Source organism: Camellia sinensis, chromosome 5 (assembly GCF_055761805.1).
Source record: "Camellia sinensis isolate YWXY chromosome 5, ASM5576180v1, whole genome shotgun sequence".
Taxonomy (NCBI): Eukaryota; Viridiplantae; Streptophyta; class Magnoliopsida; order Ericales; family Theaceae; genus Camellia; species Camellia sinensis.
Genome location: NC_138965.1, coordinates 123,523,484 through 123,667,662, shown reverse-complemented (window position 1 = coordinate 123,667,662; position 144,179 = coordinate 123,523,484). Strand labels below are relative to the sequence as shown.

Here is a 144,179-nt window from a genome sequence, read left to right as displayed (position 1 = left end):
GCTTTGACGGGAGATGCACCCGGAGGCCGCGAGAGACATTCAGCTTCTTCCGCCGCTTTTTCGACACCATCACCCCCGCAGAGGTATGTTTTACTTGCAGTTCATTTAAGCTTCGTCTTTCCACTGCATATTTCAATAACAGTAGATAACAAACTGTATTGCATTTTCAGATCACCTGGCAGCCTTGGGCTCCTTTGCCAGCCATGATGCGGGATCGGTTTGCCGGTGCCGATGAGATCTCGCGTTTCCGGATCTTACTAGAGGGCCCGGTCTGTTGGGCTTGGTACCTGGGTGAGCGTTTCCTACGCAAGACCCTAGGGTTACCGGAGCAAATAGTCCCGATTCACCCTCCTGAGGATATGAGGGAGACCGAGAGGCTCACTACTGAGCAGATGGCCGATTATACTATCGGCTGGGAGGTGACCCGCTTTAGAGGCATCGGCGATTACCGAGAGTACGTGCAGACGTACATTATGCGGTCTCTGAGCGGCGGCCGTCGAGCTGAGGGAGCCAGGCCCGCGGCGCCAGCAGCTAGGACAGGAGCGGGAGCCGGAGTAAGAGCTTCGAGGAGGGCCCGGGTCCGTGGCAGAGGCGGAGTTCAGGGAGGACAGGGGACCGGTTGGCCTGTTCTGCCCACTTCATTGACTTTCCGAGGGCAGGGTGGGGCGACCTATCAGGTCCCCTTCGCCCCTCCGCCGGCTGATCACGAGTTTGTCGGTGTCCCCGACTTGCCTCCGGTATGTATTACTGCATTTTTGTACAGTCATTTCATTTCAGTTTATTTGATATTCCACAGAATATTGATGCATCTGATACTTTTGCAGGCTTCTTCTGAGTACACCCGGTAGTCATTGGAGATGAATGCCACCATGATGGGGATGCTACAGCGGACCTTTGATCTCCTGGCCCTCTACAGTATTCCGGTATGTTCTTCTGATCACAGCCTCAAATCACTCACAAGCTGATTCACGTAATCTGATGCACGGCACCACACCTGATACACTGATCTCACAGCGTCTGATACACTGCATACACTGCATTCTGCACTGTACTCCGCACTGATAAATTGCTCACGGCATTCATACATTGTACTCATACACTGCATTCAGCACCGATAGATTGTCCACAGCATTCACACACTGCACTCATACGCTGCATTCTGCACTGATAAAATGTCCACAATATTCACACTCTGTACTCATACGCTGCATTCTGCACTGTCAAACTGTCCATAGTATTCACACACTGTACTCATACACTGCATTCTGCACCGATAAACTGTCCACAGTATACTGATGCATTTGCCTTTTATGTACTTTTTCAGCCTCCCTTCCAGATTCCTATGGTAGGAGGTGCTCCAGCCGGACCTTCCGTCCCTGCCCGAGGGAGAGATGAGAAGGGCAGAGTATTCCCCCGCACCAAGGCGGGGCGCACTCATGCCGGGAGTAGTTCGCGGGCTCCCGTCCCTGATGATGACGATGATGATGATGACGAGTCGGAGGCGGAGGCAGAGTCGGAGGCGGAGTCATCGGAGGAGGAGACCGGAGGCGGCACTAGCTCGGGCTCTGATGACGATGCTGATGATGCTCCTAGACCTTCGTCCAGGAAGAGGACTAGGACAGACTGATAGCCCTCGGAGGCGCTTGACATGGATACAGATTTTTGTTGTTTTTCTTCTTTCTTGTACTTTTCTCTTTTTTGGTAGTCAGGATACTTTGTACTGTCGCAGGCAGATTTTTGTTTTCCTCAAAACTTTATACTTAAAAAAGATTATGAAATGAACAAATTTTTTGCATAAAAAGTGTTACATTTACATATCTCATGTATTGCATCGCATCACATCATGTTACACCTCAATGTAAATGGAATTGATTGGTTGTCTGAAAATTGAACACTTGCACTGTAATAATCAGATAATTAAACAGCTAACAGCCAAATAAACCCAGCAGCCCACTGCCTGATTCTGGACACACAGCCCTTACTCTGCTGGGGATTAATCTGTATATAGCCCAAAACACAGCATTCAGTTCATTCTGCACACAGCAAATCCCGAGTGAACGGCCCAATTTGGCAAGACGGAGCTCAAAGATGGAACCAGTTGGAGTTGAAGCACGCTCATATATAGAGAATGGCACAGCATTCTGAGTATAAACAATTTTTGAAATTAAATAAGGGTTTTTTAAATGGGGGTATCGAGCCTACAACTGAACACAGCGGGGAAAGACTCAACAAAGGTACACGACCTAAACACAACGAGACACGCCCAGGAAAAACAAAAGACGAGATCGACAAATCAAAAAGACACGACACACAGACGCGTCAGTGAAGACGGGGGACCTCAGATCACGAGGAGCCAGTTTCCCTGGGTATTGTTTCCATCCTTTTCTCATTTGTGATTCTCACATCACTCGACCCTCAGGCTCGGTTTTTCTCTCAAAACCCTTTGGCTCGCTTTTTCTCTCAACTTACACCTCTCTATTCTTTATTCTCTCATTTTTCATCCCTCCCCAGGGTGATTGATGGATAAATAGGAAGGTGTGGGTTCATGCTCAACACCGTTAGCTCACGGCTATTTCTTCTGGTGGGTAGAGTGCCCTTCTGGCAAGTATGTTGACGACTGGGGGGGGACAGAACGCCTGACTCAACTGTGCCCCTAGTTCATCATTTTGACTATTTTTTGTTTTGGTTTTCAACTAAAACAGTTTTGATCAAGATGAGAGTCGGATTAACGTATATGTTCGATTTTTTATTTGAAGACCATGCAAGTCAGGCTGTAAGCACTGAAAATTTTCCTTTTTGGGTCCAAGAAAATGGTCCAGTTTTGGAAAATGGAATAGTTTTCGAGAAAATAGTCAACCTTAGTAAAAATTTTCAAAAACTATTTTGCAAACAGTCAATGCTCGACGAGCATGGAACTTACTCTTTAAGATGCGCAACCTCGGATCGGAGGCAATGGAAAATTGCCCCTGGTTTAAAAGGGGGTGGATGGCAACGGAAAGTTGCCCCTGGTTTGAATGGCGACTCACGGCGACTCGTGGCAATGGAAAGTTGCCCCTTGTTTGGATAGTGTCGCAACAGTCCGCAAACAGTCTTCATTGGCGGTGGTCGAGCTCTTGGACATAGAGATGACGAAGACGGTCACAACAAATATATGGACACAGTCACCTTGGAAGCGTTGGCGACTGGACTTTGAAACCATTGCATGGACTGAGACGCTATGAAAGCGTTGGGGGCTAGACTTCATGATGAAGTTGCCTACGTATCCCAAACATGGGAATCAAGCCTCACGTAGTTCCGATTAAGGTACACTCGGGTATTTTAACCTTCACTTTTCAGGCTCTAACTTTTGCCAAGGCGCCCAATGCGGGTTTTCGACCTTGCGAGCTTCTTTTTATTCATTTTCTTTTGTTCATTTCTTTTTCTTTTCTTTTCTGCATTTTTCCTTCTCTTTTCTTCTTCTCTTTTTTTTCTTCTTTTTTTTTTTGTACTTTTTGCTTTTTGCCTTTTTGTATTTTTCTCTTGCTCTAACTTTTGCCTGGGTCGCCCTTCCGGGTTTTCGGCCCAGCGAGCCTCTCAAAGGGTAAAAGTGTAACAAGTCCATGCCAAATGGTCTTTGAAGTTGAAGCCTCTCTGTGTCTAGGAGAACGGCTGCTGCACTAATTCGCGGAAGAATCCATCATGGTTGCTCCACGAGCTTCTTTCTGGTGAGATCTGATCTTTTTTATTCGACTTTGGTGCCTCTTGATCGAGGGCTGCTTCCAATCTGGTCACACAGACCTTGCATAACGTTTGACCGTTTGAACTTTCTGAACGGGTTCAAGGTTCGAAACGGACGGGTTGAATCTTGAGGCTGAGAGCGATCCTAGGCTACACAATCTCAAGAGCGGTTCCACACAGGTCTTCACAGGGCCGTGTAAAACATTTGTTTTTGAAAGTTTTTAAGAAAGCGACAAATCGCTCACGCCGAAGATAGTGTCGAACCAATCTGGATCAAGACAAGATCCTTCCCAGTACTCACACCGACAAGCATGATTTCATTCATTAAGGGCTTAGCATGCCTCTCTTTCTCTCAAAATGATCCAAATTTTGTAAAACCGGAGGAATTCCTTCCTCTTCGTTTTTATCACCGCAGTGTTCAAAAAGGGTTTTTTTTTTTTGAAAAAAACTTAGGTTAATGCAATGAGTTTGGTGCGCAGGAGAGCAGGCGAGATGTACTGTCAGCCCAATCAAATTCTCTGGCACTTATGCTGAAAGCAAGCATGAAAGTGAGATAGCAACAGCTGTTTCATTCAGATTTGTTGGTGTAACTGGCCCCTCGACAGAAACAGACTCAAAAAAAACAAAGACGGGTAATTACAAGACAAAACGGTGTTCGGGACAACAACCCCAGAATCACCTGGTATTCTATACAAAGGGGACTGACTCGCTACAACAAGACGGACCCTTTAAGCAAAAAGACTGACTCAAGACAAAGAGACAGACTCAAAACAAAAGACTGACTCGATACCCGAACCAGAATTTACAAAGATAGCGTTCACAGCCGCTCAAAAATGCATGCCAGACGCCACATTCAAAATATACCAGATGCTGCCCGCAGGTGGTTCACTTTCTGATTACATACTCGCAGTATCTGTGTCCTCAAAATCCAATAGCTGGGTGGTAACAGACTTGGCTGAGGTGGGCGGGAGGATAACCTCGTTGTCAATCAAATCTTGCACCTCGTGACGGAGGCGAAAACAATTGTCGGTTGCATGGCCTATCTGCTGGTGGTACGCGCAGTACTGAGCAGCATCATGCGTAGCAGGGAGATTCTTTGGGAGAGGCCGAGGCTCCAAGGGTTTAAGGTGTCCCCTCTCGGCAAGGATCTAAAGTGCCTTGGACAGAGGCATGTAGAGAGCATGAAAGGTCTTGCGCCCCCGGGGCAGGTACTTTGGAGTCTGAGCGCTCTTACTAGCCGCACAAGCGAAAGGGTCGGCAGGCGCCACCTTAGCTTTCTGATCTTTCCCAGGTGCGGGGGCGGGAATAGGAGAAACTGTTCTGGCATGACGGGGCCTATCCCGATTTTCTGACTGGCTTGAACTACCCTCAGGTGGAGTGGGGAAAGCATCCTCCACAGTTTTTGCCGCAACTGCGGATATCTGTTGCTTGTTCATCCCTCCGGCTTTCAAAGCCTCGACTGCCCACAGCAGTTGTTCAATGGGATCGGCATCTGCCTTCATTTTGTCTTTTCCTCTGGCCTCAGCCTGATCGAGGGTTTGGGTTGATGTTGATATGTCATTGCCGTAGCTGGAGGACATCTCCGGTTGGCTAAGTTCGATCACAATTCGCCCCAGCAGCGGGGGCTCCTGGGGTACAAAACTCCTGGCGTATGGTGCGGCTGGAGGTGAAGCTGACATTCCGTAGGCGAGATCCACCACAGACCTTTGGAGATCACCTATCATCCCCATTAGTTCAAATGTAGTAGGCTCGCGAGCCTGGTATAGTTGGGGGGCCCAAACCGGGTGCGCAACAGGCGACCTGGGTGGATGTGGCATATCAATGTTGGTATCACTTTGCAGAGTGATCCCTTGCTCTAATGCAGTCGTCATAACCATGATCTCTTCTGAATTCTGCGTCATCATAAGTCCTGCCTCAGCAAGGGGGAGCACCAGCTATTCTGTACCAGCTGTCCGAACTGAAAGAGGTAACAAACAGCATTTCAGCCCAAACAGATCAAACACGGGTGTAGCTGGACAACTGTACTCTACTGCTGATCACTGTTCCCCAGAAATCACTGTCCCCAAAAACTGAGCCTGATACCCGCAGATAACTGATTCTCATAACTGACACTAATGCTCTCAGGTCCGATACTCAAACTTGCAAACTGATATGTACTTTCCTGTAGAAATACATTCTAAAAGCACATAGCAAGTAAAAAGAGCCAAAACACCCCTATGTTGGGGTAGGGTTTCCCTGTCCTATTTTGTCAGGAGCTAGGGTTTCACTATGCACGCAGCCGTTTTCAAACAACCTAACATCGGGTAAGCAGCCTGTCCTAACTTGGAATGGTCACTATGGATCCGAACATGCACTAGGTCGAATGGTCAAAAAGGGTGCCCCGGAAAAACCGGGGTTTGTGTTCCCATACTGTCAGAGCCCATAACCGGTCAGCCTTATGGTCATGCCTTGACAAGACAAGCCTCCGGCAAACCGTTCAGGAATGGAAGATGGCAAACACTGTCTCCTAGGCGCACCAATGCACATGCAATGCAAAGAGACACATAAGTGAAATCAAAACGGGATATCACAAGTTTGAGTCAAGCTCTCTAAATCCCCAGCAGAGTCGCCAGAAACTGTAGACGTCTCGGAATGCCCCGGGAGGGTAAGCTCCCGTTCTGTTCATTTTGGGGTCACTACAGCTCGGACTCGATTTTGTGTCTCGGTTCTTAATCTTGAACCAAAGAGTCCAAATCTGGCAAATCGTTTTGAGAAACAGATTTTTGGAAAGGAGTGCCAAACATGGACTGCTTTGCCAGATACAGAGTCGCCACCTAAATATTTTTTTATGGGGGAATTTAGGAAATCCGGACTCGGTGCCAAAGGCCACATGTCCGTCATCACCAGAGTTGCCTCGGCTCAGGAGCTAGGGTACGATTGGGGAAGGTCAGCTATGAGCACCCCCTCTCGCCCGATCCGAAGATCGGCCTCTACTAACCGTGATATCCGATTTTGAAAACGTTATGTGTTCTTATTCCGGTTATTAGCCTAGAATTACTATGTTATGCGCACAGAAAACAAGTATAGACTAGATTGCCTAATTTGGAAACAAGCATTGCATATCCGTTTGTTTTGAAAAGTGCTTTGGAATTTGCTACTCGCAAGTAGGCTAAAACACGGATTTCAACGAGTTTTTCCAACTCAAACAATCCAACCTTCACCCACAGGCTTTCAAACAGTTTATCTCATATAAGCACTTAGCCACATGGTAAGCATACTATCACGGCCGCATTCACACGCATGCAATATGCTAAAGCGAAAATACTTACATCGTACTCCGTGCCAAAACAATAAACTAGTTAGCAAACATGCGTGATCCTAGTTCATGTCAGGTTGACTAATGCAGCACATGCAAGATGCGATTAGAGTAGGCTCAGCTAATCTACGATGACATGTGAAATGCTACAACTAACACGTATTCAATTTGGAGATTGAAATACAGATGCAGTTAGAATGATGCGCCGAGCCCGGTGCATGTAGGACAAATGAATGAATGCACGCATGCATTGCATAAGATATGCTAACCTAAACATGCCCTAATCTACCATCATAAGCAGGTAAATAAAAGGAAAGAAAGAAGTGGGGATTGGAAGACATACACACTACTCACACACACTTATTACAGATTTGCCTTCGCTCCGAGGGACCAAATAAATAATACAAATTAATTAACTACGCAAGCTAATTAAATATTACAAATTGCCTAATCAGCTAACAAACTAATTTAACTAGGAAAAGCAGTAAACCGCCTCGGGAGGAGAGCCAGATGCAGCGCAAGCTCGGGTCTTGCTCGGAAGTGCACGGCCATGCATAGTCTGCCTCTGTTTTCCCTGCCCTGCCTCTCTGAAGACTGCCAAAGTCTCAAGGATGCCTCTCTGGATATTGGGAATCATCACCGGCTGAGTAGAATTGCCACCGGCAGTGAATTGTGGTCACCGGCACAAAACGAATCCATCGGCTGGTGATTTACTGCCGGTCGGCAATGAATACTGCCGGTCGGCAAAGAATGCCTGCAGAACCTGCAACTCACAGCAGCAGAGGACAGAACTTGCATGGCAATACAATTCAAGCAATGTATGCACCAATCATGTCCCCTATCATGTTAATGACTCAAAGGGAAATGCTCATTGGTTCTCGGACCATCAATCGCGCATTCCCATGCGTGATGGCCCAAAGGACCAAGTGTGCACATTTTGATGTCAAATGCAATGCAAACCAACAAACCAAAGTCCAACCTCTATCACTAGATCAAGGAGCAAGACATGCATGTTAAATGTAATGCAACCTAGGCATACAAGCTAAGGATGCAACATGGAAATGCAAGATGCACATGCAAGCATGCAAACAAACATGCAAGGTAAGCATACGAGCAAACAAATAATGGACTTAAACATGATTTGGGCAACTCTAATAAGGCCCAAAACAATAACCAAAGTGACCAAAATAAAGGACTAAACACATACACACATGCACATGTTAAAGGGGCCAACACTTAGGCATTAAATAAGCAACTCTAAGGCACATTTGAAAGAGGGTAATCATGGACATGTGGCATGCAAGGTAAGCATTGAAAATCATGTTACAAAGGGTATTAAGCCAATTAAACAAGACAAACAAGGCATGCAAACGAAACCAAAAACCCAAGACAAACCAAGAGGCTTAAACCAAGGCCAAATCAACCAAGCCTTACAAGGCTAAGAGGACTTAAAATAGGTCTAGTGTAGACCTAAACAACACCCAAGGGACACCTAGATGACATCTAAATGACTCAAAATCAAAAGCATGCACAAAGACCAAAACATGGAGCATGCAAGTCAAGCTTCCAAAGCTTCAAAGAGGTGTCCAAAGCAAGCATACAAGCATGTCAAAGGGACCGAAATTATGCTATAAATGATGCCAAATCATTAGAATAAAGCAAGTAGTGCATGCTACATACTCACACACTTGAGGCCAACAAGCCAAAATGCAAAGGGGGCATATAATGCATGCCATGGCCGACCCAAACAACTATGGACAGACCTCTAGCATGGCAAAATAAGCACACAAGCTTCACAAAACTAGACCTAAAACATGCTCGAACAACGGTTTACAACCTAAGGCATGTTAAGGCCTAAACATGGCATTACAAGGTAGATATGCTAAGCATGCATGGTGTACCAAAACCAAGTAAAAACAGAGGCATATTATGATATAATAGGCACAAAAAACAGCCAAGGCATGGTCAATACACACTCTAACATGATGCTCCCTCAAGAGGCCAAAAAGGGTCCCTTTCAAGGACAACAAGGAGAGGGGGTGGCCCTCCCCTTTTGGAGACTTCAAGGAACCATCTCCGCCACTGAACCCCCTCAAGATTTCAGTGGTGAAGAGGCCCAAACACCAAAGTCTCTAAACTTGCACAAAAATAGCACAAAAAGGAGCCTTACAAGGCTTAGGAGGGGTCAAACAAACCCAAACCACAAAACACTCTTAATAAACAATCAAGAGGGCCTAAAAATAGAACTTTTTTGTATTATACACTAAGCACAAAAATAGTTCTAAGATAGGTAGAAAAGCAATCCAAAAATGGGGAATAAAAGGGAAGTTTCTCACCCTTGTAGATCACCCTCACAAATGATGCTCCAACAGCCCTCCTTGGCTTGAATCCAGCTCCAAAACACCAAGACCAGCCCCTTAGAACCTCAGTAGCCAAAGGAAGGTGAAGCACTAGGTGTTTGTGTGCAATAGTACGGACTAAAACACCTAGAACACACGCAATATGGAGATATAGAGATAGGATATGTATGAAACCCTAACCCTAGAACTCAAACCCTGAAAATGGCTGTCTAAAATGTCTAAAGTGTCTAACCTTCAAGCCAAGAGAGAAGACCCTCTCTTATAGAGTTTCTTGTCTTGTAAAGCTTACAAGACAAGCTTCTAAAGAGGGAGATCCCTCCATACACGTGTATGGAGGGGAGCCAAATGCAAGACAGCTGTGATAAAATATCTGCAAAAGCAGATGCACAGTAGTCGGCCGCCCAAAGATACCATTTTGGCAAAAAGGAGTGCCGACCGGCAACAAAGAATGCCGACCGGCAATAAAGATTGCCGATGGAAGCAAAAACCAGCCGGTGGCCTCTGGCCATGGCCGGTGGTGTGTGAGGATGCCTCACAAGGCATTCCCTGCCCCTCCAAGGCAAAATGCAAGTGTTTGGTGCAAAACCAGACACTGAACAGTCAAGTTCGGAGATCCTGAGGCAAGGCACGTAGCCGAGACCTCCGGGAACTCCAAACGAACACAAACAGGGGTAATCACCAAGTGTTCCAATGGTGACGTCCAAGTCTTGAGGACGGTCAAAAATGGGGTGTCTACAGCAGGTGTCTGGAGAGACCAAAAGTGGTCAGCCACCCTCCCACAGGATTCCTAAGGTGAAGTTTCAGCTTTCTAGAGCTTGGTGCAAGTTTCTGAGAACAAATGAAAACAGAGGCAAATTGGGGCATCGCATTGGATTTCCGAACGAGGCGACTGAGCATGCATCCAATCTTCTCCCTTCGAGAACCTCTTGATTTACTGCTTTCCTTAGCTGCCTTGCTTAGATTGCTAGTTTACGCTTTGGTTTGTACTCTTAATAGTTAATGCGTTTAGCTATTTAAATTTGTTTTGTAATAATTAGTTAACTAGGATTAGTTAATTAATTGTGTTTTAATAATTTGTTTAATTAGCTTAGATTAGCTAGTTAGCTTCTTATTCGATCTCTCCCTCGAGAGAGCCAAGTGTTGTAATAAGCGTACATGTGTGTGATGCATGTCTTCCAACCTCCATTTCTTTCTCTCTTTTACTTAACCGCTTGCGATGGTTAGTTTTAGGGCATATTTCAATTAGCATACCTTATGCTCGCATGCGTGCATCCGTTCATCTGTATTGCATGCACCGGGCTCGGCACATCATACTAACTGCATTGTACTTTCAATATCTATTTGAATACGTGTATCAAGTTGCATTTCACCTAACATGATTAGAATAGCCGAGCCTATTTTAGTTGCATTGTTGCATGTGTTGCATTAGCCATCTTAACATGAACTAGGATCATGCATGATTACTAACTAGTTCTTTGTTTCAGCTCGGAGTACACTGTGAGTGTTTACGCTTTAGCATACTGCATGTGTGTTAATGTTGCCATGTTAGCACGCTTGCCATGAGGCTAATTGCTTATGTGATTAACTACCTGAATGCCTATGGGTGAAGGTTGGATTACTTGAATTGCAACAATTCATTGAAATCCGCATTTTAGCCTACTTGTGAGTAGCAAACTTTAAACTATTTTCCAAACAAACGGATATGCGATGCTTTGTTCCAAATTAGGCGGTCTATTCTATACTTGTTTGCTGTGCGCATCACGTAGTAAGACTAGCTAATTAACCAGAATAAGAGCGCATGTGTTTTCAAAAACAAGATATCATGCTTAGTACAGGCCGATCTTTGATCGGGCGAGCGCGGGTGCTCATTAAATGACCTTTCCCAATCGTACCTAAGTTCCCGAGCCGAGGCAACTTTGGTGATGACGGACACGTGGCATTAGGCACAAGTCATGGTTTCCTAAATTCTCCCAAAATAAAATATTTAGGTGGCGACTCTGTATCTGGAAAAGCAGTCCATGTTTGGCACTTCTTTATTAAAAATTAGTTTTCCAAAATGATTTGCCGGATTTGGACTCTTTGGTGATTTATCGGTCTCACATCGCACATTGTGAGATTAGATTCAGAACCGTGACATTTGAGTCTAAACTATGGTAAGCCCAAATGAACGAAACGGGATTCTCCCGGGGCGTTCGGGGCGAGTCCATACAAACCGTTTGCCGCTCGGCCCCTTATTCAACCGGCTACTTAGCTGAATAAAGCCGAATTCGATGCGCAATTCAACTCTCCTAGTCCATCTATTCTTCTTATTTACGTCTCCTAATATTCGGCCCCCACAATTTCCCTCCAAACACTTCACTAACGACAGTTAGCTAAAGTGTTTGGTTTCGAGCTTGAAAAGTCAGAGCCAAAATTCGACGGCTAACCTCATTTCAACGCAGATGTCAGAGCACATGCCTCTCGGTTATCATTTCAACTTCCCACCTCTTTGTACGCTTCCATTTATTGTGATTTAAAATCTTGTCGTCTTTTCGAACACGCATTTTCGAACGCTTAAGAGTTTTTCGACCCCCTTCAGACTCTCCTCTGCAACTTTTATCCTTCATTATTCTCTCTGTCTTGTAAGTTTTTCTTCCTCTCTGCTTCCTCTTTGCTTTGAGTCCTTTTTCCTGGTTTGCCTGTAGTTTTGTACGCTCCTATAGGTTAACCAAAATGGCAAAGCATCTGAAAGACCTTCTCTTCGTGGATCGAATCTCTGTCTTTCGACGCCATTTTTCTATACTTGATGATGTCCATCTGTCGCTTGTGACAGATGGCACTCTCGATATGAAGGGATGATGAAAGCACAATCGTCTTTCCTCTCTTATCGATTGCAGAGAGCGGAATCCATTTCCCGTTTCATCCCTTCCTTAGGGCTGTCCTTCGCCATTGGGGCCTAATCCCATCACAACCCAATGTCAACTTTTTTAGAATCGTAATGGGGATAGTAGAGCTGAACCGTCGCCTTAAGATCAACCTCGGCATACCAGCTATTCGGCACTATTACGCCTTGGCCAAGTCTTCTGGTCGGCATGGACGCTACTTCCTTAGGGCCAAGGACACTAACCATCAACTAGTGACTATGCTTTCCAGATCTACGAAGCGAATCGATGATGTTGTGGTCGTTGTCCAAGGTAACTGGGAATTCGGCAAAGGCGAGGATCGCCTTGATCCTATTCCTAGACGGAGGAGCGAACCAGGTGGCCGTATAGTTTTTTGCGTCTATTTTTCTTGTATTTTTAAAGCTTTATTTTTGAGATCTTATGGTCTGGTTTGTGCAGGAAACGATTTGAAGAAGGTCTTGACCTCAACCGACGACGCCGTTCTTTCAGAGATCAAAGTTGCGTTGAAATACTTTGGCCATCCAAGCCTTCAGAAACAAGGGAGAGCGGCCCATATTCTTCTTCGATACGAGCCGACGTACACTACTTTCTCGGCAGCAGAAAACATCCTGATCCCGAAAGGTGAAGAATCTCTTACGGCTCTTATTTTAACCAACTTCAGAAACTTGTGCCAAATTGGTTTCGAAGGATCCGACTCGGAACGTGTGGAAGTTATTGAGGTCGCTGAAGAATCAGGCCAGTCTGAGGTCGAAGTGGACGAGGCTTTAAGGGTATCCTTTGAGAAAGCCGGCCTCAGTTCAGCCAACCCTCTGTCCACCTCGGGTCGAGGGGAAGTTTGCGACGATGTCTTTTTAGACTAGAAGACTTTCCCGGTGCGTACCCTGAAGATATGGCCGGGTTGTCACTCACACAATTGCCAAAAAGGCAAACGCCAAACAAATGGCTGCGTGGCGGAGGGTAGAGAGCATTCGATCCGAAGTTCCACCCGTCGCCGATGTTGAGCCCCTCCTGCCTCTTACTGAGACAGTTCAAACACGAGACGCCGAGTCGGAGCCGATCGTGCCGAAAAATTAGGACGCTGAACGAAGGGCAGAGAAACGTCCTGTCGAGGTTGAGGCCGGCTCTGGAGAAGTCCCTGTCGACAAACGGCCGCATTTGGAGGAATCGGATACGGTTGTGCCTTTTGTGGTTCAACCAAAGATAAAAAAATATGTCGATCTCCTCTGACGCGTCGGCTATCAAAGATCCAGTCGTGGCGCTGAGCATGGCTTCATCAGTTTCATTGCCATCTGACAAGGCGACTTTCCGCTCAGAGCCAAACCTTTTGGCAATAGCGTTAGCCGCTCAGTCGGCTCTTCTGGTAAATATCTTGATCTTGTCTTTCCCCTTTTATGCATATATTTTGGTTTTAATCTCCTGTTTTGCAGACAGTCGAAAGGATAACCGAGATAGGTCGCCGCCAGCATGACGCCATCGAACAAATTGGCCGTTCACAATCCGAAGTTGAGGGCCAAAGGAGCTGGGCCGAGTTCGAAGGGCTGAACTCGGGCAAAAATGGAAGCTACGAGGGCCGAGGCCGAGATGGAGAGGGCCAGACATGCAGACCAGCTCAGATTGGCTGCCGATCAAAGGGCGACTGCAAGCGAAGCTGCGCTTAAGTTAGCCTAAGAGGCGATCACCAAACTTGAGGCGGACTTAGCAGAATCAAAGGCGGCAAAAGAAGTAGCCAACTCTGAGGCTAAGAAGGCGTATGAGGCTGGGCAAAGCACTGCCCTTGCCAATTACGTGGAAGAAGTCCCCAAATTCAAGAATCGGGGATTCAAACACGGCTGGCTCAAAGCCCTTGCTGCTGCTAATGTGACATTGGTTATGCCGATTCCATATGAGCAAGTGGATGTTGAGCCGCTGGAGTCTGACTTCGAGGATTGATGAGGGCGACAGTAATTTTTGTTTTAGGATTTCGAATGTAATGTTACAGCTTTTAATGTTATAGCTTTTTGTCTAATAGTTTTCATATGTAAAATGGCTATAGTATGTGCCTAATTTTACTAATGAAAATTTCCCTTGTACTTTGCTGTTACTTGTGCTTAATGTTTCTATTGATGCATGGTATTGCTTTTTTCTTCTTTGGATGAAGCATTCGTGTATACGTGACGATTAGATAATTAGGCAACTTAATAATTTACCATCGTAGAATAGCTAATTAGATTAGTAAATCTGGCCTTAACCCAACCAATTTATGAACTCCAAAAAGCCAAATATAATTAGTTCATGGAGTGACTGCGGCATAAATTGATCGGCACAACACCCAGGCGACTAATTGACAATTGTAGAGTAGCCGATTGGATTAGTAAATCTGCTATTGCCCCAACCAATTTATGAACTCCAAGGGCCGAATATAATTAGTTCATGGAGTGGTTGGGGCTCAAATTGATCGGCACAACGCCCAAGCGACTAATTTACCATCGTAGAGTAGCTGATCAGATCAGTAAATCTACCCTTGCCCCAGCCAATTTATGAACTCCAAAAAGCCGAATATAATTAGTTCATGGAGTGGCTGCGGCATAACTTGATCGGCACAACGCCTAGGTGAATAATTGACCATCGTAGAGTAGACGATTAGATTAGTAAATCTGCCCTTGCCCAGCCAATTTATGAACTCCAAAAAGCCGACTATAATTAGTTCATGGCGTGGCTGCGGCATAAATTTGATCGGCACAACGCCCAGGCGACTAATTCATCGTAAAGTAGCCGATCAGATCAGTAAATCTGCCCTTGCCCTAGCCAATTTATGAACTCCAAAAAGCCGAATATAACTCCAAGAGCCGAATAATCCGATCGGCATCTGGCTTTTGGAGTTTAGCATTAAAGAAGTCACCTCGGGGGCGCTGCATACATTAGAAATAAATGGGGTGAGTTCACGCCAGTGATTCCACTTATTCTTATTCAGACTTGATTTAAACTAGCTTTAGATAAGTGCGAATGTCAAATAGACTGTTCTTCAACAGCAGAGAAGAAGAACGAACATTGGCTGAGCTAAACACGGCAATGAATCGTAGCAGCGAGCCTACATGCAAGAAAGGAAGGACGTCCAGGGAACGGGAAAAATGCCAGCCCCCAAGTCGTCGAAGCAGATCTCCCTGAAAAGAAAAACAGCAAAGGGAGAGCTCCTCGCGACAGCGACCGAGAAACAAGCCCGACGCGACGCCGCGACCGTTGAGTTTTGCGGTTTTCGTGGGAAATAAACCGATGACGGAGGCAGACTCCATCATTAACGACCCAAGTGCAGCAGTCGAGTTCGCTCAACAGATTTTTCCACCGGAAGTCCAGCAGTTGATGGTTGGTCGACAAGATTTCGAAGTATTTCGAGAAAGCATCCATAGGGCGGTAAGAGGGCTGTATACTACTTATGAAGTCGGCATGCGCCTGTGCGCCGCGCGACGAGAAATAGAGAAGAAGGACGAACGAATTCGCAGTTTGGAGGCTCGCGCGAAGAAAGCCGAGCGCGAGCTTAGGGAGCTTAGGAAGGCTCAAACCACCGAGTCGCGTGCGGCGGGTCAATCTAATCCGGTCGTGGAGGAGAGGGTGACCCAACGGCTGTTAAGTCACGCTATCGCCGACCGAGATATGGCAAGTATGTTTTCCCGTAGAAAATGCGAGGACCATGGGTTATGAAAAAGGCTTCCACGATGGCCGGAAGGTTGGGATCGACAAAACCAAGGAGAAACTTGCAGAGGAGGTCTGCCGATGGAAGAACCGGGGCTTTAGGCACGGGTGGATTAAGGCTCTCCAAGCCTCAGAGGCATTTCAAGGGGCTGGAGTTCAATCGGCCTCGCCATTATATCATCGTCACGACTTTCCTTTTAACACTTTCGAAATTGAGAAAAGTGATGACGAGGGCGATGCCGAGTAAAACAAAACATATATTGTAAACGTTCCAACTAAATGAATTTCCTTGTAAACGTTCCAACATATATTGTATCTATTGGATAGTTCAATAAAATGTTTTATTTTAAACGTTTGTGTTTGATTTTCAATGTTTACATACCTAATTAGGCATCTCGTTTCGAAAGTTTGAAAATTTGAATTTGTTATGCGGTTTGCGAATCTTAAACTTAATCAAGCATTTCATTTTGAATGTTCATATGTTTTAACATGTATACGGTTTCCGCCGGATCAACTTAACGAAGCATTTCAACTGAACTTAATCAGGCATTTTGCCGGCTCAACTTTCGTGTATAGTTTAATTTGTTTTCTGCACGGCTCTGGCTCCCAATTCGGCCGATAATTGCCCGCAAATGAGTTTTCGAACTAGAGTCTCATTCAGCCAAAGGCGTCATGTGCCGATAGGGCTCCGAATCTGGAAGCTTTATCGACCCAAAGGCATCATGCGCCGATGGGGCTCAGAATTTGGAGACTTTATTTGGCCAATCGTGATATCCACGAAGGGCGCTCCGAATCCGAAAGCTATATCGGCCCAAAGGCGTCCTGCGCCGATGGGGCTCCGAACCCGGGGACTGGCCAATCGTGATATCCATGAAGCGCACTCCGAATCCGGAGGCTTTATCGGCCAAAAAGCGTCGTGCGCCGATGGGGCTCCGAATCCGGAGACGTTATTTGGCCAATCGTGATATCCACGAAGGGCGCTCCGAATCCGGAGGCTTTATCGGCCCAAAGGCGTCGTGCGCCGATGAGGCTCTGAATTCGAGGACTATTTGGACAATCATGATATCCACGAAGAGCGCTCCGAATCCGGAGGCTTTATCGGCCCAAAGGAGTCCTATGCCAATGGGGCTCCGAATCTGGGGACTGGCCAATCGTGATATCCACGAAGGTCGCTCCGAATCCGGAGACTTTATCGGCCCAAAGGCATCGTGCGCCAATGGGGCGCTGAATCCAGAGACTTTATTTGGCCAATCATGATATCCACGAAGGGTGCTCCGAATTCGAAGGCTTTATCGGCCCAAAGGCGTCGTGCGCTGATGGGGCTCCGAATCCGGAGACTATTTGGCCAATCGTGATATCCACGAAGGGCGCTCTGAATCCGGAGGCTTTATTGGCCTAAAGGCGTCCTGCGCCGATGTGGCTCCGAATCCGAGGACTGGCCAATCATGATATCCATGAAGGGCGCTCCGAATCCGGAGGCTTTATCGGCCCAAAGGCGTCGTGCACCGATGGGGCTCCAAATCTGAAGACTTTATTAAGCCAATCGTGATATCCACGAAGTGCACTCCGAATCCAGACGCTTTATTGGCCCAAAGGTGTCGTGCGCCAATGGGGCTCCAAATCCAGAGACTGGCCAATCGTGATATCCACGAAGGGCGCTCTGAATCCGGAGGCTTTATCGGGCCAAAGGCGTCCTGCGCCAACGGGGCTCTGAATCTGGAGACTATTTGGCCAATCGTGATATCCACGAAGGGCGCTCCGAATCCGGAGGCTTTATTGGCCTAAAGGCGTTATGCGCTGATGGGGTTCCGAATCCAGAGACTTTATTTGGCCAATCGTGATATCCACGAAGGGCGCTCCGAATCCGGAGGCTTTATCGGCCCAAAGGCGTCATGCGTCGATGGGGCTCCGAATCTAGAGACTTTAAGACTTAATTGCGCGATGAGAAAAAGAGAAACTTTGATTGCAAAAATAAGGTGTACATGGCGAACCGTTCAGAACAAGTATCATGCCCCACAAGTTGGGTCAATGATAAAATTTGAGTAAATGCATGGAATTCCATGGTCGTGGCAGACTTCTTCCTGACATGTCTTTGAGCCGATATGCCCCTACTCCTGCGATCGAATTGATCTGATAGGGGTCGTCCCAGTTAGGACCCAATTTTCTATCAGCCAATTTCCTGGCAGTTGAAAGTACCTTTTTCAGGACCAACTCTCCTGGTGTGTAGCGGCGCAGCTGAACACATTGATTATACGACTTAGCAAGCTGCTGCTGGTATCGTGCCATGGACGCAAGGGCACAGTCTCTTCGTTCTTTGATCAGAATCAAATCCAAAGCCAGCATCATGTCATTTCGGCCCATATCAAAAACTTGCGATTTCAAGGTTGAGTGGCCGATCTCCAGCGGTATGATTGCCTGGGTTCCAAAGTATAGTGCAAACGGCGTTGCCCTAGTAGATCGTCTTGGCATAGTTCGATGAGCCCACAACACACTCGGCAATTCTTCAACCCATTTGCCTTTAGCTTTCTCTAGCCTCTTCTTGATGCCATCCAAGATGGATTTATTAGAGGCTTCAGCTTGACCATTGCTTTGTGGATAAGCCGGCGTGGAAAAGTAATGCCGGATACCATACTCGCTGCACAACTCTCGGTAGACGCCACAATCAAACTGGGTGTCGTTGTCTGAGATTAGTGCTCTTGGAATGCCAAATCGTGTTATGATGTTTCTCCAAACAAAACGCTTCACGCCGGTATCTCGGATGTGCGTTAATGCCTCCGCTTCTACCTATTTTGTAAAATAGTCTGTCACGACAATCAAAAATCGCTTGTTACCCGAGGCACGAGGCAGTGGTCCGACAATGTCAACTCCCCATTGGGCGAACGGCCAAGGACTGGTTATGGAGCTTAGCTCTTCAGCAGGCAGGTGGGTCATAGGAGAACTTCTGGTACTGTTCACACTTTTTCACGTAACATTCGGCATCGGCTCTCATTGTCAGCCAATAATACCCATGTGTCACGGCTTGATGAGCCAAAGAGCGCCCGCCAGAATGAGCGCCACAACTGCCTTCGTGTATTTCAATCAGAAGCTCTTCGACTTTGTCCGAATAAACGCATTCCAAATACGGACCCGAAAGGGATTTTTTATAAAGCTTTCCTTGAGAATCCAAGTAGTATCGCAAGGCTTTGTTTCGCAGCTTGTGCGCTTCTTTCTTGTCCTCTGGGAGCTGTTCAGACGACACGAATGTAGCAATGGAATCCATCCAACTTGGTCCAAATTCTATGACATTGACATGGACTTCCTCCGAAGGGCCAATGCTCGGCTCCGAGATAAAACCTACTTCGATGGTCCGTTTAATCTCTCAGTTAATGGCGAAGGCTAGGCAAGCCAGGGCATCTGCATGTGTGTTCTGATCACGCGTTATCTGATTCAATTCATGATGGTCAAATTTTGCCAGCAAGGAGTTAGCCTTTTTCATGTAAGCCGCCATACAGTCGTTTCTTGCTGCGTACTCCCCCTTTTGCTGATTGATCACCAGTTTTGAATCGCCAAATACAAGCAATCGCCGAGCACCCAGAAGATGTGCATTCCGCAAACCGATTAGAAGGGCTTCGTATTTGGCTTCGTTATTTGATGCTTCAAAGCCGAGCTTGACAGCCTGCTCAATTATTGCACTGTCGAGAGCCATGATTACTACTCCGGCTCCATTGCCTTGTTGATTGGATGATCCATCACAGTACAACTGCCAAATGTCCCCAACGTAAATTCTCCAGTTCGGCTTTTGTTGAATTTCATCAGACTTGAAGTCGGCAAGACCCCCAGTGAATTCGGCAACAAAGTCGGCAAGCACCTGTCCCTTGATTGAGGTTCTAGGTAGAAACTGAATATCGTACTGGCCGAGTTCAAGAGCCCACTTTGAAACATGTCCTGATGCTTCTGCACTACGTAGTACTGATCGGAGGGGATAGTCTGTTAGCACCCCGATGCTATGCCCCTGAAAGTAATGCATCAGCTTTCTTGCCGCCATGACTAGGGCTAGGATGAGTTTTTCTAGCGTAAGATAGCATGTTTCAGTGTCAACCATTGCCTTGCTCACATAGTATACTAGACGCTGCTCCCTCAGCTCTTCCTTTATCAGTACGACGCTGACGTCCCGATCGGAAACTACCAGATACAGAATGAGCGGGTCACCTGCCGAAGGTGTTGTCAAGAGAGGAACTGATCGGAGGTAGGTTTTCAGGCCGTTGAAAGCGGCTTCGCACTCGGCGGACCATTCAAAAGTCTTGCCCTACCGTAGTGTGTGGAAGAATTGTCGCCAGCGATCTGTAGACCGACTGATGAACCTATTGAGTGCGGCGGCCATACCCATCAACTTTTGAACCTCATTTACTGAGCGAGGGGAGCCGAGCTCTAAGATTGTTCTGATTTACCTCGGGTTGGCTTCGATTCCTCGGTGGTTGACAATGTAACCCAAGAATTTGCCAGAGTCGATCCCAAACGCACATTTGGAAGCTTTCAGCTTCATTCTGTATTTGCGTAAAATGCCAAATGTCTCTTCCAAATCGGCTAGATGAGTTTGCTCTTCTTTGGACTTGACCACCATGTCATCAATGTACACTTCCATAGTGTGACCGAGTTGCTCCTTGAACATGGCAGTGACCAGTCTTTGGTAAGTTACCCCTGCATTCTTCAGCCTAAAAGGCATAACCTTATAGCAGTAGGTTCCTCTTGGGGTGAGGAATACAATTTTGTCTTGGTCCTCCAGATGCATGGCGATTTGATGGTAGCCTTTGTAAGCATCGAGGAAGCTCATACGCTGATGGAGTGCCGTTGCATCTACAAGTTGGTCAATTCTAGGTAGTGGGAAAGCATCCTTGGGACAGGCTTTGTTTAGGTCCGTGAAATCAACGCACACTCGCCAAGTCCCATTTTTCTTCTTCACAACCACATTATTAGAGAGCCACGTAGGGTAGGTCACTTCCCTGATTGCCCCGACGTCAGGCAACATGTCAACCTCTTCAACAACGGCGGCAGTGTGCTCTGCGGCTGACCGCCGGCTCTTCTGAATGATCGGCTTGCATTTAGGGTCAACATTCAAACGGTGCTGCGAAACAGACAGATCTATACCCGGCATCTCATATGGAGTCCATGCAAAAACATCAAGGTTGCTGAGCAGGAAGGAAATTAGTTGCTGTCTGTCGGCTTGATTCAGGGAGGCGCCGACTATGAAGAACCTGTCTGGGTTTCCGTCGATTTCAACACGATCTAGGGCTTCCATGGCCTTTTCACTTGGTAGCCGCCCAACATCGTCGAGGCTCTCCCGATCCGACACCTCAATGGAATTTACTTGCAACTCCTTTGGCGTCTTTCCAGCAACGAGATAACATGCTTGTGCCGACTTCTGTGAGCCACAGATTTGCTCAATGTCGCGTTCTGTCGAGAAGCGTAGCAACTGATGATAGGTGCTTGGCACGGCCTGCATAGTATGTAACCAAGTTCACCCCATGATGAGATTGTACGGCAATGGCAGCTTGACGACCAAGAATTCCACATCCACTGTTCGGGAGCCCGCTCGAACGGGTAGTGTGATTTTTCCCAATGGGTACTCTGGATTGGCGTTGAAGCCGAATAGTGGGTAAGGGGCCGAAGAGAGATTCGATTCGGAGAAGCCGAGTTTGGTGAATGTCTTGTAGTACATAACCTCCGATATGCTCCCCGGATCAATGAGTACGCGGTCAACTATGAATCGGTTTACGCGTAACTCAATTACCAAGGGATCGATGTGGGGAAGTGTCACTCCGGCCAAATCTGAATCATCAAAAGCAATGCTCTCAGCTTCATGGGGCCGTTTAGCACGAGTGAGTCGATTTTGATGGTCGGGATTCGACTGAATCGTATGCACCGCGGATGACATTGGGAGGCTGTATATCATGTGGATCATGCCGAGTGTAGGGGAATCCTGTCTTAAGGCTATTGCTTTGGTTGAGTTGCCTTTTCGGACGTACTATTGTATCCAACCATCTTGTACCAATTCCTCCAAGTGATCCTTCAATACATAACAACTCTCAGTATCATGGCCTGGTCTTCCTCATCTGAACTGTTTCTTCTACGCTTATGCCTTATACGTGGACTCTCTTCAGAGGAGCTGGAGGTTTCAGGTTGTCCCTTCTTCTTGGGCTCCGGGATATTGAGTCGGAGTCGTTATCAGTCTTGTTGTCGGGCTCGAGGTCGTCAACCACCTGCCCTCAGAGGTCATTCCGGATCTTGGCGTATAGCTTGTTTGGACTTCGCCACTTCCAAGGCCAAATCCTGACGAAGACGTTCATTCTCAGCGATCATGCTCTCCAACCTCTGTTCGTTTTGCTTTGCTTGTTCCATGATCGCTTGCATTGCCTCATGCTCTGAAGTCGAGGGTGAGGCGAAGTTCAAAGCGCATCTTGTGGGGATAGTCTCCGGTCCAAGCATGTTTGTTGGAGTGAGGTCATCTCTCTACGTGGTTTCATCGATGACTATTGGAGGGTCTTCTATTACGCCTGCCATGGATGTATTTGAGTATTCCCACAGACGGTGCCAATAATGAGGATGTGGATTGGAAATACTCTTCGGATCCTGGGAGACACTCGTGATCCTCAAATAGACACCTGAAAAGAAATGAACACTCCGGTCGGGGGTGCCGGAATTAGCACTCCGACAGACAAGTCAATCTCTACTCTCTTTGGATTACTTGTATATTAAGTTAAGCATACTAGTTCTCACGTACCTCTTTCTGACTGATGTTCCTCTATTTATATCTTTTCTTTCTTTGGCCTCGGGGCTGGGCCCACTATCGATTCGCCGTATAACTATTTATTCGGCTTCTTTAACTACAAACCGTTTGCCGCTCGGCCCCTTATTCAATCGGCTACTTAGCCGAATAGAGCCGAATTTGATGCGCAATTCGACTCTCCTAGTCCATCTATTCGGCTTATTTATGTCTCCTAATATTTGGCCCGCACAGTATATTTTACATATTTGCTTCCACAACCCTTAATTATTTGTTATTCTGTTAAGAGGCCTTTGGTAATCCAAGGATTACTGGCTGGTTACGACGCTAAACCTATAGGGGCGGGTTTGGGTCAAGAGAGAGTGGTATCAGAGCACGTGTTTTACCACACACACGAGTCCATATAAGCTTAGAATGTCCTAGTAAGAAATAGGGGCATTTCATCTGTATGTGTGAGTGTGTGTCTATTGAAAGTGAAAACTAAATTTGATTAAGACCACATGATATGGAAACAAATAATCTGAATATGTAAAAAGACTATTTGCCTATGTTTATAATGTTCTGTTTGTCTATGGCAAATGGAAAATACAAGAAGTGGTGGAACAGCTGAAGCATCTGAAGCTCGAATGAGCCACATGGAACAAATGCATGCAGCTTTAACTGAGGCAATAGCTTAACAACAACAGAGGCAACAACCCTTACCTCCTCCACACCCGCCGGTCCAAGTTGATCCCAATAACAATGATCTCATAAATTTAACTCAAAATTTTCTGAAAATGAAACCGCCGACTTTCTTGGGTGGTATTGAACCGTTAAAAGCAGAGACATGGTTACTCAAAATGGAGAAACTATTTCAAGTATTTCCTTGCTCTGAAACACAAAAAATCCTTTTGGCCACTTACACATTAAAAGATGAAGCCCGGAGGTGGTGGTTACTGATCTAAACTAACAATGTGTGGACTCAACTGTCTTCGCGCGCCCCCCATTCGGAGAAGGCGTGAATTGGTCTCCTACAATTCGGACTCCTGTCACGGTTCTGAATCTAATCTCACAAAGTGCAATGTGAGACTGATAAACACCAAAGAGTCCAATTCGGCAAGTCATTTTGGAAAATCAGATTTTAAATCAAATATTGCCAAAACTGGACTGCTTTGCCAGATTACAGAGTCGCCACCTAAATATTTTATTTTGGAGAAATTTAGAAAACCTTGACTCGTGCCAAAGGCCACGTGTCTGTCATCACCAAAGTTGCCTTGGCTCGGGAACTTGGGTACAAGAGGGGAAGGTCCTGAAATGAGCACCCCTGCTCGCCCGATCAAAGATCAGCCTCTACTAAACATGATGGGCTTGTTTGGTTTGTTTTTGGGAGAGTTGTTTTTTAAAAAAATTTGGGAGAGTTGTTTTAAAAAAAATTTGGTTTGTTTGGTTGTATATTTTGAGAGACAAATTTTTTTGGGGAGTTTGGATGATTTGATATTTTGGGAGAATTGAGTAGATGTGTGTGAGAGAGAAAAAGTGATTGAGAATGAGAGAGGAGAGAGAAAAAGTGATTGATTGATGTGTAAAATAGAGAGTGATTTTGGAAATTTTTTAAGAAAAATCTCAAACCAAACAAATTTTTGGAAATTTTTTTCTAAAACTCATTTTCCAAACTCAAACCAAACAAGCCCGATATGTTGTTTTAAAAACACATGTGTTCTTATTCCGGTTATTAATCTAACTTTACTACGTGATGCGCACAGCATACAAGTATAGACTAAATTACGAGAATTGGAACAAAATAACTCATGTTTGTTTTCGAAAATGGTTTGAAAGTGCCACCCTCAAGTGGGCTAAAGCGCGGATTTGCCACCCTCAAGTGGGCTTAAAACATGGTTTGCCACTTCGCAAAGTGGGCTTAAAACTCACATTTGTCGAATTGTCCCAATTCAAGCAATAAAGCCTTCATTCACAAGCATTCATGCAGTTAAGCATTTAAGCAAATAGCCTCATGGGAAGCATGCTTTCATGGCAACATTCACACTCATGCAAGTATGCTAAAGTGTAAAAACTTGCAATGTACTCCAAGCTAAAACAAAGCTAGTTAGAAAGATGCATGATCCTAACTATGTTAAAATGCCTAATGCAACACATGCAATATGAATTAATAGGCTCGGCTACTAATATGGCATTTGCAACACTTTGATAGCATGCTTTTAAACACGTATTCAAGAAAGTGTATTGAAATTGCAATGCAGTTTGAATGATGCGCCGAGCCCAATGCATGCAAGACAAATGAGTGATGCAAACATGCAAGCATAAGGTATGCTAATCAAAACGTGCCCTAATCTAACCATCGAAAGCGGATAAATAAAAGGGAGAAAGACGTGGGGTTGGAAGACATGCACACACACGCACGCTTATTACAACATCATGTCCTCTCGAAGAAGGGTCCGAATGAATAAGCTAAGCTAATCTAAGCAAAGCTAAGCTAAGCTAACTAATCTAATTAAACTAATTAAACTAATTATTACACAACAAAATAAAGAAATAGCTAAGCTAAGCTATTTAGTTATTACAATACTTTAACTAATTAACGAATTAATTAATTAAATTACAAATTCATGCTATCTAACAAGAAAAGCTTTAAACAATACTGCCTCAGCTTTGTTTGAAGAAGTTGAACATGTATGCATACGGTTTTTCGCCCCGAAAAGCCTTCTGGTTTGCTTTTGAAAGGCTCGGTTTGCAAGGTTACTCCAAGAACTCTCTGTACCATTTTACCAAATCACTACTAGAGAGTGCACCAGTGGCCTACCGGCCATCTGCAGGCCAAGAGTGGGCTCTGCCGGCCAAGGATGATACACTGCCGGCCACTAATGAAGCACTGTCGGCCACTGGTGTGCTGATTCACCAAACTGCAACAGAGCATACACAGAGAAAAATAGAGGTTTTTCTAGGACATTTTTGTACTGCACCCTCCCCTTATCATCTCAAAACATCAAAGGAGAGGAGGGCTATTGGATCTAAAGCCACCAACCAAGAATTTTTGATGCATGATGGCCAAGGATCCAACTTGCACACATTCAATAAATGCACAAAACAAGACTCAAAGGACCACCACCCTATCATGCATGATCAAGGGTAATGGAGACAAAGGAGATTGGCTCATTTCATCACTTTGAGTATGAAATGGACCAATCTACCTTGTGTTCAATATAACATCCGATTGAACACGATGCAATGCAACACAACAATGCATATCTTGATCATGTTTTACTTGTCCAATTCTTGTTTACACATTTTAGCATTACCAAGCCATTCTTTAATTGATTTGTCCAATGTGAAAGTCCTCTAATAAAAGAGGGGTCAACCAAAGAATGGTCTAAGACATGAGAGAAATCATGCCCTTGACTAGTAGAAACCCTCAAAAGAGAGTTAAAGCCATTGAGCACAAGCTCTATCTCATGCTTAAACACAACCTAAGGTTAACCAACCCTCAAAACAAATAGAAAAATGAAGAAATGAGGGAGGTTGCAGAATTTCAGTGCTGAAGTGGCATGAGACACAAGACTATAACATGCAAACAAATCATGTATAATATGTTGATAGACTTAAGCATTAAAGCTAGTGGAGAGCACTACACTAGAGGCATGCAATATCAAGCACAAAAGACCAAACCAGCTCTGGAAAGAGCTCAAACATGCCGAAACAGTGGCTAAAATGAGTTGAGATGGTAGCATGAAAAGTAAGAAAAACATGCTCATGTATTGGCTCATAAACAAGGCTCAAAGCACAACTCTCAAAAGTAATGAAAGAGTGATATATGTGAGAGTGTGACAAAGATATATGCACTGAAATCACATGTTAAATGATGTCATGGCATGCAAACATCTCAAGTAAAGCATATTAGAGGCCTTGAAACACAAAGCTAGTGAGGCCAATTACACTATACCTATACAAAGCAAAGCATGTATGACCAAGACCACCCAAAATAAAGCTAAAGCATGCTAAATCAGTAACAAAAATGTGCTGGAGTTAAGCTAACACAAGCTAGAATGATAGGCTAAATCAGTAAACATGCTACGCTAGTAAACATGATTGCACTACAAGTGCAAAAAGCAAGCAAGAAGTGACTTAACTAGCCAAAAATAGAGTTGAAACATGTCAAAATAGAGCCTAAAACATGCTTGAATTAAGCTACAAAAAGGTAGAAATACATGCTCACATGTTAGGCCATCAACACATGCAAACATAACACAGGGAGAAAAGGCCTCCCCCTCCTATTTTGGACCTCAAAACCAAATTTCTACCACTGAAATTCCCCTGGAATTCGGTGGTCAAAAGGCCAAAAAAAGTTGCTTTAGAAAGCTTTGAAAGATGGCACAAAAGCTTAACAAGCAAAGAGACAAGAAGGTTGGACCACCCCCAAACTCAAAAGGGGCTTAAACCACCATTTTTAGGACTGAAAAACATAGTTTTTTTCAGTTCAAAACCAAGTCAAAAACAGTTTACAAAGGTGGCACAACAAGTGTGCAAGACAAGCTTAAAAGGGGGCAAGCTTTATACCTTTGAAGCACAGCAACAAACAACCACTTTTCTGAGCTAAAACTAGCTTTGAGAGCTCAAAAAAGACCTCCAAGAACCTCAGCTCCAAGATGACGGTGTTTGGCTAAGGGCCTTAGTGCAAATCTGTAGAGAAATCTCACTTTCAAGCACAAAATAGGAAGAGAGAGAGGATTCTAGAGAGAGGCAGAAATTTTGCTCTGAAAATTTTGTAGAGAGAGAAGGATTTTAGAGAGAGTGGCTCTCAAACTTTTTTCTAACCCTTAAAACCATAGAGAATGGCCTCTATATATAGAAAAACATGAGCTTTGGCGAAAAATATCAACAAATGGACAGCTGCAGCAGTGGGGAAATAGCTGGAGCTAAAAATCTGCAAAAAAAATCTGATTTTTGACACTAATGGCCAGTAGGGGATCATTTGTGGCTGGTACTAATCATCAATGGCCAGCACTGCATCATCCATGGCCGGCACTCATCACCAGTGGCCGGCAGAAAAATCTGCTCTCCAAGTCTAACTTCAAACAGGCATATCTCCTTCATCTGGACTCCTTTTCAAGTCATTCTTGTGTCTAAATTGAAGCCCCAGAAGTAAGATTTTCAATGGTGGAAGCCTCACATCAAAATTTCAAGTGTAAAAAAAGTTATGGTCATTTTAGTGAATACTGCTCATTTTCAGCTCAAACGGATGGAAGCCCAACTTCCAACAAGCCACATCTCCCTCATCCGAACTCGGCTTTAGGAGATTCTTGAGTGAAAAATGAAACCGCGGAAGTATTCTTTCCAATGGTGGTGGCCTCATAGCTTAATTCCAAGTGTACAAAAGGATAGACCTGATTTGGTGAAGGTTGCTCAACTCTTTCTCAACGGTTCATGCCCATCTTCTTCCCTAACTTGTTTTCTTCTCTCCACTCCAATTTTCCTCAACTCCAAACCCCTAAACAAGATGTTTTGAAAGATTTTTCAAAGAGTTCACCTCTCTTTCATTTATTTCCACTTTGTCCTTGCTCGGTTTACTGAAAAGCGCAACATTTAACAAAATGCGAGCCTCGGAACATCGTAGGAACTTTTTTTCAAAAATATTTTGAAAGAGAGGGTTTTAAGGTCTAAAATCTTTTGGTCAAAATAGTTTTGGTCCAAAAATGGGGTGAAAGGTTGGGACTTGAAGCTCCTCTTGCTGAAGAAATCGAACCTTTGCACTGCACACGTCATCACTAAGTAAACAATCAGTGGTGCCCAAGTCTTAAGGGCGGTCAAAAATGGGGTGTCTACACAATGGGGACATGACTTAGGCTCAGTTTAACGAGATTTTCTACAACAAATATTTTCCCTAATGTTTTAGAGATAGGAAAGTTTCTAAATTTCAAGAACTCAAACAAGGCAGGATGTCAGTGACCGAGTATGAGGCCAAGTTTACTGAATTGGCTTGATTTGCTCCACATATGGTGGATACTGATTACAAAAAGGCACGAAAATTTGAAGGCGGTTTAGATCTGGAAGTGTTTGACCAAGTAGGAATTCTGAAATTGCCTACCTATGTGGAAGTTGTAGATAGAGCGATAATGGCAAAAGCCACCATAGCAGCAATGAAACAAGCCAAGGCACCAACAACAAAATGGAGAAGTAAAAGACCAGGGTCTAATTTTCGAAAGGGCCATTCATTCTTCATGAACAAAAAGAAAAATACTGGATCTTCAAGCAGCTCAAGCTAAAGTAGTGGGTCTGTGCCAATCTATTCAGAATGTGGCAGGAAGCATAAAGGCATGTGTCATCATGCATCAGGCGCGTGTTTTCGGTATGGCAGAACCGGTCACATGATTAAGGACTGTCCAATGAGGTTTGACAATGCAAACCATCCAGCAGCAAGTTCAGCCGGATCTACTCCTGTAACAAGGCCCAATGCAATAACTAATGCCAGGAGTAACACCGGGAATGAAACACTAAGGTAGAGAAGAATGTTTGCTCTAGTACCTGCAGATGTACAAAATACCGAGCCAGTGGTGTCAGGTATAATTTCTATCTGTGCACAGAATGGCTATGTGCTGATTGATTCTGGTTCTACGCATTCATTTGTATCGCATGCTTTTTCTCGAAAGTTGACTAGATCATTAGAACCTATGAATTGCATATTATCTGTGTCTACACCATTGGGAAGTTCTAAGATGTGCACTTATGTATGCCCTGCATGTGATGTTTTGATTGGGGACATGACATTGTACGTTGATTTGCTACCCTTGAGCATTAACCACTTTGATTGTATATTGGGCATGGATTGGTTGTCAAAATATTATGCCACTATTGATTGTGTGAATAAAACCATCACATTTACACCACCTGGTATGCGTGAGTTTGTTTTCACTGGGAATGGGGTAGTTCCTCCACCATACTTGATTTCATTTACGAAAGCCAAAAAATTGTTGAGAAAAGGTTGTCGGGGCTACTTGTGTTGTGTTTTGACTGCACCTTTGGATAGTACTAATGTGGAAACCATTCCTGTGGTCTGTGAATTTCTTGATGTGTTTCCTAATGACCTACCCGGGGAGCTAATTGATAGAGAAATTGAGTTTACCATTGATGTAGTACGTGGAACACAACCTATCTCTAAGACTCTATATAGAATGTCGACTTCTGAATTGAAAGAGTTAAAAGTTCAACTCCAAGAACTCTTAGACAAGAAATTCATCCGTCCGAGTACCTCACCTTGGGGAGCCCCAGTGTTGTTTGTCAAAAATAAAGACGGATCTTTGAGACTATGTATTGACTACCGTGCGTTAAATAAAATAACCGTGAAGAACAAATATCCATTACCCCGAATAGATGACCTATTTGACCAACTCCAGGGAACCCAAGTGTTTTCTAAAATTGACCTTAGATCCAGGTATCACTAGTTAAAGGCCAAGGCAGAAGACATAGAGAAAACTGCATTCAAAACTAGATATGGACACTATAAATTTTTGGTAATGCCATTTGGGGTAACTAATGCACCTGCAGCGTTTATGGATTTAATGAATAGAGTGTTCAAACAATTTCTGAATGAATTTATTGTTGTCTTTATTGATGATATATTGACTTACTCCAAAAGCAAGGAAAAAAATGAGAATCATTTGAGAACTGCCTTACAGATTCTGAGGGAAAATAAGTTATATGCAAAATTGTCCATATGTGAATTCTGGCTTAACAGTGTAGCGTTTTTGGGGCATGCAATCAACAAGGATAGTATCTCTGTTAACCCATAGAAAATTGAAGCTATTATGGACTGGCCTAGACCGATGAATATGTCAGAAATTAAAAGTTTTCTAGGATTTACAGGTTATTAAAGAAGATTTGTGAAAGACTTTTCAAAACTTGCTATGCCATTGACCCAGTTAACTCAGAAAAATGTATCATTTGATTTTTCCATGAACTGAAAACTAGACTGGTAATTGCACCAATCCTAACTTTACCAAACGGAACAAATGGGTTCCAGATTTATAGTGATGCTTCCTATAAAGGCTTGAGGTGTGTTTTAATGCAAAATGGAAAGGTAATTTCTTATGCCTCCCGGCAGCTCCTTCCTTATAAAAGAAATTATCCGACCCATGACCTTGAACTCACCGCAGTGGTTTTTGCTTTGAAAATTTGGCGACATTATCTGTATGGTGTGACTTGTGAAGTATACACAGACCACAAAAGCCTCAAATATTTCTTCACCCAAAAAGAATTAAACATGAGATAGAGAAGATGGTTAAAATTGATTAAAGACTATGATTTGCAGATTATCTATCGTCCGAAAAAAGCTAATACTGTGGCAGATGCCTTGAGCTGAAAGTCAGTGGGAAGTTTGTCATATTTACTCACCGGCCAGAAAGAATTGCTATGTGACTTGGAAAAGAATGAGATTGAGATTGTATTACGAGAACAAGGCGGAATCTTAGCCACTATCTCCACCCAGCCTGCAATTATTGAAGAAATTAGGGAGAAACAACTACAAGATGAACTTTTGAAAAAGATCGTGAATGAAATTGACTCAAAACCAAGGCCCGAGTTTGTACTTGAGAACAATGTATTGAAATTTCAGGGTTGCCTTTGTGTACCAGACTATTCTGACTTGAGGAAACGTCTTATAACTGAAGCCCACAACTCCAAATTTGCTATGCATCCGAGAAATACAAAGTTGTATCATGACTTGAAATAGAATTTCTGGTGGCCTGAAATGAAGAAGCGTATTGCAAATTTTGTGGCTAGATGTTTACATTGCCAACAAGTTAAAGCCGAACATCAATGACCCGCTGGTTTGCTACAGCCTCTTCCAATACTAGAATGGAAATGGAAACATGTCACAATGGACTTCATTGTGGGATTACCTCGCTCTCCTCGAGGTATGGATTCTATCTAGGTAATTGTTGATCGTTTAACGAAATCTGCACATTTCTTACCTGTTAAATCGTTGTATAATGCGGATAAGTTGGCTAACTTGTATGTTAATGAGATTGTGAGATTACATGTCGTACTAGTATCTATTGTATCTGACAGAGATCCTAAGTTCACTTCAAGATTCTGGCAAAGTCTACAGCAAGCTCTGGGAACTGAATTGAGGCTAAGCAGTGCTTATTACCCACAAACAGATGGTCAATCTTAACAGACCATTCAAACGTTGAAGAACTTGTTACGGATGTGTGCTCTAGACTTTCAAGGTAGTTAGGAAACCTACGTACCGATTGCCGAGTTTGTGTATAATAACAGCTACCAATCAAGTATCGATATGGCACTTTATGAAGCTTTGTATGGTAAAGAATGCCGATCTCCAATCTTTTGGGCTGAGGTAGGTGATAGACCGTTGTTAGGACTAGAACTTGTGCAAGAAACAATTGAGAAGGTGAAACTGATTCAACAACACCTAAGAACTACTCAGAGCCATCAAAAGAGTTATTCGGATGTCCGGAGAAAAGATAGGGAATACGAAGTTGGTGACCATGTGTTCATAAAAGTAACTCCAATGAAAGGCCAGACACGATTTAGAGTGAAAGGCAAGTTGGTACCAAGATATGTTGGGCCATATGAAATTCTTGAAAATATCAATTTACTAACATACCGAGTAGCCTTACCTCCGGTGATGGAAAACATGCACTACGTTTTTCATGTTTTAATGCTTCATGATTACTTACAAGATCCGCTCCATGTGATAGAACCGACTCATGTGCTCCTAAAAGATAACTATACATATGAAGAGAGGCTGATACAGATTGTTAACCGAAGAATCAAGAGATTGAGAAATAAGGAAATTCCATTGGTAAAAGTCGATTGGAGAATCATGGAGGAACCTATGCAACTTGGGAGACAGAGGAAGATATGATGAAAAGGTACCCTGAACTATTCCCTTTGGACCTAGTATTCTTTCAAAATGAAGGTAATTCGAGTTTGGAGAACCAAACTCTTTAAGAGGGGAAGATTGTAACAACCCCAATCCACGATTAACGTTAACCCATGCTTAATTATGCCTAATAAGTAATTAAAGTGAAATTTTGCATCATATGTTGCCTTATTTGTGTTTATATCTGTTTAACGTAGAAAGATCTGCTCATGTTTCTATTTTGGTTTGCGAATTGAAGGCCTTATTGGCATCCAATTCAGAAATTGACTTGATTTATGTGTTATTTGGGATTTTTAGAAATTTATGGTAGGTTCAATTGAAATTTGATTCGGAACCGAAATAAATAATGTTGATTAATTAGTCACTAATGAGTCTTCTACTCAAGCCTATGAAAAGCCCAAATGAGCCCTTGAATCCATTTTACACTGTCATTTCCCCTCATCTTTTGAGCTCAAACGAGAGAGAGAAAAGGAAGACTTGATTTTAACTAGAGAATTGAGGAAATTAGAGGAACTTGAAAGTTTCGCTTAGAAACTCAAACAATTAGCTATCTAGCATTCAATTGAGAAGCCAAGGTAAGAACTCAAACATTTAATTATGTAATTGACATAACTATTATTAGCATTCATGTGAATTGAGAGATGACTTACAAGAATTGAACTATAATTGAGGGTATGAAGCTAAATCATGCATGCATGTACATTTCATGAATTTTAAAGTTGTTTTCCAAAAACTTTTCCTCGTACATGTTATTATTTTCCCTTAGCTTTGAAAATTCATCAAGTTATATATCATTTGACCTCAACCGATCATGTTTTGAAAGCCATGAAGCTAAATCATCTCATGCATGGTATGTTTCAAAGTTGTGAGTTTGAATTGCGTACAATCCACATGTTTTTACACCTTGATTTCGTGATATAATCCTTAATTCATCGTATTTTGTGAGTTTACAAGTTTTTTTTTTTCATGTTTTGGGGCTAAGATCTATGTTTTGATGAGTTGGATTCAAGATTTGAATTGCGTACAATCCACGCTCGAGCAACCACTCTGAGTGTGTGCACTTCCGCTCAAGCGACCAGAAGTCCGCTCGAGCGTGAAATGCATGCTACCAGAAGTTCTTATGTTTTGCAAGCCGCTCGAGCAACAAAAGTTACGCTCGAGCAAGGGCATGTCTCTCACGCTCGAGCGAGCATCGAGGGGAAAAATCAAGTAACCAGCAGTTTGCAAAAGTTTACAGACTGCTCGTGCAACCACTCACATGTTGCCTGTCCACTCGAGAGTAGGAAGTTGCGCTCAAGTGAGGACCCTATTTTCAGTAAGTTTTGTTATGTGTTTTCACGTGCATTTTTGCATCCTCATTCCATCCTAGGCATTCCTAGGCCAAGTTTAAGACACCATAATGAGGATAGAGGAGTAGGAACACACAAAGACAAGAAAGAACTAAGTTAATGAGTCCGGGTGCGTAATTCAGTACGTATTCGTTTCGTATTTGTGTAGGTCATGCGCCACAAAATCTCTGAATTGCCTACTTTGTCCTTTTACTTGGAGCCATATATTATCTGTGAGTAATAACTTAGTAAAGTTATGTTCAAGTTAAATTGTTTTTGTATATGAAATAAGATATGTCATATGAAATGCTATGCTTTTGTACTATGAATGATTGTCCACCTCTGACAAATAATTGTGACATTAATGTTGTGATTCAAGTATGCAATCTATATCCGGACCGGAGGTTCCTTTATGGAACTGACAAGTTATCTATACTCGGCTAGAGGTTCCTCTACGGAACTGACAAGTTATCCATTCCCAGTCCGGAGGTTCCTTTAAGGAACTGACAAGTTATCTGCACCCGACCAGAGGTTCCTCTATGGAACTGACAAGTATGATCTATAATGCTCTATATATGATTGGTTAGCACTAACAGATGAACTATATATGATCAAGCATGAATTCATATTTTTGTCAATGACTCAAACAAGAATACGAATATGTTCTATCATATGTACGGACTTAGTTATGGGACATCATTCATTTAACGCTTTACTTTGTTATTATTCACTAGGCTCTCGCTCACTATTTATGTTATGTATGTGGGTGATCAGGCACGTGACCAGGCTCAAAGTTGATGACCAGGCTCAAAGTTTTTGTCAACCAGCCTTTGTGCCTCCCGAGGAGGTTCCAGATCAAGTCAAGTTTAGTGGCTATTTTTGTGAATGTATTAAGTTTTGTTTCCTTTAATTTTTGGATAAGATTTCTATTAGCATGCACGTGGAGTAACGTGTAAATACTGCATCTTTTGACATCACACATAAGTTTATAAAAGTTTAAAACTATCTGTCTCATGTATGTCTTCACAGCTCAATGGACTATGTATATTTTACATATTTTCTTCTGCAGCCCCTAATTATATGTTATTCTGTTAAGAGGCCTTTGGTAATCCAAGGATTACTGGCTAGTTATGAGGCTAAACCTATAAGGACGGGTTTGGGTCGTGACATATGGTTTACCCCCTTAATGTTTGAAAATGATCACATAATCTCCTTGTGGTTTGTGGAGTGAAGTGCACCGTTAAGTTCGTTAACAATTCAATGAAAAAGACTAAAATACCCCTATATTTTCGTTATTTGTTTCAAAGGTAAAGTACACTTTAACCTTTGTGCTTTATTCCATGTGCGACTTATCCCCCTGAACTTTGAAAATGAGCATATAACCTTATGTCTGCTACGGGTTTCACACTTGCTGTTAAGTTAGACAAAATGTTTAACGGTGCACTTCAGTCCACAAACAACATAAGGGTTATGTGATCATTTTCAAACGTTAAGGGAAAAAACCGCACATGACCCAAACCACAAAGGGATAAAGTGAAGTTCGCCCTAAAATAAAAGGAGTGTGGAGGTTAAAGTGGAGGGTGAAAAACAAGAAACCTAATCTAGGTTACTTGAAAACTTGGGGCTGTAGAGCAATTGTTAGATTGCCTAAACCTAAAATGAAGAAATTCGATGAAGATGAATTGAATGCATATTCCTTGGATATGTTATGCATAACAAAGCATATAGGTTTCTGGTAATAGAGCCCAATGGTTTAGTAGAAATAAATACCGTCATTGAATCACATGATGTGATATTTTATGAGAATTGTTTCACAACCACTCCGAGGTTGGATTCTAATCAATGAAATAAATCAACTCCTCTGATTGAGTCTATTGAACCTAATGAGCATGTTGAGCTAAGAAGGAGTAAGAGGGTTAGGACTAAGAAGTCATTTGGCTCTAACTTCATTATTCACCTAGTAGAAGGAACTAGGGAAGCTCATTGCAAGAAAACAATGATTTCTTTGAATATGGATTCAAATCCATTAACCTTTGAGGAGACTATGAAGTCTCAGAATGTTGCTTTCTAGAAAGAACCAACAAATAATGAGATGGATTCTATCATGGGTAACAATACTTGAATATTTGTTGATTTTCCACCTAGATCCAAATCAATTCATGGCCCTTTTTCAATAGATTCCTCTTAATCTCATTTCAATGTGCAGTTTTTTGGATTTGAGCATTCTAACTCTTATCTTTGCGTATCAAACAAGAGGAAGAATAGGGTGTCTGTATATAGGTCTTTTAGCACATTCCATAATCCTAATCATATCATTTGATATGTCATATCCATTAAGATTTATTCATAGTTTACCATATTCGGAGGACTTACGCGTAGATCCTAATAAGTGAACTTATTGTTCAATAGCTCCTATGATAATTAATAACATTTTTCATCAAACACTATTAGCAAAACGTCACTAATTGTTAATTTTTGGTGACAGTTTGAAAATTGTCAAAAAAAATGTCACTAATTATAGGTTTTAGCGACAGTTTAAAAATCGTCACAAAAAAAGTCACTAATTTTCAACTTTCAGCGACTGTTTGAAAATTTTATCACAGAAAAGCGTCACTAATTGTAAGTTTTAACAACAATTTATAAAAATTGTGACAAAAAAAGTCACTAATTGTCAATTTTTAGCGACATATGCAAAAAATCGTTACAGAAAACTATTTTTAACGATGATTCTATTATGACTTATTTTTAATAAGATTTTATAAAAAAAATTAAGTCCAATTATTAAGACCTATTTATGGTTTTACCATATTCAAAAAGTATCAACATTATAATATCATAAGTGATTATGTAAGATTCCACATTAGATGCCAATGTGGTTACTTATTATACAAATAAAAAAAATCTTATAAACTTTTCTTACTCAAGTTGAGTTGTTCCTATTATATGTCAAATTTATCGTTCTTAAGATTCTATAATGTCAAAGATTCCATTATCTTATCGTTATCACAATGTTAGATCTCCAAACACCAATCTCAAAACTGTCCAATCTAGAGATCTACCACCACTAAATGAGGAGAATGATTGTTTTGCATCTTAAATATTAGGGATTTTGTGTAAGTTTTAATAGGTAGATTGATTATCTAATAGATTCTGTGAGAATTAATGACATTTTTTATTAAATACTATTAAAAAAGTCAATAATTGTTAATTTTAAATGATAATTTGAAAATTGTCATAAAAAATGTCACTAATTAAAAATTTTAGCGACAATTTAAAAAAAATTGTCACAAAAAATATCATTAATTTTTAACTTTTAGCAACAATTTAAAAAATTCGTCACAAAAAAACATCACTAATTGTAAATTTTAGTGCCAATTTATAAAAATCGTGACAAAAAAAATTGCTAATTGTCAATTTCTAACGACATATGTAAAAAATCGTCACAAAAAATTATTTTTAGCAACGATTTTGTTAAAACTTATTTTCAATAGGACCACATGAGAATTAAGTCTAACTTTTAAAACTTATTAGTAGTTTACCCTAAATATTAATGTTTAAGATTCTTAACAAAATCCTCACAATTTCATTTATAATGATGTGAAATGATAGATTTTTACTTTTGATTTGTCACATACTTAATTATATATAACTCTACTTCATTGCCATATCATTGGAGCTATATTTGGGGGTCTCAAATGTGAATCTCTAGCATTACTCATTATTTTCACCTTGTTCGGTTTACATTGTTTTTTTGAAAATGGAGTTTTTTTTTTTCTATGTTTTTTCATTTTAGTGAATTTTTTTAATATTGTATGTAGAATTTTTTTTATTTTTTTAAATACACCTAAGCTTTATATACTTAAAAAGTAGAATATTTTGTGAAAAAAACTTTAAAAAATTCATCGAATACCAAAAATATAAAAATTCAATACATTTATATATTTTGTTATTTTTTTGTACAAAATTTATACTTCTTAAGTATAACAAGATAATAAGCACATAAAAAAAAAGTATATCAAGATTAAATGGATCTAAAAAATTAAAAAAAATAATTGATAAATTTTTTTAAAAAAAAAACTAAAAAATTAAAAATACGAATTGAAAACTCAAAAAATTATTTTTAAAATTTCAAACCAAACAAATTACTTTTTTTTCAAAAGTATTTGTCCCTTATTACGTAAATAATCAAAATCAGATAATTTAATATATAATTATTTTTTAATTAAAAAAATAGGTAGAATGGTTATAAGTACATATCATTTGTGAACATGCTATTCTAATCATTTTTTGAGGTAAAAAAAAAAACTAACTTTTTAAAAAATTTTTTTTTACCAAAAAACGTGTAAAAAATAGAAAAATAAAATAAAATTTTTAACTTTTTTTATATAGTTTATTAACTTTTTAAATAATTTTTTAACTTTTAAATTGAAATGTACACTTTCCAAATAAGTCCAATATGAGAACATATATTTTTTGGGAACAAAATTTCGAACCTATTCTGTCGGTGGGTTGATCGATGCAAGCCTGTAACATTGACATGGCAATTTAGCAAATACATTTTTGGTGACGCATAGTAATAGTTTTGTTAAGCGATTCTGCTACGTAGCTTGAAAGTCTTTGGCTCAAACGCCTCGAAAGTATGTTTGTACTCAACTTGGTGCTGTTGTAGCTGTGTATACCCCCACCTTTCATTTCATTTCAGAAACACACACACACAACAAAAAAAGAAGAAGAAGAAGAAGAAGAAGAGAAGAAAACAACATAATAGAGAGAGAAGAGCACCGTCTGGTCGTAACCTAGCTTGTGTCGTCGTTGCTGCTGTTTCATCAGAGTGGAAAAGGAGGAAGTTTGTGTGCCGCAGAGCAATCGGAGTTGTGCTTGAGTTGTGGATTAGGTATTTCCCCTTCAACCCTTGCTCTGTAATATGCTCTGTCATTGTGGATGCCATGGCTACTAGCTAAGATGATTGTGGCTGCATGGTTGCTCTTGCATTACTCTATCATAAGATTATTGTTAAGATGATTGTGAAAATAACATTATTGTTAAGATGATTGTGAAAATAAGAGGTACCCCCAGAAAAATTAGCAGATTGAATTTATTTGTGGCTGCCATGGCTGCTCTTCCATTGCTCTATTAGTTGAAGATTTTTTTTTAGAGTCATTGTCTACTATTATTAAAAATAAATAATAAATAAATAAATTAGATTTATTTATTGTTTCACATGCATAATAGCATTTTTGCCTGAGAAAAATTTGATCAATTTAATCAGAGGTACCCCCCAAAAAAATTAGCAGATTGGATTTATTTGTGGTTGCCATGGCTGCTCTTCCATTGCTCTATTAGTTGAGATTTTTTTTCAAATTCATTGTCTACTATTAATAAAAAAATAATCATAATAAAATAAAAAAAATGGATTTATTTATTGTTTCACATGCATAGTAGCATTTTTGTCTGAGCAAAATTTGATCAATTTAATCAAAGGTACCCCCCAAAAAAAATTAGTAGATTGGATTTATTTGTGGCTTCCATGGTTTCTCTTCAATTTCTCTATTACTTGAGGATTTATTTTAGATTCATTGTCTACTATTAATGGATTTATTTATTGTTTCACATGCATTGTCTGAGATTGATTGTCTGAGATTCACATGCATTTGCTCAGATTCATTGTCTGAGCAAAATTTGATCAATTTAATCATTCACAGATACCAATTTTAACAGTATAATAGCAATTTTAATCATTTTCACAGTATGTTAACATTTTAATCATTTTAATAGTATTTTAATCATTTTAACAGTATTTAACAGTATTCTATTTAACTTTGAAGCTACAATGAATATTGATTCAAACAATATTACATTCAATGGGAGTGAAGAAGTTGAAGAACAGGATAACAATATTTCATTTAACGAGAGTGGGGAAGTTGAAGAGCCTAAGAAAGGGATGTATTTTACCTCAAAACAAGAAGTGTACGCATTTTAGGCAAATATGCAAAATGTCGTGGATTTGCTATAGCTTTTAGATCACAAAATCTAACAAGTGATGAGGAAGTAAAGTACTTTGGAATTGAATGTACTCGGGCACGGATCCGAACAAAAAGATCAAAAGTAAATCCCTTATAACCATCTTTGTCATCAAAAACTGATTGTAAAACAAGGGTAAGAGCCAATCTACAAAACGATGGAAGATATAAGTTAACCACAGTTGTGCTTGAGCACACTCATGATTTGATTCCTACTGACTCACGGCATTTTGCAATGAATAAGCAGATTTTTACTCCGGTGAAGAGAAAACTAGAAGTGAACAATGCAGCAGGGATTGGGGTGGCGAGGAATTTTAATTCCATAGTTATTGAAGCAGGGGGATATGAGGCATTAACGTTTGATGAATAAGATGCAAGGAATTATATTGAGAATGCTAGAAGATTGAGACTTGGGTTAGGAAACGCCGAATTAGTTACACTTTATTTCCATAAAATGCAACAACAAAATTCGAACTTCTATTCGGCAATTGACCTTGATGAAGATGGTCGCCTGCGAAACTTGTTTTGGGAAGATGCAAGGAATAGGGCTTCTTATAAAGCATCTGGGGATGTTGTCTCATTTGACACAACCAATTTGACAAACAAATATGATATTTCATTTGCTCCGTTTGTAGGAGTTAATCATCATGGACAGTCAATTCTGTTTGGTTGTAGGTTGTTATCTAATGAGAACACTGAGACATTTGTTTGGCTATTCAAAGAATGGTTAACTTGCATGTTAGATGCTCCCCCAAAAGCTATAATAACTCAGTTTGGCTGTTCATACAAACATACAAACTGATCCACAACATACAAACTGTTTTTGGCCTAGTTGAAGTTGGAAACATACAAACTGTTTTTGGCCTGTTTTTGGCCTGTTTTTGGCCTAGTTGAAGTTGGAAACATACAAACTGTTTTTGGCCTAGTTGAAGTTGGAAAATCACAAAACATTCAGACTGAGTTTTTCATTACATTCACAAAACATACAAATTGAGTTTTTCATTACATTCAGAAAACATATGCTAATCTTGATAGTCATTTACATCATTTAGTACAAAATCATACAAAATACAAAACAGGTTTTTCATTACATTCATGAAATTCATTAGAACGTTAGAGAGTCAGTGATTTATATGATAAAGTGCAAAATGACACAAAAAATAATGACATAAATCATAATTTTGAAGATCTTCTCCATTCTTTGAAGCCTTCTACCATGCTCATGAATTTCATTGTCCATCTCACAAAGCCTTTTTATTATATTGTTTAATTCTTCTATTCTTATAGCTTTCCGAGGTCCAACATTGGAACGGATTGTGGAGCTAGTGTCGTCATCATCGTCATCTGTGAATTTGAAGTAATTACAATGTTCCTTATAACTCTACAATGCACAAGAATTAGTTCATCAAATCACATAAATAAATTTGTACACGGTAAAAGATCAAATTCTATAATAGATACTTACATATTTCGATAGGCAAACAAAGAACAAACGTCCTTGGTTTTCGTTGTCATTCGTGCGTACAATATACATCATTGCAGTTCGCCTACAATCACACAATCTTGGTCTTAATCTTATGTTGCTACTATTAGTACAAGAAGAAGCCATGGTTTTGTAATAACAGATTTATCATAGCTTTGTAATAGATTTACAGATTTATAACAGCTTGCAACACAAATTTATAAGTTATTCTAACAGGTTTACACATTTGGAGACAGCTTTGAACACAGATTTTCAAATTTACACATTTCAACACATATTTGATTGTTTATAATAGTTTTGTAATAATAGATTTATCATAGCCTTGTAATAGATTTGCAGATTTAAAATAGATTGCAACACAAATTTATAAGTTATTCTAACAGATTTACAAATTTGAAGACAGCTTTGAACACAGATTTTCATATTTACACATTTCAACACATATTTGATTGTTTATAATAGTTCTATAATAATAGATTTATCACGGCTTTGTAATAAGTTTACAGATTTATTACAGATTGCAACATAGATTTATAAGTTATTCTAACATATTTACACATTTGAAGACAACTTTGAACACACAAATTTTCAGATTCACACATTTCAACACATATTTAATTGTTTGTAATAGTTCTGTAATAATAGATTTATCATAGCTTTGTAATAGATTTACATATTTATAACAGATTGTAACACTGATTTATAAGTTATTCTAACAAATTTACAAATTTAAAGACAGCTTTGAACACAGATTTTCATATTTACACATTTCAACACATATTTGATTGTTTATAATTTTACAGATTTCAAGCAAATATGAAAACAGATGTATGAACTTAATTTTATAGATTTCAACAGATTTATGCAGATTAAAGCCAAACTAAATAGATGTATTTAACCAAACAGATTTGAAGCAAAACCAAATTAAAGCCAAAGAAAAAAACAAATAGACATATAGAGATTTTAACATAGATTTGAAGCAAAACTTGTGTATTTTACCAAACAGATGCATATTTTACCAAACATATGTGTGTTTCAAGCATAACCAAACTAAAGGCAAAACTAAACAAATGTATACAAAGGTTAACAGATTAGAGGCAAATTCCAAACTCTAACACATCACAAATTAAAGCCAAATCCCAAAACCCTAACACAAATTCAAAGAAAAATTCAAACCCAAACTGTCCCAATCGATTAATTTCTACAGAAATTGAAGCCAAACGTAAACCCTAGTTTTGCAATTTTAGGTTTACCTCAGATTCCTTTGCGTTTGTCGTTACTGTCGCAGGCCGTCATCTGTCCTCCGTCATCGTTCGTTTTGCTTCGTCAAAGATGAAAGGGATGAGAGAGATCTATGGAATGAGAGGGATGAGTAAAAAGAGGGGTGAGAGTTATTCCTCCTTCTACGACCAGAAAGCGATGAGAAGGTTTACCAAAGATGAAAGAGATGAGAGAGATCTGTGGAATCAGAGGATGAGTAAAGAAAGAGGTGAGAGTGATGAGAGTGTTTTAATCCCTTTTTTTTTTTTTGCATTCGAGAATATAGTGTAAAAGAGATGAGGAGAGGAAAGCCAAAGAGATAGAGAGGAGAGATAAAACGTACTTTCGAGCCAATCAAGCCGAAGACTTTCGAGCTACGGAGCATTTTCCTTTTGTTAAGGGATGAGATTCTCTCCCCTCCAAATTTGATTTGGAATTGTATTGTTCAGACTTTGTGATTTATTATAGGTCCCATTTTAATAATTTAAATAGTTTGTTTTTTTAATACTCTTTGTGTATATTGTCTATACAAAAAAATTTAATTGATCTGATAATTATAACATATTTATTTTATCATATTTATCTTTAAAAAAAACTGAATGGTCTATTTCAAAAATACTCTTATGTTGTGTTTGGTTGGGGTATTTGGAAAGGGAAAGGGAAAAGGTAGGTGAAATGTGAATAAAATATACTTACATTTCACATAATTTCACACACATTTTCCCTTTCCTTTTCCAAATTCCTTTCCAAATCTCTCAACCAAACACAGCATTACGAAAAATTTCTTTAGAGAGAAATATGATAAAATGAAAATACATTAATTACCAGATTAACCTAATTTTTTTTATATATGATATACATAAAGAATTCTAAAAAAATGAATGGTTCAAATTATTGAAACGGGAAAAAAATGTCAAGCCTTAGTCAAAATTTAAGCTGCCAAATGAAAACAATTGTAGAAAAAAAAAAAATGGGAGAAAGAAATACATGTTTCTAATTAAAGTTTCATTTGCTATGCTCTTCCTGTATTGATGTTGAACATAATCTTTGGAGAGAGTTCTTTCTAAGGAAAATTTGTTTCATTTTATTGTCAACATTTAGGCGTAAGAGCAGCAGTCAATGGAGTGGACTTAATTCACTTTGATCGACTAAGTACAAGACAAAATTAGCCCCATTCATGTTTTTTGCATGATCTCATTGGTCGATATCACTACATTCACTAGCCTTTGTATTGCTCCTGAATTAGTGATTAATTTTCTCCATTTCAAATGCAAAAATTGAATTCTATGCGCCGCCAAGACATTAACTTTATTATTTTAATTTTCGGATCATAGAACTAGCATTATTATTTTGATGTAAGACAAATAGTTGAAGTGTTTCTAAAACAGTTAAAGTGACAGAAGTTCAAGAAAAAGTCGGGAAAGAGAAGCGGAGCTAAGATTGTTGATGCTAAACTAGTGACGGGATTGAGCTATTGAAGTTAGGGGAATGAGCTGAGAATTACTTCATGTTAGAAATCGGGTTAGGTTTTGGATCTGGATTTGGGCACCCTTATGATCCATGACCCATACAAATTACCCATGTAATTTGAATTCGTGTTTATCCTGTTTGTTGGGATAACCCACTATCTCCATCTAATCTATCCTATCCTATTAGGAGATAGCAATGGGAGGTTACATATTTGATATATAATATATCAGATATGTTATGTTATGTGAAGTAGGGCACCCATAACATTTTTTCATATTCTCTCTCTAACTTTCACCCATCAGAGAATAATCAAGCCTCTGCACTGTGACTAGAGTGGGTGATACTCACACTGTATTATCACTCCATTGTTGGGTTGTTTTTTGTTCATGGTTGTGAAGCACGTGATTTACCCATAAGGTTCTTTGTTTTGGATTCTAACACATAAGGTATGCCCGAATCCATTCCGCTGCGTTATATATTTCTTAGATTGGTGTCTGAGCATCATAGGGTATTTTCGTGCTTATTTTTGTGCATTAACATATGCATATAACTATTGATATATGTATACATGATATATGCATGAGAATTAATGTTTTTTTGAACTTTCTCTGATCAACCTGAAATTTGCGTATGTTGTAGTACATTTCATGTAGAACATACCTACAAAGTTTCATCAAAATCAGACAGTTAGATTTTAAGAAAAATGGAGACCCATTTTATATTCCTGAAACTTTGTTTACATGATTGTTTTACATGCTTTAATTTCAGTCTACAAATCTTACATATTTAGAATGCTTGATTCGAGACCTTCGAAACCATATATTATTTCTTAGATTTGGACTTATGGTTGATTAGAAAACTCAAACTCTAAATTGGGTTCCTTATGAGTTCTTGGTGGCTTAAGGAAGAAGATAAAGTGCAGAACTTTTGTACTTCCAGTCTCACTAGAGAGAGTGTGTAATACATCTTATAATTTGTATTTATCAAATGTCTATTTCGAGACCACCATTGTTTTTATTTTGAAAAATTGAGTCTAACAGTTAAAAATTAGACCAGAAATCACTCTAAAAGGCAATGCGTGGGTTTCACACACCAAATGACGCTGTCATCGCTCGCCACGCACTTGCACACTTCACCACCCGCTCATACATGCCATATGCACTGCCCATGCTCATGCCATGCGCGTTGCGCTGATTCGTGCCATGCCGTTTTTCGCACCGGCTTGGCTGCTGGTTGGTAAGACCCTGTTTGTTTTTGTTTTTTTTTTTAATCCTGAATTGTTTTAAATGGTCATAAGTAATTCGTTATAGCTTTGTTTTGAGCGTAATGGGTACTGTTGGACTTAGAATTTAATTTTTTTTATCTACTACAAAAGTTTCAAAATTTTATGAAAATAAAAATATTTTTACTAAGGTAATAATTCATTATTTCTACTTTAAAATACTTCTAGTGTTGCATGACTAAGTTTCTGAAGCTGAAATTTTTACTATAGACTATTGTACTGGTTTACTATTTACTAGAATGATTGTTGCACTGTCCCATATTCTGGAATATTGATTCTTGATTTTATGTGTGTTTATTAATTATTTAAAAGTCATGAAAATTCTAGAAAATTTCAGAAGTTATGTACTTTCTGTTATGGCATAATCTGAACATTAAACACAACATATTGTTGTTTTTTGCCTAGAGTCTGTAATATGTTGTGATAGAAAAGCATGATTAGTTTTTTATTTATTTAAATTCCATTATTAAATGAAACATAGCATAAGTTGATTGTAAATTTACATTAAGATGCTATTGTATGGAATTAGACTAATTATCATGTTTTATATGTGCCATAAGTAATGGGAGGTTGTTTTTGCGCATGCAATTAAATTAAGTTTGGATAATTGTCACTAGAGGAGCAAGAGATAATTACGAGCATAGCAAATTTTTGATCTTGAGATGTGTGAAATATTATCATTATTTAATTTAGATTCTTTTGCTGCAAAATAATTTTGTGTTTCTAACATTAATATCCCCTGCGCATTTGTTCTTCTTTTACTCTGTACGTAGAAATGGTAGCTAAGACAGTTGTGGCAGGCTTAACTAAGGGGGAGAAATTGGATGGTGATAACTATGACATATGGTGCCGTAAGATCCAATATCTCCGCAATGAGCAAGAAGTTTTGAACACACTTGACCAAGTGATGGTTGAGCCTACGCAGGGCAATATAGCTCAACATCGTCGTGATCTTGACGTCTATCAGAGTTGGCGTAACAAAGATCGGTGTGCGCGTTTTACCATGTTAAGCAGCATGCACAACGGCCCTGATTAGTGAGTTTGAGCATTGCCCGATTATATTTGAGATGTGGGAAGCTCTCAAGCAAAAATTTGGTATCACCTCTTTGGTAAAGCTGTGTGGGCTGATTATCAAGTTTGACTCTTATAAGAAAAAGGCGCATCATTCTATGAAGCAGCATTTGAGGGTCATGTCAGCCATGATACATGAGCTTGTGGCAGCTGGGCACAATTTGACTCAAAAACAACAAGTTCAAGCTGTGATTCGCTCTCTGTCAAATTCTTGGGAGCAGATGAAATAGAACATGATGCATAATGAGAGTGTGAAAACATTCGAGAACATATCGCGTCATTTGGAGCTAGAGGTTGAGTGCTTAAAGGTGACTAAGTCTGATAGTTCTGCTATGGTGATTAAGTCAAACTCACGTAGGACATCTCAGTTCAAGCGTGGAAAAGCAAAGGGTGCTCCTAAGAAGCAAGCAGCAGCTGTGCTACAGCCCAATGGCGATAGAAATTTTAAGCGTAGGGGCACGAGAGGTGGCAAGAAGGTAAAGGCTAAACTGACATGCTTTAATTGTAACAAAGAAGGACACTTTGCTCCGGATTGTCTTGAACAGAAGAAGGTACTCCCTTACTTAATTTCTCACATTCAATGCTTTGTTTCTAGTCAAGCATTAATTGCTCATTCTCCTCATTTTGTGGGTTGTGGACTTAAAGAGCAACTGACCACATCGCGAGGAACAGAGTAGGGTTCATTAAGTATCGCCGAGTACCTACTGGAAGCAAAAAAGTTTACATGGGGAATGAGTCCAGTGTGGAGGTGCTTGGCATTAGCACATACAAGCTAGGAATGTAACAAGGGCACACCTTGTATCTTCATGATGTTCTTTATGCTCCGAATGTTTGGCGAAACTTAGTTTCAATTATTAGCATGATGAGCCTTGGTTTTAGTTTTTGTTTTGAGAATAATAGTGTTAGCATTTATTTGAGTACAATTTTTTATGGTTTTGGTTATCTTTTAGATGGTTTCTTAATTTTAGATGTGGATGATTCTAGTTTTAATAATAATGCCAATGGATCTGTTTCTAATATTGTATCTACTTATGATGATGATTCTATGAGATGGCATGCTAGATTAGGCCACATAGGGTAAGACAGAATGACTAGATTAGCTAAAAAAGGCTTTTTAGGCCCACTCGCTAGAGTCACTTGGCCTACATGTGAGCACTATCTTGTTGGAAAGGCAACAAAAAAACCATTTGGGAAAGCCAAAAGGGCATTTATCTCATTACAGCTTATTCATTCTGATATATGTGGACCAATGAATCTAAGGGCAAGGCATGGAGCCCCTTATTTTATCACATTTATAGATTACTGCACACGTTTTGGCCATGTATATTTGATTTCTCACAACTCAGAAGCATTGGATTTCTTTAGACGGTATGTTAATGAGGCTAAGAATCAATTAGACAATAGCATTAAGGCTCTAAGGACTGATCGGGGATGCGAGTATCTATCTGAGCAATTTAAAGTGCTTTGTGAGGAAAAAAGAATTATTAGGAAATTAATAATTCCTAGGACTCCGCAGCAAAATGGTGTAGCGAATAGAAGGAATTGTACATTGTTTGACATGGTTAGATATATGATGGCACAAGCTAATCTTCCCATTTCTTATTAGGGAGATGCATTGCCGACTACTGCCTACATCCTTAACTGTGTGCCCTCCAAATTAGTTCCTTCTACCCCATAGGAGATGTGGACTGGTGAAAAGCCTAATATGGGCAATTTGCGACCTTGGGGTTCGGCAGCTTACATACATAACGCTTCTCATAAGTTTGGGAAGTTGGGCCCTAAAGGAAAGAAGTGTATCTTCATTCGCTATAGTGAGCATTCCAAGGGCTATGTGTTTGTTGGGGAGCATCCGGATGGAAGTGTGGCTGAAATTGAGTCACGAGATGTGGATTTCTTAGAGGAGGATTTCCCTAGTAGAGGTGAGGTAACTAAAGATGTAGAGCTCTATGAAATGGAGGATCTACATGAAGGCTCACCTAGCAGCCTAGTAGAGAAAGAGAAAATTATTCCTTAAGCTCCTAGGGACAGTGGGAATGATTTTCCTACTCATGGATTAGATCTAATGAATGAGGATTCTTAGGACACTCAACTGCGTAGAAACAAACGTGGAGCTATACCCCATCATCTTTTTAAGATTGAAGGGGAAGCATTCATGATTACTTCGAGTGATGAGATGGAGCCTAAGAATCTCAAAAAGGCTCTCTCATCACCTGCTAATAAAGAATGAAGTGCTGCAATCGATGAAGAAATGGAGTTTATGAAGAAAAATCATGTCTGGGACATGGTTGATTTGCTGCCAAGACTATTGGGAACAAATGGGTTCTCAAAATCAAGCACAAGGCGGATGGTTCCATAGAAAGATATAAGGCTCGTCTAGTGGCGAAAGCTACACCCAATTAGAGAGTGTGGACTATGTGGAAACATTTTCACCAGTTGTGAGGTTTGCCTCCATTCGCCTAATTCTAGCCATTGTAGCCCAGTTGAACTTAGAGTTATATTAGATGGACGTTAAAACTGTATTTCTCAATGGAGAATTGGAAAAAGAGATCTATATGGATCAACCAGATGGCTTTGTGACAGTAGGTTAGGAGTGCAAAGTTTGTAAGCTTCAATGATCTATTTATGGCTTAAAGCAATCATCCAGATAGTGGAATCTAAGATTTGATCAAGCCATTGTTTCTAATGGGTTTACGATGATCGATGAACATCACTGTGTGTATGTTAAGCGGTCGAAGGACATTTTTCTGATATTGTCATTATATGTAGATGACATATTATTGGCTAGAAATGACAAAGAGATGATTATCGCCACTAAAAAGTGGTTGTTCTCTAAATTTGAGATTAAAGAAATGGGTGAAGCAAGTTATATGTTCGGTGTTAAGATCCTTAGGGATAGCTCTAGGAGACTTCTCGGTTTGTCAAAAGAGACTTACATAAAGACTATCCTAGAGCGATTCTAGATGCAGAGCTACAAACACATTGACACTCCTGTTGCGAAAGGCAAGAGCCTAAGCCTTGATATGGGTCCTAAGACTCCAGAAGAGAAAGAAAAGATGGCCCATGTACCCTACTCGAATGTTATCGAAAGCTTGATGTATGCTATGATGTGTACACGCCCTGACATTTGTTATGCAGTGAGATTGGTGAGTCGTTACCAATCTAACCCAGGACCAGCTCATTGGAAAGCAGTCATGAGGATATTACAATATCTTAGAGGGATTGCAGATTACACACTTTGCTAACAAAGTTCAAATCTACGTCTAGTTGGCTATTGTGATGTTGACTGGGGAGGAGACTTAGATGAGCGTAAGTCCACTTCAAGATATGCTTTTGCGCTTAGCGATGGTGCTATTTCTTAGAGCAGTAAGAAGCAATCCTGTATCACCTTATGTGGCTTGTTCATCTACCGTTCAGGAAGCCGTTTGGTTGAGGAGATTCCTTTAGGATTTGGATATTGTCACACACACTTCAAACCCTGTGACTATCCATTGTGACAGCATGGCTGCACTCGTTTACGCTAAGGATCCTAAGCACCACGGGAGAACCAAACACATTAATGTGAGGTTCAAATTTATCAAAGACATTATGGCACAAAAAGAAGTGATCCTAGAGCACATCCCTACGAGTCACATGGTTGCGGACCCCTTGACTAAGTCCATTGCCAAAGATGTTTATCTTACTCATGTTAGGGCTTTAGGACTACGTAAGTGGTGATATATGTGTATTCAGTTGAACTCTTATTGTTTTTTTTTTGGGGATGTTTATGCCATCAGTATTCATATTTGTTTCGATTACACATTTATGTTTACTACTTTTTGCCATGGTTTGTGAATTAGCACACACAGAATAAATAAATTTCATGTTAGCAAGCAAGATTGGCTCACTCACACGAGTAATCATCCTTAGCATTATGTAGCGAGCAAGGATGAGACTAGTGGCTTATTATATTTGGAGCCAAGAGAGAGGCTAAAATTATCCACTATCTATGTCGCCTTGATTGGAGCCAAGATAAGATCTTGTTAAAGACCGACCATGGATATGAGTACCCACTTTTCTATGATGTGCCAGTTATGGATAGCCAGATGCGAGATCTCATTTGACGCGTGAGTAGCGGGCAAATAGAAAATTCAAGTTAGACACTAGGAGCAAATTGTGCGCTTAAGAGCAACTAGACTAAGATCTGTACGATGCATAAGTTTAACATCACTTTTTGGAAAAGTTACTCCACTATAGCATGCATTCATACTACGTGTACTTATTGACCCATTAGCAAGGTGAGAGAATGGATCCTTACTTCCTCACCGTGTGAGTCCTAAAGTCATTTTTTCTAATGACTTCACTTTGTGCCTTTTGTGACCTTTGACTATGTCACAAGATGAGAAATTGATGTTCGGCTACTTTGGTATATTGCCTGCGGTCATGTATGATTCGGCTTTAAAGGACATTACTGCGAAAGCAGTCAATTCTAAGTCAAATGATATGAGGGTGAAAGGAAGATCATCTAGTTCTACATCTCAGATTTATATTCATTATCGACAACTCACATCGCTCTGTATGGGATGCTGATTGAGTGTGAATATAATGAGGGACCTAGGAGGGTCAACATGCTCTTTGAGGGATTAGAGATGTTTTAGACCGATGTAACTAGATGGGTCTGGGTACACGAGACACTATTTCTATTCTTTTGGAGTTGATGTCCCTATGCTGGCTTATTTTAAGTTTCTAGTATAGAGCTCCTACATTCAGGTGTTCTCAGCGGTTTTACGGTTCATTGGCTAGTATGAGATTGTTCAATATTTGGGTAGATTGAGATAAAGATATGGCAGTGTAATGCCAACTCATGTGCGAGTCGGAGATGTTGGAAATCGGGTCGGGTTTTGGACTCGGATTTGGGCACCCATGTGGTATGACCCATGACCCATACAAATTACCTATATAATTTAAATTCTTGTTTATCCTGTTTGTTAGGATAACCCACTATCTCCATCTAATCTATCCTATCCTATTAGTAGATAGGAATGGGAGGTTACATATTTGATATATATAATATATCAGATTCGTTATGTGAAGTAGAGTGCCCATAACATTTTTCTATACTCTCTCTCTAACTCTCTTCCATCAGAGAATAATCAAGCCTTTAGTAATTGAGTAATTGAGTATGAAGTTCGTATGTTTACATTTTCTGCAATAGCTATGTTTAGAAAAACGTTTGCATGTTAATGTTCAATCATCGAGTTTGATATGAAGTTCGCTGACTTTTTTCAGGTATATTTTATTTGTATGTGTATGATTTTCTTTGTTCAAATTCATGATTATTTATTTTTTATTTTTTTTTTATTTTTTTATTTTTTTTGGAATGTTTGAAGTGTTGGTGCTGTGAAATGTTCTATTTTGGGGTTTGGGGTTGGAATTTGTTTGTTTACTATGAAGTTTTTGGGTGGGATTGTTGGCAAAATTGAGGGTTTAGTTGAAATGCTAGTAAAGCTGGTGTTTCCTTCGGAAATCAATGCTCTGTTTCTATAAACAACTTTTTCTATCAGTTAATAAATTTTCTAAATTTGGAGTTTATTTGGGTTACTAATAAATTGGTGTTTCATCTGAGGTTCATGTCTTCATTTAGGAATTTTTTCCTTCCTGTGAATTCACTGGCTAGTAGAGGTGAGTAGCGGATATACTGATCCGCTCAAACCGACCGAACCAAACTGATCCGTCGTATTTTAGACGAATGTGTGATGACTAGCGGACGGTTGCAGATTGATTTTTTTCAATCCACCTAGTTTTGGACGGATGGCGGATTTTAAGATTTTTTGGCCGCAACCGAACTGTCAAACCGCGAGCACCCCTAGTAATTTGTAAGATTTTGCGTTTTCAATTTGTTTAGATATTCTGTTTGTGTTTTTAATTGAAAAAGAGATTAAATATTTTGTTAAATATGTTCTATTGAAAAAGAGTTTTCAACTTGAATATATTTTTTGAATTGAAAAAAATAAATGTATTATTTATCTATATTTTTTTTGGTTTTCAAATCTAACTCTTAAAATAATAAATAAATAAGATGATATAGGCTGGTTAGTTTTTGTTTCAAAAACAAATATAGATATAACAATGTAAAGGCGTACAATCTCTACTACTGCTCTGTTCATAGTTTTGTTGGTTTGAATTGTTTTTATATTTTAAGAACCACAGATTGTAATACTTTATGTGGATGAGTCATGTTATGATTGTAATATGTGGATGAGGCATGCAGTGATTGTAATATTCTAAAATTTCAAACTTTCTTTCTTTGGATGAGGCATGCAGTGATTTTAATACTTTTTTAAGTCATTGACTGTAATACTATTTTTTCTTTTTCTTTTTTTTTCTTTTTTTTTTTTTTTTGAGGAAGTGCACAAGTTGAATTATGTTGAAAATTTATAAAATTTTAAACCACCAAACCAATTCGCATCCATCCGCCAATCCGCTCAATCCACATCCGCCGAATTAATGGACGGATGTGGATTGATTTTCTCCAATCTGCAAATCTGGCAGATGGATGACGGATTGGAGGTTCTATGGCCTCAACCGACCCGCGCCCACCCCTACTTCCTACTCCTTACTCTTGGAAAAAAAACAAAAACAAATTTGAATACGTCCCTCTCCAACTTTGATTTATATTTTAATCTCATTATTAATTGCACCGTGCCTTCAGGCACTAGCATACACTAGTATATATATAAAAAAAAACGTAAAAAAATTTATAATTTAATTAGAAATTGTAATATAAGTGTTTTTTTACATTTGCTACAAAAGGATAGCTACAAAAGGTTGTAAGGAAAACTAATGTAAACAATAGCAATGTTACATCTATTTAAAATTTTACTAACAATTTTATTAAAAACATATATATCTAAATATTATCTAATATTTAATTGTCATTATTTTTTTAACAACCAATCATATTTGGCCTACTGTATTTTTAGTAAGATTGTTAGTGTATATATATATAATTATTTTATAAACAAACTAAATCAACTGCTCAAGATAGGGTTAGTTTTGGCTACCGAACTCACCGAATATTATATTCAAATATATTTTATATTATAATCTATTCTATTAATTTATCTATGTGATGCAGATGGTGGGTTAAAAATTATATTAAGAGGAGGATAAGGCTTGCAACCAAATCATAGGTTTGGTAAAAAAAAACTTTTACCACTTGAACAACACATATTATATGTATATCTTTCTTTGTCATTATTCTTATAATATTAATTTTTTCCAAGTTGCATACATATCACCAGTATGGACCGCTAATTTTTTAATATTAGAATATAGACGATTGCTACATATCCAGCCCTTTTATTTATAGATATGCGTGTAAAAATGGCCAACGGCCTGTGGGCGGCTCGAAACCCGTCAGCTGCCCGAGGTGAGCCCAACCCAGGACCCTAGGCTTGGGCTATCATTTTAAAGCCCAGCCTGACCCGTGGGCCCGACCTATGGCCTAGTCCATTAACGCACTCAAGGCCCACTCAAAGCCAGACCTAGGGCCCAGCCCGCCCAAGGCACAGAATCACGACCCAAACTTGCCCCTATAGGTTTAGCATCGTAACTGGCCAATAATCCTGAGATTACCAAAGACCTCTGAACAGATTAACATAAAATAAGGGGCTAGTGGAAGTAATAGTAAACATATAACGTCCATAGAGCTGTGTTGACATACGTGGGACTGAAATTTAAAACCTTAATTTATACGCAAATGCGACATCATAATAACAAAGTCTTACATCACCATCGCACATACACATAGTCATACTAGGACTTAGCCTGAGGAATAGCTATACAAAATCTTGTTCCATTGAATAAAGAAAATAAAAATCTTTTACACAAATCCCAAACTCGACCATTTAACTTCTCGGGAACCTCCTTGGGAGGCACAGTGGTTCGTTAACACAAAACAAATCTTCAGGCTGAGCCGGGTCATGCACCTGATCACCTACATACATAACAAGATGGTGAGCTAGAGCTCAATGAATAACAACAGAGTAAACGATTTATAAATAATGTCCAAACAGTTTCAAAAATCAGAGTTCATATCATAAACAAATTCAGATTCATATTCGTAACCAGAGATCATTAGCAGTTATATGTGGTACATCCATTAGCTATCATATCATCTTGGTCCTAGGACCCATATGCATAGTCAGTACCAACGACCCCAAAGGTCCATATCTTGTGCACAAGTAGCCATGGTATTGCTTACCCCAAGCAAGGGTCATGTATAAACCACAGTACTGTTTTCCCTAGATAAGGGCCATATGATCATAAGTCACGGTATTGTTTCCCCTAGGCGAGGGCCATATAATCATAAGTCACGACGTTGTTTCCCCCAGGCGAGGGCCATATAAACATATGCCACAGTATTGTTTCTCCTGGGCGAGGGCCATCTGAACTAAGGATGCCACAAATATATTTCATAAAATTAGATATTCATTCACAATTCATAAAATAGCATTTCATAATAAAGTTCATATCTTATCATTTTGAAAATACTTATAATCAAACATAACTTTACAGAGTTGTTACTCATAGATGGCTCCGATAGAAAAATGGACAAAGCAGACAGATTGAATAGCCTATGGCGCGTAACCCACAAAAACACATAGCGAATACACATTGAAACATTGCTTGGAAAAACACTTAACTCATTCTTTTTCTATCTTGGTGTGTTTCTAGTCTTTATCCTCATTATTATGTCTTAATTAGGGTTTAGGAATGCCTAAGATGCAATAAGGATGCCAAAATGTGCTTCAAAACACTTAGTCAAATTTTCGAAAACAGGGTAGTCTGCTCAAGCACAACTTTGGTTGCTCGATCAAGCTGCAAAGTTTGCAAAAGTACTGGTGCTACGATTTTTATGCTCGGCGGACGCTCAGTCGCTTAAGCCAAAGACAGGGTCCTCGATCAAGCGCAACTTCGGTAGCTCGAACGGTCTGTAAAACCTTGTAATCTTCTACGAGCATGAATTTTATGCTCGAGCTTAGACTTCTTCGCTCGAGTAAAGACACAAAACAAAGGGTGGTCGCTCAAGCGAAACTTCAGTCGCTCGAGCGTAGATATTGAATTCTGGGATTTCCAAATTGCTGTTCAAGGTGTAAAACTTAAATTCCAAGCCTTAAAACACATCCTTTAGGCTCAAAACTTGAGAAAACACTTGTAAACTTACAAAACATAATTAATTAAAGATCATTACACAAAATCAAGACCCAAAAGCAAGTGAATTATTCAAAAACAAACTTGAATTGTATGTATGTATAACATGCATGTACTGTCTTAGCTTTAAAGCTTTCAAAACATGATCAAATGGGGTCCAATGGTGAGATATGTTATGAATTCTTAAAACCATGCTAGACTTACCACTTGCATGAGATAAATCTTTGAAAACAACTTCAAAACTCCGTGAAATGCACATGCATGCATGACTTGATTCTCACTTCCAATCTTTAGCTCAATTCTCATGTTAATTCACCTCTTTCACTTGATTCCATGCATTAACCAATTAAATTACAAAGCTAGAGGCTAGGATTCTTACCTAAGGTTCTCAATTCTTTAACGTTTAGAGATAATCTTGTGCAATTCTCCAAGTCTCCTAGCAATTCCTTTCAAGACTCAAGCTTGATCTCAATTCTCTTAGTCTCTGACTCTCTCTCACATTTTTGTTGCCTCAAAGATGAAGAAATGAGAGTGTAAAGTGTATTCTAGGGATCACTTGTGCTTATATAGGCTTGATTAATAAGACTTAATTAAGCTTGGCTTAAGCTAATCAAATTGGCATTAATTATCCTAATTAATTCGTTCCGAATCGAATTTCAATTAATCCTACTGTAAATTTCCAGAAACTCTAAATAAAACATAAATCGAATCAATTTCGTATTCTATGGCTGATAAGGCCTTTAATTCACATTATGAAACAGAAACATAGACTGATCTTTCTACAACAGACAGATATCAATACAAATAACATATAACACATGAAATTAACATAGTATTTCATTTTAATCACTTATTAGGCCTTCTTAATCAAAGATTATAAACTAATCACAGGTCGGGGTCGTTACAGTCTTCCCTTCTTAGAAAGTTTGGTCCTCCGAACTCGAATTACATTCGTTTTGGAAGAATATTGGATCCAAAGGGAATAAATCAAGATATCTCTTCATCATATCTTCTTCGGTCTGCCATGTTGCATACGTTCCTCCATGATTTTGCCAATCAACATTCACCAAAGTAATTTCCTTGTTTCTCAATCTTTTAATCCTACAGTTCACAATTTGGATTGGCCATTCTTCATATGTGTAGTCATCTTTCAGAAGCACATAGGTTGGCTCAATCACGTGTAATAGGTCTCTCAAATAATCCCGAAGCATTGAAATATGAAAGACATTGTGCATTTGCTCCATGATCAAAGGTAAAGCTACTCAATACGTCACTGGATTGATTTTCTCAAGAATTTCATACTGCCCAATATACCTCGGTGCCAACTTACCCTTTACACCAAACCGTGTTTAGCCTTTCATTGGAGTTACTTTGATAAATACATGATCCCCGACTTCATATTCTCTATCTCTTCTTCAGACATTCGCATAACTTTTTTGGTGACTCTATGCAGTTTTCAGACGTTGTTGAATAATTCTCACCTCAATTGTTTCTTGCACAAGTTCCGGTCCTAACAAAGGTCTATCACCTACTTCGGCCCAACAAATCAGAGATCGGCATTTTCTTCCGTACAAAGCTTCGTAAGGAGCCATACCGATACTCGAATCGTAGCTGTTGTTACACACAAACTTGGCCAATGGTAAAGAAGCTTCCCAATTCCCTTGGAAATCCAACACACACATTCTTAACATATCCTCCAAAGTTTGAATAGTCCGTTCAGAATGGCCATCTGTTTGTGCGTGATAAGCACTGCTCAGTCTCAACTCAATTCCCAAAGCTTGCTGTAGACTCTGCCAGAATCTTGAAGTGAACTTAGGATCTTTGTTAGATACAATAAACACTGGCACACCCTGTAATCTCACAATCTCATTCACATAAATGTTAGCCCATTTATCCGCATTATAAAAAGTTTTGACAGGTAAGAAATGTGTAGATTTAGTCAAACGATCAACAATTACCCAGATAAAGTCCATACATCGAGAGGAGCGAGGCAACCTGTAGCTCGGCTCTTCGTGCTCCTTTCGGAAGACGATAAGCACTATAGTTCAGGCTCCCGCAGCTCTGAATCTGATCTCACAAATGTAATGTGAAATAGATAAACACCAAAGAGTCCAAATCCGACAAATCTTTTGGAAAATCAATTTTGAATCAAAATGCCAAAAATGGACTACTTTGCCAGATATAGAGTCGTCATCTAAATTTTTGTAGAAAATTTAGGAAACCCATGACTCGTGCTAAAGGCCACGTGTCCGTCATCACCAAGATTACCTCGGCTCGAGAACTTAAGTACGAGAAGGGAAGGTCATGAATTGAGCACCCCCGCTCACCCGATCAAAGATTGGCCTCTACTAATCATGATGTGAATCTTATTTACATTATATGCTCTTGTTTCAATTATTAGGCTAACTTTACTATGTGATGCACACACAAGGTATAGACTAATTTTCAAGAATTGGAACATTTGATTTCATGTTTGTTTTTAAAAGAGTTTGTAAACGTGCCACTTGAAAAAGTGGGCTCAAATGTACATTAATCAAACTATCCCAATTCAAGCAACTAGCCTTCATCCACAAGCATTCAAACAGTTTATCACTTAAGCACTTAGCCTCATGGTGAACATGCTTTGACATGGTAACAACCACACTCATACGATATGCTAAAACAAATAAAAGCTCACCTAGTACTCCAAGCCAAAAAAGATGACAAAGTTAGAAACATACGTGATCCTAACTGTGCAATATGACTAATGCAACACATGTAATATGCAATTACTGGGCTCAGCTACTAATATGGCATATGAATCAATTTGATAGCATGTGGTCTAAGCACGTATTTAAAGAATGTTTAACTAAAATGCAAGTTAGAATGATGCGCCAAGTTCAATGCATGCAAGACAATGGATGCAAGGAATGAGAGATGCTAAACGAAACATGATGCCCTAAACTAACCATCATAAGTAGGTAAATAAAATGGAGAAAGACGTGAGGTTGGAAGACATACACATTATTACAACTATGCCCTCGTGCAAGAAGGTCCGAATAAACTAACTATCTAAGCTAATTAACTAGCTATTACAAAATGAATTAACTAATTATTACGAACCGAATAAACTAACTATGCTAACTAGTTATTACAAAACCAATTAATTAATTAACTAGTCTATGGAACTAACTAATTAATTACACTAATTAATTAATTATAAATTAGAATTAACTAATTAATTACAACATAAAAGAAGTAACTAAGCTAACTAATCAGTCCCGGGAAGCTAGAAATGCTCATGCATGCGCGGATTTCCACCCAAAAAGCCCATTGTTCTGCTACTAGAATACCTCTGTTGCACAGTTGGAACATCTTTTCACCTCAGCCTCTACTATGTTCTATTCCAAAAAGTTGCTGCTCAATTTGAAAAAAGTGGCCGGCAGGCCAGAAGTAGTGGCTGGCCGGCCACAAAAGGTAGCCTGCCGTCCAGAAAAAGTGGTCTACTGGCCACTAAAGTCGGGTTCCTCCTGTTGTAACAGAAAGCATACAGAGCACAAATAGGGTATTCTCAAGGTATGTTTGTACACCTTATCCCTTCCTATCATCAAACAGCTCAAAGGAGTGGCAAGCTCAATTCACAAGCCATCAATCGATGCAATTTCATTGCATGATAGCCTATGAGCTAAGGTGTAAAATTTTAATAAATGCACAAGAAAAGACTTTCAAATCTCATCTCTATCATCAATTGATCAAGGGAAGCGGTTGACCTTGGAAACTTGAACCATTTCATCACTAGCAAGTATGAAATGCCTCAAGTTTCCATGTGTTCAATTAACGTCGGATTGAACACCCAATTACTTATTATCTTGCATCAGTTTTAGTCTCCATTTTATTATTTCATTTTAATTACCAACCATTCTTTAACCAATTGAGTCCAAAAGTGATCTTTAAGTCTTCTAATGGAAAGAAATACCAAACCAAGTGTTGTTTTAGGTATGAGAGAAATGTCATGCCGTTGGTAATGAACCCCTAAACCATTAAGCACAATACATCAATCTCATGCTTAAACAAACAAGTAACTTGAAACAACTTTCAAAGCAAAGAAAAAGACAAGAAATGAGGGAGGTTGCAGAGGTGATTAAAAGTGATCACAAGTATGGAAAGCAAGAAATAAATGCTATCAACTCAAATAGGTTAGTGGCTAAGGCCTAAACCACCAAGCCTGTGAGGACAATTACACTACAAGCATGCAATACAAGGCTCAAATGCAATGAACAACCAAAAACAGTCCTAAAACATGTTGGAATTAGGACAAAAATAGCTAAAACAATAAGCTATAACATGGAGCAAGTTAAGCTAGTAAACAAACACAAGGAGGAGAGACTAACCCCTCCATTTTGGGACTTCAAAACATGGTTTTAGCCTCTAAAAAAACTCTGAGCTTCAGTATTAAAAAAGCTCAAAAAAAGATAATAGAAAGGTGGAAAACACAAGGGCAAAGGCTTGAGAAGTGAAATGCAAAGAAGGGTGATCCACCCCTCCACCCCTAATGGCCTTAAACCATAAGTTTCAACCCAAAAATATAGAGTATAAACAATCCAAAAATAGTAGGAAAAATAGCAAGTAAAGCAAGGAAATAAGCCAAGACTTATACCTCTTGAAGAGAAGAACCCTTTCTAAGTGACAAATCAACACTTACAACCCTCAAGAGCTCAAAGTAAGCTCAAAAGCACCTTAGCTCAAATACCACAAGGTTTGGTTTAGAGTGTATAGGCAAAAGCTTAAGAATTTGCAAGAGAGAGAGAGAGAAAAGAATATTTTTGCTCCAAAACTTCCAACCCTCAAAACTGGAAGGGGAGGTCTTCTATTTATAGAAAAACATGAAACTCCCTCAGAAATATCCATATATACACGTGTAGGCAGATGCATGCACCTATGGAAACAGTTGGCATAGTTGGTATAAATATATACAAAAACACACAAGTGGCCAGCAGGCCACTAATGTTGGCCGACAGGCCACACAAATGGCCAGCAGCCTACATTGGTGGCCAGCAGGTCCCAGGGTTTTTAGGCTTGAAAAACTACTCTCTTTTTTTTTTGTCCAAAAAGAAGTCACAAGGTGTATAGGTTTTGAAGGCTCAAAACTGTGGCATTCTGCTAAGGACTTCGAGCACTTGACAACCATATACAAATTCATCATTGGCTGGGCAAGCGGTGGCGCCCAAGTCATAAGGCTGGTCAAAAATAGGGTGTCTACACAATCCAACAATGAAGTCCATCGTAATGCGCTCTTATTTCCATTCCAGTATTTGAAGCGACTAAAGTAATCCAGAGGGTCGTTGATGTTCAACTTTAACTTGTTGGCAATGCAAACATCTAGCCACAAAATCAACAATACTTTTCTTCTGTGTTAATGGTATAGCAAGTTTTGAGAAATCTTTCACAAATCTGCGATAGTAACCCGCAAGCCGCAGAAAGCTTTTTTATTTCTGACACATTAGTTGGTCTTAGCCAGTCTACAATAGTTTCAATTTTCTGTGGGTCCACTAATATGCCATCCTCGCTGATAACATGTCCCAGAAATGTCACACAATCAAGCCAGAATTCACATTTAGATAGTTTTGCATACAATTTATTTTTTGCAAGATTTATAAGGCAATTCTTAGATGACGTTCATGTTCTTCCCTACTTTTAGAATAGATTAGAATATCATCAATAAACACAACTATAAAGTCATCAAGAAACCATTTGAACACCCTATTCATTAAATCCATGAACGTTACAGGTGCATTAGTCACCCCAAATGGTATCACTAAAAATTCATAGTGCCCATATCTAGTCCGAAAAGTGGTTTTCTCAATGTCTTTTGTCTTAACTTTTAATTGATGATATCCAGACCTAAGGTCTATCTTTGAAAACACTTGGGCTCCCTGAAGTTGGTCAAACAGATCATCTATTTGGGACAGTGGACATTTGTTCTTGATAATTACTTTGTTCAGTTCCCAAAAATCTATACATAGTCTCAAAGACCCATCTTTCTTTTTAACAAATAAAACTAGAGCACCCCAAGGTGTAGTGCTCGGTCGAATAAACTTTTTGTCTAACAATTCTTAAAGTTGGACTTTCAATTCTTTCAGTTATGAGGTTGACATTCTATAAGGGGTTTTGGAAATTGGTTGTGTTCCAGGCACTACTTCAATGGTAAATTCAATTTCTCTATCAATCAAATCACTGGGCAGTTTGTTTGGAAACACATCAGGAAATTCATTAACTACAAGAATAGCTTCCATATTAGGACTATCAGAAGTCACGTTTAAAACACTGCACAAATAACCCCGACATCCCTTTCTTAGCAATTTGACAGCTTTCAAAGCAGAAATCATATACGGAGGTGGAACTATCTCATTCCCAGCAAACACAAATTTAGATCAACCAGGTGGTCGAAAGACAACAGATTTATTTGCACAATCAATAATTGCACAATGCTTAGTCAACCAATCCATACCCAATATGCAATCGAAATAAACAATGTCTAAAGGTAGCAAATCAACATATAACAACACATCTCCAATCATGATGTCACACATAGGACACACATGAGCACACATCATAGTGCCCCTAGAAGAGGTAGATACAGATAACAAGTAATTCATGGGTTCTAGTGGTCTAGTCAATTTGAGAGAAAAAGTATGCGACATGAATATCAGCAGATGTACATTTTTAGCACAAATAGGGAGTATACCTGACACCATGAATTCAATGTTCTGTACATCGTCGAGCACAAGTGCAAACACTCTACCTTGCCTCAAGGGTTCTCTCCCAGCATTAGTTCTTACATTTGATCTTAGTGCAAAAACGGATCCGGCTGAACTTGCCGCTGGATGGTTGGCACTTTCAACTGTGAGTGGGCAATCTTTCATCATGTGGCCAATCTTGCCACATCGAAAGCACGCACCAGAAGCACGACAAACACCCTTATGTTTTCTTCCACATTCTAAATAGGCAGGTGTAAATCCACTACTCTAACTTGAGCTGCTAATAGATCTCGTGTTTTGCTTCTTGTTCGTAACAAATGAACGGCACTTTTTGAACTTGTACCCAGATCTCTTGCCATTCTATTCAATTATTAGAGCTTTTGTTTGTTTCACTGCAGCCAGGTTAGCTTTAGCCATTAAAGCTCTATCAAGTGCATCGACATATTTGGGCAGTTTTAAAACACCTACCTAATCAAACACATCTAGATCCAGTCCTCCTTCAAATTTTCAAGCTTTCTAATAATCCGTGTCCAGCATGTGTGGGGGAAAATGGGCTAATTCAGTGAATTTGGCCTTATATTCGACCACTGACAGATTGCCTTGTTTGAGTTCTTGGAATTCAAACACCTTTCTATCTCGGAAACACTGAGGGAAGCATTTTTCATAGAAGATCTCTTTGAATTGATCCCAAGTCAAAGTCCCATTACTTTTACGGACAAGCATCCACCAACGTCGGGCTTTGTCCTTTAAGGTATAGGTGGCCAACAAAACTTTCTGAGTCTCGGTGCATGGAAAGACTTTAAATAATTTTTCAGTTTCTAGCATCCACGTTTCAGCCTTTAAATGTTCAATTCTACCCAAGAAAGTCGGTGACTTCATCTTATTAAATTTCTGAGTCAAGCTGATGATGTCATTGTTTACCGGTTCTGCTTGGACCGGAGGAGGCAAAGGTTTTTGTCTTTGTTGTTGCATCATTGCTTCTATTAAGGCTTCAAGCATTCGTTCCATTCGGTTCATTCTGGCCTCGAAAGATTTGGCAGTACCATCACTTTTTGGATTTTCCATTTGCTATAGGTAAACAAAGCACTAATAAACACAAGCAAATAATTCCTTTTGATGGTGTTCAATTTCAGTTCAATTGCTTCAGATATGTTCACTTGATAGCACACACTCACACATGCAGATGTAATGTCCCTAATTCTTACTAGGACATCCTATAGCTCATATGGACTCATGTGTGCGATAGAACACGTGCTTTGATACCACTCTGTCACAACCCAAATCTGCCCCTATAGGTTTAGCATCGTAATTGGCTAGTAATCTTGGGATTGCCAAAGGCCTCTGAACAGATTAACACATAATAAGGGGCTAGCGGAAGTAATAGTAAACATATAACATCCATAGAGCTGTGTTGACATACGTGTGACTGAAATTTAAAACCTTAATTTATACACATACGCGACGTCATAATAACAGTCTTACATCACCATCGCACATATACATAGTCACACTAGGACTTAGCTCGAGGAATAGTTATACAAAAACATGTTCGAACTGAATAAAGAAGGTAGAAATCTTTTACACAAATCACGAACTCGACCATTAAACTTCTCAGGAACCTTCTCGGGAGGCATAGTGGTTGGTTGATACAAAATAGATCTTCAGGTTGCCATTACTAAGCCTGGTCACGCACTTGATCACTTACATACATAATAAGATGGTGAGCTGGAGCCCAGTGAATAACAATAGAGTAAAGGATTTATGAATGATGTCCAAACAATTTCAAAAATCAGAGTTCATATCAGAAACAGATTCATATTCATATTCATATTCATATTCGTAACCAGAGATCATTAACAGTTATATGTGGTACATCCATTAGCTATCATATCATCTTGGTCCTGGGACCCATATGCATAGTCGGTACCGATGACCCCAAAGGTCCATATCTTGTGCACAAGTAGCCATGGTATTATTTTCCCCAGGCAAGGCCCATGTATAAACAACGGTATTGTTTTCCCCGGGTAAGGGCCATATGATCATAAACCATGGTATTGCTTCCCCGGGTAAGGGCCATATAATCAAAAGCTACAGTATTGTTTCCCTCAGGCGAGAGCCATATAAACATATGTCACGGTATTGTTTTCCCCGGGTGAGGGCCATGTGAACTAAGGATGCCACAAATACATTTCATAAAATTGGACATTCATTCACAATTCATAAAATAGCATTTCATAATACAGTTCATATCTTATAATTTTTAAAATACTTATAATCAAATATAGCTTTACAGAGTTGTTACTCACAGATAGCTCCGATAGCAAAATGGACAGAGCAGACAGATTGGATAGCCTATGGTACATGACCTACATAAACACATAGCAAATATACATTGAAACATTGCTTGGAAAAACACTTAACTCATTCATTTTCTATCTTGGTGTGTTTCTAGTGTTTATCCTCATTATTCTGTCTTAATTAAGGCTTAAGAATGCCTAAGATGCAATGAGGGTACCAAAATATGCTTCAAAACACTTAGTCAAATTTTCAAAAATAGGGCAGTCCGCTCGAGTGCAACTTTGGTCGTTCGAGCGAGCTGCAAAGTTTGCAAAAGTACTGGTTGTATGATTTTTACGCTCGACGGTCACTTGAGCCAAAGACAAGATCCTCGCTTGAGCATAACTTCGGTCGCTCGAGCAGTCTGTAAAACCTTGTAAACTTTTGGAAGCATGAATTTTACGCTTGAGCTTAGACTTCTTCACTCGAGCAAAGACACAAAACAAAGGGTGGTTGCTCGAGCGCAACTTTGATCGTTTGAGCGTAGATGCAAAATTCTAGGATTTCCAAATTGCTATTCAAGGTGCAAAACTTAAATTCAAAGCCTTAAAACACATCCTTTGGGCCCAAAACTTAAGAAAACACTTGTACACTTACAAAACATAATGAATTAAAGATCATTAAACAAAATCAAGGCCCAAAAGCAAGTGAATTATTCAAAGACAAACTTGAATTGTATGTATGTATAACATGCATGTATTGTCTTAGCTTCAAAGCTTTCAAAACATGATCAAATGGGGTCCAATTGTGAGAAACGTTATGAATTCTTAAAACCATGCTAGACTTACCACATGCATCAGAGAAATCTTTGAAAACAACTTCAAAACTCCATGAAATGCATATGTATGCATGACTTGATTCTCACTTCCATTTTTTAGCTCAATTCTCATGTTAATTCATCTCTTTCACTTGAGTCCATGCATTAACCAATTAAATTACAAAGCTAGAGGCTAGGATTCTTACCTAAGGTTCTCAATATAATATTGCACAATTCTCCAAGTCTCCTAGCAATTGCTTTCAAACCTCAAGCTTGATCTCAATTCTCTTAGTCTCTCACTTTCTCTCACGTTTTTGTTGCCTCAAAGATGAAGAAATGAGAGTGTAAAGTGTATTCTAGAGATCACTTGTGCCTTATATAGGCTTAATTAGTGAGACTTAATTAAGCTTGGCATAAGCTAATCAAATTGGCATTAATTATCCTAATTAATTCATTCCGAATTGAATTTCAATTAATCCTATTATAAATTTTCAAAAATTATAAATAACACATAAACCGAATCAATTTCGTATTTTGTGGCCAATAAGGCCTTCAATTTGCATAATGAAACAAAAACATAGACAGATCTTTCTACAACAGACAGATATCAATACAAATAACATATTACACATGCAATTAACATAGTATTTCATTTTAATCACTTATTAGGCCTTCTTAATCAAACATTATAAACTAATCACATGTCGAGGTCGTTACAACCAGTATCATTTTTGGTGAAAAAAATAAAATTTTGGTAGAAAAAATTTAAAAAAAAAAAAAATTGTTCAGGCCTGTCTGCCTCTCTAAGGCCCAAATACCCCTTGGGCCTAGGCCTAATTTTCTATCCCCATGAGTTGGCCCAGCTCGACCTGGCCCAAATTTTGGCGAGAGCCTATGAGGCCTGCCACGGGCCGACTTGGGCCATTATTACACCTCTATTTATAGAGCATCTCTCAACATGTCTTCAATTAAACCAACTGTGGGATTCTATAGGCTGTTATAAATTTACTTGGATCGTCTCTAGCGGACTAGATTCATTTTGGGTTCGTCTTTACGATCCAAATCATTCAATATGGAGGACTCATCGAGTATTTTATCCCTGTAAAAAACTCACGTTTATCGGATATCAATAACAACTTGATCAGATCATAAAGAAATAATTTATTTTTAAAATAATAATTACCGCTGACAGAAATTTTATCTAATCAAGTGATTATCTATATTCAATCAACATGATTTTTTGCAAGATGAAGTATTCAACGAGCTCTATAAATTAAATAGTTTGAATCATTGATATGGGTCAATGATGAGGCAACGGAGGCCCAACAACATACTCCAATTCAATTTTAGATTGAAAAGAAACCACTGCATTAATCCATAAAAATAAAGGTGAAGTTCTTATTAAACTAAACCAAAACACTGAATTCAGTTTTGATTCCTCAACAACAAAATCCAAAGATTTGGATTAAAGCATATTGACTAGCATAAAATTTTATTAATATACTCTGACTTATTTATTTATTTATTTATTTATTTTGTTTTGATTAACGATTGTTTTTGTAAGTTGGTTAAAAACTAACTTTTTAACTTTTTTTGAAAAAAATGTATATAAAATAGAGAAATGATATGATCCAAAAAAGGTTAAAAGCCAAAAAACAACTTTTAACCCTCTACTCAAAAGAGGCCTAAGCAAAAACATGATAAGATAGGAGTGCAAAAATGGCCCGCAGCCCGAGGTAGGCTCGACCTAATTAGGCCCAGGCCCAAGCTCAGCCCAAGACCCTAGGCCTGGGCCTGGGCCATCATTTTGAAGCTTGACCCATCAGTCCACTCAAGGCCTACTCAAAGCCCGGCCTTGCCCGCCCGAGACCCAGTGTCATTTTTGATGAAAAAAATAAAATTTTGGTGAAAAAAATATAAAAAAATGTTCAAGCTCTACCCAGGCCCATCGGCCTAGCCCGCTCAAGGAAATAATACCCCCTGGGTCTGGGCTTAATTTTCTGGCCTGTGGGCCTAGCCAAGCCGAGCCAAATTTACACCCCTAGAGAGAACGATCAATGCATAACCGGACCAGGCCAAATTTACGCCCCTAGAGAGAACGATCAATGCATAACAGTGCTCCTTAAAGTATCCACTCGGGGGTAGGATAGAAAAGAAAAGATTAGATGTATACCCAAAACCGAGATAGGCAATAAGGAAAGGAAAATGTTAGAGACCCCAAAAGATTTATCAAAATTTCTATCAAATGTCTTACATGGGTGTGGGACCTATACCATGTGGGTTCCATATGGGTCCTACACTCATGTGAGACATTTGATAGAAATTTTAGTAAATCTTTTGAGATTTCTAGGATTACTCATAAGGAAAAGCGGTTCTAATCAAGTGGAACATTCAAGGAGAGGAGTTTATTATGAGGGGGAAAAATCATCAACGTTTTTGGTATATCAAAGGAAACAGAAAATCAAACCCAGGGCCCTAATATATTGTTGACATCATTAAAATTGTTAGTTCACTTAATGGCTAATTAATGAAATAGATTATTTGTTACGTAATTAAAATTTTTAAGGATATGATGTAATTTTCATAATTATATGGACATTTAATATTTTAAACGAATCTCAAAGGATGTATTTGTAATTTATCCATAAAAATTTAATTCTCCATAATCTTATCAAAGAATTAAAAAAAAATTAGAATGGATAAACTACCAATAGATCCAAATAGTTGGACTTAATTCACATCAAGTCCTATTGATAATAAGTCTAAGTAAAATTATCACTAAAAATAAATTTTTGTGACAAGTTTTTGCATATGTCACTAAAAATTGACAATTAGTGACTTTTTTTTGTCACGATTTTTATAAATTATCTCTAAAATTTACAATTAATGACTTTTTATGTGACGAATTTTTCAAACTCTCACTAAAAGTTAGTGACTCTTTTTGTGATTTGTTTTTAAACTATAGCTAAAACTTATAATTAGTGATATTTTTTATAATAAAATTTTTAATTGGTCGGTAAAAATTAATAATTAGTGACATTTTTTAATAATGTTTGATAAAAAAATATCATTAATTATCATAAAACCTATTGAACAATAAATCCGTTTATTAAGACCTATCTCATTTAAAAATGACAAATAATCAAATTAAAAAAAAAATCTCTTTATTTATAAAGGATGTTCATCATTGCAATCCATATATGTGGGGTTTTCAATTTTCTCCAATTGTCTATTTTAAATTTTTAGAAGAAACAAAATCTAAAAATTAACAAAGCTATGTATACTCCTTTCAATTTAATTCAATCCTTAATTATCTTTTCTCATTCAATTTCTTTCTTGTTCGAATTTATTTATTTATTTTTTTTTTTATTTTTATTTTTTTTTGACAATCGATAGGTGAGTAATAACAAATAGACGAACTGACTGAAAAATCTTACTACGAAGATGGTGCACCAATAAGTCCTCTTGACTTTTTGGTGCATCAAAAAGTCCTGTTCACTTGTAATTGTTACCATAAAATCTTTCTTTCTTTTTTTTTAAGCAGCATGTTCATAATATATATATATATATATATCAATGATTGTTAGTTTTAGCAACAGTTAAAAAACTTATTACAAAAAACTTTATTAATTGTCAATTTTTACATATTTAGAAAATCGTCACATAAAAACATTACTAACACTTCTGTGACTTTTTTATCTTTTTTTTTATTATTATTATTCATTAAGACTTTTTTTATCTATACAAACACTTGTTGGAGTTAATGGTGCACGAGTATTTATAATAGGACCTATAAGTAATTAATCCTTAAAAATATAAAAAATATTTATATCATCGGATAGACTATTGCCCTTAATAGCTAGAAAGTCAACAAAACTTTACACAACTAATATACCAAGCCCACAAGTCCAAACCTAACAACCACTAATTACATATAACCCCATAATAAGAGAGAAATTCTTTCTTGTTTAAACATCTCAACAATTACTTTCTTACTTAAAAATTATTTCCAAAACAAAATATTCTTATCTTGAATATTTGTTAATTAATGTTTAATCTAGGCAGACTGGGCAAGCCACCAGCCGATACCCATCCTTAGAAATAGGCAAAAAGCTTTCCAGATTTTGACAATGCTATCATTTGGAATGAAATTAAATAAATAAATAAATAAAATCTCTCGAAGATAATTTTGGAAAAAAATCTCGCGAAATTTTGATTTTATAACAGGTGTTTTAACATCCAATTGAATAAGCCCTGGCATAATTAAAGAGATTCACTTAGCTAACTGTTGGAGATGCCCTTAGTTCAAAGAATAGATCCATCCATGCATTAAAATAAGAACTCTAAAAAATAATAAATAAATAAATAATTCAAAAAAAAAATTGTGCAAGGACTAGGATACTTAACATACTTTCTCTTAGGAAACTAAATTTGGCATTATTAAAAATAACTTCGAAAATGATTGCAGAATTAAATGTTCTTCAAATTTTCTAAATTTGTCTCTTCCAATTATGTGTTTTCACTTGCTTCCCACCTCTCCACTTGCTTTGTTAGATTTGCTTTCCTCTCAAGAAAAGATTGAAGAGTTGTAGGATCATAAGGTGGAGGCATGGTGCATGGGCTTGTATCCGATGGACCACTTACCATGGAATTCATCTTAAATGTCTTCTCCAACTCTGTTCCAGAGCATGCCATTGTCTCTAAGCACACTTCAACTGATCCTTCTGGTACAGTCGGTTTGTATTTCAGAAGCTTTCCATATTGATATAGCAAATGAAACATGTAGTCATAGACACTCTTCATTTTTAGCTCCTCTTGAATGAACTTGCTCCCAGCCTTTCCAATCTCTTGAACCTGAGTTACATTGGAGTTGGTTAAAAAAAATTAAGTTAATGAGTAGAGAAAAAAAAAAAATCATATAAAAATTCTACCACATTCATAAACTTGTATAGAGACAGACATTACAACATTTTTTTTTTTCAACGAAAGGAAAGTAGAAATCCTATAAACTAAGAAAAAATATGCAAAAAATTATTGAGAATTTGAATGTGTAGTATAAAGTTATACTTGGGTGTAGTGTGGGTCACATTCAGGTGAATTTATTCCACACATTTCAAATATAAAATTGTTGAAAGAAAATAATATTTGTAGTCAATTAACAAGAAAATAGCTATACACATTATAATTTAGACATTAATCGATTGCATCACATTACAAGAACATCATGATATTACAAAGCAAGGGAGGAGATTGAACCTCTAACTTCTTCTAATAAAGTATTGGAGTCATGCCATCTATGTTGAAGATTGGCTCAAATTTTCTTTGTCAACAATGGCTGCTGATTAAAGACAAATGAAGAAGCTAGAGATTCAGCCGAGCTACTCATGGTAAGGTTGCGGCCTTTGATGTTGTCGGTGGCTTGGCTCTCCCATTGCATCTATAAATGGGTAATGAATGGGAGGAGTTTTGTGTGGTGAAAGAAGAGTGTGAGAATTACAAAGTGTTAAGCAACAAGAGAGGGTGTGAGCAAGAGTTGAGTGAGAGTAGTGTCTCCTTCTCCTCCATTGTTGTAATTTTGTATTTCCGTCCATACAGTAAATCCACTGTCTATGTGGACGTAGGCAATTTGCCAAACCACGTAAATCTTTGCGTGTTCTTACTTATGTGCTTGTGTGTGATTGTTTTTATGCCTCCTAGGCACAACAATCTAGTCCAAAGGCCATTGACAGAAAGCGATTGGATGTTTAAACTACTGAAAATCTACTAATGATATCAAAATTTTTAGAAAGCTTATATAATTTTCTAATTAAAATTGTATCATGGTTGATTTTTAACAGTTTTAACACATGACAATTTGATTTGTTGCCTCCCGCAAGTAATGTCGGTTTTATGTAATTTTCCACGAATACCACATTGGTAGTTTGCCCATCTAATAGTAAGGGGTTACGTATTCACATTGTTCAAAAAAAAAAAAAAAAAAAAAATCATAAAATACTATTGGTTGAATATACAACCATATTGTGTTCCCAAAAACTAGATAATTTATTAAGTTACTATAACCCATATAGCAAAAATGCAATGAACGGCAAATAAAATATTATTAGGCCCAACACTTTAGATTGTTAAGCCCGACGAACTAATTTGCAATATATATTTGCAGCTAATAATTGTGAATCTTGTATTATGGAGAAATTTGATTACCTTTTCTGGGTGTTTGTTTCCCCAGTTAACTGCAGATTTGATAGATCTGCAGATGTCATTCTCTTTGATTGGCCAGTAGTGAATTGAGGGTAATAAACTTCTTGAGAAGAAATCATAGTAATGAGGTGTTACTAGCAAACTCATAGAATCACATGCCAGAATATATTTTTCACTCACAGACCATGCTCTTCCCTCAACATAGATCTTGTATCTGCGTGAAATTAGTAAAAAGAAATGAGATTGATAATGAAATGAAAGGAAAGGAAACGAAGCATTTGGTAGTGGGGACAGAACTATGATTTTATTCTTTGGAGCCGATCCTTTTGTACAAAAAAACTTAGACAGCACCATGGAGTATATTTACGTTTTTTATATCCAAATTTGCAATACGTTAAAATATTTTAGACAAAAAAAATAATTGTAAACAAAGGTACTAATAAACAAAACAAAAGAAATAGTTTTCTTAAATACAAAGATAGTTCGCCATCAAAGTGGGTCTTGATGTTTTTTGATAGAGAAATTCATCAATTATTAATTCTGTGCCATACTTTGTAGCATTAAGCCCTCGTTTGACCTAAGTTAAACGAAGTTTTTTTATTAAAATAAACATAAAGAGACAAAATAAATTTTTTAGTCTAATAAGACAAAATATCAAATCTAAATCATAATTATTTTATTTTTTTCTCACAAAAGTCAAAAAAGTCAAAAAATCTATCCCAAACGAAACTTTTTAGCCCCAACCTAAAATAGCCAAAAAATTAAAAATCCAAAAAGTCAACCCATATCCCAAACCAAAAACAATAAGTGACTCATAATAAGTGTCTAAATAAATTATTTAAAAATGAGTTAAAATAACTATTACGATGAGGTATTATCAAATTCTAATAAAGAGAATATCAGAGTTTTTAAGGGTAAATTATGCTTTGCACCTTTTATATTTGGTTACTTTTTCATTTTGGTTTTTTAAAGTTTATTTTTTTTACTTTAGTCCTTTATGTTTTAAATTTTTTTTCTATTTTATTTCTAAAACTAACTTTTGTTCAAAATTAGGCAAAAAATGCACAATAACTATTACATAACATAAAAATATATATTATTATATTAGAGTTTAAGTTTATATCAAATGTGTGAGTTATAGATAGTAAAATATTTTTATGCCATGTGACTTTTAATGTGTTATTTTCTATTTAATTTTTAACAGAAATTAATATTAAGAGTTAAGCAAAAGAAACTTAAAATATAAAAGGTCAAAGTGAAAAAAAAAAAAAATTAAGACTTAAAGTGATAAATGGCCAAACATAAGGACAGTATTGCGTAATTTACCCGAATTTTAAAAAAGAATATCCTCTACAGTATAATGTGCCCTTCCTTTGTTGAAAGAGAACTGAGAGAATAGCATTGAATGTGAAGGAGCCTTTAGGGGCTCACCAAATGGTTTGTTGGTCAGAAAGAATACGAGAGAAGTCTTTGTCCACAACAAAAACAAAAGCAACAAAATTCTTTTGGTTTAAGACTAAGATTACTAGTTCAACCTCAATATCATTGGTCAATATTACTAATTTATCCTCCAGCATTACGGGCACTATACACTAAACAAATTGAAGTTTTATCACATACCATGTATATAGGGTTCCGCCACCTCAGGCCTAGTCAAGTTATAGCTCCGTCTATGTCATGCGGAGAAAAAATTTGTTAACAAAGTTGTTATGAAAGTAGTGAACAAAGAGAAAGAAGAAACTCTATATTGAATTGAATGAATAATACAATAGGAGAAGGCTATATATATAGGCAGAAAGAAACCTAGATAGGTACAAAAAAGATAGAGATAAGCGTAGAAGGAGATAGAGATTGAGAGAGATACAATACAAATAGATAAGATACATCTATAATAATATACAGCTAACACCCCCCCTCAAGCTCAAAGTGGTAAGTCAGATATCAATTTGAGCTTGGAGAGGAGATCAGAAAAGCGGCCTGGAAGATGAGCTTTGGTGAAGAGGTCGACGGTCTGATCAGCAAAGGTAACAAAGAGAAGACGGACATGGCCACTAATAACATGCTGTTGTATGAAGTGGCAATCGATCTCAATATGCTTGGTGCGATCATGGAAGACATCGTTATGGGCAATCTAAACAGCACTTTGATTGTCACAATAAAGATTAGTGGCAGCTGAATGAGAAACACCCATGTCAGAAAGAAGCCAACGAAGCCACACAAGCTCCTGAGTAGTGTTTGCAAGAGCACGATACTCAGCCTCGGTACTAGAACGAGCAACAAGGGTTTGCTTCTTGTTACGCCAGGAAATGAGAGAGGTGCCCAAGAAGAAGCAGAACCCAGTAGTGGAACGACGATCGGTAGGATCCCCTGCCCAATCGGCATCAGAAAAGGCATGCAGCTGTAAAGAAGAGTGAGGGGAATAGTGAAGAGCATGAAACAAAGTTCCTTTGCAATAGCGCAAAATGCGAACCAGAGCAGCAAAGTGCGGAGAGCGAGGAGCAGTCATAAATTGACTAATAATGTGAACAGCATAAGCAATATCTGGATGAGTAACTGTGAGATAGACAATACTACTAACTAACTGACGATATAAAGTTGCATCTGACAATAGGGGGCCGTCAAGAGGTGTGAGACGAGTCTGAGGATCAGCTGGAGTAGTGACAATCTTGCAATCGAAAAGGCTAGCACGAGCCAAAAGATCAGAAGTATACTTGGCCTAAGTAAGAAAATAACCAGAGGAATCTTGAGAAATTTCCAAGCCAAGGAAGTAGCTAAGTGCACCCAAATCTTTCATCTCAAACTGGCGATGGAGAAACTATTTGAGACTAGAACTACCCACTGTGTCATCTCCAGTGATAATCATATCATCCACATAGAGGAGAATGAGAATAGTACCGCGCTCCGTCTTACGGATAAACAAGGCAGAATCATGGGCACTGGAAGAAAAACCAAAGTCACAAATGGTAGAGCCGAACTTGGCAAACCAGGCACATGGAGCTTGTTTCAAACCATATAAAGCACGGCAGAGTTTGCAAACCTTGTTTGAGGGAACAGAAGAACCGGAAGGAGGTTGCATATAAACTTTCTCAGTGAGGTCACCATTGAGAAATGCATTCTTGACATCCATCTGAGAAAGGTGCCAGTGGCGAGCAGTAGCAACGGCAAGTAAGCAGCGAACTGAAGTCAGACAGGCAACAGGAGCAAATGTTTCCTCATAGTCAATCCCATATTCTTGACTAAATCCTTGGGTGACAAGGCGAGCTTTATAACGCTCAATGGAACCATCAGAATGAGTTTTGATCTTGTAAATCCATTTGCAACTAACAGTACGCTTGCCAGGAGGAAGATCAACCACATCCCAAATATGAGTTTGATCGAAAGCCTGCAATGCATCAGTCATAGCTTTTTGCCAAAGAGGGTTAGAAGAAGCTTCTTGATAAGAAGTAGGTTCATAAGAGCAAAAAGCAGTGGAACCAACAATATAATCACGGAAAAGAACAAAAGGTTGCCTTACCCGAGTAGAATGACGCTCAAGTGGAGGAGGAACCTCAATGGAAATAGGGTCCGGAGGAACCTCCACCGGAGCCGGAGAAGGCGTAGGACCATCAGCTGACACAAGATCCGCAAGATGGACGATAGGCGTAGGCGGCTGTGGAAGCATGGGGCCAGAATCTGCATCAAAGTCATCAGAAAACAAATCTATAGAAATATCAGTGAAGACCAATGAGTGGGTGGACTGTGGTAGGTGAAACTTGGAAAGAGTGGAGAACATTTTGTGTTCCCAGAAAACCACATGATGATAAATACGAAGACGCTTCGAGATAGGATCCCAACAACGATACCCTTTATGTTCGATACCATACCCCAGAAAACAACAAAGACGAGAGCGAGGTTCTAGTTTAGTGTGTTCATGAGGCAGAAGTAGAACAAAACAAGCAGAACCAAAAACTTTAAGAGTGGTATAATCAGAAGGAGAACCATACAAACGCTTGTAAGGAGTTGTGTTAGCTATTACAAGGGTAGGGACTCGATTGATGGTATGAATGGCAGTGAGGGCAGCTTCCCCCCAAAATTTTTCAAGACAAGAAGAAGAAAGGAGAAAAGCCCGAGTAGTGTCTAGAATATGACGGTGCTTTCTTTCGGCTCGTCCATTTTGTTGGGAAGTGCCTACACAAGATCGATGAGAAAGAGTACCATGAGCCCGAAGAAAAGAAAGAAAATCAAAATCCAAGTACTCCTTAGCATTATCAAAACGAAAAAGCTTAATAGTACAAGAAAACTGAGTGTGGACCACAGCAGAGAAATCATAGTAAATCTGTTTAAGTTCAGAGCGATTTTTGAGATGAAAAAGCCAAGTATAGCGAGAAAAATCATTAACAAAAATCACAAAATATCTAGACCCCCCCATGATAGGTATGGAGGAAGGTCCCCAAATATCTGAATGCACAAGATCAAAAGGAGCAGTAGAAATATTAAAAGGTAATGCAGGTTGTTTAGCAATTTGACAAGATAAACAATCGACGTCGTCAAGACAGACACGACCTAACTGACCACTATAAACTAAATTTTTTAAACGACTAAGAGAGACATGTCCTAAGCGACAATGCCAAAGATGAAAAGGAGACATAGTAGTTGCAGCAACAGGAGATGATTTGTGTGGACTACGAAGATGGATAAGCTCGAACAGACGTCCATGCTTACGGCCTATCCCAAGGATCTGTCTCATCTGAGGGTCCTGTACCAAACAACCATTAGCAGAAAAGGTAATAGGTAGACCAAGTTCACATAACTGACCAATAGAGATAAGGTTCATTTTAAGAGAAGGAATATGGTAAGCATCAGAAAGAGACACAGTAGAAGTAGAGATTTGGCCAATATGACTAACAGGCATATGAGAACCATCAGCAATATGTATAGTGGGAGCAGAAGAGGATGATGACTATGAGGGCCGAATATTGGGAGTCGCTGAGATGCCGAATATGTCGAACTCTGGGTTGAAATTTATAGCACTCGGTGTCATCTCAGACGCTTGAACCCTATCCTATTCGGCTCAATAGCCGATCGAGCAAGGGGCCGACTGAAAAGCGGTTTGTTACAGTTGAAGCCGAATAGCGAATTAAAAGTGGACCGATCCCGAGGCCCAAGAAAGAAAAGATATAAATAGAAGGACATCAGCCAGGAAGAGGTATGTGAGAACTATTAAGCTTAACTTAGAATACAAGTAATCCTGAGTGTAGAGACTGACTTGCTCGTCGGAGTGCTAATTCCAGCACCCCCGACCAGAGTGTTTATTCCTTCTCAGGTGACTAGCAGAGGATCACGAGCGTCCCCCAAGATCAGAGGAGTATTTCCAAACCACTTCTCCACAATTAGCGCCGTCTGTGGGAATACTCAAATACATCCATGGCGGGCGTAACAGAAGACCCTCCAATAGTCACCGACAAAACCACGCAGAGAGACGACCTCACTCCAACAACCATGCTTGGACCGGAGACCATCGCCGTAAGACGCGCTTTGAACTTCGCCTCACCCTCGACTTCAGAGCATGAGACAATGCAGGCGATCATGGAACAGGCAAAGCAAAATGAACAGAGGTTGGAGAACATGATCGCTGAGAACGAACGTCTCCGTCAAGATCTGGCCTTGGAGGTGGCGAAGTCCAAACAAGCTGTACGCCTAGATCCCGAGCGACCTCCAAGGGTAGGTGGTCGATGACCCCGAGCTCGACAAGACTACACTGAAAGTGACTCCGACTCATTATCCCCGGAGCCCAAGAAGAAGGGGGCGACCTGAAACTACCAGTTCTTCTGAAGAAAGTCCGCGTATAAGGCACAAGCGAAGAAGAAACAGTTCAGATGAAGAAGACCAACACGATCCCTTTATACGACGAATTGCAAAGGCAGTGCTTCCCAAGAAATTCAAAGCACCGTCATTCACCTTGTACGACAGTAAATAAGACTCCACCGATCACATCCGCCATTATAAGCAAGCCATGACGCTGCATGCAGACGATGAGGCTTTCATGTGCAGAATATTTCCGAGCAGTTTTGGACCACTAGCTATCAGGTGGTATTATAAACTGGAGCCAGCCTCGATTAAAAGCTTCCACCAACTCCAAAAATCCTTCAGGGCGAGGTTTATCACCAATGAGGTCCAGCCAAAGCAAGCCGATTCCCTCTGGGCAATGCAGATTCAACCAGGGGAAACCCTTTGCGCGTATTCGGCGCGGTACTGGAAATTTTTTAATCTGGCAGACGATGCTTGCAATGACTCCATGGCCATCACCGCCTTCAAGATGGGGATACATCCCGACAGTGCCCTCCGCAGCTCATTGACCAAACGGCCCCCCAAAACAGTTTGGTCGTTGATGAAGAAAGTTGAAGAATACTGAAAGGTAGAAGATGATGCCTTGCGGGTTAAAGCCAGAAATTTGCCCAATAAGATGGCTCCTGCTGAAATTGCTCAGCCGTTAAACTCTGTAGCACCTCAGAGCCCTAAACCACGGCATCGGGTAAAACGAGATAAGAGACGAGATTCTCGCCGATCAAGCGACCAATGCTCCCACCGAGCAAGTGAACACCTGTAAGTCGATAGCAGGCGCGCTAACAAGAAATATACTGAGTTGTCAGAGCCAATCAGCACGGTCATGTCCAAAATCCAACATCTTCCGTTCTTCAAATGGCCGTAAAAAATGGTGGGACCTCCCGACACACGAAGACGGGATAGGCGGTGCGAGTATCACAAAGATCATGGCCATGATACTGAGAGTTGTTATGCCTTGAAGGATCACCTGGAAAAATTGGTACAGGATGGTCGGCTACAGCAGTACGTCCGAAAAGGCAGCTCAACCCAAAGCAATAGCCTTAAGACAGGATTCCCCTCCACTCGGCGTGATCCACATGATGTACAGCCTGCCAATTTCATCTACAATGCATACCATTCAGTCGAATCCCAACCCTCAAAATCAACTCACTCCGGCTAAACGGCCCCATGAAGCTGCGAGCATTACTTTTGATGATTCAGATTTGGCCGGAGTGACATTGCTCCACACTGATCCCTTGGTAATTGAGTTACGCGTAAACCGGTTCACCGTTGAGCGCGTACTTATTGACCGAGGGAGCACATCGGAAGTCATGTATTACAAGACATTCATCAAACTCGGCTTCTCCGAATCGGACCTTTCCCTGGCTCCTTACCCTCTATTCGGCTTCAACGCCAATCCAGAATACCCGTTGGGGAAAATTACACTACCCTATCGAGCGGGCTCCCGAACAGTGGCCGTGGAGTTCTTGGTCGTCAAGCTGCCGTCACCGTATAATCTTATCATGGCGCGATCTTGGTTGCATACTATGCAGGCCGTGCCAAGCACCTATCATCAGCTACTACACTTCTCGACAGAACGCGGCATTGAGCAAATCTGTGGCTGCCAAAAATCGGCACAAGCATGTTACCTCCTTGCCGAAAAAATGCCAAAGGAGCTACAGGTGAATTCCATTGAGGTGTCAGATCGAGAGAGCCTCGACGATGTTGGGCGGCTCCCAAATGAAAAGGCCACGAAAGGCTTAGACCGAGTTGAAATCAATGGAAGCCCAGACAAGTTCTTCATGGTCGACGCATCCCTGAATCAAGCCGACTGACAGCAGCTAATTTCTTTCCTACTGAGCAACCCCGATGTCTTTGCGTGGACTCCATATGAGATGCCTGGTATAGATCCGTCAGTTTTACAGCACCGTTTGAATGTTGATGATAAAAGCAAGCCGATCATCCAGAAAAGCCGACGATCAGCCGCAGAGCACAATGCCGCCGTTGTTGAAGAGGTTGACAGACTACTTAACGCCGGGGCAATCAGGGAAGTAACCTACCCTATATGGCTCTCTAATACAGTGGTGGTGAAGAAGAAAAATGGGACTTGGCAAGTGTCCGTCGATTTCACGGACCTAAGCAAAGCCTGCCCCAAAGATTGCTTTCCCCTACCCAGAATTGACCAACTTATAGACGCGACGGCACACCATCAACGTATGAGCTTCCTCGATGCTTACAGAGGCTACCATCAAATCGCCATGCATCTAGAGGACCAGGACAAAATTGCATTCCTTACCCCAAGAGGAATCTACTGCTACAAGGTTATGCCTTTTGGGCTGAAGAATGTAGGGGTAACCCACCAAAGACTGGTCACTGCCATGTTCAAAGAGCAACTCGGCCACACTATGGAAGTGTACATTGACGATATGGTGGTCAAGTCCAAGGAAGAGCAGAATCATATAGCCGATCTGGAAGAGACATTCGGCATTCTACGCAAATATAGAATGAAGCTAAACGCTTCTAAATGTGCGTTTGGGATCAGCTCTGGCAAATTCTTGGAGTACATTGTCAACCACCGAGGAATCGAAGCCAACCCAAGGCAAATCACAGCAATCCTAGAACTCGACTCCCCTCGATTGGTCGAGGAAGTTCAGAAGTTAATGGGGATGGCCGCCGCACTAAACAAGTTCATCAGTCAGTCCACAGATCGCTGCCGACAATTCTTTCATACACTACGACAGGGCAAGGCTTTTGAATGGTCCGCGGAATGCGAGAACACTTTCAACGGCCTCAAGGCCTACCTCCGCTCAGTACCACTCTTGACAACACCCGCTGCTGGTGACCCGCTCATTTTGTATTTGACAGTTTCCGACAGGGCCGTCAACGTTGTACTGATAAAGGAAAAATTGGGGGAGCAGCGGCTAGTGTACTATGTGAGCAAGGCAATGGTTGACGCCGAAACACGCTACCTGCCGCTGGAAAAACTCATCCTAGCCCTAGTCATGGCGGCAAAAAAACTGATGCATTACTTCTAGGGACATAGCATTGGGATGCTAACAGATTATCCCCTCCTATCAGTACTACGAAGTGCAGAAACGTCAGGACGTGTTTCAAAGTGGGCTCTTGAACTCGGCCAGTACGACATTCATTTTCTACCTAGAACCTCAATCAAGGGATAGGTGCTTGCCAACTTTGTTGTCGAATTCACTGGGGGTCTTGCCGATTTCAAGTCCAATGAAATTCGACCGAAGCCGAACTGGAGAATTTATGTTGGGGACATTTGGCAATTGTATTGTGATGGATCATCCAATCAGTGGGGCAGTGGAGCTCGAGTTGTAATCATGGCTCCCGACGGCGCAATAATTGAGCAGGCTGTCAAGCTCGGCTTCGAAGCGTCAAATAACGAAGCCGAATACAAAGCCCTTCCAGCTAGTTTGCGGAATGCACATCTTCTGGGTGCTCGGCGTTGACTTGTATTTTGCGATTCAAACTGGTGATCAATCAGCTAAAGGGGGAGTACGCGGCAAGAAACAACCGTATGGCGGCTTACATGAAAACGGCTAACTCCTTGCTAGCAAATTTGACCATCATGAATTGAACCAGATAATACATGATCAGAATACACATGCAGATGCCCTTGCTTGCCTAGCCTCCGCCATTAACTCAGAGATTAAATGGACCATCGAAGTAGGTTTCATCCCGGAGCTGAGCATTAGCCCTTTGAAGGAAGTCCAGGTCAATGTTATAGAATCTAGACCGAGTTGGATGGATCCCATTGCTGCATTCCTGTCTTCCGAACAGCTCCTAGAGGACAAGAAAAAAGCGCACAAGCTGCGAAACAAAGCCCTGTGATATTACTTGGATCTGCAAGGAAGACTTTATAAAAAATCCCTCTCTGGTCCATATTTGGAATGTGTGCACCCGGACAAAGTCGAGGAGCTTCTGACTGAAATACATGAGAGCAGTTGTGGCGCCCATTCTGGCAGGTGGTCCTTGGCTCATCGAGCCGTGACACAGGGGTATTACTGGCCGACAATGAGGGCAGATGCCGAATGTTACGTGAAAAAGTGTGAACAGTGCCAGAAGTTCTCTCCTTTGACCCACTTGCCTGTTGAAGAGCTAAGCTCCATAACCAGTCCCTGGCCGTTCGCCCAATGGGGACTTGACATCGTCGGACCACTGCCTTGTGCCCCGGGTAACAAGCGATTTTTTATTCTCGCGACAGATTATTTTACAAAATGGGTAGAAGCAGAGGCACTAACGTACATCCGAGATACCGACGTGAAGCGCTTCATTTGGAGAAATATCATCACACGATTCGGCATTCCGAGAGCACTTATCTCAAACAACGGCACCCAGTTTCATTGTGGCGTCTACCGAAAGTTGTGCAGCAAGTACGGTATCTGGCCTTATTTTTCCACGTCGGCCTATCCACAAAGCACAGGTCAGGCTGAAGCCTCTAACAAATCCATCTTGGACGGCATCAAGAAGAGGCTGGAGAAAGCTAAAGGCAAATGGGTCAAAGAATTGTCGAGTGTCTTGTGGGCTCATCGAACTACGCCGAGGCGATCTACCGAGGAAACACCGTTTGCCCTATGCTTTGGAACCCAGGCAATCATATCCCTGGAGATCGACCTCCCAACCTTGAAATCAACAATTTTTGATATGGGCCAAAACGACATGATGCTGGCCTTGGATTTGATTCTGATTGAAGAACGAAGAGACCGTGCCCTCGCATCCATGGCGCGGTATCAACAGCAGCTTGCTAAGTCGTATAATCAACGTGTTCAGCTGCGCCGCTACACACCAGGAGAGTTGGTCCTGAAGAAGGTACTTCTAGCTGCCAAGAAACCGGCGAATAGAAAATTGGGTCCTAACTGGGACGGCCCCTATCAGATTGATTCAATCGCAGGAGCAGAGGCATATCGGCTCAAAGACATGTCAGGAAGGAGTCTGCCACGGCCTTGGAATTCCACGCATTTACGCAAATTTTATCATTGACACGACTTGTGGGACATGATGCTTGTTCTGAACGGTTCGCCATGTACATCTCATTTTCTATAATGCAAAGATCCCTATTTACTCATTACAAAATCCAGTTCAAAGGTGTTCTGATAAAAGCCTCCGGATTTGGAGCGCCCTTCGTGGATATCACGATTGGCCAAATAATCTCCAGATTCGGAGCCCCATCGGCGCATGACGTCTTTGGGCCGATTAAGCCTCCGGATTCAGAGCGCCCTTCATGGATATCACAATTGGCCAAATAAAGTCTCCGGATTCAGAGCCCCATCGGCGCATGACGTCTTTGGGCTGATTAAGCCTCCGGATTCGGAGCGCCCTTCGTGGATATCACGATTGGCCAAATAGTCTCCGGATTCGGAGCCCCATCGGCACATGACGTCTTTGGGCCGATTAAGCCTCTGGATTCGGAGCGCCCTTCGTGGATATTACGATTGGCCAAATAAAGTCTCCGGATTCGGAGCCCCATCGACGCATGACGTCTTTGGGCCGATTAAGCCTCCGGATTCGGAGCGCCCTTCGTGGATATCACGATTGGCCAAATAGTCTCCAGATTCAGAGCCCCATCGGCGCATGACGTCTTTGGGCCGATAAAGCCTCTAGATTCGGAGCTCCTTTCGCGGATATCACGATTGGCCAAATAAAGTCTCCGGATACAGAGCCCCATCGGCGCATGACGTCTTTGGGCCGATTAATCCTCCGAACTCGGCGCACCCTTCGTGGATATCACGATTGGCCAAATAGTCTCCAGATTCTGAGCCCTATCGGCGCATGATGTCTTTGGGCCGATGAAGCCTCCGGATTCGGAGTGCCCTTCGTGGATATCACGATTGGCCAAATAGTCTCCAGATTCAGAGCCCATCAGCACATGACGTCTTTGGGCTGATGAAGCCTCCAAATTCGGAGCGCCTTTCGTGGATATCACAATTGGCCAAATAGTCTCCGGATACGGAGCCCCATCGGCGCATGACGTCTTTGGGCCGATTAATCCTCCGAACACGAAGTGCCCTTCGTGGATGTTCAGGCCATGCGTAACATATTCGATATTTAATGAAGAATGCTGTGTTATGGCGAGCTGGCAAAAACCGTTTACATATCAAAGCATATAAACATTTGGGATGAAATGCTTGGTTATGATTAACTCAGGCCGATCAATGTCTATTCAACCATCTAAAATACGTTTATTCAAACATTTATACAATAAAACATGCAAACACGTGTGCGCCGAATGAAAATTACAACAAAACACTTTGAAAATAAAATCTGTTTATTCGATCAACTAATAATTACATAATTTTAGATGCAATCTGCGTTTGAGCATTACAATGAATATTTTTATGCGGCGTCTCCCTCATCGTCACTCTTTTCGACTTCAAAGGTTGAAAAGGGAAAATGATCACGTTGGTACAGCGGCAACGCCGAATCAACACCCTTTGCACGAAGAGTCTTCGCGGCTGAAAGTGCCTCGATCCAACCGTGCCTAAATCCCCGGTTCTCGCATCGGCAGACCTCCTCCGCAAGTTTCTCTTTGGTTTTGTCGATGCCAACCTTCCGGCCCACATGGAAGCCTTGTTCGTAACCCATGGTCCTCGCATTCTCCACGGCGAACATGCTTGACGTGTCTCGGTCGGCGATGGCGTGACTCAACCCTCTCCTCCACGATCAGGTTGGATTGACCCACCGCACGCGGCTCAATGGTTTGAGCCTTCCTAAGCTCCCTGAGCTCACACTCGGCCTTCTCCGCGCGAGCCTCCAAACTGCGGATTCTTTCCTCCTTCTTCTCTATTTCACGTCACGCGGCGCGCAGGCGCATGCCGACTTCATATGCGGTATATAGCCCTTTCACCGCCCCGTGGATGCCCACTCGAAATACATCGAAATCTTGTTGACCAACCATCGACTGTTGGACCTCCGATGGAAAAATCTGTCAAGCAAACTCGACCGCCACACCCGGGTCCTTGATAATGTAGTCCGCCTCCATCATCGGTTTATTCCCCATGAAAACTGCAAAACTCAATGGTCGCAGCGCCACGTCGGCCTCATTTCTTGGTTGCGGTCGCGGAGAACTTCCCCGTTGTTGTTTCTCCTTTTAGGGTGATCTGCTTCGACGACTTGGAGGCTGACGTTTTTTCCGTTCTTTGGACGCCCTACCTCCCGCGCGGGTGGGTTCGCTGCTGCGATTCATTGCAATATCAAGCTCAGCCAAAGTTCGCGCTTCTTCTCTGCTGTTGAACAAAACTCTATTTGACATTCGCACTTACCCCAAGCTAGTTTAAATCGAGTCTGAATAAAAATAAGTGGAGTCACTGGCGTGAACTCACCCCATTTATTCGTATGTATGCAGCGCCCCCGAGGCAACATCATTAATGCCAAATGCCAGAAGCCACATGCCGATCGATATATGTCGCAGCCATTCCACGAACTAGGCCTATTCGGCTAATGAAGCTCGTGCACTAGCTTGGGCAAGGACAGATTTACTAATCTTATCGGCCAAATATTTAAGCCAAACGCCGATCAACGGATGCCGCAGCCATTCCACGAACTAGACCTATTCGGCTAATGAAGCTCGTGCACTGACTGGGGCAAGGGAAGATTTATTAATCTGATCGACCAAGTATTTAAGCCCAATACCAATCGATCTATGCCGCAGTCATTCCACGAACTAGTTCTATTCGGCTTATAAAGCTCGTGCATTGGCTGGGGCAAGGGCAGATTTATTAATATGATCGGCCAAATATTTAAACCCAATGCCAATCAATACTTGGTATTAAAAACAAAGTGCAGCCATTTTGCACGCAAAAGCAATATCATTCATCAATAACAAAATTCAGCACAGATAAGAGCAAGGCAAAAAAGGAAATTTTCATTAGGAAATTGGGCACAAATTGTAGCCATTTTACACATGAACATTACCAAACAAAAAATTGTAAAAATACATTCAAAAAATAAAACAACAAAAAAGGTGTGGCCCAAATTAATCCTCAGAGTCAGACTCTTGCAGCTCAATATCCACTTGCTCGTATGGAATTGGCATAGCCAATGTCACATCAGCAGCAGCAAGAGCTTTGAGCCAGCCGTGTTTGAATCCCCAATTTTCAAATTTGGGGACTTCGTCTACATATTCGGCGAAGGCAGCACTTTTCTCGGCCTCGAATGCCTTAGAAGTCTCTAAGTCGGCTGCTTCCTTCGCCTTCTTTACTTCCTCCAACTCAGGCTCCAGCTTGGAGACCGCCTCCTGGGCCAATTTCAGCGCCTCTTTGCTCGCGTCCGCCCTCTTCTCGGTGGATAACCTCAGTTCATCCGTATTCCGTGCCCTCTCCATTTCGGCCTCGGCCCATGCGCCTTCCATCTTCGCCCTTAAAGCCTCGAATTCGGCCCTGCTCCTTTGGCCCTCAACTCCCGTTTGAAGACGGTCGAGCTGTTCGATGGCGTCGTGATGGCGACGGCCCATCTCTACTATCCTTTCGACGGTCTGCAAAATAGGAAGTTAGGACCAAAATAGTATTTGCATAAAGTGAATAGACAAAGTCAAGATATATACCAAAAGTGCCGACTGCGCAGCCAATGCTATTGCAACCAGATCCGGCTCCACCCGGAAAGCTGCCTTGTCAGCCGACAGTGAAACGGACGTAGCCATGCTGAGAGCGACCGCTGGATCTTTAATTAACGAAGCATCACAGGGGATCGGCGTGTTTTTTTATCTTCGGTTGAATTACGAAAGGCACGATCACATCCGATTCCTCTAAACGAGGTCGTTTGTCGGTGCGATTATCTTCTGAGCCGGCCTAAACCTTGGCAGGGCGCTTCTCTGCCCTTTGTTCAGCCTCTTGATCGGCCTGCACAACCAACTTGGCCTCGGCACTTCATTTTTCTGCCGTTCCCTCCTCAATAATAGGCAAAGGGGGCTGAGATTCGGTAGCAGGAGGCACTCCAGCTCAAATGGCCTCTACCCTTCGCCGTGCTGCCATCATTTTCGCGTTCGCCTTCTTGGCAAGTTGTGTGAGGCTTAACCCAACCATATCTTTGGGGTACGCACCAGGAAGGTCCTCTAGACCGTGAAAAATATCGTCAAGTGGAAGGTCCTCTCCGCCCGAAGTGGACGGAGGGTCGGCTGAGTTGAGGCCGGCTTCCTCAAAGGCTAACTTCAAAGCCTTGTCGACTTCAGTTTCGGACTGATCAGACTCGGCAACCTCAGCTACTTTTGGTCGTTCCGAATCGGACCCCTCGAAACTGACTTGCGTCAAATTTTTGAAATCGGTCAAGATAAGGGCGATAAGAAACTCCTCACCCTTCAGAACTGGGATATTTTCTGCCGCCGAGAAGGTCATATAAGTCGGGTCGTAGCGGAGAAGAACGTGGGCCGTCCTCCCCTATTTTTGAAGACTCGGCCGGCCAAAATATCTGAGCACAACCTTGATTTCCAAAAGAACGGCGTCGTCGGTTGAAGTCAGGGCTTTTTTCAAATCGTTCCCTACACAAGCAAAACCATGAGGTCTCGAAAATGAAGCTTTATAAATATAACAAAAAACAAATAAAAGAAGCTACACGGCCACCTGGTTCGCCCCTCCGTCTAGGGATAAGATTGAGGCGATCCTCGCCTTCGCTGAATTACCAATTACCTTGGACAACGACCATAACATCATCGACTCGCTTCCCAGAGCTGGAAAGCATAGTCACTAGTTGATGGTCAGTGTCCTTGGCCCTAAGAAAGTAACGCCCGTGCCGACCGGAAGACTTGGCCAAGGCATAACAATGCCGAATAGCAGGAATGCCGAGGTTAATCCTAAGGCAACGGCTTAGTGCGATAATCCCCATTACGATTCTAAAAAAGTTGGCATTGGGTTAGGAAGGGATTAAGCCCCAATGGCAAAGCACAACCCTAAGGAATGGGTGAAGGGAAAAAAGGACTCCACCCTCTACGATTGACAGGAGAGGGAAGACAATCGTGGTTTCATCAGCCCTTTCCATATCGAGGGTGCCGTCTGTCACAAGCGACAAACGGACGTCATCAAGAATAGAGAAATGGCGTCGAAAGCCAGAGATTCGATCCGAAGAAATGAGATCTTTTAAATGTTTTTCCATTTCTTTCAGTCTATAGGATTGTGCTAAGTCAAAAACAAAGCAAGATAAAAGATTCAAGGCATAGAGGGAGAGAACTTACAAGAGACGAGGAAGATAGTAAAGAAAAGGAAGTTGCAAAAGTAATTCGGAAGGCAGTCCAGCGACGAGCGTCTAAAAGTGTGTATGTATTTGAAAAGACGTTCAAATTTTAAATCACAATAAATAAAAGTGTACGGAAGGGCGGGAAGTTGAAGTGATAACTGAGAAACGTGTGCTCAGACATTTGCGTTAGAATGAGGTCAGCCGCCGAATTTCGGCTCTGACTTTTCGAGTCCGAAACCAAACACTCCAGCCAATTGTCGATTAGTGGAGTGCTTGGGGGGCAATTGTGAGGGCCGAATATGTCGAACTCTGGGTCGAAATTTATAGCACTCGGCGTCATCTCAAAAGCTCGAACCCTATCCCATTCGGCCCAATAGCCAGTCGAGCAAAGAGTCGAGTGAAAAGCGGTTTGTTACAGTTGAAGCCGAATGGCGAATTGAAAGTGGACCCGATCCCAAGGCCCAAGAAAGAAAAGATATAAATAGAAGGACATCATCCAGGAAAAGGTATGTGAAAACTATTAAGCTTAACTTAGAATATAAGTAATCCTGAGTGTAAAGACTGACTTGCTCATCGGAGTGCTAATTCCGGCACCCCCGACCGAGGTGTTTATTCATTTTTAGGTGGCTAGCAGAGGATCACGAGCGTCCCCCAAGATCAGAGGAGTATTTTCAAACCACTTCTCCACAATGACAAAGAAAAAAATAGAGTGGAGTCAGAAGTCATGTGATTACAGCATGCGGAATCAAAATACCATGAAGAGTTACCTGAGGTTACTGAAAGAGCAGTAGAAGGAGGAGTACCCGAGTTGTTGAGCACCTGGTGGATAATGGACTCAACATCATCCATAGAGAAAGAAGGAGCAAAGAAACCCTCAGAGGCAACAGCAGCAGAGTGAGAACCGTGGTTAAATTTGGACTGAGACCCAGAACGAGAAGCCCCTTTCTTAAATGAAGTAGTGGAGGGAGCTCGAGGACAATTGCTTTGGAGATGGCCCGGAGCAGTCTTATGACAAGTCAAGCATTCGCGAACCTCGTAGTGAACAAAAGAATGATTGGCTGGCAGGCCTCGGTTGCGACAATAATTGCATATGAGTGGCTGTGAAGATGAGGAACTCTGAGAAGATGGAGTAGCAAGAACAGAATCCATGTCGGGAGATCTGAGACTCCCAAAATGAGTCTCCTCTGATAGGAGCTCAGTAATGGCTTGCTCTAAAGTGGGCAAGGGCAAACGATGAAGTAAAGAAGCACGCATGGGCTCAAAAGTGCTATGAAGAGCCATAAGAAACTGTAATAGTCGCTGATGATTCCGATAAGTAATAAATAGTTGTGCATCATCAGAATAAGCCCATGGAGGTTTAGAAAGAGTGAGCTGGTCCCAAACGGACGACATGTGGGATAGAAAGTCATTGAGAGACAGACCGGGTGCTTGGCGCATGTGATGAAGAGTCTGCAACAGTTGATATTGATGAGCATAGCCAGTGGTCTGATAACGTTCCTTCAAAAAATTCCAAATTGCTTTGACAGGAGAGGCAAAGGAGTCATCATCCTGAAAGCGTCCAAATTGAAGGTTGATGGAAGGAACTGAGGTAGCCTGGAACCATGTGATAATTTGATAATTCTTACTTTTCCATTCGTCAAGATGGTCATCGAATGTAGAGTCCGTCTCATCCTCCTTTTGGTTGGGTTTGGAAAGAGTACCAGTAATAATCCGCCAAAGGCGTTTCCCTTTAATGAAGCTAAAGAGAGCTTGAGCCCAACTAACATAATTGGACTCATCAAGGATAACAGAAATAGATTGGATGTTCTCTGTACGATCCATAAGTTCCAAAACAGAGGTCACCAACAGATTCAGAAGGCTGGAAAACCTTAGGGACAAGTAGGGCTAATGTTAGCCCTGTGGCTGGATGATGTCAGTAGCTAGTGTGTGGCTGATTAGGGCTGATGTCAGCGGCTGCGGAGAGCTGACGTCAGTAACTGAGAAAGGAAAAAAATGGCTGGACAAGCTGGGCGGAAGCAGCACGTGGCTAAGAGAAGCCGGGCGGAAGCCAATGGGGAATCGGCTGGGGCAGAAGCCGAAGGGAGTCGGCTGAGGCGAAAGTCGATGGTGACCCGAGAGTGAATCTGTTAAAGCGGAAGCCGAGGGGCTGAAGTTGATGGAGGCCAGCTAAGACGATGCGTGCGGAGCGTGGTGAGAGTGGGAACGAGGGTGAACGATACGCCACTCGTTTGGAAGCGCGTGAAGGCTCGTGGATGTGCCTATGGTAGCGAGTCTGGTGGCGTTGGCTTCGTCGTGAAGAGACGAAGAGGATGGTATAGTCCAAATGTGAAAAGACGGATGAACTAGATATGCAGAAGCCAGCAGAAACAAACCAGGGACAGAAGCAAACTGCCAAAAAAATGTGAGAAAAAAAAGTCTAGGAGAGAATCCTAGGCTCTGATACCATGTTATGAAAGTAGTGAGAGAAGAGAAAGAAGAAACTCTATATTGAATTGAATAAATAATACAATAGGAGAAGCCTGTATATATAGGCAGAAAGAAAACCTAGATAGGTACAAAAAAGATAGAGATAAGCATAGAAGGAGATAGAGATTGAGAGAGATACAATACAAATAAATAAGATACATCTATAATAATATACAACTAGCAAATACACACTTTCTTATTGATTGAACCAATAAAATGCTCTCACCGAAAGTACAAAATGAATCAATGAAGTGATCTGTATTATTCATATGTATATGAATAAATTTACACTCATATCATTATAAAAAAATTAAGATTTTAGAGATCAAAATTAATGGATAAAATTATTTTTTAAGAACTAAATATTTTTGTTATGAAAAATGTCATTATAATAATTTTAGTAACGAAAATTAAACATTAGTGATGAATTATTTTCTTTTTGGGACTAAATTTTTTGACTAAAAAAATAAACCATTTCGAGACTAAATTATTTTGTTCCTAAAAATCTATTTATTAGTGACATTTTCAAAATTTTGTCACTAAAATTCTTATTTTTTACTTTTCAGGATAACTTTTTAACGACTATCCTAATAACGATAGAAATTGGTCTCTAAATGTCTTTTGTAACAAAATTTTTACTTTTAAAAATTAAAATTTAATTTTTAAAACTGTTATATGTTATAGTGTGTTATGTAGCAAAAGAAAATTACATTGTGCATCATAGCTCACAATAAAATAGGTCATATTCATCAAAACAATTCAGAATTTAGGTTACAACTGTTGAAATTAATAAGGATTCGATTGCCTACCTATGAGTGCATTGGTTTGCTAAATCCGTACTTTTATACATCTCTTGACGTACAAGTCCCCAATTCTGCAAAATGGTTACTCCACTGTCAGCATTTGTATAAATACATTGAAATTGAGACCCAAAAATAAAATAAAAAGAAAAAAAAATAGAGAATGATATTGAAAACGAGGACAATATTATATTTGGGATTTCAATGTTTCTATAGAAATATCTCCTACAATTATTTGTGTAAAGCAGCTTCCCCAATGTTTGCTAAAGCATAGTTTATTTTTTAGTTTTCTTCTTTTGGTGATGTTGATTTTATTTTTTATTTTTTTTAAAGTTTGAGATCCATTCATTTTGCATCTCATACCATTTGAAGCTAAAAAAACTAGATTTAGTTTGATCTTATGTTTTACTCATGGAGAAAGTCTAGACAGAAAAAAGTCACTATGCGTTCCGGATACTGCACTAGATGAAAGTGGATCGGGGCTCCGCATTTGGTTGGACTATCCAAGGAATGAGGTCCCTATAGCAAGAAGCACCGTAAGAGCTGTCCAACCGGGGTTGGCCGGATAACCCCTCCAGTGTGGGAATCAGTGGTCGGAGAAAAACTGTAGAGAGTTGAGTTTTTAGTAAGTGTGGTTCAGCTTAGATTAGTTATCTTCAATGTGAAGTTAGTATAGTTTATATAGAGCTCCTTGCTTGTTTCCCAAGATGGTTTCATGGAGCTCTGGTGTTGCCAAGTTTCCTTTTAGCATGGCCCCAGGTGGGGGACCACCTGGTAGTTGTCTAGAGGTGCTTATACTCATTGTAGTCATGCTGATAACAAACCACATTCTTCTGGTTTAACTCCTTCCATGATTCTAGGTGTAGGGGACCAGCTAAGGTAGCAACTTGCACATGCATATACTCATAGCTTCCACGTTTCTTTGAGAGGTTCCCCCAGCTCGGCACCGTTGTGCCTCGACTCGGCCCTTTGCGAGGCTACTGTTGGGATGGCCTGGCCCATTCAAATATTTGTGTATGGACTCGGCCCATAGAATGGGTCCTGTAGCTCGGCCCTAGCCCAGTATCGCAGCTAGACTAGCCTTTCCACTATAAGTTGGGCCCAAGTGCTTAAGGACTTAGGTGGACTGTTAGTAATTGAGTTGGGCTTAATTGGGTTGCCCACATGCTCATCTGACCCATTTGGATTTGGTCTTAGGGGATTAGACCGGCCCAAGGTTTGAGTCTGACCCATTTCTTATTTAGCCCATTCATTTGCCCCCTAGCTCGCCCTAAGGTTTCCCTTATGGGGAGCTATGGTTTTGTACTCCAAGCGTCGCGTCGCTTCGATTCTGCCCCAGTTCGGCCTTGGTGACGGTTCAATCCTAACACGCAACCCCTACATGCGTCCTTTCATGGTGACACGTGGCGGCGTGGGATAGGTGTGCAGAGATAATGCGCCGATTCCATACTGATGGTCGTGCTTCGTGTACCTTCACGCCGGCTGTTGCAATAAATGCCCTGGGCTGTCAATCCAAAATCGTTTATCTGCTTTTCATTCTTCTAGAGAGTTTCAAAAAAAGCCCTTTCTGTTCCTCTGAATCAGTCTCGTTGGTGCTCTGTCTAGACGTTCCGCTGCTGCTCTTGCTTTAGCACCGCCTGCTCGCCACCGCTGCTCTAATCTCTGTAAGTTCTCCTGTGATTCTTCTTCCCTATCTTTTTTTGTTTTGATCGCCTCATTTGGCTCTTGCACCGTTGTATTCCATATCTTATTACCTGAGTTCTACCCCTATCCCATTAGGTTTGTCTAATGGGGAAGTTCCGCTCATTAGTTGATACTCTTGAGGCCATGGCCATGTTTCATCGTGGTTATAATATCCTCGATGATGTGACCCTTTCGCTGGCAAAGGTCGATGCCAAGCGTATGGGCACTAGGAGTACTGTCGCCTTTCCGATTACGGCCATCGTTAAGGGAGGGGTTCGATTTTCCCTCAACCTTTTGGTGCGCCGATTTCTACACCAAGTTCAACTCACCCCAATGCAAGTGTCCGTTAACCTGCTCCGTGTCGTCTGTGGTGTGTCCACTCTCAACAAGCGTTTGGGTTTGAATCTTGACGTCTGGGACATTTTAGGCTGCTACACTCTTTCGCACAACAAGGATCACAACACGTACTACCTACGTGTTCGTTCGATCGATTGTCTTCTGGTGACTGGTTTGCCTAATTCAGACAAACATAATGATGTTTTTCTACAAGTCGGTGGTAACTGGGAGTTCCCTGCTGGGACTGAATTCTAGTCCGAACGGATGCCCTAGAAGGATGGATATCCAGGTTCGAATCCTTCCCTCTAGTGTCTTTTGTATTTCTTGCCTTGTTTTAGATGTTGCTTTAATATGGCACTTTGTTTTTTGCAGAGGCTTCCCGTTTTCAGCGCAAGTCGAACCGAGAAAACACTAAGACCATCAAAGCCGTTCTAAGGTGCAAGAAAAGGTCCGCGCCCGAGCTGTTGGATTACCAAGCGACTTATCACTCCACGATTTCGAAGAAGGCGAGGCTTGCTGCATCCCTTCTAGATTCTGACACTAAGACTGATACATCCCTCACCCCTCTGGTTACGAATCGCCTCCGAAGCCAGGGTGCACTGTCTGAGAGGACGCCATCTCCTGCCCCCAGTTTCGCAGGGGGTGGGTTTGTATCGAAGAGAAGAGTGCTAGTGGATTTGGAGGCTGAGGCTTTTGGCGCCTTTGATGCTTTTGAGACTCCTTTGGTGAAGGCCGAGGCGAAGAGCCTCATGGATGTGAAATTTGAGGTTGGAGCTTCTAGAACTCATGCTACTACTGCTGAGCCCTCCACTTGAGTTGCTGCGAGAGCGAAGAAGAGGAGGAGAGAGACTGGCAAGGCAGTAGTTGGGGAAGTTTCTGAAGATCCTATTGAGGACAAGGTATTTGAGAAGTGGGAACTGCAAATGTTGCATCAAGGCAGGCCCATTTCTACTTCTAATTCAGTTATTACTTCCAAAAATTTTGCTTTTGACTTGACCAAGACTCTATTGATGTCGGTAGACATGGCTGATCATAACAAGCCCCGCGATATTCCTATTCTGAAGGGGACCTTTCAGATGATAGCTGCTGTAAGTGCATTCTTGTCTTGCATGTTTTTTGGTGTTATGCTGCTGCTTCCTTTTTCTTTAATACTTTACAATCCGTTATAATGTATTCAGAGGATGCATCTATCCATCACCAAAGCAGAGGAACTAGAGAAGGCCGTACTGGAGGCCGCTATGAACGTTGAGAGACTGACAGTAAGCCTGGAGGCCGAGAAAGAAGGACGTAGAACTGCCGAGAAGGAGGCATTCCGTCTGAACAAGGTTGTTGCCTCAGCTGAAAAGTCAAAGGAGGCTGTCATTGGCATGTAGGCCCAGCTTAAAGGAAAAGTGGCAGAGCTAGTGACTGTTATCGTGGTGATGGCTGCTAAGCGTTTTGCGTTGGAGGCAAAGTATTGGCAACAAGGTTGGGACGAAGCTGGGGCTGCCTATAAAGAGGAGGTGCTGGTGCTGTGGGACAAGCTCTTTCTGAAGGGTTGGTCAAGTGCTCTAGCAGCTGCTCAAGTTCCTGAAGGTTCTACCCTATTTCAGGATGTCCCAGTTCCCTCAAGGTCCTTGGGTTCAAAGATTGTCTCTACCCCTGCAGTTCTTCCGGCTGAGGTTTCCCCAGAAATTGATTCTGCAAACAAGACTCGAGAGAGTGATGTTTCCATTGAAATGGTGAATGTTGAAGGGGGTGGAACCCTGGAGACTGAAGCCGCGGGAGATGTGGTTAAGGAAGCTTCTACTTCTCAAGAAGTTGGAGCTGCCTCTACTTTTCCTCCCCAAGACGGCTTGGACAAGATCGTGGACGTTGCTCCTGAGGTTCCCTCTGTTGATGAAAGCTGAAGTTTTCTTTGGAAAGATTTGAAGTTTTTGCTTTTTGGACTTTCTTTTGTTTTCATGTTTTTTATGTACTGCGGCTCGGTTTTCCTTGACGAGTTGCCCTCTTATGTTTGTCGAGACAATTTTTCTTCTTTTCTTTGTTACTGGTTATGAGGCCATCTGTGCCTTTGTTGGATGATGAAATTTTCCTTTTGATTTTGCAATCTGATACTTTCTGGCTTTTACATCTAAATGTTTCTGTGCTGTTTGCCCCCGGCCGAGAATCAGTGTGTTTGGTTTGAGTTTTCTAGATTAAGTTTTTTGGTTTTCGTGTTTTTTTGTTTTTAGTGAATATTTTTAAAATTTTAAATATTTTTTTTTACTTTTTTAGATGCACCTTACTTAGATGTATCTAAAAACGTAAAAGATTTGTGAAAAAATATTTTTAAAAATTAATAAATACATAAAAATACAAAAAATGTACTGAATTCTTGTATTTTTTTTTTTTGTATTTTTGGTATTTAGTGAATTTTTAAAGGATTTTTTTTATAATTGTTTTACTTTTGAGGTGTATTTATGTTAGGTGTGTCTAAAAAGTTAAAAAAAAAAATTGCTTAAAATATTAAAAAAATTCAGTAAAAACAAAAAAACACGGAAAATAAGAAAGTAAAATTTTTTGAAAAGTGTTTTTTGAAAAATGAAAATAAGCAAGCTGATTGGGACCTCAGGACCGAATGGATGCTCGGTCTGGTTCTGTACTATTTCGAATAGATGCTTCGTATAGTTCTGTACTATTTGCCCCCGGCCGAGCACTATTTGGACCTCAGGACCTAATGGATGCTCGGTCTGTTTAATGAATATGTTGCATGGTTGTGCTTGGCTTTGTAATGAAAAGAAGAGGGTCTTACTTAGGTCCAGGTTGGTTTTGAAAAACAATTGTTTGCGCCCACCTGGTGCTAAGTGAGATCAGTACTGAAGACTGTGTTCTCTAGTCAGAGCTGCTTAAGTCTGTTGCAACTTTGATGTCATAAGTGTATTTGAATGGGATAAAGGTGTGGAGAGGTGTCTTACTCAGGTCTAGGTTGGTTTGAAAAGAAAACAATTGTTTGCCCCCACCTGGAGTTGAGTAAGACTAGTGCTGGAAGTTTGCCCCTAATAGAGTTTAGCCAAGTCTGTTCCAACTCTATTTGTACGCAGCAGTACTGAAGTGTTGATGTGATAATACTTAAGATATTCTGTAGACTCAGAGATGTTTACTTAAGATATGTTAGTGTGGTTTCCACCAAGCAATTCCACTTGGCTAAAGTCCAATTTAGTTGCTAAACATATTTCCACCAAGCAATTCCACTTGGCATGTTTGAGTGCTAACTAAAATTTAATTTCGTTCAGTCGTTCTGAAACTTAGTCTGTTTGGGTTAAGACCAAAGCTGAGTTCGTTTGATACACATCAAAGCTAATTCCGTTTGGTAAGCACCAAAGCTAATTCCGTTTAATAAACATCAAAGCTAATTCCGTTTGATAAACATCAAAACTAATTCCGTTTGATAAACATCAAAACTAATTCCGTTTGGTAAGAACCAAAGCTAATTCCGTTTAATAAACATCAAAGCTAATTACAAAAATTTGATAAATTTGAGAGAAATGGGAAGGCATTTGCATTGGTCAAAAGATAAATGTCTTTGCATCCTGATAGAGAAGCTGAGGTTTAATTCTATTGATAGTATTTCTTGAGATTTGCTACATTCTAGGGCCGAGGTATGGCTCGGCCTCTAAGATCCTCTAGGTAGTAAGCTCCATTTCCAGCAACAACTGTGACTTTGTACGGACCTTCCTAGTTAGGCCTAGATATGGCAATTTGAACCTGGCCCGACAGGGACCCAGACCGTCCCGTCCCGATAAATAGGGTTTTTCCCGAAAATTATTCCCCATAGGGCCAGGGCTGGTATTAAAAAACACATCCCCGATGATTTTTGGACCGGGGACGGTGATAGGTTCCCAACCTCGGCCCCGCCCCACAATTTCCCTGAGCCATCCCCGTTGCCCCCGTATACCTGTATATATGTAATATATGTGTGTTTTTAGTATGTTTAGAATATATATATATATATATATATAATATAATATGTGTGTGTTTGGTGACTGTGTTTAGAACATATAATATATATGTCTGGTGTGTTTGGTGAGTTCACCCATTCAGAACTCAGATTATCAACACTCTTTCTCTCTCTCTCTCTCTCTCTCTCTCTCTCTCTCTCCTCTCCCTTCCCTCTAACTCTGTGAAACTGTGTCTCTCTCTCTCTCTCTCTTTCTTTCGTCCGTCCACCGATATCGACACTGACACCACCACCACTTCTCTCTCCCTCTCTCTTTCACACACCTCGTCTCCGTTGCCTCGTGATGTCTACAACGACTTCGGCTCTAGATCTAGAAGATTTGAAAATCGTCTCCGATGATAACGATCTCCGATCTAGGGTGCAAATCTGAGATAACGGTGGCGACGGCGTCTGATCTGTGTGTGTGATTGGATTGGATCTGATCTTGTTATATTTTCAGCTCTATTTTTTTTTTTTTTGGTTAGGGTTTTCTTAGATCTGTGTGTGTAATGAACAAACATTGAGTTGTTGATGATTGTTGAGTTATCTAAAAAAAATTTTGTTAAATTGTTGATGATTGAGGCTTTTTTTGGAGATTTTTCAGATCTGAATTTCAAAGTTGAGTTTGTTGTGGTTGATGATTGTCGGGGATTTTTCGGGGTCGGGGAAGCCCAATCCCCATTGGGGGCAGGGGTAGGGGGGTAATGGTTCCCCATCAGGGATCGGGGGCGGGAAAGGGGATATTTTGACCTTCGAGGATCGAGGACGGGGAGTGCAGTCCTCGGCCCCGCCCCGACCCGTTGCCATTCCTAGTTAGGCCCAAGTTTTCCTTCGCCAGGCACCCGTTTGTGATCCATAACTTTCCTCAAAACTAGTTCTCTAGGTGTGAATTGCCTTGGGAAAACTTTTTGGTTGAAACTTTTGATGAGCGACTGCTGATATGCTACAAGTCTGATCAGTGCAGCTTCTCTTCAGCCTTCTGCCATATCCAATGCTTGTGCAATAGCTTCCTAATTACTGGTGCTTTCAAACAATTCAGACTGGAGGGTTGGAAGACCTACTTTAAGTGGGATGATGGCCTCCATTCCATAAGTTAGGGAGTAAGGTGTTTCCCCTGTTAAGCACCGTGCTGTGGTTCGGTATGCCCAGAGCACGTGGGGTAACTCTTCAACCCATTTTCCTTTTGCATATTCAAGCCGTTTCTTTACTCCGTTGATGATGGTTTTGTTTGACGCTTCTGCCTGCCCATTACTTTGTGGGTATCCTGGAGAAGAGTTCCAATACTCGATTCTGAGATCGATACAAAACTTTCTGAAGATCTTTCTATCGAACTATGTTCCATTATCCGCAATCAGTACTCGCGGGATGCCGAAACGCACCACAACGTTCCTCATGACGAACAGCTTTGTGTCCGCTTCTTTGATACTTGCTAGTGCTTCGACTTCAACCCACTTAATGAAATAGTCAGTTGCAACGATGAAAAATCGTCTGTTCCCAGTGCCTCGTGCCAACGGTCTAACAATATCTAGACCCCATCGGGCAAAGGGCCATGGGCTGGTGAGTGGAGTGAGAGTTTTGGCTGGCTGATGAATTAGTGGAGCAAATCCCTGACATTTATCGCACTTCTGAACGTACTGTTGTGCATCTTGTTGCATCTGTGGCCACCAGTACCCATGAGTGAGGGCTCGGTGCGCTAGTGACCTTCCACCAATGTGGCGTCCACAAATCCCATCGTGAATTTCGTAGAGAACATTTTCGACCAGATTTGGATGCACACATAGAAGATAAGGACCGAGATAAGATCGTCTGTATAGCTTCCCAGATGGTGAGATCCAAAACCGAGTTGACCTATGTCGGATTTTGTTGGCTTCATTTTTATCTTCGGGGAGAGTGCCAGATTTTAGAAAAGCAAGTATCGGATCCATCCAGCTTGGCTCTAAGTTGCTGCAGAGGACTGAAGATGCGATGCTTGGTTCTGGCACGAACTCAACCCAAACTTTTCTAGCATCTTTGGTATCTACTGATGAGCCGAGGCAAGCCAAAGCATCAGCATGGCTGTTTTTGTCCCGACTGATTCGTTCCACTCGTATGGATTGAAATTTTTTGAGTAGATCTTTGGCCTTACCTGCGTACATAGCCATTCTTTCGTCTCATGCTTCATAGACCCCAGAAAGGTTGTTTACCACCAGTTGGGAGTCGCTGAAAACAAGAAGTTGTTCTGCACTAAAGTGTTCGGCACTGCGTAGGCCAGCCAACAATGCTTCGTATCCCGCTTCATTGTTAGAAGCCTTCCAACCGAGCTTGAGAGCCTATTCCCAAATAAATCCCTCAGGTGAAATAAGTATTACTCCTGCCATTGTGGGTGAAGTCAACGCAGACTCTCCATTTTCTTTGGGACAAGCTTTGTTTAGGCAGGTGAAATCAACGCAGACTCTCCATTTTCCGTTCTTTTTTACTACAACTGTGTTGGATAGCCATTGTGGGTACTGAACTTCTCTGATCACTTCCGATGCTAGAAGTTTTTCGACTTCGGCAATTACTGCTTCAGTGTGCTCAACTGAGGATCTCTGACTTTTCTGTACGACAGGCCGAGAGGAAGGGTTGATGTTGAGTTTGTGGTAAGCAAATTCTAGGTTCAACCCTAGAGTATCATATGCTGACCACGCGAATACCTCCATATTTTCCCTCAGCAGTTCCAGCAGCTGAAGTTTCTCATCAGCGCTTAGCGAGGTACCGATAAGGAAGTACTTTTCTGGATCATCCTCCTTTACCAGGACCTTCTCCAAATCCTCTACCATTTTTTCCTCTGGGGCTCCCCCTACATCTTCCAAGACTGGTTATTCAGCCACTTCCACTATCTGTACCCGGTTACAAAGTTGCTTACCCTTTAATGCCGCCATGACGCAATGTTTGGACGCAACTTGATCCCTTGAGATCTGCTCTACTCCGTATTCTGTTGGGAAACGGATGAGCTGGTGGTAGGTTGAAGGGACCGCCTCCATTTGGTAAATCCATGGGCGGCCAAGTATGGTGTTGTAAAGGGAAGGTGTATTAATAACTAGAAACTCCATCTAGAGGGTCTTCGTTCCTGCCACAACTGGCAATACTATTCTGTCAAATGGTCATTCTGGCTGTGAATTGAAGCCGACTAATGGAGATGCCGCTGGGGTGAGGTGCTACTCGGAGAAACCAAGCTTTCTGAACAAGTCATAATACAATATGTCTTCTGCACTGCCTTGATCTACCAGGACTCATTTTACGTCAAACTGTTTCCCAATTCCCACAGTTATAATCAGTGCATCAGTATGTGGGTGTTGTATGCCTTCTAAATCCTTTCTAGTAAACGAAATAGTGCACAAGGGGGTTTTGGGTGTTGTGCGTACCTTTTTCGATACGGGCTCTACTGACATGACCTGCTGAATTTGCACAGCCTTAGCAATCTCTTCTTTCAGTGTCTCTTCACGTTTCTGGGTCGTTGTTCCATAGATCACATTTATTATCAGCTGAGGTGGGTGCTCAATGTTCGGTTCTGATGGTAGGTTCCCCGGCTCGATCACTGCTTTATCCTGATCAATGTAATCCCGGAGGTGTCCAGCTACTACTAGGTCTTCCAAGTATTGCTTCAGTGCTCTGCAGTTTTGAGTCATATGCCCCCTGTCTTGGTGATAAGTGCATCTGAGTTTCTGATTACGCCAAGCCGGATCTCCCAACATTTTCGACAGCCAAATAAAGAAGGGCTCCCTCTTGATCTTTTCCAGGATACGATAGATGGGTTCCTTGAATACAGTCACGACTGCTTCGTGAGATTTGGACTTATCTACCTCATTCACTATGAGTCCCCGATGTTCTCCTCGGTCCGTTCTCTTCTTGTACCGAGCTGTTTGTTCTGCTGATGCTACCTCTATGGGGATCTGGTCATCCTTAAGGTGAGCGTACTGATCAATCCTGGCACGCAAATCTTTCAGTGCTGTGGACTGGCGCTTGGTAAGTGACTGTCTCAACTTACTCTCCGGGCGTAGACCATGTTTGAAAGACATAACAGCCATCTGCTCACTGCACACATTTTCTTCCAGGTCATTGTACTCTTCCTAATACCTCCTAGTATAACTACGCAGCATTTCTTCCTCCTCCTGCTTTCGGAGACCGAACAATGTATCCAGCTCTTTCGGGATCTTAGTGTTGGAGACAAACCTGGCTAAGAACTCTTCGAAGAGTTGCTTCCAGTCATAAATTGATCCAACGGGGAGTCGATTGAACCATCGAAGTCCAGTTTCTCCCAAGCTGGACGGGAAGACTTTCCACATCAATGCCTCATCTCGGCTCCATAGAGACATCATCTGTCTATAATGGCTAATATGCGTTAATGGGTCTAACTTCCCATCGTACGACGTGAATTTTGGCAGGGTGAATTTCTTGGGGGGTCTCATGGCCTCAATTTCCGGGAAGAATGGGGAGGAGACAAGTCTATCCAGCGCTCGGTGTTCTCTCTGGTGAATGGTTCGGTCTAGATGATCCCGACGTTGCTCATTCTGCTTGTTGCCTATCAGCCAAGCACGAAGGTCTTGAGGAGGGTACTTAGTCTCTTGGCTAACCGTCTTCTGCCTCTTAGCCCTTCTCCAGCGTGACCCACGGGTGTGGCTGCTCGCCGCTTCACTCTGTACCGGGATTGGCTGGCATTGTTGCCCAGACTCATTTCTGGGGAATTACTTCGCTGGTGGTTCTCTGGATAAGCTCCTCCTTCATAAGCGAGAGGGCTCTGCTTTAGTCTTTTTTTCCGTTGGATCTCCCAGCACCCTTTTGAGTTGCACTTTCAGCTCCTATATCTCCATCCCCATAGAGTCTATGATTCGATCTCTGTAATCCTTTTCCATAAGAAAGTGATGAGAAGAACCTCCAGTGAAGGGTAATCGATGCTCGACGGTTTCGGGGGTCCGATTATTGTTTCCAGTTTGTTCTTCTAAGACTGTTGGGAGTGTCAAGCCTTTGTCCTTTGTCTTCTTCGTCTGTGGAGTATGTGTCGAAGGTGGGATGTCCTCAATCCCCATTGCCGGAACTGAGTGCAGAGCTCAGAGACAAAGTGATCCACGTTCACCGCACCAATTGTGCGTACCGGATACTGCACTAGATGAAAGTGGATTAGGGCTTCGCACTTGGTTGAACTATCCAAGGAATGAGGTCCTTGCAGCAAAAAGCACCGTAAGAGCTACCCGACCGGGGTTGGCCGGATAACCCCTTCGGTGTGGGAATCAATGGTCGGAGAAGAAGTGTAGGGAGTTGAGTTTTTTGCAAGTGTGGTTCAGCTTAGATCAGTTACCTTCAATATGAAATTAGTATAGTTTATATAGAGCTCCTTGCTTATTTCCCAAGATGGTTTCATGGAGCTCTAGTGCTGCCAAGTTTCCTTTTAGCATGGCCCTAGGTGGGGGACCACCTGGTAGTTGTCTAGAGGTGCTTATACTCATTGTAGTCATGCTGATAACAAACCACATTCTTCTGGTTTAACTCCTTCCGTTATTCTAGGTGTAAGGGACCAGCTGAGGTGGCAACTTGCACATGCATATACTCATAGCTTCCACGTTTCTTTGAGAGGTTCCCCCAGCTCGACACCGTTGTGCCTCGGCTCGGCCCTTTGCGAGGCTACTGTTGGGATGGGCTGGCCCATTCAGATATTTGTGTATGGACTCGGCCCATAGAATGGGTCCTGTAGCTCGACCCTAGCCCAGTATCGCAGTTGGACTGGCCTTTCCACTACGAGTTGGGCCCAAGTGCTTGAGGACTTGAGTGGACTGTTAGTAATTGAGTTGGGCTTAATTGAGTTGCCCACATGCTCATCTGACCCATTTGGATTTGAGCTTAGGGGATTGGACCGGCCCAAGATTTGAGTCCGACCCATTTCTTATTTAGCCCCTTCAGACACATAACGACAAAATAAGTTACTTGTCAATTTTTAAGGATATAGAAAGTTCTAAGAATAAAATTGTAACTTTTAAATTATAGGTCTCTAGTATTTCTCCTATTATTCTACAATATTTAAAGGTAAAAACTCATCTTCTACCAAGAGATTGTTGTAATTTTTGTTTGAATTAGAACAAAGTGATATTTATGCAAAGATTAAAACTGATTCCAATTAGTTTATCAAAACCGAAGTAGTAATAATAATGAAAAATGTTATACATAAAACAAAATTTTTTTTTTTACCCGATAATTCTGTCAATAAACACAAAGCAATCATGGGCGACCCGTGTGAGGGTTGATATGGTCTCATAACGCCATTAAGCTATCAAAATCCTTGATAACAAAAAATATGTAACCTCGTTTGGCAAGTGACTTTCCAGTTAAAAAGTCAAAAAATTATTAAAAAAATTAAAATGCTAACAATTTATATCAAAAAGTTAAAGATTTTTTTTTTCTCTCTACTTTTTACATATTTTTTTATAAAAAATCAAAAAATATCCCAAATTATATCATATTTTAACTAAAAAATTGAAAAGTTATTAAAAAAAAATTATTTCCAAACAAAGCCTATATTATTAATATTTTATTTAATATAGTTTAATCTCATTAAAAAATTAACAGACTCCGAATAGGGGTCCACCTCCATCAAAAAGGATTTAGGATGACTGCAGCAGCCACTATTACATGGCTTCTTAGCCATTTTGATAACACAAATCGTTCTTTTTCTAATAATATATTGAATAAAATATACTTAAAAAAATTAAATTGATCGAATATTAATAATTCTTTTATTAACTCATATTTATATATAAAAAAATAAATAGTAAGTTTCATTTCGAGTACCTAATCAAAAAAAAGTTTCATTTCAAGTACAAAAATAAATACAAATATGATTTGGTGAAATAGCTACCAATGTCCAAAGAAGTTCATATTTCACAGATATTTTATACTCGATATATTTTAAAAATTGAATAATTTGAACCATCAAAATGGGTTTTGGAATGGGCCCAATACTGCATGGAACAGTGGCTGTTGTGCACGATCCCATTAGAGATTTACTGTTTGAGAAGTTTTTAAAATGATTTTTTTTTTTTAAGTAGACTTTTTAAATAATTTAAAAAAATATAATTACTGTTTAAATCCAATTCATCTAGTTATATTTAAAAAGAAAATATTTGTCAAAAAATATTTTAAAAATTTACTAAAACCAAAAATTCAGGACATTTTTGTTTTTATTTTTGAATTTATTGAATTGTTTTGACATTTTGTCACAAATATTTACTTTTTAGGTACATTTAAGTTAGGTAGATTTTAAAAATAAATAATTGACTGAAATATGAAGGGGAAAAAATCTGAAGAAAACAAAACACAAAAATCAAAAAATTCAAACTTTTTTGAAAATTCAAAACCAAAGAACGAATATAAAGGGAAAAAAAAAAAGTTAAAAAACATGTGGAACTTAAGCCTGTAGATATCAAATATATATATATATATATATTGAAGTAGCCACAGAAAACAATGGATCCCACTTTCCATTACTTTTGTATCAATTGGTCAAAGCATCAGATAAGAAATCCGTTTATGTAATTACTCAATAATACCATAGTCCTGCGACGAACATACCATTTTTTACCGCATTTTCTACAACCTGCTCAGAATGAAAGTGCTGTCCACATCAATTGATTATATATACCCCAATCCCATTGTGATTAGGCAAGTAAATAATGCAATAAGAAATTGCCTTTAATATTATTCTTAATAATAAGGTAAACTACATTTTTCATCCCTAATTTTGTCGAAATTTTACTTTGGTTTTTCAATTTTAAGTTATTTGTCAATATGGTCTTTCCACTACTCACCATTTAAATTTTGGACAGAAAGTACTCATAGGAGGGTCGGATAAGCACATTTTTGGAGCATTCAAGATAAATTTATAAAGTAAATTATTTCATTTGGAGCATTCAAGATAAGCAATTTTCATTCAAATTTATTTAGTATCATTTTTAAACATTTAGTTATTATTATTAAAAGTTGAAGTGTCCAAATGAAATTCATATAAAAATTAAAGGTCAAAAAGTATAACTTTAGTATCATTTTTAAATGGGATGAAAGCTAGGTAAGTGTAATAGTAGCGTTATTGGTAAATTATCAATAGGTCATAATAATTATATTTAATTCTTATCAAGTCCTATTGAAAATAAGTCCTAATAAAATCGTCGCTAAAAATAATTATTTGTGACAATTTTTGGCATATGTTGCTAAAAGTTGACAATTAATGACTTTTTGTCACGATTTTTATAAATTATCGTTAAAACTTACAATTAGTGACATTTTTCTATAACGAATTTTTTAAATTGTCGCTAAAAGTTGAAAATTAGTTACCCTTTTTTATGACGATTTTTTTGAACTGTTGCGATAACTTATAATTAGTAACATTTTTTGTAACAAAATTTTCAAACTGTCATTAAAAATTAACGATTAGTGAATTTTTTAATAGTGTTTAATGAAAAATGCCATTAATTCTCACAGGACCTATTGGACAATAAGTCTACTTATTAGGACCTACACGTAAGTCTCTCATAGTTATATGCGTGAACAAACTCGCCCAATGCTAGAGATTGACAAAAGATAGGGCTAGTCCGGGTTTGGACTAGGTCGGACCTGAGTTAGTAAACAATATTATAAATTTAGACTTATGAATTCAGAATTTATTTAATAGTTCAAATTCATTTACCCATGAAACCCATATTTTATCAATTTAATACCACCAAACAAAAACATTTAGGATAAATTATGGTTGATAAGGGTGGTTCGTAGCATTTTTTATACATAAATTTCCTGTGGTCAAGTCTAATATTAAGCCATTAGGTAAGTATGCTTTTAAATTTTTTATTTTTTTATTTTAAAGTATCTTTTTCATCTTAAGTGTTTATTTTTTAAAAATAATAAATAAATAAAACTAAGTAAATTATGTATGTATATATCAATAGATATGCATGTACGTAATATATATAAATTCCATGTAATATATATTAATAATTAGTCCAGATCTGACTGGACTACCAATAACAGTCTCAAGCTCAACCCATTTAATAAACAAGCTTAAAAGGCCATTTCAACCCGATCCTAATGAATCTCAAACTCCTAATAAATGGATTAGAATGGTCAAGCCAACAGACTCGTGTCTACTCCTAACAAATATGCTCCCATGTTTGCCATAATTATGTTACTTTTGAGCTAGAGTTTTTGGCCTAGTGACAGTGTAGCACTACTTTATAGTGTGAGATTAAAGATTCAGCTTTTATAAAGAAAAATTTGATACTTGGGGTGTTTATTTATCTCCAATTATGAAAGTTGTATGTAATTGTTAGGCTTGGGATTATGTTTGGTGATTGACTAGGGCTTGATAATTGTTGATTTTCTAAATACGGTTAGGTTCGTGGTCTATTTAATATAATAATTAGTCTTGAGTTTGCTACGTTGGTCTCAACTAAAGTAATACTATACAAATAAATAAATAAAAAATAATAGTTTTGCTGGGCACATTTCAAATATCAAAACTTTGTTACTACATTCTATTGGCCTTGTTTCGTGCAACTTATTGTAAGTTAAAAATTAATAATCAGAATATAAAAACTAATAACATCCATCTTTTAGCTTTCAGATAATCATCTTTTATCGAATTATTTAAGTTATTTCTACTTAATAAATTGTAAATAGAAAAATTATATCGAACAATCTAACACAAATTTTTAAATTTAAATAAATTATAATCAACTTATTTAAGCTACAGCAAATAGAGCGATTAGCTTCTACAAAAACGTAGCAAGAAAAGGAAGAAATCGTTACCAGGGCATAAATGAGCGCACCCCAATCCTGTTGGTCAGTGAGATTGCATTTGAGAAGCGCTTTTCTGGCTAAACTAGATCCTGGGCCCCCTTTCCAATGAGCATAGGGTATTCTATCAATCCACTTCACTCTCTGGTTCCCTTCTTCTAGGTCCTTACTAAGGGCTTCCCATGGCTTTATATGGAGCTCTGGCCTGTCATACCGCAAAAATATCTAGATTATAAACGCAAAAATCTTATCTAAAAATATTAGTATGTTGTCCAAATTTATCCTATACATGGTACTCTCATTCAATTTTCACCCTACACAACGCAAATTTAGGTACAAATTCTAAATTCCCTGACTTGCTACAAAAAAATTTAAAATTTGTTACTGCAATACTCTGCCATTTAAAATTGCGGTCATTTTATAGTACACACCGTCGACCATTTGTAAGTTATGATATTTATAGTGTTGATTATCACAAATATTATAATTAAATCATTTTTAATTATAACTAAATAAATACTAATGAATCATGACCAAACATCACATAAGATATAATCAACAACTTTCTGGATCATAATTAAAATGATAATCACAATAGGTTATAACTAATATTACAATTAATCATAACTAACACTACAATGAATCATAACCAAGTTATAACTACCATTATAATATATAAACATCATAATTGGTTATAACAAAATTTTGAGATGTATATAATAAAATTTTGATTAAAATGCATCTGTCTATATAAATAATAATATTATAAATTCAAAAAATATATATATATTTTTTTAAAAAATTAAGAATTTAAAATGTGGGCCCACAAGTCTCTTACAAACAATGCATTTGACAAGTGTAGTAGATCCAACATCTATGCATTGTATTTCTAGCACATATTAGGTATTTTTGTAATAAATATTATGTAATTTTTTATAATAAATTGTAATTGATAAATGAAGTTATGTATTTTTTGTGCTAATATTGTATATTTTGTGATTCAACAATGTTTTGATGAAAAAATGTATAATATGTAATTTTATTTCTGAACCACAAAATATCGTAAGTCTACTAGATAGTTACGTAATATATATCAAAAAAGTACGTAATAAAGTGCATATAATATGATACATACTTTTTAGGGAGCGTATACTGAATGGGTTTCTTTAATAATATTGCGTCTACTTAAAATATAAATAAATAAATATTAAAGAGAAGCTTTACCAGCCCCAAAAGGACCAATCAGGAAAAACTATATCCAAGGTTGAATCACTCGCACAGTAGTGAAACATTGGAGTCACATTATTGGCATTTGATCCACCATAGTCTCTCTTTTGAATCACTGGTCTGTCACCACACTCAAACATAATATCCAAATCTGGTAACTTTCCAGGGTACAACCTCAATAGCTGTAATATGCCCCAAATATTGAACACATCTCTTGTTTGGAATGCCCGCTTCAGCTTCTTCCAATATACTTTTCCGTTCACTACTACTATTCTCATGTATGCTTCGCTCCCAGCACTTTCTACCATTTCTTTGGTGATTCCTTTTTCCTTCCATGGATTTAAGTCTTGATAAATCCACCGAAAGTACTCTGGACACACCTCGGACGATGGGGATTCATCCAATTTGATTGTCTTTGAAGAATGTATTGGGCATGTGATGGAGCAATTGATTACAACCGAACTATTAAAGGATGGAATTGTCTTTTGGAGTGAAATATCTGAAATAGCAAGCTGGAAAAATAACTAATAAGGAAGATGAAAATATATATATATACACACACTAGCAATGGGCGCAAATACAATGTTTTTACAATTTATATTTATATTTAAATTTATGAATAGTTTGGTAATTGGAAAAAAAAATTAGTAATTTGAGAAAAATTATTTTACAAGTGATTGGATGTGACTAGGTAGAAAAGTAAAGATATACTTTCACAAGTCATTAATGAAAAAGGGAGAAAAAATGAATAAATTGCACTACTAGTCCATATAATTTGCTTCTGAAATTAATTTGATCTTTGTAGTTTAATTGAATCAATGTTACCTTTGAAAAATTCATAATTTCGTCCAATTGATAATGCCTTTTAGAAGTTAAATTAAAATTAAGAGACAAAATAATTCATTCACTCACTCCTCCCATAGTAATTGAAATATTTTTAGCGGCAGTGCTGGGGACCAAGACTAAAATACAAAATAAAAAAAATTTGGACCAATCAAAAAACAGTGGAGGTGGTGGGGGTCACCCCCACTAGGGGTCTTAGTCTTTTTCCTATTTTTAGGGAGCTTCTATTTACAGCGCGCACACAGCAAATCTTCTCACACCCTTTCCTAATTACACCCTCTTTGAAGTTAGGGTTTCTACACTTTTATCTCATTACACCCTCTTTAATCCCAAAATTATTCCCTTCCCCAACTTCTCATCCTCTCTTCACACTCATAATATTCCAAACCCTAACTCAATAGCCACCACCTCTAATAGCTTTCCCCCACCCCATGACCACCAACCCCGCAACCACCAACTCCCTGACCAACCATTTTACAGACCCCCAACCACCACAAACTAAGGTTTTATTCTTTTAGGTTTTAGTACTTTTTGGTAATTTTGTTTAGTCATAGAATTGTAATAAAATAAAATAATGAGGATAAAAAGATAATTTTTTGTGTAAAAGCTCCTGCATTTTCGTCCAATTCAAATGGCTCATTCCATTTTGAATGGACCATTTTACTCTTGATTTTTGTTCAATTTTTAATAGATGTTATCAATTAAACAAAATTCACACAATTTGACTGCCAAAAAAAAATTGACAAAATTGAAACAATTAAAATTACGGAACCGAATTAACTCAAACAAAAAATTATAAGGATTGCGAATATGATTTAACCAAGAAAAAGAAACTGCCAACTAGGTCATTTACATGAATTTATGAATAGATATTAATTTTGCATAATTAGTTGGGATGTCAGTATCCTCATTTTTGTCTGGTCCCCTATCTTAAATTCTCTCTTCCCAACATGATGTGTTACAAGAATTTTATTTGCCATCAATTTATAAGTTAGATTCTTATCAGCTTGTTTTCGTTTTTAGTGTTAAAAAAAAAAAAAAAAAAAAAAAATATTATTATTATTATTACGTTAGAAAATTTTAATTTATAAGTTGCTATAAACCAGACATTCCTCAAAATTAAATTTCTTTTAAGAAGTTCACTAACAACGAAAATGAACCAAACTTTGTTTAAAAAATAAGCATAAATTTGTATTCACTATTTTTTCAAAAAAAAAAAATTTAATTTTTAGAATTGTCTGAAAACAAAAATATACTTAAAAATAACCAAAATAAAAGAACCCTAAATTTTTTAATGAGTTGGGTATGGCTAAAGAATCCCATGTATGTAGCTATTAAATTAACAACATACATGCACCTCAAATCCCATATAGCCATCCTTTGAGGTGTATGTATGTTGTTAATTTAACAGCTACTACATATTGCGTTTGGTAGAGTTTTGTAAATATGATTTGAGAGTATGAGTTGTATTTTGAGTTTGTGAGTTTTGGAATTATAATTTAAGTGTGAAAAATTTGTTTTGTGAAAGAGTTTTGAATTGAGTGGCCAATTTTCAATGTGACATATGATATTTGATACAAAAACTTACAACTCATAACCAAACATACAACTAAAAATTCTATTAAAACACATAAAAAAAATTTAAAATTCAGAAAATATTTTTCAAATATATAAAAATTAATATATGTCAATTGCAAAAAAATAAAAAAATTTGCACTGTTTTAGTCAACCGGTGGGACGACCGATTAGGCCAAATTTGAAAAAAAAAAATTAAAAATCGCGTCTGAGATAGAGTTTTCTGTAGAGTTTTGGAAACGTGATTTGTGAACTGGCTCCAAACATTATATTTGAATATAGGTGTAAAATCATTATTTGGAAACACAACCAAACACAACCAACCACACTCAAATTATTTCCAAGGTCTCAGTCTCAATCTTTCAACCACTATCCATACCCAAGGATGCTGCAACTCTTTCACCCTTTCAACCTAAATTAATTTAATCAGATATCATGTACCCTTTTACCCTAAATTTTGTAAAAGCATCATTTTAAGTTTTCAAAAATCATTATTTAAGGAAAAATTATAAGTCAGTACACATGATTAAAAATAATTACAAACACACGGACAGTATCATTTTTTATGTATTCAAAAACATAGCAAAAATTGCATCCCTAGAAGATTCTCACCCTCTAATAAATAATTGTTCCATTCCTACCAAATGAGATAGCTCAAAATTTTGTGGCTCAAATCACTTAAAACAACATCGTTTTGATAGATTTGAACCATTTAAGCTACAAAATTTTGAGCTACCAAACATTTTCCTTCATCTTATTTAAATGTTAAATTTTAGGAAAATTTTTAGTGCACAATGCATATAATATGCACCTCTTTATGCATTTTTGTAAAACAAGTTACGTACTTTTGTCATAAATGTTTCGTAATGTTCTAATAGAATTACAATAATTTGTGGTTCAAAATAAAATAACTCATTTTTTGTGGTAATGTTACATAGTTCGTAGTAATATTACATATTTTCATCGAGATATTTAAAAATATACATAATTTTATTTTTGAATCATAAATTGTGATAATTCTATGAAAAAACTACATAAAATTTATTACAAAAATACATAAAATATATTATAAAAATACCTAACAAGATGCATACATAATGTATGTTAAAAGTGATGATTATTCCCACTTTTAGTTATTGATATTGTTAAAAGACCTAATCACATAGAGGTGACCTCCGAAACTAAACCCTAAGGAGTCAAAACCCCATATGTCACCCTTAGATAGCGCTACATAGCAGAGTAACTTAACCATATAATAGTAAATCATAGACTCGCATACAGGTGGGGATTCAAGCTCACACTCTTGACATTTAGTACGGTTCACCCCAAGTCTGGAAGGCCTATCAACCATAAATGATATTGCTCGAATGGCTGACCCCAGAAGAGTCAAACTTGGGACCTCGAGATTTATATCTCAAAACCTTACCAGTAGGCCAAATAGTTTACTAATACCATTGTTTTGGATTTACTTAAAAGGTCTAACCACAAAAAGGTGACTCTTAGCCCTAGGCTCTAAGAAACTGAGATCTTAAAGTTCACTCTTAAGTAATACTATATAATAGGGTCACTCAACCAAATAACGATAAGACACGAAATCATATGCAAATAAAGATTCAATTCCACACTCCTGTACGATTTGTTCATATCTAAAAAATTTGTCTTACCAACTATTCCCACCCAAGTATCTGGTCCTTAGGATTTACTTATTTGGCAGGTGACCACAATCCCAATTGCCAAGGTAGATTCATGTAATATTCATATTTGATAGGAGTTGAACCAAAAAGAAGTGGATTGGCAACAATTTGATATTTGCAATTCTTTATGCTTTTTTTTTTTTCATTCTTTTTTCCTTTTTTTTTTCTTTTTTTTTTTTTAACATTTCCTTATGCTTGGAAAAAAAATTTAAAAAGCAATTATAGATACGTTGTGTTTAGATTATGAATTTAAATAAAAATTGAAAAAAAAATTAACTTATATTTTATTCACACATTATCCTTATTGTTTCCTTCTCCCTTTCTAAATCTCTGCATAAACTTATAATCCAAACACAGTCTTACAATTCATGTAATTTATGCTTTGTGTCAATTTAGTCGCTATAGTTCTAATTATATCAATTTTGTCTTTAATTTTTCATAATGTACTAATTTAGTCCAATTAAAAAGCGCTCTTTAAGAAATTAGACAGAAATCAAAGACAAAATGGTCTATTTAAAAAATAAATAAATAATCTTAAATTAGACACCAACCCTTTAATTACTTTCGAGAGAATAAATAAATTGTTTTGTTCCTTAATTTTAGCAAATTTTCTATTTAATTATTTTTTAATTTTTTATAAAAAAATATACCCACTAAAATATTTAGTCTCCCGAGGTCTAAATTGAGATAATATGAGTAATTCAGTGGTAAAATTGTTGCAGCAAAAACTGGAATTGACATAAAAGTCAAACAGTATAATATTATAAGAAGTGTGTATATCCACCAGTGCAGGTTTGTTTTTCCATCATTATCCACCTAAAAACAGATTTTCCTTTCATCAATTTTATAAATTCAGAAACAAAATTAAAAATTGGGAGCTTTTTTTGATAAATCTATTTTCTAAGAGCTTTATCCCATCCAACTCATATTCTTTTTGACTATTCCATTAGGTCCAATTTGAGATAAGAAGACCAAAATACCCTTTTCATCTACTTATATTCCATTTAGTTCACATTATTTTCTTATATTTCAATAAGTCCTATGAGTGACATAATTACCAAAATACCCTTAATGTGAATGTTCACACCGTCAACGTAAATGTTCATATCGTCAACATGTAGGGGCCCGGCCCATGTCGATCCTCGTGGGTGTTCGAAAAATTTGAGTCGGGCCGGGCCGGCCCACAAGCCAAAAAAATAGGCCCGGCTCGGCCTGTTGATAATATGAATATTCACATTGACAAGTTAACATTCACATTGATAGGAGTGTAAAATTGGCCTGCAGCCCGTGGACGGCCCGAAACCAGCCCGCCGCCCGGGGCGGGCCCGGACCGGCCCGTTCACAATGTGAATATTCACGTTGACATATTAACATTAACAATAACATTGACAAGAGTGTAAAATTGGCCCATGACCCGTGGGCAGCCCGAAGCCCGGGCCCGGGTCCGGGCGGGCCTGGCCCGGCCCGTTGACATTGTGAATATTCACATTGATATATTAACATTCACATTGATAGGAGCGTAAAATTAGCCCGCGGCCTGTGGCCGGCCCGAAACCCGTCCGTGACTCGTGGGCTGCCCTGGACGGGCCCGGCCCGACCCGTTGATAATGTGAATATTCACATTGACATATTAACATTCACATTGATAAGAGTATAAAATTAGCCCGCGCCCCGTGGCTGCTCGAAACTAGCCCACGGCCTGTGGGCGGTCTGGGGTGGGCCCGGCCCGGCCTGTTGACAATGTGAATATTCACATTGACATGTTAATATTCACATTGATAAGAGTGTAAAATTGACTCGCGTCCCATGGGCGGCACGAAGCCCGTGGGCGGCGCGGGGCGAGCCCGGTCCGGCCCGTTGACAATGTGAATATTCACATTGACATATTAACATTCACATTGATAGGAGTGTAAAATTGGCCCGTGGCCCATAGGCGGCCTGAAACCCGCCCGCTGCCCAGGGCGGGTCCGGCCCGGCTCGTTGACAATGTGAATATTCACATTGACATATTAACATTAACATTGATAAGAGTGTAAAATTGGCCCGTGACCCGTGAGCAGCCCGAAGCCCGACCCGTTGACAACGTGAATATTCACATTGACATATTAACATTCACATTGATAAGAGTGTAACATTAGCCCGTGCCCCGTGGCTGTCTGAAATACGCCCATGGCCCGTAGGCGGCCCGAGGCGGGCTCGGTCCGGCCTGTTGACAATGTGAATATTCACATTGACATGTTAACATTCACATTGATAAGAGTGTAAAATTGACTCGCGTCCCACGGGCGACCTGAAGCCCGTAGGCGGCCCGGGTTTGGGTCCGGGCCTACCCTGGGCCGCGGGCAAGCTTCGGGCAGCGGACAAATTTTACACTCCTATCAATGTTAATGTTAACATGTCAATGTGAATATTCACATTGTCACGGGTTGGACCAAGCCCGCCTCGGGCTACGATCAGGCTTCGAGCCGCCCACGGGCTGCGGGCCAATTTTACACTCCTATCAATGTGAATGTTAACATGTCAATGTGAATATTCACATTGCCAACGAGCCGGGTCCGCCCCCGCCTAAGGTCAGGCTTCGGGCTGCACACAGGTCACGGGCCGATTGTACACACTTATCAATGTGAATGTTAACATGTCAATGTGAATATTCACATTGTCAATAGGCCGGGCCGGGCCCGCCCCGGGCCACCCACCGGCCGTGGGCGGGTTTCGGGCAGCCACGGGGCGCGGGCTAATTTTACACTCCTATCAATGTGCATGTTAACATGTCAATATGAATATTCACATTGTCACGAGTCGGGCCAAGCCCGCCTCGGGCTGCGGTCAGGCTTCAGGCCGCCCACGGGCTGCGGGCCAATTTTACACTCTTATCAATGTGAATGTTAACATTGACATATTAACATTCACATTGTCAACAGGCCGGGCCGGGCCAGGCCCGCTCCGGGCAGCGGGCGGGCTTTTGGCCATCCATGGGCCGCGGGCCAATTTTATACTCTTATCAATGTGAATGTTAACATGTCAATGTGAATATTCACATTGTCAACGGGCCGGACCGGGCCCGCCCCGGCCCGCCCATGGGCCGCGGGCGGGTTTCGCGCCACCACGGGATGGGGGCTAATTTTACACTCCTGTTAATGTGAATGTTAACATGTCAATGTGAATATTCACATTATCAACGGGCCGGGCCAGGTCGGTCCGCCCTGGACTGCTGTCCAGTTTTATACTCTTATCAATGTGAATGTTAACATGTCAATGTGAACATTCACATTGTCAACAGGCAGGGTCGGGCCCGCCCACGGCCCGTGGGCGGGTTTTGGGCAGCCATGAGGTGCGGGCTAATTTTACACTCCTATCAATGTGAATGTTAACATGTCAATGTGAATATTCACATTGTTAACGGGTCGGGCCGCGGCCGGGCTTTTGGCCGCCCATGGGCCGCGGCCCAATTTTATACTCTTATCAATGTGAATGTTAACATGTCAATGTGAATATTCACATTGTCAATGGGCCGTACCGGGCCCGCCCCGGGCCGCCCATGGGCCGCGGGCGAGTTTCGCGCCGTCACGGGACAGGGGCCAATTTTACACTCCTATTAATGTGAATGTTAACATGTCAATGTGAATATTCACATTGTCAACGAGACGTGCCGGGCCGGGCCAGGTCGGGCCCGCCTTGGGCTGCTGTCCAGTTTTATACTCTTATTAATGTGAATGTTAACATGTCAATGTGAACATTCACATTGTCAACAGGCCGGGCCCGCCCACGGGCCGTGGGTGGGTTTTAGGCAGTCACGAGGCGCGGGCTAATTTTATACTCCTATCAATGTGAATGTTAACATGTCAATGTGAATATTCACATTGTCAACGGGCCTGGCCGGGCCCGCCCCGGGCCGCGGGCGTGCTTTTGGCCGCCCATGGACCGCGGCCCAATTTTATGCTCTTATCAATGTGAATGTTAACATGTCAATGTGAATACTCACATTGTCGACGGGCCGGACCGGGACCGCCCCGAGCCGGCCATGGGTCGCGGGCGGGTCTCGTGCCGCCACGGGACGGAGGTCAATTTTACACTTCTTTTAATGTGAATGTTAATACGTCAATGTGAATATTCACATTGTCAACGGGCCGGGCCCGCCCCGGCTCGCGGCCGGGTTTCGGGCCTCCAACGGGCCAATTTTATATTCCTACCAATGTGAATTTTAAAATATGAATGTTCACATCATTAAATTGCTAATCGTTCAAAAAATATTTATAAGGGTATCAAAATTAAATATAAGGGCATAAGTGTCCAAGAAAATAGTGTAAATCAAGAAAATAGACTTTATGGAATAAAACTATACATACATGGGACTAAATGGGTTAAAAAATTCCTTCATGGACTTCTTGGGTTAAAACACTTCTAAATTGGACTTATCAATAAAAATCCCTTAAAAATTACTCAAAATTTATAATCTATGACCAAAATTCATTCATAATTGATCCCACAACAAGAAAATCAAATCTTCACTCCCCATTTAAATTTCTTGATAAGTTTTTGTGTTTTGTTTTTTCCATAGTTCATAGACATTTTTGTTATTGTTATTTTAATTATCAATAGCGTTCAAGAAGATATTTTAAATGTCCAAGAAAAGGCAAGAAAAGGAACCAAACACCGTTAGTTGAATATTTTTAAATTAAATAAAGAAAAATTTAGTCAAAAGTTCCTTAATATAGTTATGTAGTGTTAAAAGAGTAAATAAATATTTTTTAATACATAAAGTCTTTTAAATTTATTTATCATGAATTAAGAACATAACAATATATATCTTTTTATTTTAGATAACTTTGCTCTTTTATCTTCTATCACTTTTATCTTTCTATTTTAACCATCAACGTGATAAAATCGATATATATACTCTCTCTCTCTCTCTTTCTCCATATATATATATACTTAAATCTATATATATCATTTTCAATATTCTAAGTTGAAAATTACTACAAGATTGCGAGACATGGTTCCACAATCAGATCATAGAATTTCGATAATTGTCATATTTCGTATTTCGATGATTGTTTGGAATGAAACTTACGATTAAGTTGCATAAGATCTATGTATTTCGTTTGTTTCGTTGAATGAAAGAAGAAATAATTGTTGAAAGTAATTTCAATGAATTAAAAATTTAAAAATGTGTATTTCATTTGTTATGATTATATTTTATTGAATTTGATTGAATAATTTGTTATATTAACTTTATTTTTGTTTGCCCTAGCAATATGTAACTTGTGTTTTATTGGGTGACATGCTCTGTTATTAAATAACTGTAAAATTTTATTCTGATTTGCTATGAAAATATGTAATTTGTCTTTTGTTTGCTGACTATTTTCAATGGTACTGTTATAATAGTAAAATTTTACTCTATTAATATTATCATTTTATTATTTTAATAAATTTTTTATTTAATATTTCTAGTTGTGCTTGTAACAAGTATAGTGACTATGGTGTTTAGTGATGATGGCGATATTTCACTATTTAAATACTAAAATTTCACAATAAATTTTACTGTGAACTAGAGAAAAAAAATTATTGTTAACATTAATTTCGACATTAAAAATTTTAATTATTTTTTAAAAAATAATTTCATGATCAACATTGATTTTATTTAATAAATTTTGATAAGAGGATTATAAAAATACTAATTTTATTAAAAATCAACACATAAATCAAAATTTATATTATTTTAAAATTTAAAATATGAAATTAGTCCTAAAAATATTTTGGTGCGGAAGGGATCCAACTTTAGAGAGTGTTTGAACTTAGAGGTGATTTTGGAAGTTAGTTAAAAGTTAATTTTTTGATTTTTTTAACTTTTTTATATTTTATATATAAAATATGTGAGAAGTGATATGACTCAAAATAGATTAAAAATTAAAAATTAACTTATTTTTTTTTCTTTTTTTCTTTTTTCTTTTTTTTTTTCAAATGGCCCCTTACTGACAGAGGCAACTCGAAGGGCGTAGTGATTGGTCACATGACACCCAACACCCCACGTACACGTGGGGGCAGCAATAGGAGAATGAATGAAAAAAAAAACAAAAAATATGGACCAATCATAATTTATTGGGAGTGGGGTCACCCCAGTGGAGTCTCACTCTTTTTCCTTATGTTAATGTTTTATTTAATATAATTTAATCCTATTAAAAAATTAAGAGACCCATCGAATAGGACCACAATCATTAAAGATTTATTGTTTGGAAAGTGATTAAAAGTTGGCTTTTTAATTTTTTTTTTTTGTTTAAAAAAACATATAAAAAATGTGAGATATGAACCTAAAATGAATTAAAAGTTGGAAGATGACTTTTAACGATCTTCTCAAAATAGTTAGTTAATAGTTTTTTTTTAAAAAAAATTGAATTTTATATTTTTTGTCTTTAATGAACTTTTTAAATCTTTTGAATAAATTATTTTTCTTTTTAGATCCACTTAAACTAAATACATTTAAAAATAAAAATATTTATGAAAAATATATTTTAAAATTCACTAAATATAAAAAAATATATCTAAATTTTTATAGATTTTTCACAAATATTTTATTTTTTTGGTATAAGATGCATCTAAAAAATGACAAAAAAAAATTCATAAAGACAAGAAAATACGAAAAATAAAAACTCAAACTTCTTTTGAAATTCAAATCAAGCAGAGCGAATGTTGTTTGGTTTTTAAAAATAAAAATAAAAATGTGAGACGTCGATTTGTGGAGTGACCCTATTTATGAAAATTTCTAGAGTCGCCATTGCTTGTTGGACCCATTTTGGGGCGCGGTGATTCAAACCATTCATTACTACTCATTAAATAGAATATTTATATAAAAAATTAAATTAATCGAATATTAATAACTATACATTTAAATCACAGTTATTTTACAAAAATGAACTGCCATATAATTTCAAGACTATGGTGCTGTTTGGTATAGCTGTTAAAATAGATTATAGATTATAGCTTAACGGATTATAGATTATGACTTTAATCAGAAGCTGTTAATCTGTTTGGTATAGCTGTTGGATTATAGATTTAAGTTGTTGAGTAATGTTTGTTAAATAAGCTGTGAAGTAGCTTTTTTAATTAACTTTTATTTTTTATTATTCATTATTTGTCTACATTTCTCATAAAAAGTAATAATAATATTTTATAGTCCATTTGTGTCTTTTTCTATTTTTAAAAAAATAAAAAATAAAAAAATCTAAGAGTATAACCGTGAATTAATATGTCCACAGCAGAAGCTGATAATCAGAAGCAAGGGGTGAACAGCTTCTCAGAATCAGTTTTTTTCACTTAAAATAAGTTGTTAGAATCAGAAGTTATTTGAAATAAGTTTAATCAAACAGTCCAAAATAACTATTTAAAAGCCAGAAGCCATAAGTTGGCTAAAAAAAGCCTTACCAAACACCCCCTATGGTGGTGTGTTTTGACTTTTCAAGGAAAAAATTATATCCTTAAGTTGGTTTGAGATAATCTAAATAAATATATTTTTTGACTTTTTATAAATAAAAAAAATATAAAAAAGTAAAGAAAGTGGTTAAAAAAGTAAAAATGAGATATTAATTAATTTAACCCAAATACGTGTATGTAGATTAAAAAAAAAATACACTTTAAATTTATCCCAAACACCTACTTATTCTTAATGTATGAAAATTTTATTCTAAAGGGACTTTGACTAAAGTTTTGAAAGAGAATGAGAGTGTTTCATCTGCTTCCCAAGCAACCACCTCTCAAACCAAATTATGTATTCTCTTTTTTTTTTTTCTAATATATATTTTTATGACGCGTAATCTCTTTTAGACATAACTTTTAACAAAGTAAATTCTGAATATTTACAAGAGATAAGAGTTAGACCCCCATCGCTTTCAGTAAATGTTGATTGGTCTAAATTTTATTTATTTATTTATTTATTTATTTATTTTAGTCCTCATTTCATTGTCCCCCACGTGTATGTAGGGGTTGTGGGGTTTAGATCATCTTTGTATTTACAATTACGAACAAACTATAGGTATCAATTAGATATTTGGGGTTTTCTTATTTTGTGATTTCTATTTATTTATTATTATTTTCATTTTTAATGAACCTTTTTTAAAAACTTTTGAAAAATTTACTCATAAATCCCACATGGGAGAATGTTGATCCATTTAGTCTTAAGAATTTTCTTATGAAACAATTAATCCTTTTTGTTTTGAAAATTTATATTTATTTGATTTAGTGCCATTTGAGTTTGTGTAATTGTCTTTTTATGATTCATCTTTTTAATTTTCTAATTCATTTTTGAGATGCGAATGGAAATATGAGGTATGTAATATTCTTTTTAAAAGGATTGGTGGCTAAAGTGTTAATTGTTGAGTGTGAAAATCTATATTTCTGTTAGTGTGATTTTCTGGTGTTATATTATAATGTTGCATTAAAATGCTACATTTAGAAAAAGTACACGAATGAGTTTTTGTGTGTCATATTGATTGGAGCGTTAAGTTTTTTTGGGATGTTACGTTCTTACATTTGAAAAAAATACACTAAAGAATTTTTAAGTGTGTTAGATTGGAGGGTTACGTTTAGAAAAATTGCACTAAATAATTTTTGTTTGTTATATTGATTGGAGTGTTACGTTTGAAAAAAGTATAATAAATAATTTTTCTGGAGTGTTACGTTTTAAATTTGAGAAAAGTATATGAAAGAGTTTTTTAGTGTGTTATATTAAAGTATTACGCTTGAAAAAAGTACACTAAAGAGTTTTCTAGTTGGTGACATTCGAGTGTTACGTTTGGAAAAAAATACACTAAGGAGTTTTTTAGTGTATTACATTGAAGTATTACGTTTGAGAAAAGTACACTAAGGAGTTTTCTAGTGTGTTACATTGAGTGTTACGTTTGGAACAAATACACTAATGTTGTGTTTGGTTGGGGGATTTGGAAAGGGAAATGAAAAAGGTAGGTGAAATGTGAATAAAACATACCTATTTCACCTAGTTTCACATACCTTTTCCCTTTCCCTTTCTAAATTCCTCTCCAAATCCCTCAACCAAACACAGCATAAAGAGTTTTTGTGTGTAACATTGATTGGAGTAGTACGCTTAAAAAAATTACACTAAAGATTTTTTTAGTATATTAAATTAGAATGTTTCGTTTGAAAAAAGTACACTAAGGAATGGTTTTGAAGTGTTACATTTAGTAATTTCAACATTATAAAAAAAAAACCCCCACATTTGTCCCTCAACACTATAATGAGATCTTTGGGTCCATAAAAAAAAAAAGAGAGAGGACTAAACAGTTCATAAGATCAGTATTTGAGATTTATTAGTGCTTCTCCTAAAACTTTAGGCTTCGAGATTTAACTCGACTAGACGAACCAAAATATTTAAAAATAATTAAAAAGCTTTAAAAACATAGTCCAGAGAAGATTTAAAAAAATAGTAGACTTTTTTAGCTTATTTTGACTTTTAAAATTACTTTTAGAATTTTAAAAAAAAAAATTACTTGTTTGATTCATCTACACAGAATGGACCAAAAACGTAAAAAAAAATTAAAATAATATTTAAAAAAGTCACTAAATATTTTTTTAAAAAAATTTAGAAAAAGAGGTGCCTTGTATAGAGGTGGCTTAAGATGTGTATGACCCATCCTCGTGATCGTTGTTTGAATTTGCACTTTTAGTGATTTTTTTTCTTTTTTAGTTAGGTGTTTTTTTTTTTTTTAATTTAAGTTCTAACCGACTAGAAAGGTTACAATCGGAAAAAAAAAAATCACCTAAAATAAAAAAAGATAATAATAATTTTTTTTGTCTTTCGTTAAGGTTTTTGAATTTTAAACAAAAAAAAAAAATAGTGTTTAGGTACTTCTACACAAGATGAACTCAAAAATCAAAAAATTTAATATAAATTTGAAAAGAAAAAAAATTCATTAAAAACAAGTTGGAAAAAAATATATATGTGATTTTTTTTAACTAGAATCTCTTTCAAACACGACTTTTGAACCCACTCTTACAAAATAAATTTCGAATAACTACAATTACAATTTTACAAATAAACTAATAAAGGTATCAGTTGAACCCAAACAAAACCGACAACAATCAAATTCTCAAGTTTTTGACTCACTCGAGAGATTCAATGTTTGTTATTAGCATCTCTAGACTTGGTAGCCTCTTCTTTTGATTCATGGTAAGTTATATGATGCGAATTCAAGGGTGCATAGAGAAAAAGAAATATACAAGAAAAGAAAAGAAAATGGATTGGAGAATTTTCCGGGAAAATAAGATTGTGGAAGAGAAACTTACAGGGACAACATCAATCCAATGGAGGGATATAAAGGCACCAATCAAGAGGAAGAAGAAGATGATGGAAGGCCTCACCAGATCTCCGGTCTTCATCGGCCCCTTAACAATCTTTGAAAGAAACACACTGCATATCCTACCTCCATGCAACGGATAACCATGGTTTGCATGATGAATATTTTCTTCTTCCATAACCAGATTTTCCTTTCCTCCAAACACTAATCTTCACCGCCACTATTAATCAACAACCTCTTTTAGCCTCCATTGACTTGACTAATTAAAGTAAGATTTAAATAAATCAAAATTAATTGTTGTCATCAATAGGAAAGCAAATGGAATGAAGAGGAATAAATAAATAAATAAATGAAAGTCAGCATAAAGGCAACATCAAGGTTCAATAATGGTGAGCTAACCCATTTAAGTTGTCGCTATGTGTGGTGCAAATTTTTTTTTATTTTTTTTCCTGATATTTTCAATTTCGCATCTCTACTTGAAAGTCTTAAATTGAAACATCTCTAAAACATCTCTCTCATTGTGCTTATAATAAAAATGAGTTCAGATTTGTTAAAATTAAAAACCTTAACTTTACAGATAAAATTGACGTATTATGACACTGATATTGTACGGGGAGTAAATATTCCGACGAGCTCGTATTCTTTTCTTCTAAACTCCCTGTCCGTCCGATCGATCTGCGAACACAATGGCGGTAAACTACCCGGCGGTGTGTGGCCGGAAAACCCCTCCGACGGTCAAGTTAGCACACACTCAGGGATAGAGAGAGAGAGAGAGAGGAGAGAGTTGAATGTCTAAATTTATCTCACCAAATGATCATCTGCCTCAGCATGGGGGGCGCAGACACGCTTATATACCTTCTGCGCCCCAAATCTACTTCCATTAGTCTCTCGACACGTGGTGCTGCTATCCCATCTGTCAGCACAAATCCAGCAATCACCACCTAACCAAACTGTCAGGATATCTTGGCGGAACCCGACAAACCGACGGAACCACCTCGGCTTCTTATGACCACGCTGCGCGGCATATCTGAGTGATCCACTCGCCGAGCCCCAGAACAACCGAGCTTGGTTGCATTCCGGCAAGCCGAGCTCGAGGTAAGTCAAACCGGTTAGCTGTAGGCCTTCCTGCCGAGCTGAACGCACGAACCGTGGAATCCGGAATGGCAGGCAGTCATCTCGGCCGAGCAACTTCAAGTAGCCGGTTTCTACACAAACGAGCCCAAGTAGCTTGGTCCAACATGGCCCTGTGACTTAACCAAGCAAAACCTCTCTGGACAAGCCCAAGCTACCGCGGCCCAAACGTGTTCGGCACTCAACTTGCCCGGCCTTTGCCATGGCCCATTTCAGCTCATAAAATCTCCCTCTCAATTGCCCCTTAATTCCGTCCGCACAAGTGTGACTGGGATTACAAGATCCAACCGGAGTAGACTCTTCCTCGGCCCTCAGTTTGCAAGTAGTTAACCGTGCTAGTCGACGCCTCATCTCGCCTCCCTGTCTCTTCAACTTTGACGCCGCCATTAATTGGGACACGCGTCGCTCGTTTATTGGCCTCGAGCAGCCAACCCTCACGTCCCTTCACATTCAAAAATTTTAGCGGTCTCTCTCTCATATATACGTCATTTCTCCCTTCATTTCGTTCTTACTGACTCTCCTTTAGTTCTTGACATTCCAAAGCTCCAGAGCCTTCAAAGAGCTTACTTCCTGCGTCTTGCTATGTTCGTACTTGAAGACTCACCTCCAGCCCCATTCTGGGAAGTTCTTCGACCCCTTTATTGCTATTTCATTTGATATTCTTCGTTTTAGGGCACAAAAACCATAGATTTTAGGGTATAGCTCCCCAAAACCCTCCCATGCCCCTTGTCCTCCTTGCTGTTCTTCAGCCCCAGTGATGAACACCTGAAAATCTGGGACGGACCGGGCTCCAGGTCTTCTCTTGATCCCAAAAAACATTAAAACCGAGCAAATTGGTAGTTTTAAGAAAACTTCTGTAGAAACCGAGGTAGGCAGAGTACTTGACCAGTCGACCGGGCTAATATCTGGTCCGCTTGATCGAGGTGGTCTGGCACTCCATCAGACCGAGCTAAAGTCAAGCTCGTTTTACGCGACCGCGCTTCCACTTACACTTACCCTCCTTTTTCTGCAGAGACTCTCTAAGATCGAGCAGCCATCAAGCAAGAGTTTGTGCCAAACCACCTCAGCCGAGCTAAAACCAACCGACCACACATGGGGCGCTACCGCTTCCTGGTCGACACCCCGGTCGCTCTAGCCGCGTTCCGGGAAGAATACGGTATCCCGAACGACGTTCATTTAGAGCTCGGCGTTGAGGACACAACCCCGTGGGGCAGATTAGACCAGTGTCCCTTCACCGTGCTGTCCATTATAGAAGGGGGCCTCCGCTTCCCGGTTAACCCGCTAATCTGCGAATTCTTGCAGCGCACCGGGCTAACTCCAACCCAAGTCTCAACAAACACTTACAAAATAATCAACGGGATCCACGAACTGAACAACCGGCTAGGAACCAACCTGGGACTAGCCGAAATACTACGCCAGTATACCCTCGGGCATACAGGCGATGGCCTTGCCTACTATTTAAAAATCAGACCGGGCAAGAAGAAGATAGTGACTGGCACCCCAGACAAGGACTTGCACGACGATGACTTTTTCTGGGTGTCTGGTAACTACGAAATAGCCGACGTACCGGGTTGGTTTATTAGCAAGAATTTCGGCAAGACATGTAAGCCATGCTAACTGCTCGGTCAATTTATCTTTCTTCACTATTCTGTACTTTAGCATTTTTTCTTCTTTCCTTTGCAACAATCGAAGCCCTGCAAGCCCACTATCATTATCCCAACGAAGCAGCCATCAGAACCATGCTCCGCTAGCGCAACCGAGATTGCCACTAGCTCCTCGGTTACAAACCGACATATAGATATTTAGCTCCACGCCGAAGTAAAGTCACAGACTTTCTTCGCTCTCCATCTCCACCTCCCGATCCTACATTACCGGACGTGCCATTCATCCGGTTGACCGAGACAGAAGAGATGGCCAAAAGAAGCCGCATCAAGAACCTCATCACTGCCACCTCCACCGAGATACCGAGCATCCCGACCCGCTCTCCTGCTGCCGGGCAATCCAGCGGAACCGTGGTCACACTGGCGTCTCCCTCCACCGGGCAAGCCAACAAAGACAACCGGCGGGCTGGCAAAAGGCAACGTGTAGACCCTTCTGCTTAGCTAGTTGTGGAGCTCAACACCGAACAACCTGCCGTGATAATTGACCCAACTCCACCGTGGAGGCCCCAACTCAAGCACCGAGGTAAAGAGATCCCGGTGACCGCCTCAGTCAAAGGTGATAAGGAGCACCTACTAGCCTTCGATCTGACCAAGGCCTTGCTGCTGCCGAGCGACGTGGTCGGCAGCGACCACGTGCCGGACGCCCGGCTGGTGAAGTCCATGACCAGGGTAAGAACTTCGCACACTTTGCCCAAAAAAGAATTTTCAAAGTATTTGCTCGGCTTTCTCCCTAATCGAACCTTCTTCTTGCAGGCTATCCAGAAACAACACTTGGTCTTGGAGCACATTCATCGACTCCGGCAGAAGGCCACCGACTCTGTCAGCCAGGTGAAACAGCTTCATGCCGAGCTGGGGCGATCAAAGACTTCACTCGAGATGGCAAATTCTGACAACTCAAGGTTACTCGGCCAGCTAGGTGTCGCCGAGCAAGAAATGGACGCTCTCCGGACCGAGCTGCAAGCATTGAAGCAGTGAAGGAATGAGGAGCTGGAGGATGCCAACAACGTCAGTTTCAAGGAGACCGAGGAGAGCTACACAAAGCAAGTCCATGCCACCCAAGACATATACTTCCAGGCAGGTTGGAAGGCTGCTTGTGAACAGCTCAGCCAAGGATCTGGGACCGACGTGTTTGTCTCTCCTCCAGCTGTTTTCCTGCCGACGTACCTAGTGCCATATGCCAACGACGTCTTCAACGCGTTGCAGGCTGAGGCCGAGGAAGAAGAAGCTGAAGATGCCGAGGAGAATGCGGAGGGTGACACCCGCCCAAATCAGGCCGGCTAGGAGAAAACCGGCGCCCAGGTAACCACAACCACGGCCGACCTGGAGGCCTCGACCGGGGATGAATTCACAGACCTTTCCCCCCTAGCTTAGTTTTCTTTGTCTTCTTTTTTTTTTGTTTGAACATGTAACCGGGCTATCTGCCCCTCCTCTTATAATTATTTTGCACATCAATGAAAAAGTTCAATTTTCATCAAGTGTTTGCACGGTCTACGAGCTAGATAACTTCAGCCGGACAAATACTTCGGCAAAACAAACCATCTTGTTTAACTTATTTAACCGAAAAAGACATCTCAGTTTGAATCATAAAGTTGAGTAAATCATCAACTCAGTCAACCGGAATAAAGCATCTCGGTTGAAGTTTCACAAAAGTTGAATAAATCTTCATCTTGGTCAACCAGAGCAAAACATCTCGGTTGAAGTTCAAAGAAGTTGAGTAAATCATCAACTTAGTCCACCGGAATAAGACATCTCGGTTGAAAACCTCAAAGTTAAACAAATCATCAACTTAGTCCACCGGAACAGAACATCTCGGTTGAAAACCTCAAAGTTGAGTAAATCATCAACTTAGTCCACCGGAATAAAACATCTCGGTTGAAATCTCAAAGTTGAGTAAATCATCAACTCAATTAACCGGAATAAAACATCTCAGTTGGAAACCTCAAAGTTGAGTAAATCATCAACTTAGTCAACCGGAACAAAACATCTCGGTTGAAAACCTCAAAGTTGAGCAAATCATCAACTTAAGTAACCAGAATAAAACATCTCGGTTGGAATCTCAAAGTAAAAAACATCAATCTGAATACTAAAGCAAGATGAGACACTTCCATTATATTGATAAAAAGAATATTACATTCTGAAGTGTGAGGCAAAAAATTCATTTGCACAAAAAGAACACAAAAGCTAAAAATAATACAGTTTGAGATTGGCCACATTCCATGGCCGGGGTATTCCTCTTCCCTCCAAGTCCTCCAAGTGGTATGCCTCCTTGTCCACCAGACCGGTTATCTTGTAGGGTCCTTCCCAGTTTGCCCCTAGTTTGCCTTCACCTGGCACCAGGGTGTTGCCCATGACCTTCCTCAAAACCCAGTCGCCGACTTTGAACGGTCTGGGGTGCACCGTTTTGTTGTATTTTCTTGAAAGTTCTTGTTGGTAGGCGGCCACATAGATAAGAGCCTTTTCCCGGCGTTCTTCCACTAGGTCCAATTTCAGGGCAATGGCTTCAGCATTCAGCTCGGGCTCAAAACTTTCACTGCGGAAGGGGGGCATACCGACTTCCAAAGGGATGACTGCCTCCATGCCATATGCCAAAGCAAAAGGAGTTTTCCCGGTGGATCGCCGCGGGGTCGTTCGGTATGCCCAAAGAACGCTTGGGAATTCCTCGGCCCGTTTTCCCTTGGCTTTCTCAAGCCTTTTCTTCAGCCCATCAAGAATGGTCTTGTTTGATGCTTCGGCTTGACCGTTAGACTGCGGGTAAGCTGGGGTAGAGTTATAGAATTCAATCTTCAAGTCTTCACAAAATTCCCTGAATAGGCGGCCGTCAAATTGGGTGCCGTTATCAGAGATCAGAATTTTGGGGACGCCAAACCGCATTACCTCATTCTGCCAGACAAACCGTTTGACGTTTTTCTCCTTGATTGTTGCCAAAGGCTCAGCTTCAACCCATTTGGTGAAGTAGTTTGTAGCCGCGATAAAGAATTTCCAGTTTCCTGGTGCCGTTGGGAGTGGCCCCACTATCTAGCCCCCACATCGCAAAGGGCCAAGGGCTGGTGAGGGAAAGAAGTTCCCTGGCCGGCTGGTGGATTTGGTAGGCAAACTTCTGGCACTTCTCACATTTGCGAACATACTTCTGCGTGTCTGCTTGCATGCACGGCCACTAATATCCTTGCGAGATAGCCCGATAGGCTAGAGATCTGCCCCCTATGTGACTGCCGCATATGCCTTTCGTGAATTTCGTACAGGAAAGCTTTCACGCTGCTTGGGTGTACACACTTGAGATAGGGACCGGTGAACGACTTCTTGTATAAAGCGCGAGATGAAGAGAGCCAAAACGCTCTAACTTCACCCGGACTTTATGTGCTTCCTTTTTGTCGGTGGGAAGGATCCGATCTTTGAGGAAGAGGATAATTGGGTCCATCCAGGAAAGACCTAGCTCGGTGCAGAGTACTTCAATCTGCTCGGCTTCCTCAATGCTGGGCCTCGGAAGGAATTAAATCAGGAGAGGGCTGGGAGATGTGCTATCGACCATAGAAGCGAGGCCGGCTAATTCATCTGCTCGGTCGTTTTCTTCACGGCCAATTTGTTGGACCCTTATTGCCTAGAATCGCTTGATGTGGTCTTTTACCAGAGCTTGGTACTTCGCCATTCTGTCGTCTTTAGCTTCGTAAACCCCAGAAACTTGGTTAACCATAAGTTGGGAATCACTATAAATCATTAGCTCGGATGCGTGCATTTGAAGCACGCTCTTGAGTCCGGCCAAAAGCGCCTCGTACTCAGCCTCATTGTTTGATGCAGGGAATCCAAGGGTGATAGAGTGTTCGATGGTCAGTCCGTCTGGCGAAATCAAAACTACGCCCAGCCCGACACCGTAGCGGTTAGAAACCCCATCTACGAAAAGTTTCCACATTTCGCCCACAAAGAGCTTCCAACATTCTGAGGGGTCTTGGGAGGCTTGCAGGTGGATGGGCGCATGGTCGCTCGTCTGTGCGGCGTCAGGTTCAATGCTAATCGGTTCCACTTCCTCCCCTTCTGGCGATGCGGCACCGGACAGAGCAGGTTGGTCGGTAATACCCAACTCCGTCGTCGCATCGCCGGTCTGTAGCGTTGTACTAGCTGAAGGTTCTTCGGCAGGGTGTGTAAGTTCCACGTCGCCAACATCGCCTTGCTGCGTTACTTCGGTTAAATCTGCACTCACCTCCTCGGCTGCCGCCGCAAGATCCACTGGGCAGACGGGATGAATCCCGGGCGAGAATTCAACAACGAAATCAGTCAATGTCTGGGCCTTTATGGCAGTGCATGGCTGGAACTTGACGTCAAGCTGTCCCAATTCGACCGCCCACTTGAGAATTCAACCGGAGAAGTCCGCCCGCTTGAACAAAGCTTTGAAGGGGAACTCGGTCAAAACAATGATTGTATGAGTATGGAAATAGTGCGCCAACTTCCTGGAGGCCATTATCAATGCCAACGCAAGTTTTTTCAGTGGCAAGTATCTCGACTCTGCCGGTAGCAAGGTTTTACTTACGTAGAAGATAGGGAGGTGCTTGATTCCATCCGACCGGACAAGCACCGCACTAACTGCATGCCAAGAAACGGCCAAATAAAGGTAAAGTTCCTCGCCGGGCTTCGGTGTTACCAACAGTGGTGCTGAAGACAGATACTCCTTGAGCTCAGCCAAAGCCCGGTCACATTCTTCATCCCATGAGAACTTTGATTTCAAAGCTTGAAAGAAAGGGCGGCAACGATCTGATGATCGACTTATGAATCGATTAAGCGCGGCAGTGATTCCGGCCAAATGTTGCACGTCTTTAGCCGGGCTTGGCTGCTTTAATTCTTGTACGGCTCTGATTTGTGTGGGGTCTGCCTCGATGACTCAGTTTGTGACTAGGAAGCCTAAGAATTTTCCAGATCTCACGCCAAAGGCACACTTAAACGCATTCAGGCGTAGCTTGTGTCGTTTGAGAATGGCAAACATCTCGGCTAAGTCGGACAAGTGGTCTGCTTGATGTCGGCTTTTGACCACCATATCATCAATATAAGCCTCCATTGTCCGGCCTAGCAGAGGAGCGAACATTTTGGTCACCATCTTTTGGAAAGTTGCCCCCGCGTTCTTCAAACCAAAAGGCATGACTCGGTAGTAGAAGAGTCCCCATGGAGTAGTGAAAGAGGTGATCTCACAGTCAGGGCCATGCATGGCAATCTGATGATAGCCGCAGTAGGCACCCAAGAAACTGAGCCTGTTATATCTAGCCGTTAGATCCACCAATTGGTCTATTCTGGGTAGGGGAAAGCTTTCTTTAGGGCATCCTCGATTAACGATCTTGTAGTCGACGCAAACTCGCCACTTCCCATTCTTCTTGGGCACTACAACCGTGTTTGAAATCCACCGAGGGTAGTGCACTTCCTGAATAGCCCGAGCTTCAAGCAAGTTCTTTACCTCCTCTGCGACTACCTCGGCGTGGTGCAGCGCCGATCTCCTGGTTCTTTAAATGACCGGCCTTGCACCGGGGAAGACATTGAGGTGATGACAAATAAAGCTCGGATCGATGCCGGGCATGTCGTAGGGTGACCATGCGAAGACTTCGATATTTGCCATCAAGAATTCCATCATCTCGATCCTCTCTTGGGCAGTAAGGCTTGAGCCAAGCAAAAAGAACTTGCTCGGGTTTTCAGTGTCAATCCGCACTTCTACCAACTCCTCAACAGGTTTGTCCTCAGCCTTGGTGCACACATCTTCAAGGACTCCATGGTCTTCTGGTCCTTCAATCATTTGGACGAAACCTTTGGCAGCTCGGCTCCCATTCACTACCACAAAGCATTGTTTCGACATGACTTGATCGCCCCAAACTTCTTCAATTTCCCCCATAGCCAAGGGGAATCTCATGACCTGGTGGTAGGTCGACGCTACTGCCTACATAGTGTGAAGCCATCCCCTACCGAGGATCAAGTTGTACGTAGACGGCACCTGTAATACCTAGAACTCCACTTGTTTGACCACGAATCCCGCTTTGACCGGTAGAATAATTTTTCCCAAAGGCCACTCCGACTGCGAGTTGAAACCAACCAGTGGCGAAGTTGCCAGAGCCAAGTCTGTATCTTGGAGTTTGAGCTGTTTGAACGCGTCGTAACACATGATCTCGACCGAGCTTCCCTGGTCGATCAAGATGCGCTTGACATCGAATTCCTTGACGTGGAGTGTGACCACTAAGGCATCATTGTGCGGCGTCTGAATGCGCTTTAAGTCCCTTGTAGAGAAACTGATCACGTCTTTCTCTTCGGTCTTCCCCCTCTTGATCGCAGGCTGGACCGACAAAACTTCCCTCATGTGTTTTGCCTTCTTGATCATACCCCGGAGCTCGCATACACACGCCGGCTCAACGATGCTGTGGATGACATTAACAACTCCTTGTGGGGGCGCCTCCAGGTCATCCGATCCACGTGGGTCAACCGGGGCTTGATGTGGGGCCTTCACACCCCCATCAATGTAAAGGTCCAAGTGTCCGGCTGCGACTAGCTCCTCCAAGTGTTGCTTCAGAGGCAAACAGTCCTCTGTCCGGTGTCCGCGCTCCCGGTGGAATGTGCAGCGATACCGCGGATTGAAGCCTTTTTGCACATCGCCTAACTTAGCAGGAAACCGGACATACTCCTCATCACGGATTTCACTAAGTATGCGATAGATTGGAATCTTAAAGACCGTGGTGACGCCCGTCCGAGCTTTCAACCTCCTGTTTGCATCAGCTACGTCGTCGCGGGGGTATTCATCTCGGTCATTCCACCGACCCCTACCCCGGTTTCGACGATTTAAACCTCGGTCAGATTCCTCGGCGCGATCATTTGAACGGTTGGTCTCCTGTCAGACCGCGTGCACCTTGCCAGCCGACCTCTTGTCTGTTGCTACCAGAGTCGCCTTCGCGGTAGATGCTGCCGCATCATCTTCTACTCGGATGTGCTCGTTGATGCGCTACATTAGTTGGCCCATGGATGTCGGCTGGTGCATGGTAAGCGAGTCCCGTAGTCTATGTCCGACTGGGAGACCATGCTTATATTGTGTGATTGCCAGGTTGACCGGGCAATCCAAGATCTCATTGAAGGTTTCCCAGTATCTGGAGTTATATGCCTTGAATGTGTCGCTCGGCTCCATCTTGACACTAAGAAGGTGGTCAACTTCCTTTGGCGTTCTGGTGTTGGTTTTGAAACGCGTCACAAAGGCTTCCGCCAACTGCTGCCACCTTTTGATGCTCCCCTCCGGTAGCCTCTTAAACCATTTCAAGTCCAGCTCGCCCAAACTTGACGGGAAGATAAGGCACATAAGAGCGTCATTCCGCCTATGTCCGGTCATAACCTGTCAGAAGTGGCTTACATGCATGTATGGATCGGTCTTTCCGTCGTAGAGAGTGAACTTTGGCTGGTGGAAGCCCACGGGAAGCGGTGTTGTTTCTATCTCCAGAGAGAAAGGAATGGCGATCAGCCTCGCCAAATCCGTGTCTGGAGGAGGAGGCACAGCAAGGCGGGGTGGAGGCATTACGACCTCTTCACTAGCGCGACCCCCATAGGATAACCGCTGGAACGCCGGCACCCTCTGAGTCTCCCGTCGGCGAGCCGCTCCTTCAAGACTGCCCACAAGTCCTCTGAGCAAGCGGAATAGGAATACCTCGACGTCGTCGCGGGACCTGAGGGCTGATAGGTACTGTCCTGCGCACTAGACCTCTTTTCCGGCGCATCGGACTCTCCAACCCTGTAGCTTCTGGTGATAGACAGGGAGGGAGTGTGCCGCTGGCTCTGACCGCCTGAACGGCGGGGTTGGGTGCGCTCACTGTGGTCTTCCACTCTAGCTACACCCTTCCCTTTGACATGCCGCTTAAGATCCTCCATCTCCGCCGCCATTCACCGGATGACGGCGTCTTGGTCCCTTAGCTTGTGTTCTAGACGTCTGGCGTGCAATTCTCTCCGCCGCCAGTGACCGTCTGGACTCCGAGAATGACCAAAGCTTCTTCCGCGCTTATCTCGCGCGTCTCTTGAATGTCCTCCTAGAGAAGTCTCCAGGTCTGCCATCGGAGGAATGGCAGGGTGTCCTTCTCTCCGTCTGGCTGACTCCGGGGTAACTCCGTCGATGGCGAACAACGGAATCTCTTCGTTGTTCGCCATGGACGGCGATCAGATGAGCTGGGAAGACAAGGTTTTGTCTATCAAGTTCCCACAGGCGGCGCCAATTGTACGGGGAGCAAATATTCCAGCGAGCCCGTATTCCTTTCTTCCAAGCTCCCTGTCCGTCCGATCGATCTGCGAACACAACGGCGGTGAGCTACCCGGCGATGTGTGGCCGGAAAACCCCTCCGACGGTCAAGTTAGCACACACTCAGGGATAGAGAGAGAGAGAGGAGAGAGTTGAATGTCTAAGTTTATCTCACCAAATGATCATCTGCCTCAACATGGGGGGCGCAGACACGCTTATATACCTTCTGCGCCCCAAATCTACTCTCATTAGTCTCTCGACACGTGGTGCTGTTATCCTATCTGTCAGCACAAATCCAGCAATCACCACCTAACCAAACTGTCAAGATATCTTGGCGAAGCCTGGCAGACCGGCAAAACCACCTCGGCTTCTTATGACCGCGCTGCGCGGCATATCTGAGTGATCCACTCGCCGAGCCCCAGAACGACCGAGCTTGGTTGCATTCCGGCAAGCCGAGCTCGAGGTAGGTCGAACCGGTTAGCTGTAGGCCTTCCTGCCGAGCTGAACGCACGAACCGTGGAATCCGGAATGGCAGGCAGTCATCTCGGCCGAGCAACTTCAAGTAGCCCAGTTTCTACACAAACGAGCCCAAGTAGCTCGGTCCAGCATGGCTCTGTGCCTTAACCAAGCAAAACCTCTCTGAACAAGCCCAAACTACCGCGGCCCAAACGTGTTCGGCACTCAACTTGCCCGGCCTTTGCCATGGCCCATTTCAGCTCATAAAATCTCCCTCTCGGATATATACTAATGTTAATGATTTGAACCGTTCATCTCATATGGCAAGTTAAGCAGAACATGCATACAAAAAATTAGGTTAATCAAATGTAAATAATCATATGATCAAATCACATATATATTATAACAAATGAATTGTCTATTCGTAAAAACATGTAGGTTGTATAGATAAAAATTATCTACTAGTATAACAATCGATGTTGTAGCAACTTGATTTTTGCATAGATAATTTTCTTCGTTAGTTATATAAAATAAACGGTTTAGATCATCAAATTGAGTCCAAATTAGTCCGATAATAGGTCAACTTCACCATAAAATTGGGATTTTCAACTCTAACAAATCCGGACTCAATAAAATTGATTTTTTTTATAAACCTTATTAAAACAAAATCTATCCTCTTGTCAAAGTATAGGGAAGGCTGTTGCCAGAATAATGCTATATATAATTGGCCATTTTATTTGATTTTTTCAAACCTAAATATAAAATATGGGTCTCACATATATTTATTTGGGTAATGTTATGGGTACACACTTACCATATGCGCTCTTATTATGCATTTTTATGGTATATATTATGCATTTTTTTAATAAATATCATATATTTTTTTGATAAAATTATGATAATTTATGGTTTAAAAATGAAATTATGCATTTTGTGGTTTAACACATTTTTTTTTACAATTTTTCAATACTAACATAGGTCTTTAGGACTGCTTTTAACATTTTGTAATGAAAAATAAATAGATTTTGATTTTTGAAACAATACTACAAATTATTCACCCTTATCAATCTAGAATTTACTGAGAAAAATGAATTATTAGTTCGAATTCATTCTACTCATGGACTCCACATTTCATCAATTTAATATTCACCACCTAAACACATTCGGGGTAAATTATGAGTTGATAAGGGTAGGTTCATAGTATTTTTGTTTTTAAAATTTAGAAATGGAATCGAGTTAGCAAGTGACTATTTTATTTAAAAAGTCAAAAAAAATTAAAAATATTTTAAAAAGTTACAAATTCATATTTTAGTCAAAAAATCAAAAAAAAAAAACCACTTTCCAAACAAGGTGTAATTTTTAATGAGTGATTTCATCAATATTAACCATGGGCTATTAGGCGGTGGTCAATATTGGTATGTGCATAAAAATTCTATTAAAATATGTAAAAGGTGTATAAAATATGTGAAATATGAATTTTTAATAAATTAAATATATTTTTTATTCTTTTATTAAATGACTCATTCAAATAGAAAGCAAAAGAATTATATTGAGCTTAAAATTCTATTTTACATACTTTCTTATTCAACTAAATAAAATTATATAAGAAATTGAAATTTTATAGAAATGGAATCCCACACTCTTTAAATGGTGTGTACTATAAGAATCTTACATATTTTTATGGTAATTATACATATTTTATGATTAAAAAATATTATTAAAAAATATATGACATTATCACAAAATACTAATTTTATTTTTAAATTACAAATTATCATAACTTTGCCAAAAATTTACATAATAATTATTAAAAAAAGCGTAACATATACAACCAAACTGTAAAGGAATTTCTTAGAAATACTATTTAAAAAGAAAAAACAAAGGGCCGATTTTTTTTTTTTATATCTTTTATAATAATGCAGCCAAGAAGTAAATCAAAACTTTGTTGGCCCAAAATGACACCGTAAAGTAGGGATGGCAACAAGTCAAGGCGGGGCTGGGGATCACACTCCCCGTCTCCGATCCCCGATGGTAAAAACTCCCCCGTCCCTGGCCCGAATCCCCAATAGGGAACCTATCACCGTCCCCATCTCCATGCCCGCCCCTAATGGGGATCGGGTTTTCCCGACCTCAAAAATTCCCTGGTGTACGAGCACGAAATAATTCTTCTCGTATGATCCTGTTGATCAAGTTTGCACTACTCCAAACAACGTTGCTTTGCCACCTGAAAACACAAACGTGAGCTAACCGGCGGGTGTGTGCCGGAAACCCCTCCGATGCCTAAGTCAGCAACTAGACAATAGACAATAAGCTCTGTGTATTTGAGAATCAAAGCTGTGATTGTGATACCTGTACATAGGTCTAGTCATGAGCTTTTATAGACTTTACTTGGCACAATCCTAGTAGGATTCCAACTCTCCTTATAAGAGTCCTTCTAGGAATCACACACCCTACTCACTACCAACCAAGTGAGATGGTTTGCACAATCCTAGCAGGACTCTACTCTCCTTAACAGAGTCCTCCCAGGAGTCACACTCCTACTCACTGCCAACCAAGTGAGATGGTTACCTCCTTTATATAAGCTGCTGCAACTACACCGAGCTAAGTTACCTCGGTCACACACTTAGGTAATGATGTAGATGGCGCCTGGCCGTGCTATACCAAGACCGGCCGAGCTATACCAAGCCCGACATCCTTTCTCACCAATACCTCGGCTAACCACCAGGCCCACTTATTTTGGCTGACCCCTTTACCTCGGCTGACATCTTTACCTCGGCTGACACATTTACCTCGGCTAACATTGCGGTCAACCAAGTTACTTCGGCTCTGTGATACTTTAAGCACCACTGTTAGTCTTGACTTTGAGATGACGCTCTGCAGAGCTATCCTTTAGCTCGGTCCTCCTTCTACTGATACCTCGGCCCATAGTTCGACCCAAACCCGAAATATGAGATGTCGTCTTGGCCTAAGACCGAGCTACACCAGCCCTTATCTCGGCCCATTACGTGGTCCAACTCCCAAAGAAGGCTCTTCCTAGCTCGGCCCAATTTGTTTACAAATTACCCTCTCACCTGGCCCAAAAAAAAAAAAACAAAAACAAAACAAAAGCAATCTGTTTCATTTTCAACATCAACATCATCAACAACAACATCATTCCTAATCTGTTTCATTTTCAATATCAACATCATCAACAACATCATTCCCAATCTGTTTCATTTTCAACATCGACATCATCATCAACAACAACATATCAACTACCCAAAAAAAAAAAAAGAATAGAGACACACACACATACATGTATACATACATACATACATGAGATATGAGTGCGTATCATCAACACAGATCTGAGATCTTTATGTGTCATCAAACATATCTGAGATTTTTGTATCTGAGTGTGTGTCACAAAGAGAGAGAGAGAGAGAGAGAGAGAGAAAGAGAAAGGACGATGGAGGCGATTGTGACTGCGACGAACGACGGAGGAGATCGGCAGCGATGGACGACGGTGACTGCGACAAACGACGAAGAAGGATGGCAAAGATGAAATGAGAGGACGGAGAAGGTGGTGGCGATATGAAGAGAGAGAGGACGGTGACGGAGGTAGAGTAGACGACAGAGTCGACGAAGGTGAAGTAGTGGTGCGTGGTGGACGGCGACTCCGACTTCGCGAACAGTGGTGGTAGCACCGAAGAGGAGGAGAGATGTGAAAGTGACAGAGAGAGATAGGGGGTATATTATATATATATATATATACGAATGGATACAGGGGTATAATAGTAATTTTAGTTCGGGAAAACAGGTATGTGAACGGGAAAAGGGATGGGGTTAGGGAACAAATCATCGTCCTTGGCCCGAAAATTGTCAGGGATTCATTTTCGAATACCATTCCGGCCCGTCGGGGGTATTTTTCAGGAAAAAACCGTTCTAATCAGGGTTAGGGGGTCGGGTCCCATCGGGTCGACTTCAAATTGCCATCCCCACCGTAAAGGTGCGCAGCAGGAGCTACTGTGATTTGAGCACAGCAGCATCTCACATTCCATTTTTGTGGTAATATTACACATTTTTTAGTTATAAAATGTTTGGATAAAAAAATATGTAACATTACCATAAAAATACGCAACATTACCACAAAATTCATAACTTTATTTTTGAATTACAAATTGTCGTAACTCTATTAAAAAATTATATAATATTTATCACAAAAATACATAACATACACTACAAAAATACATAATAGGTGCATATGAGATGTGTACCATAGAGTTTCCCTATTTATTGATATAGATCTTACTATCTTTGTGTCTAATAGTACAAAATTTTGGTGAAAAATCTCTTAATTTATAATATTACTCTAGTGTTAATTGTTCGTTTTTATAGTAAGTAATTCATTGAACATTAATGTTGGGGGAAATTACCCACAGGTCCTATTTGAAATATTTGGACACCATTTAATCCAACAACTTTTTGAGTAGACCCAAAAGTCCTACTTTTCCCTCTCTCTCTCTCTCTCTCTCTCTGCTTTTTGCCTCACTCTTTACGTTTTCATCTCTCTCTTTTTTTCTGCATTTTTCTCTCATCTTCTTTATCATGGACGATGACCAGTGATCACGTCTTTCTCCATTGATCGGGGTTCACCAGTAACCACCAACCATCGAAATCAACTCGATGACTTCACCCTCACCGACGGCGAAGAAGATATATTTCCGACGAAGAAGATAAGTAGATCTACTTAGATCTGATGTAGATCTACATCAGATCTAAGTAGATCTACATCAGATTTGGCTAGATCTAAACAAAAAATAGTTGCCGGAGTACAATCCTCTCTCTATATTCGCCTCTCTCCTTCAATCTCTTTTTTTTCTACATTTTCTCTGTTATACACTTCTCTTTTTCTATTCTAATGGAGAAAATTTTCAAGTTCTGAACAAGTAGTTTTTGAGTTTTAGTTACAGGCGGTGAAAACTATAAAATTTTGCAGTTTTAAATTTTTTTGGTGCTGGAATGAATCATGGTATAAAACTGTAAAATTTTGCAGTTTCATAACATTCTTTAGAACTGTAAAATTTTATAGTTTCATAACATTTTTTTCTGTTTGATTAATAAGGATAAATGCTTAATAGATTTTTGCTTTGAAACTGTAGCATTTTACAATTTCAAAACTTACTTTTCAATTTGATCAATATTGGAGATTATTTGCTTAAACGTTACAAAAATTGAAAAATAGCATATGTTTTTCCCATTGTTGCGGTTTTTTGTCGTTTCATTTTTCTTTTCTTTTAGTTTATCAATATTTAACACATTTTGCTTTTTTTTTTTTTGCTCTAATTTCTTCATTTATTCTTCTTCTTTTTTTGGCAATATTCTAGACATTTTGGTGAGTCTCCAGTGATGTTCTTAACGTCCAGTGAACGTTCTGAACATTCCGGCGACTTCCATTAACGTTCTTAACACTCCGGTGAACTTCCGGCGATACTCCGGCGACTTTCCGGTGATGTTGAACATTCCGACGAGTCTCCGGTGACTGTTTGACAGAAGTTTGACGGTAGTAAGATATAACAGTATCTGTAAATTTAAAAAAAAAAAAAAGGATTTTTTGGTAACAATTAAAAATGTATAGGACTAATTGATGCAAGTGTTTTGTTTGAGAATTAGATGGGGCTTGAACTTTGTATATGAGACTTATTGGTAAGTTCCCCTTAATGTTGTTTCCTCTTATACAGCTCAACAAAAATCTTGTTTCACACTTAATTGATTGTTAACTTTGCACTGTATTCACACTTCACCCCTAATCTTTTTAGGGAGAATTATAATTCAATGTAAATTTAGAATAAAAAAATTACACATAAATAGTACACTTTATAAACATTAATAATTAAAATCATAAATTTTTTCATGTATCTATAAATATTTTTTCTAAAAATTACTGAATTGTAATTCTCTCATCTTCTTACGCTCTTCTTGTGAGAGGACAAAAAATAAAATAAAAATAGTAAATAAATAAATAAAAATCGGACTGTGAGAAGTTAAAGTCGGGTGTGAATACATTATTTTTAAGTCTTTATTTTTTGGCATTAAAATTCATTATTTTTAAGTTTTTATTTTTTGTGTTTGGACAAATAATTTGACATAGTAATATGTAACATGTAGCACGGATAAAAGACAATTATATGTAGTATTTAGCATAAATTATAAATACACCCCTTGAGATTTGATTAAAATACGATTCGCCTCCTGTAATTTTGGAAATTACATCTCATCCCCTGAGATTTCTAATTTCATAACAAATCGTCCCCTTTATTAATAAATCATCGAGTCAATTAATAATTTTTAATAATGTTATAAATATGTTTCAATCAATAATTTAGGTAATTTTATTCATGTATAGGAGAAAAAATATGAATTTTGTTTTTTTAATTAATTTTGTTAAATAAAAAATTCTAACAAGGGGTTATTTGTAATTTTCTAAACCACAGGGACAATCTGTACTTTAAGCAAATCTCATAAAGTGTATTTGTAATTTATCCAAATATTTACTACAAGCTATTATAGTAATATGGTGTATTCTAGCAATATGTAGTATTTATTATAGTAATATGGTGTATTCCAATAATATGTAATATGAAATACGGATAAAAGACAGTTTTAGTCTCTAAAATATGTGTTCATTGTCATTTTAGTTCCTTAAATTTCAATTTTGCTATTTGGTCTCAAAGTTATTAATTTAAGTCAATTGGATCCGAACTCCAATGCCGTCTACATCGATGACGGGAATATAGATAAAAGAAAATTTTAGTCCCTAAATTATATATTTCTTGTCATTTTAATCCCTTAGGCCACGTTTGTTTGACGGATTAAGTTGGATGAGATTATGAGTACAGTGAAATCGAATGAGGAGACTAATAATGTGGTGGTATTAAGTTGGAAAAATATAAGATACAATATTTTTTTTGTGTAGTAGTGTGGTGGTACTAATTGATTGAGATTAAACTTATGAAATTCCGCAATTACCCTTCTTCCATTATTGTAGTCATATAGGCTAAGGGTAAAAATAGTCTTTTACCCATTAATCTCATAAGATTGCATCTCAATCCCATGTGTTTTCTAGTTTTGCTAGTGCCCCATAGTGAAGAATTACTACTCCAATAGGAATATTAATTCCCCCCCCCCCCCACATTTCCTAACCAAAAACAGTATGAGTAGGGCCCACCTCACTTATACTCCAATTCCCCTCCCCAAACCTCCAATTAAACATGACTTTAAATTTTAATTTTGTCATTTTCATTCTCAAAATTATCAATTTGAGTCAATTTGATTATATTATGCCCAATGTCTATTTACCTTGAATATATACCTTGCTATATTGTATCATTATACATAACATATTTCTCATTTCTCTCTATTTTTTGGGTAGTAACTCAAATCCCAAATCATGACCATCATAGGGCAAAAGAGATTGAGGGGCGTTTGGAATGAAACTAATATAACTAAGAAGTCAATAAAAATGTCAAAATTTAAAAAGTCATACAAAAATCAAAGATTACTTTATATTCTCTTTACTTTTTACATATTTTTTCATAAGAAGGTAAAAAGTCAATACCAAACACAATTTTTTTCACCTAACATTTTGTCAATGTAGACAAACATAAGAGTGAGATTTTGTACTCTGTATGTCTATCTTTTATCCCTGCGAAATACAAGAGAAACTAGAACGATCTTAGAAGAGATATAATGGAATTCTTTGATTGGTTTGTCCTAGAGGAATGATCATTTTATTTGACTGATACGGCCAACAAACAATTAATTCTAACAAATATAAAATATAAAAATATAAAAAATTCTAAATACTAAATACTAAATAATGACCAAATTGACTCAAATTGATAATTTTGAGGATCAAAATAACAAAATTGAAACTAAGGAACTAAAATAACAATGAACGCATATTTTAGGAATTAAAACTGTCTTTTAACTGAACTACCTATTGCATATTCCTAGAATAACTTGTAACAAATACTACATATTACTCCATATTACATATAACTAGAATAACTTATATGAAATACTACATATTACAACAAACAAAATACTATATATTACTGAAATAACAGAAGAAAAGAAGAATACAACACCATTGAAAATGCTTATTATTGTGAATATTGTTTTGTCCTGATTTTGAAGCTAAAAGGACACTTGTTCTCACATGTATATTTATTATTTGTTTATTTTGTGAATGACACTATTTGGAATGTGTGTTTGTGTATTTGGTTTGTAATTATCAAGCTTGTGCAGGGGTGATTTCCACACTAGAATGAAGGGCAGAGTTTCGTGGAAGAACAGCGTACTTCGGGATGTAAAGTCTGCACAAGTAACAAACGGTAAAGTTGCTAACCAGGGTTTGGCCGGAAACCCCTCTGATGGTAAAGTCAGGGACTAGGAGAGAAAAAGAAAAGAGGATGCAAAGAGAATGTATATGTTGAGTGTATGCAGTTTGGATCCCTTGAGAGTGAATAGTGCTCACCTTTTATAGAAAAAGGTTGCTTGTCCTTCAAGACCTTCTTTCTCCGCCATCTATCATGTTTGTCTTATTCGTGATCGTCTCCCATTAGAGGAGAACGACCATCAACTCCTATTAGAGAAGAACGACTACTCTGCCTGACACTCAAGTGCACAGGTTTGGCGTATGTGCACCTTGTCCCTCTGCGAATCCATGTCTCCACGTTCTGTTCAGACAGAAGAAGAGGAGTGGAGTTGTTTATCTTTTGTGAGCTCAAGAACGATCTTCGGTGCGTTGGCCTTCTCCAAGTTGGCCTACTTCAGAGTAGTTTAACCTAGAAGTCCAACATGTTGCTTGGCCTACTTCAGAGCAGGCCTTGCATATTGAGCCTAGCTCGGTAGCTTGCCTACTTTGGAGTAGGCCTGGCACTAGGCCGAGCTACTTTGTTTCGGAGAAAGTGCTTGGTCATTAGGTCAAGCCCCAAGCTTGCCCTACTTTGGTGGGGGTCTAGTGTTAAGCCGAGCGCCATGTCTTGTTAGTTTTTACCCACTTCAAAGCTTCATAACAAACATATGAGTTTAATAGTTTATAAAGCATATGTAAGGAATCTACTTATGTGTTTTTTTTTTTTCAAATAATAGTTTTATTAAAAAAAAATAGATTTCAAAAACTCAATCAAATAGAATATGTTGAAAATTGTAAAAACTTTGTTTTCATAGTAACTCTATTTTATTTCTCAACTGGGTGCTATGTTTGCTCCTGTTCTTTTTTCATTTTCTTCAACTCCATCTTAGGATCACATCCCAATGCTTGATTTTTATTCTTTTTAATTTTTTTTTAAATTTAAAACATAGAAATCTTTATAATTTAATTGGATATGGTAAAGTGTTTTTATATTTGTTGGGGATATACAAAGGATAGCTAAAAGAAGGGTTGTAAGAAAAACTGGTGTAAACCAAGTAGGGATGATAAACGAACCGAACGAGCAACAGTTAACTGTTTAAACTTAGTTTGATAATTTTAACGAGTTTCAAGTTTGGTTCGTTAAACTTTTGAGTCGATCTCATACAAGCTTTTACTGAGCCGAGCTCGAGTAGTTTGATATCTTATATGATTTTAGGCTTATTAAACTGAGCCAAACGAGCAATTGACTATTCAAGTTTGGCTTGAAAACCTTAACGAGTTCTAAAATATGTTCAGGCTTGGCTAGTTTATTTAACGAACCGAGTGTGAACGAACTTTCAACAAGTCAAACACGAGTCGAGCTCGAACTATTTGGTTCATTTATCACACTTAAAACCAACTGAACATCAATCGAAATTTTGAATTTGATCAATTTTTTATGAGATAGGGTCACTTTTTTATAAGATACGGACAGTTTCAATGACCAAACTGATAGAATGTTATATTTAAATATTTTTTATATTCTAATTTTTTATTTATTCAATATTTAGAAGATAGACCAATACTGCTTGTTTTTCAATCAAAAGTTGGAGGTGCAATATTCAAAGAGTATCTCACCATGTCTCTCTATTTAATCTAGATATTGGATTTTATACACTTTCATAAAATCCTTAAAAATAATGTGAAATTTCTTATTTAAACCAAACGAAAAAAAAATTTAAAAAAAAATTGAATTGGAGTATGCAGTTTCGATTTCTCAACTAACAAAATCTAAAGATTTGGTCTGAAGCATATTGACTGGTATTTGCACCCATTTTTGTAAAGTTCCTGTCGACAGGTAGATAAATCAGATGGTGACACATGGCAAGGTCAAAGTGCAAGTCCTCCATTATTTAGAGGGATGGATGGCATGAAAAAGGTGATCGTGTGCATAAAGT

General features: G+C 39.7%; 1 protein-coding gene across 4 annotated transcripts; it reads right to left on the bottom strand.

The window, feature by feature from the left end:
• Window positions 1-69,809: 69,809 nt before the first annotated feature.
• LOC114299100 (uncharacterized) lies at window positions 69,810-122,744 on the bottom strand. Of its 4 annotated transcripts, none has more exons than XR_014330105.1 (6): window positions 122,359-122,559; window positions 106,739-106,931; window positions 90,967-91,031; window positions 73,328-76,442; window positions 71,711-71,921; window positions 69,810-70,363 (listed from the first exon to the last, which is right to left on the bottom strand). XR_014330105.1 is itself a non-coding variant. In XM_028243780.2 (6 exons), exons 1-6 carry the CDS (start codon window positions 122,545-122,547, stop codon window positions 70,019-70,021), a joined length of 1,518 nt encoding a protein of 505 aa, XP_028099581.2. In that variant the 5' UTR covers window positions 122,548-122,744; the 3' UTR covers window positions 69,810-70,018. The 4 variants fall into 4 exon arrangements, 3 of the variants coding, with proteins under 3 accessions (XP_028099581.2, XP_028099587.1, XP_028099584.2); XM_028243780.2 differs by lacking the exon at window positions 73,328-76,442 and adding an exon at window positions 107,951-108,465 and having other exon boundaries at window positions 122,359-122,744; XM_028243786.2 differs by lacking the exon at window positions 73,328-76,442 and adding an exon at window positions 107,951-108,452 and having other exon boundaries at window positions 122,359-122,621.
• Window positions 122,745-144,179: the final 21,435 nt, after the last annotated feature.

What these genes read in the sequence shown, in the direction of transcription:
- LOC114299100 (XM_028243780.2), bottom strand. Translation starts at nt 122,547, where the DNA reads ATGGAAGAAGAAAATATTCATCATGCAAACCATGGTTATCCGTTGCAT. An exon ending in ATTGGATTGATGTTGTCCCT is followed by an intron (nt 108,466 to 122,358) that starts GTAAGTTTCTCT and finishes TTATTTTTCCAG; the next exon opens with CTTGCTATTTCAGATATTTC. An exon ending in GTGCGCTCATTTATGCCCTG is followed by an intron (nt 91,032 to 106,738) that starts GTAACGATTTCT and finishes ACCATTTTGCAG; the next exon opens with AATTGGGGACTTGTACGTCA.